Source organism: Botryllus schlosseri, chromosome 8, assembly GCF_051294905.1.
Source record: "Botryllus schlosseri isolate E-star chromosome 8, Bs_hap1, whole genome shotgun sequence".
Taxonomy (NCBI): Eukaryota; Metazoa; Chordata; class Ascidiacea; order Stolidobranchia; family Styelidae; genus Botryllus; species Botryllus schlosseri.
Window position 1 is genome coordinate 16,929,324 of NC_137243.1, and position 121,896 is coordinate 17,051,219.

Below are 121,896 nucleotides of genomic sequence, written 5' to 3' on the forward strand. Positions count from 1 at the left end.
GCACAGTGCACACGTGTGACCCCGATCTACCGGCGTGCTGCCTCAAAGGCAGTATTGGCGCAGCCATTGCGCGGTTTTGGAGTGTCTGCTGGCGGATACGATGAAAGCGGCGTGGAAATGCATCTTCCGTGGGCGATGGATCAGGGGTCACATGACTCCTGTGGAAGGATTTGGTACAGTTAGACTCACATCTGAATCTTTGAATATTGTGTCGTATTCCCGTTATTTATGTTCCTTTATCGCTGGATAAGAATGTTCACCTTTGCCCCTCCTACTTCGCGAACAGGTGTGATGGATACGTTCCTCTCCCACTGACAACACTGCGTATAGACATACATACAGTAGCCGCTTCTTTACGTTATCGGTCGGCATAGCGCTATACCTCTAAAAATGCATGCATCATTATAGCATGGCCTACCATAGCTACGATTGCACGCGCTAATTCGAATCGTCATTAGGGTCATCTTCATCCTTCATTCTACGCGTAACACCTTATCTAACCCATGGGCCGAGACTTGTCCTCCGTACGCGACACACACGGCGCACGACGCATATACTACTCGCATCATTTACCTACATTACTTATCTCCATCGATCGATCCGAATCGTAGGCGAACCGACGGGCCACAGCTTCCCGTCCTACGCTGGGCACTGTCTTCCCTCCCATTGAATACATACCCCCGACTGGTTTGTGGTTATTAGGCTATGGTAATTGCATTGTTTTACTTTTCGTATATCCTGTACTTGGTCTATGATTAGTAATCGTTAGACTGTTTTTTATCACATTATGCTGGCGCCTAGCTTGTTTTCAGCCTACCCGCGCAATTCCCGACCCGAACGACGATACGTCGCTCAGTTGAAGATGACTTGGGATGCTTGGGCCACCAGGACATTAAACTGCGATCGGTCAATTATGGCTACTACTCGAACAGCGTGATGGATGGACATTGGACACATCCTCGATATTGAATCGCACATTCGATTACTGACAGCCGAACGACGCACAGTTCACGGCCCTGTCTCAAACGCACGAGTTCAACAACCACGTTCACCTCCGAAAGCTTCGCACGAACCGATTCCTCCGGATGACGGCAGATCGCCTAACTTCACATTGAGGGATTTGACACGGACATACAGCGGTGCGCAACAGCACAGCATCATACGCCAACGGAGTAACACAACTAGCCCGGATCGCCCCGATTTCGATACCGAGGTCCGAGATTCAATTGCACACCGTGTTTCACGGTCGTCCACTGTCCGCACGCACGCAATTATGACGCCACACTCTCGTGGCTCGGTAGCGACACCAACCCCCCGATCTAGCCCATTCCAGCATCCCAGCACGCACCGTCGAGGGTCTTGTATATATTGACTCATTGATCACACGCAATATGGTGATTTTGTAAGAACCTTACCTCCACGCGCGGCGCGATCGCATTGTCTATCGTATTGCCACTCCTGAGCGGGTGACTTACTTGTTGTTATTACCTTTTATTTTGTTCGTTGTTTTTGCATATTTTTCTTCTAGACTAATAGTATATGTTGTAATATTAATAAATTCACTCGGTACACCCATCAATCATTCATAACTGGATGTTTTTGCATTTTTTTATTCGCCTTAAATTCTCGCATTTGTCGTCCTCCTTCGAAGCAGATACCGACGACGATACATTCATTAATTTGACTCTTCCACGTCCCCTAGTTCCGCCCCCTCTCAGAGGAAGGACGGAGTAGCAGACCGCTGGTCACTTTAATGCAATGTCCCTAGTTAACGGCAGGTATCTGTTATGAGGGAAATATACTGTGCTCGTAGTACTAGGGTTTGACCATATCAGGACAACTATTAGAACTCTACTATCTCTTTTAGTGTTGCGCAAGCTTCGTAACCATTGTTTCGCCAAACATAAGTTCTAGTTAGATAGATATTGCTACCTTTTTCGTATCTCTAGAACAGTGATTCCCAACCGCGGCCCTGAGGGCCGCATGCGGCCCCCAGCTAGCCTACTTGCGGCCCCCACAAAAATATTGAAAAATCGACTTTGCTTGGCTTGGAGTCTGGAGTTTTCAATTAGGACTGCAGGAAAGTTGGGAGTAGACTGCTAAGATTACGTCACTGCTGTTTCAATATAATGTGCGCTAACTTTCCTGTTGAACGAGCAGTACCTATAGGTATAGATATAGGTATTGACAGGACCGTAACTGCCGCACCCCAAGCCCCCCCAATTGGTGGGAGCGAGCTCGAAGGGTGCCCGAAATTATTTAGTGAACTAGCATAAATTATAGAGTATTTTATGAAGTTTTATGCAACTTTTCAAAATTTTTTCGCGCTGCGCGCGATTTCATATCTCAAAATATCTTAATTATTGGGTACTCTTCCAGCAAGATCAAATACGCAAGATCTATAGAAGTGGGCATATCTGCCCACTTGGCCATTACCGCGTCACGACGCACTAAGACATATAAAGTTATAGGCCATGTAACATGCGACTCCAAGAAGTGTGCCAGAACGATCGGCAGCGAGAAAACCTTGGCCGAAAAGGACTGCCCTTACGCTGACCGAAAATTCGCTATATATATACAAAATACATAAAGGTGGCCTATAATTGACCACAGGCGCCTAAATGTCTGGCGCCGAATGTTCATGTCTTGGCAATCTGAACCTCAAGAGACAAATAGGCTACCATCCCGCAGGGAAGAATTATATGCCAGTGAAGAACTACCAATTTGAAATCGTGTGCATCTTTTAGTTTAGTACGTTTGGGCCATTCTATATTTTTTGATGTAGCAGACTGGAGGTCACGAAATAACATCATGTAACGAAGTCGTACCAACGGGTCCGCCCGTCCGAATATGTTTAATTATTATTTACGGGCCCTACAGTTTCCAAGACACCTCACTCAGCTCTACCGGTAAATCTGATTACGTGAGCAGAGAGGACAAGTAATTGATAGCAATATATATGCAATTCCCGATCTTATTGACCTATTTTATTTTGAATTATCGAAAATTTTCGCACTCCACGCTGACTCACTAAACGGTGATCCTGATTTCGTGGCAGAAGCGAACAACGGGACGGGGGTCGGTTTAACTCCCTATGGGAGCTCAAGACCTAAGTGTTTTGGGGGGCCTGACGAAGTGCTGTTTCGTTCCTGCCAACGGGTATACGCCCGAAGATGTTTATTTATTATTGAGTGGTCTTACCTTTTCAAACACAACTCACTCGGCTCAACCGGTCAATCTGATTACGTGAGCAGAGAGAGGATAAAATTTGATACCAATATATATGCAATTGCCGATTATAATGACCGATTCAATTATGAATTATAAAAAAATTTCGCGCTTCGCGCGATCAGTCGAGAGAAGCTGCCTAAAACGGACACCCGATTTAGATGATAAATAGCGGTAAACAGCCATCTAGCCTGAGGGGGGCTGGGGGCTTCGAAGTTCGGTTTATCACCCTATGGGGGGCCCAAGAGCAACGTTTGGTAGGGGACTGACGAAGTGCTGTTACGGCTCTGGGTATTGATAACTAATTTACGGATAGATGTGCAACAAGTGACTCACGATTGAATACGCCGAGATTCGTACTGCTTAGCCGGCAAAAAGCAGCATAATTGGTAGTCCTATAGCTCGCGACCCAAGCGTCCGAATAATTTGATATGTCGGTGTTTATCGAAACCAAGTGTCGCACTGATTGCAAAAATACGAATTGAAATCTCGCCAGGGCATTAAAACTACTCCGAAATAGCCAGCAAAGATTGATTGTTCTGAACAACGGGAGCGCGGCAACACAATGGCCAATGGCGTCAAGCGAATGATCGGAAAAATGCCAATTTTCATATTTTGGTGACTATCTTGAGTTCCTTTCATTGCCCTGGTATTCGTGCGGCCCCGACCGTACTCTGAAATTCTAAATTTGGCCCTGCCACCGAAAAAGGTTGGGAACCACTGCTCTAGAACTTTACAAGCCCGTTTTCTTATTGGCTCAAGCTTTACAATTACATGCATTGTTACGCATTTTCTTGAGACTTGAGTGAGATTCATCTACGCAACCTGACTTACTTATCTTTCTGCAATACATCCGTACCGAGTGAACCTGTGGGTTAAGAAGTCGCCAACCTAAAGACAGGGAGTTGCCAATTACGCTAACGCTACCTATTGCTCCAGGCACGACACGGCCATCAGTTACACTTGTTACATTTCCTTGGTCGCCTAACACTCATATATAAAGAGAAAATCGAAATCTCCAGAAAACAAGTCAACTGTTAATTAGCGGACAGGTCTACTTACGCTACATTTTGAAAAAACTTCTGTTTTCATCATCACATTGGACGTATCCGCACTTATGACCTGCATGTTTCTGCATTACACCCCTGTGTTTCGATGATTGTCTAATATACAGTGGCCTATAAACTTCGTAATGTGTCAGAATTGGTGTAGGACTAGGAGAGGAAAGACTCTGAGAATGCGAATACAATTCTGCACAAATACAGCTTGACCTGTAAAGTCACTATTATGAAACACATATTAGCTCCGATTAATATATGCAATGATCAAACTTGAGAGCAATAGATAGGCTCTGTAGGCTACATTAAGGACGTCGCAATAGTTGAAAATGAAATGACGATAGGAATAATAACACCACTACAAAAGAAGAACAAAAAGAGACAATCAATAATGACATGGAAAACTGAATTCAGTTTTCCATGATAATGATTTTATACCTCTCAGACCGACCAAGAGATAGATTCACAAAAGCTGCAACCTTCACAAGACCTGTTACATGTTCTTGGTTCTCATATATAAAGAGAAAATCGAAAGCTCTAGCAAAACAAGTCAACCAGTAATAAACGGACAGGTCTACCTAAGCTACATTTTGAAAAAAATTCTGTTGTCAATGTCACATTGTAGTAGATTTTCCGTCAGTTTTCGGTTCGCACGCGCCACTAATTTGCATCCAATGTGTTACGGGCTGTTGGGTGGATTTTTGATTATGAGATCGAACCGATTTTGCATCACTGGATAGTGGATACTAATATCATTTGCGGTTACATCGAACAGTGTTAATTCTGTCATTGCGCGTGAAAATATAGGCTTGTGAGTGATCTCGCTCCAGCCAACTTTCGGGTCGGGCAAGTAGCTAATGGCAGAAGCGAGTGATATTTTAATCACTTTATTCAACCAAAATAGCGTGACTTTCCAGAAAAATTCACGAGAAGCAGTAAACGACAAGAAAGGGTGCAGTCTCAGCGTGATTCTTGAATATTAAACATGCTTTACAGTACATGGAGGAGTGATTTCATTACATAAGTAGCTTATCCGCAGCGAGCAGAGTGGCGCAGCGGAAGCGTGCTGGGCTCATAACCCAGAGGTCGATGGATCGAAACCATCCTCTGCTACGGTGGCTGTGATCGTGTAATGGCCCCCTCGCGCTGTGGCCTTGCTAATCCAGGTTTGAATCCCGGTCACAGCAGTTAATATTTTTTAATTTAAAAATCATAGAATTTATATTTTGTGATGTTGTGAGCAATGGGGTTATCGTTGTAAGCAAAATACTTGTCGAATCGTACCAACATGCATCTGCTTCCAAATGAAAATAAGTAACGTAACCTTCGTTCATAGAACTTGCAATGCTGGTTTTGTATTGGACGTATCCGCACTTCATGACCTGTATGTATCTGCATTATCTCAGTGTTTCGATGATTGTGGAATACACAGTGGCCTATAAACTTCGTAACCTAGCTATTTTCATTACGACGTCAAATAAAACAAGGAATGTCCTAATTTTAAAAGTACCGATGATATGAGATGTAGGCCTAATAAGATTTTCGAACCCAGCGGCCCCATAAAACACAGAGTGGCATCAAGAAATGAAGCCAAACAAAAATGCTGTTACGTAGCTTTATGCTACCAAATATACTTTTTCATCAAACTGTAGGTGTGACATGTTTCAGAAATCCCCACTACCAATAGCAATTGATTTGTAATTTACATTGCTACTTGTAGCTTCATTTGAGTACCTAAATACTCCCCCCCCCACCCCCTACTGGCCAGGGATATCTAGATATCCCTGCTACTGGCATTCTCTGAACTATTAACTTCATTCGCCTGCAAGAGGCTCAACTTGTACTTTTTATATTTTATTTCGTCCAAAATGCAAAATCGCATGTAAATCTCAAAATGATAAGTCTTCAACGCTGCAGTTGTAGGCCGATGCTGAAAAGAGGAAAGAAACATCAGGAAGATTGAACAAACATCAAACATCAAACGGTGGGTAGTTATTTAACTGCATTGTAGATATATCGACGGCTTACCAAGTGGCAATCAGTTGATTAAACTTACCACAAATCAAACTTCGTTTGCTCGGTCCAAGACCTCCAGCATTCTACCAGCAGTGAAGACGGCATATTCTTTTATAGAGAAATTCATTTTCTCTAATGCCACTTTGAGATCGGTTCTTGGCACCCGCTTGCCTAAAATGACAATGGTTGAAACGGCAATGAAAATTAACATAACTTAGACATGACGAGTATGCTATGTGTTGTATCGCAGTGACAATCGGACCTTTCTACTACAAGTAAGATTTCTTCACGTTTGTGTTGCCAAAGATGGACCCCTTGGGCAAACAGGCAGATATTTTGACAAACGTAGACTCAAACGATGTCTAAATTGGCAGGCGAAATCTATAAATTTGAAAACGAACGAAAACGAATATAGAGCAATAATAATACGACGCTCGTGTCGCCTAAATGGACAAAAAGCAATCTTACACGCAGCACCAGGCATGCAAGGGTGAAAACACAAGAAGACGTTCAGCCCTTTCAGTTCACGGACTATGCTTCGGTCCGCTGTTTTCAGAAAACAATGGAGCTGCACTTTTTCGGTGGCTTCAATACGTTCTCTGGAATGGGAACGTTCACACCTGCGAAACACAAAATGCGGAAAAAATCTGTGAAGAAAACACTGGTGGATGGTAAAATTTTTATTTTCTCATCGATCACAATATGTGTCGAGACATTGTTGCTCTATGCGGATTTGTATGCTGTCATCTAGTGAATAAATGGAAAATTAGAGATTGAATAAGCAAGTGTTCAAAATTGTTTAATGATCAAATAATCGTGCCTTCTCATTCTGCTGGGGCCTTATCTTGCGATGTTTTGGTAGATGTGCTGCCGATTATCTCTTTTGAGGCGAATTATTTTACATGTGGAGCAATGTTGCCTCTGAGCTGGCTAGGATATCAGCGACAAATGAGTACTTGCCCCAGTAGTTCCTTCTTACATGACAGTAACATGAAATGTACATAGTTATAGAAAAAAAATTTTGTCACGTAAGTATCAATCACTCCCTGTCTCAGATACCATACTAAATGCCGCTTTTGTGTATCTTCATAGGCGCCGACATTTATTTTTGCATGGGGTGGCGGCATGCCCGTAGCCAGGGGGTGTCGAAACCCCCTCCTTTTGAAACGCAAAACCCCGTCCTTTTGAAATGACCATTCTGACGCTAAATTTCAGTTCCAATTCAACAACTCGTATTATCAGTGTTACGCGAGGCCGCGACCATTTAGCGAGAATCGTCTGTGCACTAGGGCTCTTCAAAAATGACTATTTTTTTCTCAAATCGTACTGGCTACTTGATAAAATTGTTAGGTTGCCTGATTTAAGCCTACATACAAAATCTGGTTCAATTCCATCCAGTAACCGCTTTGCTACAGCAGAAGAAAGTTTCTATTTATTATATAAAAATAAATAATAAAAAATTTGAAAATTTTCTGTTCACCCCATGGAAAGTGTTAGGCTGTCTATAGAAACGATGCTCACAAAATTTGGTTCAATTCCAACCACTGGAAGCGGAGTTATTGCCGTCGAAAAATTTGGATTTGAATAAAATAGTATTTACGGTGACCGATTCTTTGTTTATTTATTATAGTTGTGCTCACCGTAAATACTATTTTATTCAAATCAAAATTTTTCGACGGCAATAACGAGTGTCAGCCGAAAATATTCGGGTTCATTTCAATATGAATAGGCTTAAATTAGGTAACCTAACAATTTTATCAAGTAGCCAGTATGATTTGAGAAAAAAAGTCATTTTTGAAGAGCCCTACTGTGCACGCATATCGCATCGCACAATGCAATGCGACGCGACCTCCCGCTGAGATGATTGCGAAATTAGGTTATTGATTGCCACACGCTCGGCGGTTGTTACTGAACTGAGCAGTAACACAGCGCGACAGTTCTGGAACACGAAAGACAGACAAGAATTATGATTACAAACGCGCGCGGCCAATCAGTAATTATCCCCCCGCCAACACAATGGGTTTTTATTTAGTATTGAGTAACTCGCATCGCGACAATTGGTGGCTGATTAAAACACCGATTTTGACTGCATTGCTGCATTTCCGGATGTACGTTCGCAAAGCATAATTGGCTTAATACTATGGGCACTGGAATAAATTCCAACTTGCAGGCACACACTGTACAAAACATTGTTCAACTCCGAGAATATTTATCGCAAAAATGGTTCACAAAATGAAATATTTTAAAGCCGGCTTGCGGCCTTCATTGATGCAAATAATGCACTTTAATTTGTGGACGTATATTTGGTCGTCAAATCTCGCGATGATGGTGTTTCTCAGAGCGCGCGATGAAATCTACGTTTCTAACGATGAGGTCGAATTTGTTCATCTAATAAGGATCATTAGTTTACTGAAATCAGCATCAGTACGCTGTGCGAAATACATAGTAGTGATCAATTTTATCGGACCGTACAATCGGCCGGCAAAGTTGCACTGATAACGAAATTGCAGACATGCCGCAAACCCGCAACAATAATTACAATTACAGGGTGCGCAAGTCATACCTAAATACCCAGATTCGGCAATGGCAACGAGCACAATTTGTTCAGACGCGGGCATAAGTTTTCGTCAAAAAAGATACAGAACCACAAACAATATTAAACTCAGAGATTGTTACTGTTTGGCGAAAATGTTTCTGCGGACGGTAGCAGGCCTGCATGTGGACGCGCTAAATCAAACCACTGACGATAGTGCATATGAGATAGCAATGACCCATTTCGCATACAAATGATCCTCGCTAATTTGCAGTAAGCAGCATCGATAATACGAATTAGTGAATTGGCATTTCAAAAGGACGGGATTTCTAGTTATAAATGAGAAACTTCCTGGCTACGCACCTGGGGTTTATATGCCGACAACGCCCTATCAGCCCGGAGCCTACGGCCTACATGGGTCCCGATCAGCCAGTCGAATTTGATCGTAAAAAATGGTGCGCTTTTAATTATCCAGGTGTTATTGCAGTGCGCATGCCGCGACCTTATCAATAGAAATACATATCCCAAAGGTTTAAAATTCGATCCGCAATATGGTTGCGCTCGATAGAGTCCACCCAGCAATGAAGTTTATTGGAACATAGAAGGTTCCCGTTCAACCCAATCGAGTAAATTCAGAATTTGCGCAACCGAGAATCTCGTGTTGCATCAATTTTTGACAGTGTAATTCAACGCCGTGCACTGCACAATGCGCGGTATTTAGCAAATCAAACACTGGCAAGGGACATCGAGGGAATACGAGTGTATAAAGCAGACAAGAATTACCGTAGTAGCCTACAGATCAGGGGCGGGCAACATACGGCCCGCGGACAGTTTTCCGTCTTACATGATAATGTGGCCCGCGACCCCAGTCTGCCGAGATTCCCCACTACTCGTCTAAACGTCAAATTTTAGTGACTGTATGTTATTATTAGGGCAAGTTTTTGTTGCACTAAAATCGCGATAAGTTGCATTTATTTTTACCAAAAGTTGCTGTAAAAAGTTGCATTTATAATTTTTGTTGAATTATTGGGGTATGAGATGCTCGAAAGGTTCCGTTGTATAACTTAGTTCCTGCAGAACTGTCAAATTTCTTACTTTATTGCCATTTAACGCACGGTCTGGCGAAACCGCCCAAAAGTACAGTAAGTCAAACAGTATAGCTATAACCCCCTCCCCTAAAACAAGTCAAATACCACACCCCAAATCCCCTAGGTCTGCAAACTTGACCCAAGGCGTTGTAGAGCAACACACTCTTGGCGACTTTAACAAAATCTATATCCTGAATAAGGTGACCTAGCGAAAATGTAATTTTCGGCGGTCCCGCCTGGGCGTTCGTGAAATGGGAAAATACCTCAAATTTAAACGAGAGCGTCAATAAAGCGATATATTTACATATTGTACGGACACGGTCGTGCTTGGATGGGGTAGTTGAACTTCTTACTTGCAAGCCATTGTGTCATAGATAACACAGTGAGATGCAGCTATTCCTTCATATAGCTCTTTGTTATGCAAATCAAAGAGAATAGAACCATACTAGAAATAGTTTATAGCAAGTTTTTAAATCACTCCTTTACATTTTGACGCAATATTTCATCAACGTTGCAGTAAAAATTGGTATGAAAAATAGAGAAAAGTTGCAAAAAGTTGCACTAGAAAATCCTTCCAAACAGCTTAAATCATCATAGCACATAGATTCTGAATATCTAGGGAGCTGTAGGACGCCGCAAAAAAAGTTACAAAAGCTGCAAAAACTTGCCCTAATTGTTATATACGTGTATGCGCAGCGTTGCCAGAGTGGAGCTTACGCGTAAGTTCGTCGAAGCGAGAAAACATGCATTTATTATCGGCATTTACGATGCACTCAACCCTCATGTCGTCTGTGGTAATCATGATTTTTATCGACTACAATGGTCATTTACACCAGGCTGACATTTCTTATTTTTGATTCCGTAACCGCCGACTTGTAGCCAGGGCTTTGGAGCAGGAGCCGGAGCCCGGAGCCGGAGCCCGGAGCCGTGCATTTTTACCGGAGCTGGAGCCGGAGCCGGAGCTCTACATAAAATTCAGCCGGAGCCGGATCTGGAGCCAGTTATTTGAGAGGTAGCTCCGGCTCCGACATATTTCATAAGATGCTATTATATATGCAACAACCACCGGATGGACTGATAACGAGTGCACCAATATCAAACGTCAAACCATTGGCCATTTGGTACAAATCGAATTTCTATTGATCACGTCGTTACATCCGCCCATATTGCTCTTACACCAGGGCTGGCCAATCTTTTCAGTCAAAGGGCCACATTCGATTGACGAAATATTGCGAGGGCCACTAGCCGCACGAAGCGCGGAATTTTTTTGAAGTTCATAGGTCAATAATATTGTCACTTGACTGTATTGCGGGCATGTTGTATATCGCTGGGCTAAGTTTGCGAGGACTGGGCTATTCGGCGCATGGACATATCGATATCGAAAGCTGCGACCAACATGCGTTAATCATTTCGTGCCTAGGTTTCATAGTCGACGGTCTTACTGCGAGCGCAAACGCAATGTCGCATATGTTGAACGACACTTAGTCTCGTAATCGCGAATATAGTTCGACTCAATCTGATACATTAGGTATTCTTCCATTTTCACAAAAGGGCAACAATATTAAAACAAGAAATCGAGTGACAACATGTTGCGCCAAGCTTGTTACAATTTTTTTTTAACTTTGATCAATCTATCGCAAATTATTCTGCTTTATTGTAGTGTACGAAGATATACCAATATGTGAATGGCTGATGGATTTGTCAATGCGTCGGAACTGATATTTTAGTCATCACATCTCAAGTGTTGCGGCCAGACTAATCAAATTTTTGGTTCGCCTTGCAAGTTCACAATCTGTGCAATCCGTTTTCGATGATATTAGAAATTTCGCCAATTACCTCGCGGGCCACTCAAAACCTTCTCGTGGGCCACATGTGGCCCACGAGCCACGGGTTAGCCGGCCCTGTCTTACACAGTTACAGTTGAATAATAATCGCACATTTAAAGATTGAATTGAGCGGTATGGCTTAAGGTTAACGAGTACAGTGCCAGTGTTAAAACACCGCATCCGAATTTTAATGCTGTACACAGCAATGGCACGGAGTAAAGTGCGTTCTAGTGCAACTATGCTGTTATCAACAATTGACAAGTATTTATTATGAAGTCACAAGCCGGCACATCGGCACCCCGTCTTCGTTGCTGAATCCGATGTGACTGACGGCTGACAGACTCTAGATTACCACGGATAACTAACCTACGGGTAAATTAGTAATCTATATTGACCAGAGATGGCCAACCTTTTCGGCTAAAGGGCCACATGCAATTGACGAATGAGCGCGTTGCCCACTAGCCGCGTCAGGCGCGTAAAATTTTCAAAGTTAATAATATTATTACTTGGGTACATTGCTGGTCGACTGTATACCACCCACTGGGCTTAGTTTGCAAGTACAGGACTATTCGGCATCTGGACATATCGATCAGTGTTGGGATCAAGTCACTACCTTCGAGTCACGAGTCATTTCGAGTCATTGCACATTTTGACTCGAGTCAAGTCAAGTCAAGTCAATCGATTTTCAAAGGTGACTCGAGTCAAGTCAAGTCACTCGATTTTTGGAGGTGACTCGAGTCAAGTCAAGTCAAGTCACGAGTCAAGTCACATTTCAAGTCAAGTTGCTATTTCGAAGTATGTATGAGGCATGATTACGTCATTGCAATTTGCTAGCTGTTTGAAATACAGTTTGAGTGGTCATTGATTCCGAACCGATGAACGAATATAGAGTTAAATATACCTGCGTTGTATCACTCACATATACGTAGAACTGTTAAACTACGTAATCGCATAGCCCCAGTTTATAGTCACCATCCAAAATAGAGCATAGAGAAACGAATTTATAAGATGCAATATATTAACCGTTTACAAATAGATATCATACAATTCGAGCCTAGGCCAATGGTGGAGGACTGTATTAACTATATTCGAATTGAATTTCAATAAAATAATAGGTTTATTGGTTAAGGTAAGAACAGAGAACGGAAATAGACATTTTGCTATTTTATTACTTTACTACTAGAGTTACGACAACGTAAGGTGTTAGCTTCGATCACTTCGTTTGCGGTCAATTTATTTGTGAGAGAACAATCGAGGCTCAGTGAAACGCACGATCATTGAATGATTGGTCGCTCTCACGGGTTACACCAGCGTTTCGCGAACACGCGCAAGATACAGGGATTTTTATCGACACCGAATACTTGATGACTTGAAATTGACTCGTGAATTTTGCTCCGAGTCACGAGTCAATCCACATTTCTGATACGCCGAGTCAAGTCAAGTCAAGTCATTTCAGCAAAGTGACTCGAGTCAAGTCAAGTCATGCGAAAAAGGTGACTCGAGTCATCCCAACACTGATATCGATATCGAAGATTTCCGCTAATACACGACAATCATTTTGTGCCTACATTTCATCGTCGACGACCTTTCTGCGAGCGCAAACGCGAATATACTTTCTCTTGTTATTGCTAATATAGTTAGACTCAATCGGCTAAATCAGGCGTTTATTCATTTTCAGGTGGGGGTAGGTGTAGGCTACAGAGGGAGAAATCGTGTGACAATTAACACGGGAAAAGTGAAGAAAAATCTTACTACTTTTTTAGTTTATTGTAATGTACAACGATTTACTAAAAATGTGACTGCTTGACCCTGGATCTCCCAATGCGTCGGAACTGATATTTTAGTCATCAACATCCCATGTGTCGCGGCCATACTAATTATATTTTTGGTTGGCCTTGCAAGTTCACAATCTGAACAATTCAATTTCGATAATATAACAGAATTTCGATATAATAATGGAAAATTAGCTCGCGGGCTACTCAAAACCTTCTCGCGGGCCACATATGGCCCGCAGGCCGCGGGTTGCCCACCCCTGATATAGACAGACACCTTCGATAGTTTTCAGAGCCGGAGCTGGAGCCGGAGCAGTGGTAATAATACGGCTCCGGAACTGGAGCCGGAGCTAATGCATGATAGAAGAAAGCTCCGGAGCCGGAGCTGGAGCAATGCAAATTTACGGCTGCTCCAAAGCCCTGCTTGTAGCACGGCACACTTGCAGGCTTTTGTAAGGCACCGCTTATGCCAGGGGTCGCCAAATCAAATCGGGTCGCAGGCCGCTTTTCAAATTTCGTAAAGGACGCGGGCCGCCTACTCAACCCTAATGAATTGATATCTTGGTAAATTAGGGTTACCGGGCTTACCGAACGCCTTAAAATTTTATAATTAGGGATTGCACCGTGTGTTGATTGATCAGAGAGAAGCAGACATGGCGGCGCCTGTATGACAATGTTATTCTCAAATCCACATTGTCTTCGCCATTATTAGCGATAAATGGCTTTGAAGTGACATTGCTGTCGTTAAAATACATTCATTAAATAAGATTTATTCCTTGTATATGTGGATAAATGGGCGAATAATGTATCGATTCAGCAATCCGGCCCGCGAAGTACTTAATTTCCTATATCCGGCCGCCGACTGGAGAAGTTGCCCGCCCCTGCTACAGATGATAACAAACGAGAAAGCGCGCATCTAATCAGTGATCCCTCAACTTGCGTACAGCACAATGGGGTTCCAAGTCTGATATCGCGACAATTGTTTGCTCATCATAACGACGTTTGAGCTGCATTGTTGCATTTCCCGATAAAAGTTGGCAAAGCCTTGTTAGAATAATGAATATGCGCACTTTGCGCAGGAATGACTTTCAATTGGCAGACACACAAACACACTGGGCTCAATTACAATTTAATTAAGAGAAGGAGAACGTGAATTCGCTCGTCTGGTCGAGAGAGAAGATGGTGATTCTCAGCGCAAGTGTGTCGAAATCGACGTCGTAAACGAGGTTGCTTCAATTGATTGCTAATCACGGATTACAATTTATTGGGGTGTTTAAGCACTAGTTCGTCGTCGCCAACAAAGCTGCGTATTCAATTATTCGCGCGCGTATCGGTTGATGGTAAATAGTTGGCATTTACGCGCTATCACGGACTCGCTAATTGACAGCACTGATGATTTGAAATCGCAGACGGCAGGCGTTTAATCTTATTGTAGTGGTCGGGAACCTATGGCTCTTTTGGGTATAAGATATGGCTCTTTGCCAAATATTTATTTTTGTACTGAATTGATCAATATCGCAGCGACTTGTTGGTAAATTTTCATCACGGCCAAAATAACTATTCTCGTGGCAGTATAATTATGTCTTTGAGAGGTAAAGACAATGCCGTCTTCAGGTTTAGGGGCTCGGACCCCCTGTCTTCAAGATCATCAAATTCAAGTTACTGTCAAGCCGGCGGCCAATATAACTCGCAAATTCCATGCGCCAGTATTGATTGTGATATACTGGAGCCGAATCTCGGCACCTGTTAATTGGCACGCTAATGATTAGTTCTCTGATTGCACCGTTTATTTAGTTGCCTGACATAACGACTACTCGTGCTGTTAAGATGTCTCTTCTGTAATAAACGTTTATCGTGTGGCGACATCATTTCGTGGTGTAACAGGGAGTACAGGCTCTGTATTCTGGCGGGGTGGCAGCGATGGGATTCGAATCCACGCCATCGAAATGACTACTGACTCAAACCTCCTGGCGATGTATCCCGAATCGAAATCCTTAATTGTGCCATGCGTTGAGTCGAAGAGCAGTCGAAAACCGGTTGATCGCAGCGCATAAAGTTAGTGTTAATCTCTTGATTCATCAAACCAGAACAAGCTATAGATAACTTGTTTTCTATAAAAACTGCGTACCATTCCTACGCACAAATATTTCCGATAATGACCTTGCCGATGGTCTCCTAGGTAATAGCTTCACTAATTATGTACCCGCCATTGCAGAGCGATACCAATATTCTATAATCCATTTCTTAGCTGTACCGAACGAATTGGACACGACCTTCATTTCGCGATGATGATAAGTCGACATATTACAGTGGCAGTGTCGCTATCAGCAGGGTGCTGTTTCATTCAACAAATTGACAACTGATGGCCTATAACGCGTTTTCGCATTAAGATGCAACAGATAACCCCACTTGATTGAAAACTCGGGACACCTCGACTAACCATCGGGCGTAACGTTTCCAACTTGATGAGTCGCGATTAGCAGTATTTAATCACACGATTAGCAATATTCCGGATCAGCTAGCTTTATTATCTCCGCCTGAGATGCGTCCCGATTAGCAGTTTTTAATCACATGATTAGCATTCTCCCGGATCAGCTGACTTTATTATCTCGCCCTTGGATTTTCGGAATCAGTATAACAGTCACATTCGATTAATATCAGTTATAATAAATTCTAAGCTACTTATACAAGGAATTGCGTTATCCTTGGTCGAGTCTTGGCCCGTCTGCGTCTTACCTCTCGTTTCGAGCTTTATTTTCGAACAATAAATAAAAGTATTTACAGAGAAAATGTGGCGCACACGAGGAATCCCATGCAGTGAGTTCGAATTAGTGCTACAATGACGTCACGAATTTCCAATTGTGACGTAACAGTTGATTGACATGTATGACTCTTTGGGAGTTGAGATGGAAAAAATAGTGCCAATATGGCTCTTCGGGCAAATAAGGTTCCCGACCACTGCTGTACATCGATAGAAAATACCAATAGTAATTCAAGGTGTCACAATATCCGTTCACTCATCCTGACGACTGATGAGTTACTTTCTCACTTACTTCCCCTGACCCGACATCACTGATGTCTCACTGCTTAGAGTGGATAGGCATGTATACTGCTGTATGGACAATGTTTGGCTCCACCTACGCATGTGATAATTCAAAAGTAGCATCACGACAAACCTACGTTCACGTAACTCAAGTTTCGCAAGCTTGAATAAGGCAACCAGCATGATTAGTACGAATGTTTACAGAGAAAATGCGGGAGCATGACGAATTTCATGTAATGAGTTCAAATCCGAACGATTTTTATATTGTGACGTAACAGATGATTGGCATGCATGGTTCTTTGGGAGTTAAAATGGAAAAAATAGGGCCAATATGGCTTTTCAGACAAAAAAGGTTCCCCACCTCTGACATAAAAGCACATGCACATGACGTGAGGATACGTAATATGCAAAACCATCATTTTTCGTTCTATGAAAGACGAATAGGTTACTTACTATCATTTTGGAATCAGATTACATGATCGGACATGCATTTCCCATTTCTACAACTAGCTTCATTCCTCGCAACATCACGAAATATTTAATTCTAGGTTTGTCCGCATAGGAAAATGTAAACTGCTGTGACCAGGATTCGAACATGGGTTATCACGGCCACAACGTGAGGTACTAACCACTATACGATCACAGCCAACGTAGCAGAGGATAGTTTCGATCCATCGACCTCTGGGTTATGAGCCCAGCACGCTTCCGCTGCGCCACTCTGCTCGCCTCGGAACAATTATCTATTTAATAAAATGACCCGTCCATTTCTAATATATATATTTAATATTCAAGAATCATGCTGAGACTGCGTTCTGTCTTGGCTCGACGTAACAGGTGATTGGCATGCATGGCTCTTTGGGAGTTAAAATGGAAAAATAAGGCCAATATGGCTATTCAGACAAAAACGGTTCCCGACCACTGACATAGAAGCACATGCACATGACGTGAGGATACGTAATATGCAAAACCATCATAGTTCGTTCTATGAAAGACGAATAGGTTACTTACTATCATTTTGGAATCAGACTACATGATCGGACATGCATTTCCCATTTCTACAACTAGCCTCATTCCTCGCAACATCACGAAATATTTAATTCTAGGTTTGTCCGCATCGGAAAATGTAAACTGCTGTGACCAGGATTCGAACCTGGGTTATCACGGCCACAACGTGAGGTACTAACCACTATACGATCACAGCCAATGTAGAAGAGAATGGTTTCGATCCATCGACCTCTGGGTTATGAGCCCAGCACGCTTCCGCTGCGCCACTCTGCTCGCCTCGGAACAATTATCTATTTAATAAAATGTTCCGTCCATTTCAAATATATATATTTCATATTCAAGAATCATGCTGAGACTGCGTTCTGTCTTGTCTCGACGTAACAGGTGATTGGCATGCATGGCTCTTTGGGAGTTAGAATGGAAAAATAAGGCCAATATAGCTATTCAGACAAAAAAAAGGTTCCCGACCACTGACATAGAAGCCCATATGCACATAACGTGAGGATACGTAATATGCAAAACTATCATAGTTCGTTCTATGAAAGACGAATAGGTTATTTACTATCATTTTGGAATCAGACTACATGATTGGACATGCATTTCCCATTTCTACAACTAGCCTCATTCCTCGCAACATCACGAAATATTTAATTCTAGGTTTGTCCGCATAGGAAAATGTAAACTGCTGTGACCAGGATTCAAACCTGGGTTATCGCGGCAACAACGTCAGGTACTAACCACTATACGATCACAGCCAACGTAGCAGAGGATGGTTTCGATCCATCGACCTCTGGGTTATGAGCCCAGCACGCTTCCGCTGCGCCACTCTGCTCGCCTCGGAACAGTTATCTATTAATAAAATGTTCCGTCCATTTCAAATATATATATTTAATATTCAAGAATCATGCTGAGACTGCGTTCTGTCTTGTCTCGACGTAACAGGTGATTGGCATGCATGGCTCTTTGGGAGTTAAAATGGAAAAATAGGGCCGATATGGCTTTTCAGACAAAAAAGGTTTCCGACCACTGACATAGAGGCACATGCACATGACGTAAGGATACGTAATATCCAACACCATCATTGTTCGTTCTATGGAAGACGAATAGGTTACTTACTATCATTTTGGAATCAGATTACATGATTGGACATGTATTTCCCATTTCTACAACTAGCCTCATTCCTCGCAACATCACCTAGCTATCCACCTTCTTGATTGGTAAGTAACTCTGTAGTACCGGCGATAAAATATAGGCGTGTAGCGCAACGTTATATGTTACCGCTAAATACTTTGATAATTGAGAAATCGATCAATAATTGGATTTTCAGAATCGTTACAGTTACGTTCGATTAATATCAGTTGTAATAAATTCTAAGATATTAACGATGAATTGCGTTATCAATGGTGAGGTTTGGCCCAACTGTGCCTTACCTCGCGGTTCGAGCTTTATATTCATACAATAAATATGCAAATTGTGTGATTTTGGGAGTAAAATGTTCAACATGTTGTCATTCTTGAACCTGTACATTAGGGTGCAGTGAAAAATGGAAATTTTTGAATTTCAAAATAGGGTCTCGATATGTGGTGCCAAATAGCAAATAAATAAATTCTATCATAATTTTGGGCTGGTGTACCCTCTAGTGGTCGTGCAATTTCACCGAACGAGCCGAAAATAGCTAATTTAGCCATATCTTGATATTCACTTACACTAGAAAGTCAGTTTCGGGCTTAAATGATGCAGAAGCAACATGTTTCTATCTCATGTCCGTAGAACTTACTCTTAAAAATGAACAGAAAAAAAGTTACAAGCAAATTACTGATTTTATAGGTAAAATTAAGCATTGAAGTAGTGGGTAGGATGTCAAAAGCGTGTAGTGATTGATCTTTTGACGAAGCAACATACCCCGTCAATTACAACTACTTTTCAAAACTTCGTCAAACAAATGAAGCCCCATCCAAGTATAAATAGGGCGCCGGCATCGAATAGTGACTTCTAAAACTGCATTTAAAACGGCGTCCATCGGTAGTGTGGCCTGACAATATCGATAAGTTTAAAACAGCAACCATAATGAGACTTCTTACAAATATGCTGTTGTAGGGTTTATATCACATTTATCGCAATGCTCCTGAATGAAAAGACATAAATTGGAAATCCACATTCAAAACACAAACATCATTTCATTATTGGAAACAGAAAAAATTTGTAGCAGTATCACAGAGTATCGGTCTGCACAAACATTAAAATCATGTTTAGTATTGAAAGATTTCATCCGCTTTCGAGACTTCAGTTTTCGTCTGATGAGGCCATCTCTACGTTCAAATTCGGAAACATGGGCACATGACTCAAACCTCCTGGCGATGTATCCCGAATCGAAATCCTGAATTGTGCGATACGTTGAGTCGAAGAGCACAGTAGATATGGCGCCGCTCATTTCAAAGCGCAGTTTTCAAATACACATTGTCTTTCTGATCTACGGCGCGAAATGAACTGTTGTGTATGTGACATTTGTGACAATCACAATTACAAACTCGAATTACAAACAGCGCCATAGCTATCCACGTTCCGTTTTCTCCACGTTCCGTGTAGTATAAAATTTATGCGTGTAGCCCAACGTTATGTTACCGCCGAATACTTTGAGAATGGAGAAGTCAATAAGTATTTAGGGCGGAGATAATAAAGTTGGATTTGCAATAAAAGTCGATTATCGCGTTCGTCAGGATTTATCAACCCAGGATTAAGGAAACCGGTTGATCGCAGCGCATAAAGTTAGTGTTAATCTCTTGATTTATTAAACCAGAACAAACTATAGATAACTTGTTATCTATAAAAAGTGCGTACCATTCCTACGCACAAATATTTCCGATAATGACCGTGCCGATGGTCTCCTAGGTAATAGCTTCACTAATTATGTACCCGCCATTGCAGAGCGATACCAATATTCTATAATCCATTTCTTAGCTGTACCGAACGAATTGGACACGACCTTCATTTCGCGATGATGATAATTCGACATATTACAGTGGCAGTGTCGCTATCAGCAGGCTACTGTTTCATTCAACAAATTGACAACTGATGGCCTATATATATAAAACGCGTTTTCGCATTATGATGCAACAGATAACGCCACTTGATTGAAAACTCGGGACACCTCGACTAACCATCGGGCGTAACCTTTCCAACCTGATGAGTCGCGATTAGCAGTATTTAATCACACGATTAGCAATATTCCGCATCAGCTAGCTTTATTATCTCCGCCTGAGATGCGTCCCGATTAGCACTTTTTAATCACATGATTAGCATTCTCCCGGATCAGCTGACTTTATTATCTCGCCCTTGGATTTTCGGAATCAGTGTGACAGTCACATTCGATTAATATCAGTTATAATAAATTTTAAGCTACTTATACAAGGAATTGCGTTATCCTTGGTCGAGTCTTGGCCCGTCTGCGTCTTACCTCTCGTTTCGAGCTTTATTTTTGAACAATAAATACCAGTTTTTACAGAGGAATCCCATGTAGTGAGTTCGAATTAGTGCTACAATGACGTCACGAATTTCCAATTGTGACGTAACAGTTGATTGGCATGTATGGCTCTTTGGGAGTTGAGATGGAAAAAATAGAGCCAATATGGCTCTTCGGGCAAATAAGGTTCCCGACCACTGTTGTATGGGGTGGCCGCCACCACATGAATGTGTCATGGGCTGGCGCGCCACCCCGTAACTCGGCGCCTATGATACAATAATATTAAACTTCAAAGATATTGATAGTGTATATAGGTTGTTCGAAGAATAAATCTCTCTCTCCTGCAAATGCTTTTATTTTTTAAATCTCGATAGTGCCGATAGTTGTTACATACATCCATCAAATCCTTGTTTGCTCGACATCATAGCAGTGATAGAACACTTACATCTCTTGACGTATTCATCAGGATAGTAGCCTTGCTTCTCCGGAATCTAAAAGGAAATAGACAGCAGTTTAGATAATTATTTCCCTTCGTTTTGTGATGGAAATCGAGAGACATCGATCCTTTCCAAACATTCACTCTCAATATTGTCTGTAACACAGCACAGGTCAAGTGATAATGGAAGCACCGAGATATCAATGTTGATTTCTATTCCACCGACAGACCTGGTTTGCCATCCAGGTCGGGTCAAGCTAGGTCATTGCTACCAAGTCCTTTGCACAAATCCTATGCGCTGTGTAATTATGGACGGTCACCCAATATCTATTTTAATAAACATTTTTTCTGTCGAGTGCAGCGTTTCTTAAACTTTGTAGCGCTCATACCTCTTGGAGCTGTCACGAAATGTCTCTTGTACCCGCTTTTCAGGATCGAAACCGCACTTTGTCAAGCCACCTTCAAAGGCTGGTCTTGGGCCCGAATAGGGTTTTCGACACAACTTATGTGTATTTCAGAGACAGAAGATATTTCAGTGACTGAGAGATATTAATATCGACGGGTTTGCCGATGTGCTGTGATTTTAGATGTTAATCGCCGGTGCACCAAAATGTCACTGGCCTCGAGGCACCATTCTCTCAGAATTGCGAAAAAAGGTCTAGACTCATTTATGTAACTAATGTTGAATCTTTTATTAAGCCTACTATTATTTTGTTGGAGGAAATGGCATACCCAAATGTCAAGCAAGAATTCCCTTGAAAGGGAATCCGACCAATAATATTCCACTTTATGTTAATTTACAAAGTAACATCGAGGTAATTAAATAGCGCATCACTGCACACTGCATCTGGTACCCCTTACTTTGGTGCTTTGGTCCGTTGGCCTGTTTAAGAACCGCCGGGCTAGTGAATCCGATGAGCAATGACTACAAATATGCGAAAAACATCCTCGAATTAGTACTGCGAAAATCATTGCATCCATGAGTCAACTACGCTCAAACACGAAATTTCAATCAGAATAAAGAGAATGATCTCACCGGTTCCCGAAATGCAAAGAACTGATTGATCTTCATCCTTTCTTCCTCGCTGCCATCTGACTTGCCTAACAAAACAATGTTACGTGTAATGGCCTATAACTAGTGTTGGTACAAGTCACCGCTGGCATCTGATGAAAAATTCAGGCAAAATAGGTAAGGTATATATTTGGTAAATCACAAATCAAAGTAAACCACGATTTACAAGAAATCGCTGATAATGATATTGCAGACACAGGTGATGAACTAGCAAAATCAAATTGGCTTGTGCTGCTCATTGATTCTATTTTCATGCAAGCGTGGATTTAACATTTCCGGATGTAAATCTTTTAAATCTTCCTAAAAGCTTCGGCTTCTCGATGATAACGCGAAGCCCGGTCTCAATCGTAGAAGCCAGTCGTTCTTCGAATCTCGTGTGCTCGAACACCTTCAGGGGTTCCACCAGCGTGCGTGTCAAATCGATGCACGAAAGCGTTTCTGCAACGGGAATTTTAAGCGTTCAAACATTCAATATCAATGCTCAAGGTCAAGTCATTATTTTTTCATGGACAATGGGAAATTCACAGTGTTTGAATAAGAATTGCGCCAAAAGCACATGCGAGACAAAGAAAAAGTAAACGGAATAATGTGTTCATATTGGAATAAAACCAGATATTTCAGGCTGACACTCGTCAGAAGGGGTTTTTGTGAACAGTTTTAAATAAGTACATTGAGCCGAAGCCATCCGTTTACCTCGTTTATTTGAAATTTTTACACCAGCGCTGTCCTATTTGGTAATAAGATATAGGCCTACAAAGTTCTTTTAAAATGTAAACTACTTGCTGACAATTTCACAGGAGTGTAGTGGTTAGGTCGGCGTTATCTACATAGGCTGCCCTGGTTCAAGTCCCACCGTCGCAGGTTATTCTGGGCTCTTTGTTCACCGTGTCACTGTTCTTACGGTGGCAAAAAAGCCCAAAGAAATACCCGATAAAGAAAGAAAGAGCAAGAAATAGCGTCTAAAAAAAGGAAAGACGATGAAAGATTACGATCAAAGAAGACTGTGCCATCGGGCACTTTGGCCGAGGTGAATGCCAGATTAACAGACCGCAACTGGTCGTTTCGGCATCCCTCTATCTGTTCATTACATCGCATTGTGACTTGCATATCGTATTGTATATTGTATGTGTGTCTTGGGCAGAGGAGAATATAATCTAATGATTACACTGGTCAACACATATTTTTAGGCAGCCAAAGTAAGAGTGGTTTTGGGGGTTCTGAAGGGCACTGATTCCGAATATGACCTTGGTTTTTTCAAATTGGCTCTTGTTGTGGAGATAACCCATGTGGCTATTTTGACCAAAATCTCCCGTTTTCGCTGTAACGGATAAATAGAAAATCGGCTCAGTCGTACTATAAAGTTTAGAAATGTAAACGATTTGTTATTTTTACACACAGAAGACTATTTTAAATCAAAATTCAGCAACAGCACTATGTTTAGGGGTTATAGATCTATCATAGTTATAGACTTTCATGGATATCATGTACATAAATAAACTCGAGTCATGTATAAAAGTATTTACCTAGATACTCAAATAAATTGGTGTTAATTCAATCAGTTCTACGTCAACCACCTATTGTAAATTTGAAATAATCAGTTGGAATATAATATAATTCATTTCTTTTAAAGCACAATTGTTTTGCACGATTTTCGCGTGCAAGCAATTTAGTGCAGATTCTCGAAAGGTTCCAGCAATGGTCTGCCATAATACGTTCAATTCATCTGCCCTAATATCTTTCTTTTGTTGTATTGATGTCTTAGTGGAACCTCTCCCCCTGCTTATCAACAAGATCATCAGGAAATATATCAAGATGACTGAACAGGATGTGAACTTATATGCCCATGTTGGCTCCACGTTTTCCATACGCAGGTACGAATTTTCGGACCAGCTGTTTGTAGTTTACTACATCTTAAGATAAATTCCATGCAGTGAACTCTTTCCTAATATGAAATTGGAATCTTTCATCCGTATTCGAATCTGAAATCTATCAAAGATACCAGATTTAAGCTTCTCGTTTGATTGGGATACTCTAGGCATACCCACTTCGCTGACTCAGCGGAAAATTATCCATTTACAAGTAAAAAAAATGAGACGCATATGAGTATTGTAGTAAGCTTTTCAAGGACAAATTTTATAGCTTTATACAGTGTTTTAAACAAGGTTGTAAAATCATGCAACATGCAACATGCAAGTTGTAGAATCATTCCACAATTGTGTATTTTCCAAAAAAAAACATGTTTTATGAGCCTACTGACAATTACCACCCGATATAGCCGACGTCTACGATATGGGATGGTTGGAACCCTCAAAATAGTCGGTTCAACAGCAATAGCGCCTAGATATACTGTCAAAGGAGCTATATTTATCCTATACTTTCAATTGTCAATGCCAATCGACTATGACGTCACATTTGAATATTCGTGACGCCATGGCTCATAAAACATGTTTTAGCAAGGGCCCTGTTCTAAACATGTTTGTTTCAAATTGATTTTTTTAAATGCAACCTTATCTACACGGTAATGTGAAAGTAAGGTGGCATTTGAAAGCTCGAATATTTTTATCGCTATGCCACAAAACCGTAAAGTCACTATTGCAGAAAAATGTGCTAGAAAATTTAAGTTGCAGGCGTACCAACGAAAATTCACTCGCGTGCCACAGTCTTAGAATCACTGCCATTATACACTCCGCTTCGTGTAAGCACCAACTACTATAAAAGATTGGCTATAGACGGGAACATATGACATCACCATTTAAATTCACATACGAATCTTTTTCGCCTTCCTTGTTTCATTCCTTGAGGAATATTAATAGTTAGATTTTCGGAGACAGTGCGCAAATAGCATTAGATTGATACCGGTTAATAAATATATATTTATAGCTCGTGTCGCTATCCCGAGGAAGGTATGCCTGCTTGGCTGCCTCACCCCTCCTAATGCATTTTATGTTGGACAATAAATATGCAAGTTGCGTAATTGTGTGTGTAAGACGTTCAAAATTAGTCATTCATCAACATCAGTTGGCAAATCGCATTAATCCTTGAAGGTTTTTCATTATTTTCTTTCCCTTACACTTTACTTACATTGACACTGCCTCACTTACATTCGCATCCCATGACCGCACTGTGTACAATTTTACGAGATTTGCGGTATTTTCATGCATTTTCTACACTACACAAATGACACGATGTTCAAAACATTTAGGTGGTTATACACTCGTATGTTATACAAGAACGTCTACGAAGCTATGCTGTCTTATCGTCAAGAAGCGAGAGTTCGTTCCGGACATATCGGACGGTCACGCTGGTCGGCACGTTTTGCGGGAGCAGGGAATCGTAGCCACTGGTTAATTTCATATTTCTTTCGTTAATTTTTCCGGATATTTCTTTGAGACTTTTCTTAAAATCGTTCATCACTTGCTGCACCATCGGTTCGACGAATAGTCTGAGTTTTGTCCCCGGAAAACTTCCGAAATACGCCTTAAATGATTAAATCGAACGGTTAATGTCATGTATTATAGTCAGGGTTACCATATTTTGGAATCGGGAAAGGAGGATACTTTGACCAAATCAGGAAAGTTGTTGATCAAGACCAGGGATGGGCAATCATTTTCCTCTGCGAGCCAAATGACAAGTAGAAAATGCGTTGGCGGGCCGAGTGAAAAATTGTAGCTATATTTTTCAGCGTATTTTAATATTATTTCTAAATTACATTGTTATTAATGCTGATCAGTGAATGTGTTGATGTTAGGTGATAAGAAAGTGCCGGTCAACTAAAAAATTATCTATTTGTAGTCATTACTCGAAACAATGTTAAACATGATACATTTTAACGCTATATAAACCCCTATCCTCGATCTTCTATTAAGACACTAAAACAGTGGTTCTTAGACCTTTTTAGGCACGATTCCCTTTATGATAGTGAAAAATTTCGATCCCCCACTATCATGATATCACAAAATATTAAAAAGAGCAACGAGAAAAAGGAAAGTACGTAGTTTATTTTTGTCCTTGCTTTTTTGCGGCATATACACCGACTCATGGATAGACATACACACGATCTGTACATATGCATACCATGAGTGCATGATGTGCATATGCCGCTAGACAAAGAAGTTACAGATATAGCCTTGTATGGATTTCCAAGTCTTGTACAACCCCTCCATGCTATCCCAGTAATGCATAGCGGCAAGCAGGGAAGTCATGGATACCAGTGTTATTAGGTCTTTGGTCTGACCCGGCCGGGGACCGAACCCACGACCTACCGATCAAGAAGCCGGACGCTTAACCATTACGCTATCTTGTCTGTAATGCTAGCAATCCCAGTTCCCAGCGGATGGTTTGATGGCATGTAAGGTTAAGGCTGATGATGACAGAATTCTGAAATATCGAAGTCGGACAATACACAGAGCCATAACTATATTACGATAATCTTGGAGTAAATCGCGCGGAGCGCGAAAAATAATTAATTTAACTTCGGTTTCGCGCCCCTCTTCTGATGATTTCACGCCCCCCAGTTCGAGAACCACTGCACTGAAATGTATATGGCATCGTACAAAGATATTGCCTCAGTCGCCTCCTTCCGAGCAGTGTGCAGCTCAAATAGCCTTGGTGTTAAGGGAAGCTTGCGGTTTTTCTGAAATTCGCCTTCCCTTGACCGAGTGTTTCGTGTTTTTGCCATAATTAAAATCCTTAATCTCTGCGACATGTTCGGCAAAAACTAAAAAGACGGGTTTACCCCCAACTCCAGTATACAAATATTTAGTGCTCTAACCTTCTTTGAATTTCAGCTTTCGGCATTCCTCTTTGACATGCCCGTTCATCCTTTATGGGTGATACACATATGATGAGCCATATAGTAAACGCGAGTACTGATTGACTTGTTTCACGAATTAGGGATTTGGAAACGCCTCACGTAACAATTTAAAACATATGTACCGTATAATGCGCAATGCAACAATAGCAACAAAGAAGGTTTGACCAAAAGTATATGGAAAGAGTTATTTCTTGTGACTTTAATTGCTACTCATACTTTGCCTTATTGCTTTATTTTGAATCGAGATTATGTATGCGAGGTACGTAGGCAGCGTAATCGTGGCATATTAATGAACAGACTTCAAAGTCAACGAATTTCCTGTTTAGTTGATACAGCATATGGTTTTAGTCCACTCGTCAACATTCAAAAAGCAGTTTTTATGTTATGAATTAGTGCGGAGCATGGACCGGAGCCGGATTGGATATCCGCCGGATTTTTTCAATTTTGGCCGGGCCAGAGCAGTACTTTTTCTGACACGGCCGAGCCGGATCAGTACTTTTTTGATAAGGCCAGAATCTTTATGGATAAGCATGACGTTTGTAACAAAATAACTACCAACCAACAACACGCAAGTAACCGCCAAGCCAGTGCGAAAAGAAACGAGCCATATTTTTGAATTCACGGATTCACCGTACCGTGTTGGGCCGGATTTCGGCAGGACTTTTCCATTTTTGGCCGGAGCCGGATCCGTACTTTTTCCTGATACGACCGGAGCCGGATTGTAGCCGGACCAGAGAATTGGCAAACCGGATCGGAGCCGGACCAGAGAATTTGTCGATTCGCTCCGCACTTTTATGAATTCCAGGCAACCTTTCCGGGGCCGCGAGTCGAGTCAAGCCAAGGCGAGTTTGTTTTTAGTAATAATCAGAGGTGGTCAATAACGAAATACTTCTACTTTTTCGAAGTACTCAAGTAGTTTTCCTCTACTTCTGATACTTACTCGAGTAGGTCTGATTTTCGCTACTTCTACTTCTACCTCGTAATATTTTGTGATCTACTTACTTATTTTTCGCTATTTTCAGTTCGTCAAGTAGAAGTAGTTTTATCCTCCAATTAGGAAGATAGCCTGAGCAATTTCAGGGCTGTTTTCGCAGAGTATCAACATTTAATTTTCATAAAAATTGAGTAGAGTCTGGAATTTTCGTCGCGCTTCGCGCTTAGTGAATACGGAGTAACTAGTATGATATCACGAAAGTGTCGGTGAATATAATTTAGGTAGCGGGGTGGCGTGGTTCCGTTCACGCCACATTGTCGCCCATATGAAATATTTCATCGCCGTATATATGGTGCATCATAACGTTTGAAGCAGATGTTTCACAATCTAGAATTTACTTATCATATCGTAATCTCGCAGTCCATGGCGCGTCCTAATCTGGGAAAGTGGACTCTGACTTTTTCTTAGTTTCAGAGCTGTTTTAGCACACCACCTTTAAAAATTTCTGGACTAAAGACATGAAATACATTTTCCGCTTTTAGAAGTAGTATTAATACTTCACTTTCAATTCCCAGTATCATATACTTCGAGTTCTAATTAATATCAGTTCTTCTGTCTGGATAACATACAGCAGTGGAAGCAAGTGTAGTGATGCCTTTAATATCCGGAAATAAAGCTACACAATATGGTATTTTTACGATCCACCATATTTTTTATTAACGTTTACTAATCGCGCAAAGTGTTTACACCGTATCCTATACAACTTCTCCGTATTGCTCTTCGACTAAACTACGAATTACGATCGTTTTCACAAGTACTTACTTGAGTAGATTTAAAGTCAGTCAATTCTACTTCTACTTCAAGTAGGTTTAGGTTGCTTATGGAAGAAGTACTTCTACTCGTGCTCGAGTAGATTTTTTCGTCGCTACTTCTACTTCAGTAGCATTTTTGACTACTTTGACCCACTCTGGTAATAATATAACACTGTTATAATTTTCCCGCATGGACGGTACAATTGCCCCTGGTTACGGGGCGATTGTAACATTCGATCGGCGATTTTCGTGACCCAAAATTTCCATGATTGATATTTGATCGAGTTCTATTGTTGGTTAGATATCTAGTATCGAGTTGTTGGCTTTCTTATATAAAACTTAGGAAATGGAATTTCCATGAAAAAAAAAACACGTAATCTTATAAAGTGCAAAAAGTGTTACAATTTTCCCAGGTCTCGCCTAGTATCTGTAGCAAGTATAGAAACCGGTTTGTCACTCTGATCAATATCAATAGTCGAACGCTTCAAGAATACATTGTCCGGTTTAGCCTAGACTAGGGTTATCATATTTTTGGATCCGGAAAGGAGGACACTCTTTATAAATTAAAAAAAGCTAGAATGCCGGACTAGGAAACTGCAGATTCTAGAATTTTTGCGAGAAATCATGATGTGTTGAGTAAGAAAAAAGTCAGAAAAGGTGGACAAGTACTCCTAAAGGATATGGTAACCCTAGCCTAGACCGCTAAGGCGTAAGCTATTTTCCCATGCAAGTCCTCGATGTTGCGTTGGAAGATACTGATTTTATTGCTTTTGAATGCTCGAGTTGATACATAGGCCTATATTGTGATTCTGTAAAAGCAGCATGTACTTCAGCATTATGGCATAACCGGAGGTGGTCTGGTCAGTAACGAAGTACTTCTACTATTTCGAAGTACTTAAGTAGGTATACTCTACTTCTAGTACTTACTCAAGTAGATCTAATTTTCGCTACTTCTACTTCCACTTGGTAATATTTTGTGATCTACTTACTTACTTTTCGCTGTTTTAAGTTTGTCAAGTAGAAGTAGTTTAATCCTTTAATTAGGAGAGACTGGGGAATTTCGGGCCTGTTTTCACGGAGTACCAACATTTAGTTTTCATAAAATTCAAGTATAGCTCGGAATTTTCGTCGCGCTTCGCGCAAAGTAGTACATATGGAATGACAAATATGTTTCCACAAAAGTATTGGTGAATAGGCTATGAAATAGGTAGCGGATTGCGTGGCTCCGTTCACACCGTATTGTCGCCCATATGAAATATGTCACCGCAGTAAATATGGCCCATCAAAACGTTTGAAACTACCGTTTCGAAATCTAGCATGTACCTATCATGTCGTAGTCTAGCAGCACAACATGGCATGTCCTCTTTTGGTGAAGTGGTGTCTGACTTTTTGAGCGTCAGACCAGCTTTAGTAGACTACTGTTGATGCTATCTGGACAAGTAACATAGATTCTCTTTTCCGCAAATCTCTCAAAGTGTTAACACCGTATCGGATACAGCTTCGCGGTATTGCTCTTCCACTAAACTACGGGCCCTATAATATAGGCGAGGGCGCCAGACCATGACATTTTTTTAAAACTGGGTGTTCGAGTGAAAAAAAATGAGTATCGCATTTCCACAGCAATACCATCATTTGCATCCCATTGTTGTTGTTGTATAAGTTTAATATTGGTGCTCGACTTCTAATGGTCTTTTGCACCAGATCTATGATGAGAGTATCAGTTATCCCACATGTCTTTAGGCTATAACTCTCGACCGGTTAGTAGGGCATATTCTATCAGAGTGCCCATGGTAAGAGGATTGACCAGTAATGTTTCCAAGCGGAAGGGAACGGTGTCTCTAATTTGGTCCCGGAGATACTGTCGGGGGCCTTCATACTTGGTGCAGTGAATGACGTAATGCTCAACGGTTTCAGGTACGCCGCAGCTTTCGCACTTTCCAGTATCGTGAATCCCTAATCTATGCAGATGAGAGTTCAGTTTGCAATGACCGGTTTGCAGACGGATGAGTATAGCGTAGGCTCTTCTTGGCAATGATAGCACCGGGGCATGGAAACTCGTGGTTCGGAACAGATTTGGGTAAAAGGAATTTTCCGCATTGCTGAAAAACTCTGATTTCCATTTGGACTCGCAATGCTCTTGAATGAGGGACTTGCATTTCCTCGCTGTAATCTCAATGGTGCTGCTGTGAGTATGCTCGGATGCCGCTTGCCTTGCCAGCTTGTCAGCGGTCTCGTTACCGCTGATCCCCTTGTGACTTGGGACCCATATTAAGGTGACTGAGATAGCATAAGAGGATAATGCACCACATCGTGCGGCAATATCCCGAATTATATCGTTTTCTGTGTGGCTATTTTCGATGGCCACCAAGGCACTAAGACTGTCCGAGAGAATAAGCAGATCAGCTGATTGTGGGCACTGCTCGACTGCCCAAGACAGTCCTTCTCGAATTGCAATCAACTCCGCAGAAAAAATCGACAATCTTCTGTCTAACGTGATCTTACCAACTTCCCCTAAATCCTGGACATAATATGCTGCGCCACACGTATCCTCTGATTTCGACCCATCTGTAAATATGATCGTATGATTTTGAAAATGATGACTGATATATTCCTTGCATTCGATCTGAATTTGGAGAGGATTCTCCATTTGCTGTGTGAGTAAACACAGATGAGTATCCACTACACAGTTTACAACCGACCAGGGAGCTATTGGACACGTTTTTCGAATGGTGATTTCCTCGAAAATTGGCAGTCGTGACAGCATGTTGAAAGTACAGAAGAGCGAAGAATCCGGAAATATCTCGGGCCATGAGTCTTCAATAATGTGGGAGCAAATGTGTTCATTGTTGGCGGCAATTTTACATCTTGCTACTGCGCATGCGCGCAAGTGACGTATGTGTACCGGTAATTCCCTGCACGAATGCAAAAGTGCGTGGATGGGAGTGCTTCCCATTGCCCCACTGCATATTCTCAATGCCTTGTTTTGAATTTTTTGAATTGCTTTCAGTACATATTTTGGAGAATGCTTCGAAGCCATATTCGACGACGGAGCGGATAAGTGCTCTATACAATGAGAGAAGACTTGATTTTGAGGCGCCCCATTGTGTGCCGCACAGCAGGCGAAGTACATTTATACGTCTGTTGCATCTATCTACTACCGAATCTGTGTGCTGTCTGTAAGATAGTCGTGAATCAAAGATGATTCCTAGGTATCTATATTCTTTTTTAACAGGAAGCAGACAGTTCGACACTCTCAGTTGAACTGCTGGTATTTTACGTTTCCTGGTGAATAAAACTGCTGCTGATTTTTCGACATTTATTCTGAAACCCCACTCGTCACACCATTCAGATACTTCGTTCAGGGATTTCTGTACGTCAGACAATAGCGTGTCTGTAACCAGCCCGGATTCCCAGAGACAGATATCATCTGCGAATAGATTGATATTTGAAGTAATGTTTTCTGGCAGGTCGTTCATCATGACCGTGAAGAGTAGGGGGGACAGCACGCTGCCCTGTGGAGTACCGTTATCTATGGAAAAAATTCGCGATAATGTTGACCCTAGTCGGACTTGCATGGTTCGTTCAGACAGGAAAGAATCAATCCATTTAATGATATTTCCAGAAAGTCCTATTTTCACCAGTTTTGCTAACATCCCGCCGCGCCACATGCGATCGTAGGCCTTCTCTAAATCCAGGAAGACGGCAACTGCAGATCGCCTATTCCACAGGGCCTTGTAAACGTCGTCATGGAGTGACAAAATAGAATCTCGGGTCGATCGATTGGTGCGAAAGCCGCTCTGTGCCGGATGAAGCAATTTGTTCATTTCGAGCCACCAACGCAATCGATTACATATCATGCGTTCCATAATTTTGCAAAAGTTACTTGTGAGTGAAATCGGTCTATACGAGGCTGGATTACTTGATTCTTTATCGGACTTTAGAAGTGGTATCACTATCGAGTGTTTCCAGCTTTTTGGGCACTTCCCTTCTAACCACAATGAATTGATGCATCTTAGGATATCTTTTTTGCATTCGGTCGACAGGTTGGTGAACATGGGATAACACAGTTTATCGTGTCCTGGAGACGAGCTTTTTCTGTGTTTGAGTACCCGTACTAATTCTATAAAAGAAAAGGGGGAGTTAATCTCCTCGTGATCACCAGAATCATTAAATGCTGGGACGATTATTTCGGATCTCACGACTTCGTGTCGACGCCTAGTCGGTTCATCGATAGTGTCCCTGCCACTTATTGAGGCAAAATGCGCGCCCATGGCGTCTGCCTTCATTCTGTTGTCGGAGATAACGACGCCGTTCGACTTAATGGTATGGATGCGATTCCAGGATATGTTGCCGCTCATGGAGCGTATTGCTCGCCAGACCCGAGTTAGTTTGGTGTTGCTGTCACAAGAAGTACAGAAATCTTGCCAATGGGATTTTTTCGCTTGCAACACAACCTTTCTTGCTTCTGCCCGACGTCGCTTGAACTCTATAACATCTTCTGTGCGGAAGCTGCGTTTCATTTTGCAATATGCGGCTCGTTTCAGTCTGACTGCCTTCGAGCATTCCTTGGTCCACCATGGTATGCTCTGTTTCGCTACTGGTCTTGTTAGAGGTATGCTGTCAGATGCTGACGATATTATTGCGTCGGTAATAGCCTCCACCGTATATCGACCGGACTCCTCAATCATTGCAAAGTTTGTGCCACTGACCTTTCGGAATTTTTCCCACTTGGCCTTGTGAAGCGACCAAGATGTGAAATGGCCTTCTGTCGGATCGGATCTGGGCACATTTACTGTCGTTATAATAATGTAGTGGTCACTACCCAGTAGGTGGTCCGTTACCGTTGTTGACATCTTGTGGGCTACATCTTTTGATGCAAGGGTCAAGTCAAGTAATGATGTAGAACCAGGATTTGGCATCGCAATATTAAGTCTCGTCGGATTCTGGGTGTTCAACACTACCAAGTCCTTTGAACTAATAGCGAAGTGAAGATGGCGTCCGTTTCCGTTCATACGTGGGCTTCCCCACGTAGGATGATGTGCGTTGAAATCGCCAAGCACGATCGTTTTCGAGTCGCATTTTGTAAACAACCGCTCTACCATGGAACGCGATATATGACGATTCGGCGGGATGTAAACGTTTACAATTGTCAGGCCCACTGTTTGGATTGCCTGTGCCTCAATGGGCCCCATATCGGCAAAGTCGACTTCAGTAAAAGTTAAGCCTTGTTTTATGAAAAGACACAGCCCACCTCCATGAATGTTGCGGTCTTTGCGCACTAGAGTGTAGTTGGCTATTTTTGGTTTATACTTGGATACGAGATGTGTTTCCTGGAGTGCGATTAATTCCGGTTTCTTTGTATTTGATGCAATGAAATGTTTCAGTTCGTTAATTTTTCTGTAGATGCCTCGACAATTCCATTGTAAAATTTTTAATTGGAACTTTCCATTTCGTTATCCATGTGACTATTTATCCTTGTTAAGTCCATCGCGGCCTCTGACGGGTGGTTTTGTGAACCTGATGGGCTTGGAATGAGCTTATGTTGCGGATGTGCGCTGGTCGCTGTTTGATTTGTGACGGAATGGCTTGGCGCATTTTGGGGCATGTTCATGTTATTACGACCGACAGAATTATTCATCGTTGAAAGAGATGTACCTAATCTTGTTTCTACCCTGTGAACATGGTCGGAGACTTGTCTACTTGGTTTGTTGACCGGTGGCGTAACTGAGGAGTCTCGCCGAGTCTGTTCCTCTGCTGAAGAGAGTGAAAGTGAAAGTGCCGGAGTGTGGAAGTTTATCCCGAGGTTCTGTCCGGCTGATCTTGCTATTGTCTCAATATCTAAACCTTTACCCTCTGCGATAGACGTCAATGTGCCTCGAATGACTTCAGCGACGAAGCTGAAGAATTCCATGGCCGGAATAGAGATCATTTCCGAGCTTGGATCACTGACTCTTTGTGTATCACCACTAGGAATAATGTTGCGACTCGGCAACGACGGAAATTCAGTTTCTGATACGATGTTCGGTCCGGACTGTTGCTGTTGCAACGTTCGTTTCGCGTCCCAGTAATTAATGTTCGAGTTAGTCATTATTGTGTTAAGTTTGATCTCTTGTCGGTATCGTGTGCAACCTGCGTAACCCGCGGAGTGTGAACCTCCACAATTAACACAATATGGTTCGTTTTGACAATCTTTGTACATATGTCGCTTGCCGCATTTTGTACATCTCTGGGCGCTGCGACAAAATTTTGCTTTATGTCCAAATCGGTTGCAATTGAAGCAACGGACAGGCGGAGGATTGTATTTTCTGATTCGAAAATTCATGAAGCCTAACTTGACGACTGTTGGAAGGATGGTCGATGCGAAGCACAGCAGTACCGATCTGCTGTCGGTTATCCCTGAATTCGTTCGATATGTGAATCTACGTACAAATGAAACTTTCTGATCGGACAACTCGTTTTTAATTTCTTCAGCCGTCATTTCTAATGGCACATCCGAGATTACACCCCGAACTTCAACCGCTCTTGTCCTGTATAACTCAACTTTCACAAAGATAGGCTTTTCTTGTGTGCCCAGATTGTCACAAGCTAGTAACTTTGCCAGTTGTGTACTATTATTGCATTCTACACATAGTGAACCCGAGGGCAAAAAGCGAATATCCTTATACGGACCTCCAAGCAAATTGAGAAGGTTTCTGTTTATGACCAAGGTGCTGCAATTTCGAAGTGCCTTTTCCGTGCCTGTTATAACGACCGAAAGCGTAGGCGCGGATTGACCAATATTAGACAAACCTTTAGGTCGAGGTCCCCCCAGGGCCTCGTCGGCGGAGCGCTTATGCGCTCCACCTTGAACTGACATTATCTATGCTCTCCCTACCAACAGTAATACTAACTGCACGGACGTAAGAGTTCAGTTGGCTACACGTAGCAGCTCTCGATGTGAAGTATCTCGCTAAGGCTTGATTACCCCGATGAACGATCTGCAATTTACGCACAACCTTTCTCGGCGACGTCTACCAGCCAACTGTTTTGCATCCCATGATGGGGACGAACATTGATACCTCCTGTGACGCATCAATATGAACCTATCTCTCTGCACGTTCCGCATAGCTCATTTTTGCATTTTTGACAGTCTATGCGAACTTATTCAGACCGTTTTCAGAACTACTTACTTACTTGAGTAGATTTAAAGCCAGGAAATTCTACTTCTACTTCAAGTAGTCTTAGGTCGCTTTCAAAAGAAGTACTTCTACTTGTACTTGAGTGGATTCTTGTGTCGCTACTTCTACTTGAGTAGCTTTCTTGACTACTTTGACCACCTCTGGGCATAACGTTGCCTGAGTCGTGGCTGGGTATCGTGTACGTGTGTATTAATATATTATTTTACGTTTACGGATATGCATATAGTTTGAATTAGCAATATGACGCAACGTGAAGTCATAGGTTCGTGTTTACGTTCGCATTCAAGGTTCGTGTTGTCACGAATCAGAACTTTTCAGGTGTTCGTACAATCCCTGATATGTAGTTTATCATTCTCGCCAGAAATCCTCGAAGTATCTTTAGTGTTCAAAGAACTCTCAAAATTGGGGTAGGACAGTTTTTCGTCGCGCCGTGTTTTGCAAGATATAATACCTCGTTCGAAACAGATTGGCGAGGAAGCCACTAACCTGTGTGTTAAAAATGTGTCATGAAGACTTTGCTACCTACAAAAGTACGCGCAAGAAGGAAGTAAACAACATTTTACATCAAATATATCATCCACTGCATTTGTGGAAATATATTGGCGGTATATTTCTCACAAAGCGAGACGAAAAATCAACAGATCTGATCAATTTTTGTGAAATTGCATTGAGAGCTCCTTACCATATCTACTACACCAGCTTTTTTCAGCGCCATCACAGCTTCCCAGCGCCAAGGTTAAGAACCACTTCCCCCCAAACACTTCTGAAACCAACTATTTTCATTATTACGTCAGATAAAACAAGGAGGGTGTTAATTTAATAAGCTGTGACGTAGTGTTCTGCTACCAAATCTACTTTTTCAAACTGCTTTCAGAGCTTCATTTTCTGCTGCCACTTACGTAGTTGTGACATGTTTAGGAAATCCCCACTACTATTAGCAATTGATTTGTAATTTACAGTGCTACTTGTAGTTCCATTCGAGTAACAAAATGACTTCTTTGCCCCCCTACTAGCCTTCTCTGAAGTCTGAACTCCATCCGCTTGTAAGATGCGCAACTTGTACGTTTTATATTTTATTATGTCCGAAATACAAAATCGCATGCTAATCTCAAAATGATAAAGTCTTCAACGTTGCAGTTGTAGGCCGATGCTGAAAAGAGGATAGAAACATCAGGATGTTTTAACAAAGATCACAGTGTAACTAATAGGTGGGTAGTTATGTAACTGTAGGGTTACCATATTTTAGAACTCTTCAAAGAGGACACTTTTTCAAAATTGTCAGACTTGCAAAACCGGAGGAAAATCCCAAAAGAATGGTAAATTCAACTCACATCGTGGTCGGTTGACTAAAAAAAGTTAACTTTCCGGTTCAACTCCCGAAATACAGTTTTTTTTTACATCTGTTGGTTGACTACAAAAAAAAGTCAACTTTCCAGGTCAGCTCCCGAAATACCCGCCGGAGGTTACTTCATCATCATCATCATCATAATTGGTTTATTAGCAATTTTTATCAGTTCAATACACCACAAAAATGCGATACAATGAAAAGATAGGAAGGTGTCGAAGCGACTTGGAGTAGTCTATGGAATCAGACACCCACCTTGGCCTAGGCGATGTAAAGAGGAGGCATGCACACTGAATGAAAAGTAAATAGATAGTATAGAAAAAAGCAAGCGACAAGAAATGGGGTGGCATGTCATGGAAGATGTGATCGTTAGGTCGTGGTCTGGTAATCTTGAGGATGGACTAGTACAGCGTTTCTCAACCCCGAGGCCGCGGACTCATTTGAGTCCGCGGAAGGTCCTTCGTGAGTCCGCGAACACAGGAATTCTCAGTAACTTAATCGGCTCGGCACACTTTTTCTTCCACTTCTGATATGATTTTGGAATATGTAATTGACAGACCTACGGGGCTCGTTCACTTTCGGACCAAAGTCATTGCAGCCTTACGGAGAAAATAGCTTTTTGGTCCGAAAGTGAATGAGCCCCGTTCTGGTCCGGTTTCGTCAAATTCCGACTTGAAAATTAGGCTGAGTGATTTGCAAAATACCTATTTTGAAATGTTAGTAACCCTAATAACTGTCATAAAAAATGCATAGATACCTCAAATACGTGACTGGCGGCACTTTAACTTCAATAGTGCTTTCAGAACTACATTCATTGCAGTAGAATTTATTACCTCGCTGACTTTTCGGGTTTCTCTTATCAGGAATTAACGGCACCATAAAAAGGATAAAGAGTTTGTATACAATCTTTCAATATTCCATTAATATATTCCGCTGATTGTCTGTGTAACGACTTCTGAGTATTGTATAATTTGATTCTCTATTATCCCTTTATTATGACTACCGGAGTACCGGTACAGCTGACTTTGGCCAGCTACTGTTCCTTTTTATCATTGCATTGTTACGTCATATTTTGCCAATTTGGATTTTGTTTGAATCTATTTCTATATGCTTCTTATTGTGCCGTTACCTCTTGTTGATAAGGGGCATACGAAATTCCTGCAAGTTAATAAATTATACTGCAGTGAATGTAGTTCTGAAAGCAATATTAGAGATACCTCAATAAGCGATGTTTGGCCACGTATATTCCAAACGCAAGAACAACGAAACAGCACCACTACAAAGTGATCAGCATTCCAAGCATTATTGGTTCTCCTGAGATTTTCTGTGTCTTGGGCAAACCAGTTGGTTGCAAGTATCACAGGCAAAACGGGCATGCTTTGCACATCTGTCGCATCATCCTGGTTTGATACCAATCACGCCAGGTATAAAACCCCTATTATCGCCAACTGGAAGTTTGCAAGATGCCCTACATTTATGTTCGAGGTAGCCTATTGCTAAAATTGTCATAAGCAATTCTATTACGGTCATAAACTCAACAATTTTGGTCGGATTGACTTGAATTTAGTACGAATGGCCTCGGAATTTAATGCTGCGTGTTCACTATTAACAATTCACGTACAGAATATGCCAGGTATAAACTCCTGGGACAGCTCTTTATACACACGTATGCGGGACCGTAACTGCCGTACACCAAACCCTCATAATTGATGGGGGACCTCGAAGGGGGGCCAAAACTATTCGTGAATTAACATAAATTATAGAGTGTTTTTTGAAAATTTATGCAACTTTTTAGAAAAATTATATCATTATATCATATACCGAAACGTCTCACTCAGCTCGGCCGATAAATCTGAATGCATGAGCAGAGATAGCATAAAAAATTTACAGCTATATATATACAGATCCAATCCCCGATCATGTTGACCGATTCAATCATGAATTATGGAATATTTTCGCGCCTCGCGCGGTTTGTTCGAAACAAAACGACTGGATGAACGGTACAAAAATTTCGCTGATAAGTAGCGGTAAAAAGGTATCGGAAGGGGAGGTCTGGGGGTAAAGCCCACCAGAAGTTAGGTTTATGGCCTGTGTGGCCCAAGACCAACGTTTTGTTATTGGGGGTTGCTGACGAAGTGCTGTTACGGTCCTGCACGTAGGCACATTGCACAGGTTTCCGGTGCGATATACGCTGAGTGCTGGTAATTGATTATGGCGACTTGTTCACTTAAAGACTATTTGGAAAATTACAAATCGTAGGGACATGTGCTACTCACAGAAACAATCTATAGTTGTCTAATATAAGTAGAACTCGAGATGTGGACTGCATTACTGAATAGTTGCTTGAATTGCAAAGCCGACAGATGTGGAAAGACAGATTTAAGAAAGCTTCTTTGACTCAATTTTAGCTCATTTTTTTGTTGATACCGTATTACACTCTCTTGGATGGAAAAAAATATTTTTTAGTAATATATAGCTTGAGTCCGCGGGTATACTGGCGAGCTTGAGATGAGTCCGCGGGTAAAAAAGGTTGAGAACCACTGTAGTATTTATTTAGTAGTATTTGCTTGTATTTCGACTTAATGTGGACATGCTCGTCGACTGTCGGATGGCCGGCGGGATACTGTTCCACACATCAGGTACGGTATGTTTGATAGAGCGATGATCTTTTCGGTCGATCATATGATATTTGGATGCCGTGGACGCACGTGTGTTGTACTTGTGCGCTTTTGATTCCGAGGTAAAGAAGTCATTGAAATATTCGGGGCAATGACCGCAGTGGAACTGGTACATAAGCTTGGCGATTTCTAGTTTCCACATATCTTCTATGTTTAGGACACCGAATCTCTTCAGCAGCGACTTGTTGGACGGACAACCAGGGCCCTAGTATGATACGTAGTACGTTATGTTGTAATTTTTGCAGTGGATTGAGTGCAGCTTTACTGGCAGCCCCCCAACAGAGGATGCCATATTGTAACTTCCATGCTTCAGTGCTGATTTACTGTATCTAAGTCGAATTTTGCCCTATATTTGACCAAAATTCTCAAAAAAAGGGACAAAATCTCAAAAAAGAGGACAAATCCTCTTAAAAGAGGACGCATGGTAACCCTATGTAATTGCATTGTAGATATATCGTCGGCTTACCAAGTGGCAATCAGTTGATTAAACTTACCCCGAATCAACCTTCGATTGCTCGATTTAAGACCTCCATCATTTTACCAGCAGTGAACACGGCATACTCTTTTATAGAGAAATTCATGTTCTCCAATGCCACTTTGAGATCAATTCTTGGCACCCGCTTGCCTAAAATGATAATGGTTAAAACGGCAATGGAAATTTACGTAACTTAGACATGACGAGTATGCTATGTGTTGTATCGCAGTGACAATCGGACATTTCTATTACAGGTAAGTGTGATTTCTTTACGTGCGGGGTAGCCAAGATGGGCCCCTTGGGCAACAGGTAGTTTTTTGACAAGCATAGACGTCAAGCGATGTCTAAATTGGCAGGTGAAATCTATAAATTTGAAAACGAATATAGAGCAATAATATTATGACGCTTGTGTTGCTTAAATGGACAAAAAGCAATCTTACACGCAGCGCCAGGCATGCAAGGGTGAAAGCACAATATGTAGTCCCACAAAACGTTCAGCCCTTCGAGTTCTCGGACTACGCTTTGGTCCGCTGTTTTCAAGAAGCAGTGGAGTTGCACTTTTTCTGCGGGCTTCAATACGTTCTGTGGAATGGGAACGTTCATGCCTGCGAAACACAAAATGCAGAAAACATCTGTCAAGAGAACACTCGTAGATGGTAAATTTTTATTATTCTCTCACCGATCACGACCTGAGTTGCTCTATGGGGATTTTTATGCTGTGAAGTGAATAAATGGAAGAGTGGACTATGGGGATTAAATAAGCAACTGTTCGAGATTGTTTTTATGATCAGATTATTGTGCCTTTTCATTCTGTTGGTGCCATATCTTACGGCGTTTTGGTAAATTTGTTGCTGAGTTTCTCTTTTGAGACGAATTATTTTATATGTGGAGCAATGTACCCAATGAGCTCGCTAGGATATCAGCGAAAAATGAGTACTTTCCTCAGTGGTCCCATATTATATGACAAAAACATAAAATGTACATAGTTGTATAAAATATCCTTTGTGACTCCAGTGTCAGTCACTCCCTGTCCTAGACACCATACTACATGCTGCGTTTGTGTATCTAATGATATTGTACTTTTTAGATAGAATGAATCTCGATCTCTTTCAATTGCTTTTTTCCAGGTTGTAACCAAGTCACGAGGTTACGAGTTACAAGCCAATCTTACTTTTATAGTTTTTACTCGAGTCAAATCGAGTCATTTTCAATTCACCTCCGAGTCAAGTCCGAGTCCAAGTCAGTTAGTAGAGGGCCGAGTCCGAGTCCAAGTCATTATGTTAACTGTTAAGTTTTCAGTTCAATCCGGTTTCACCCACTTTTTTCAACTCTGCTCAAGTGATATAGTAATTTTCCCCAGTCTTAACAGTTTCTGGCTCTTTTTTCCAAGTATCGGGACTGATTGACAAATTACCAATGTGTAAATTTTACTATTCTTCGAAGTTACAATGAAATGCCTGTCTTGGCCGTCCTAGTCTTGAGTCATGCACGATGACTCGAGTACAAGTCGAGTCAATACCAAAATTGACTCGAGTCAAGTCGAGTCACAAAAAATGGCGACTCGAGTTGAGTCACGACTCGAGTCATTACAACCCTGGCTTTTTAAAAATCTCAATAGTTGTGTTATATCCATTGAAATTCTTGTTTGCACTACATGACAGCAGTGACAGAGCACTTACATTTCTTGAAGTATTCATCAGGATCGTAACCTTGCCTCGTCGGAATCTAAAAAGAAATGGACAGGGGCTTATTCGCTTTCTGATGGAAATGAAGAGGCATCGACGTTTTCCAAACATTCACTCTCCATATCGACGGTCACGCAGGTCAAGTCATAGGGAAACACTGAGAAATCAATATTGACATCTATTCCACCGGCAGACCTGGTTTGCATTCCATGTCGAGTCAAACTAGATCCTTGCCGCCAAGTGCTTTGCGCAAAAGCCATGTGCTGTGTAATTTTTATGGTCACACATTCATTCTGTTTAGCGAATAAAAGATCTAATGCGCAATGACTACAAATATGCGAAAAACATCCTTGGATTCATAGTGGCAGACTTTTCTTTTTTTACGAGGTGGCGAAGACTAGTGACGTCATAATTGTTCCATATCGATGACGTCATCGTCGCACTAAAACGCACTTTACTACATGCCGTTGGTGTAAGTGCAGCGTTAAACCATTTGTGTGACGTTTTAATACCGGCCCTGCACCGATTAATATCAAACTATGCAGTCGAGTTATTAAATGGAATCTTAAAACGGTACGATCATTTGAAAGTGTCAATGCGCTACAAGTCTGTCCGACGGAATGCATCGAACAAAAATCAGAATTTACGTCACTGAGAATTTGGAGTTGCATCAATATACGTTGCGAAATATACTACGCACTGTCCTAGCAAGTTCGCAAGTAACACACGACAACTTTCGAATGTGAGGTTTCAAGCAGACAATAATGATGATTACAAACTCGTGATCGCGCAGCCAATCAGTAATTGTCTATTGCGGTTTCTGGCTTCGCGTTGAGTAGCTCGCGTCACGGCAATTGTTTGCAGATTAAAACAGCGATTTTGGCGGCATAGGTGCATTTCCCGATTTACGTTCGCGAAGCATTTTTGGAGTACATTAGTGTATGCCGCAAATAGATCTAGGAACAATATATAACGTCCTATTCCTATTTAATGTAACGACTATGGGCTAGAACAGGGGTGACCAACCTTTTTGCTATTCACGGCCGCAATTCGATTAGTTTAGCAGCCTACGGCCGCATTCCTAGGCATAGTCGTAATCCACTACGGTATGTGGGCACCAAATATCCACATTGAACTGTCCTTGCCCATTACTGGTTCATTCCGGACTAATATGTTTTCATATAGGGCAGGGGTGGCCAACCTTTTCAGCCAAAGGGCCACATTTGATTGACGAATTATTGCACGAGCCACTAGTCGCGCCAAGCGCGAAAATTTTTCGAAGTTCATAGGTCAATAATATTGTCACTTGACTACATTGCGAGCCTGCTGTATATCGCTGGGCTCTGTTTGCAAGGAATGGACTATTCGGCCCCTGGACATATCGGTATCGAAAGCTTTGACCAACATACGTTAATCATTTTGTCCCGATAGGTTTCATAGTTTACGGTCTTTCTGCGAGCGCAAACGCAAGGTCGCATATGTTGAACGACACTTTGTCTCGTAATCGCGAATATTTGTTAGACTCAATCAGATACATTAGGTGTTCTTTCATTTTCACAAAGGGGTAACAATATTAAAAGCACGAAATCGAGTGACAACATGTTGTGCTGAGCATGTAATAAATTTTTACTTATGATAAATATATCGCAAATTATTTTGCTTTATTGTAGTGTACGAAGATCTACCAAATGTGACTGGCTCATGGATCTGCCAATGCGTCGGAACTGATATTTTAGTCATCAAATCTCAAGTGTTGCGGCCAGACTAATCAAATGTTTGGTTGGCCTTGCAAGTTCACAATCTGTGCAATCCATTTTTGATAATATTACTAATTTCAGAAATTACCTCGCGGGCCGCACAAAACCTTCACGAATTTCCTTCTACGGCCGCAGGTTGGCCATCCCTGGGCTAGAATTAATTCCACTTCCAGGCGCATGCCGCGATCTTATCAAGAGAAATCCACTGTCTACCAAAAGCCCTATAGTTTAAAATTATATATTGTTGTTCTCGATACGAGTACGTCCAGCAATCAAGTTCATCGGAATATAGAAGGCTCGCTGTTCAAACGAATCGAAATAAATTCAAGAATTTGTGCCACCCAGAATCTCGTGATGCAAAAATAATTGACAATGAGATGGTCTACTGCACGTTGATAACGAAAGGAACACTGAAAAATGACATAGTGCGACAATTTCGGAGTACAAATGCATCAAGCAAACACAAGAAATATAGATGATAACAAACGAGAAAGCGTGTATTCTAATCAGTATCACCACCAATGGGTTTTGAGTCTGACAGCGTATTGAGTAGCTTTCGTCGCGACAATTGTCTTCTCATTGTATCGGTGTTTAAGCTGTATTGCTGCATTTCCCGATTAATGTCACTGTCAAAGCCTTGATAGAGAAACGAATATGCGCAGAAATGAATTCCAATTTGAAGGTACACACCAACACACCCTCCTATTTCGCGCTCCGATTACCAAGACTATCAGGAAGCTAGCTAGCTCAAGAATGGTTTTGTAAACGAATATGGGCACACATAATTTAGATTTTAGAAAAGCAGAACGTCTATATGGGCGCCTGGTCGCGAGAGGAGGTCTAGGATGTTGCTGCTCAGCACACGCTAGGCGCGTAGCCAGTAGAAAAATTAAGGGGATTTGGATTTTTTTCAAGTTGACCAATAGAGGCCTATGGCATCAATAAATTAAATACGTGCGCGTATTACGCAGCCTCGGCGACAGTTTTTGCAAATCAAAATGTCCGAACCTGATGGCACTGATTTCAGGTGGTTCAAACATTTTAGAACTCAAGCCATGATACAAGTATTAGCGGGAATAAATTACGCATGTTAAAGTCTTTTTGCAACGATTCGATGTTATTCAGTTTCACGATGTCGATTTTGAAGGGGGCGGAAACGCTCAGGGTGTTCAGAGTTCAGGGGTGCGATATAGGGGCCGGCTTCGCAGTAGATGTAGCAGTAGGACATATCCTTAGTGGGTATACAGAACAAATTAATATTCCACAAAACATGTCAAATCCCGAAATTTTGGGTCGCGCTACGCGATGATGTTTGCTACATATGTTTTCATAAATGTAGTGGGTTATTATAATTCATGTAAAACGAATTGTGCGACATTTTAGATCGCCAATGTCCCGTTAAAACACTGCCTTCACGCTTGCTAGGGTTATTTTCAACAAAATGTTTCGACTTAGGTATTATATCCCGCAGCGCAAGGCGTATGAAAATCGAACAAGGAGGCACGGTAGATCACTTTTGGGAGTGAAGGCCCATTGTACATAAAATAAGTCTTGAGCCTTTGTGCACGAAATGAATAACTAAATATACCTGTATTTGAGAGCTACAAAATTAAATTGTCAGAATATTTCTTCATCGTATCATAAAGGATGATACTATCTAGTGTTGTCGTTCACAGCCTCACATGAACGTTATATTATACGAGTTACTTTGTTTGGAATACATTCATGTTAAAATTAATGACTGGGTAAAGTACTAAATTCAATGTGAGCAGATATATGCATCCCGTTCTCAGTTGACTTACTTATATAGTTACACAAAGCACTAAGACAAAATCCAATACCATTAATTTCCCCGTATTGCCAATCGCAGATGTGAATTTGGGATTGAACCACAGGGTATGACACCCGATTGTTGTTATAACAACCTTGATTTGACCCTGAATATACCCCACACAATGATTATATGGTTTACTATAGTCGAATGGTTCTCGAGCGCGATTAAAGCGCGGAATATTTCCAATACCCAAAAAGACCGACTGGACTTTGACCTCTTACCAAGACCAAAACTGCTGCAACCCAAATCCATAATCGGTGAGCTCGAAGGGTGCCCTAAATTATTTCGGTGAATGAACATAAATTAAACATCATGTTTTGACGACTTCCCCACGAAAGAATACGCATAATTATAGAAAATAGAAATAGGCATTTCAAAGTCGGCCATTACCACGCCACGATGCACGAAGACATATGAAGTTCCGGTGAATATGGGACTCCGAGGAGTGTTTCAAAAAGATCGTCAGCGAGAAACCCTTAGCCGAAGAGGACTGCCCTTATGTGTTACGTAAATTTCGATGTATATAAATCTAAATGTCCGCAGGTGCTTAAATCGATCGTGCCGAATTATCATGTTGTCGCAATCTGCACTCCACAGGACGAATAACATCCATCAGAGAAAATTATTTGCCAGTGAAGAAATACGAATTTTGAATCATGTGCTTACTTTATTACGTTCATTTACGTTTATGCGTTTCAATATCTTTTGACTATATAGCGGACAAGAGATAAGAAAGTAACAACATGTAACAAATTAATTATACCAATGGCACGCCCGAATATGTTCAATTAATAATTACGTGGCCTTCATTTTCCAATACAACAGCTCAATCAGCGCTACTGGTAAATCTGATTACGTGGGCTGAGAGATAAGAGAGAGAGAGGATAAAAAGTTTATAGCGACATATATATGCAATTACCACCTATTTCATTCATGCATTATATAAAATTTTGGCGCCTCGGGCGACCAGGCCACGCAAACCATCGAAATCATGCGACGGGGTTCTTGGGGGCGAAGCCCTCAGAAGTTCAGTTTATCCCGCTATGGGTGTGCAAGATAATCGTTTTTAGGGGGCTGACGAAGTGTTGTTACGGCCCTTCCTCTTACCAGTGTTGGGATCAAATCACTACCTTCGAGTCACGAGTCATTTCGAGTCATTGCACATTTTGACTCGAGTCAAGTCAAGTCAATCGATTTTTGGAGGTGACTCGAGTCAAGTCACTTGATTTTTGGAGGTGACTCGAGTCAAGTCAAGTCAAGTCACGAGTCAAGTCACATTTCAAGTCAAGTTGCCTTTTTGAAGTATGATGCATTATTACGTCATTGCAATTTGCTAGCTGTCTGAAATACAGATTGAGTGGTCATTACTTCCGAACCGATGAACGAATACAGAGTTAAATATACTCGCAAGAAGACGCTGTATCGCTCACATATACGTGTAACTGTTAAACTACGTATTTGCATAGCCTCAGTTTATAGTTACCAGCCGAAATAGAGAATAGACAAACATAATTATAAGATGCAACACATTACCCATTTGCAAATTGATGATACAATTCGAGCCTGCGCCAATGATTGAGAACTATATAAACTATATTCGATTTCAAGAAGACAAAAGGTTTGGTTTGGTTAAGGTAAGAACAGAGAACAGAAATAGACATTTCGCTATTTTATTAATTTAGTACTCAAGTTACGACAACGTAAGCTGTAAGCTTCAATCACTTCAATCAAGTCAAGTCATGCGAAAAAGATGACTCGAGTCAAGTCATGACTCGAGTCATCCCAACACTGCCTCTTACCTATTGTCTTTATTACAGTCCTTACAACATGAGGTGAAGGGCGCTGGAGCAGGATAATTTTTGAAAGGGGGCGCTGGAGGAAAAAAGGTTAAGAACCACACCAGGCCGAAGCCGCCAATGCAGATGCGATTGCGCAGGCAAGCGATGATATAGTGTTAACTGGGCCTATTGCAGATACGATTGTTCAAGCCAGCAGAACCAGGCTTGTTCGAGACGCGATGAATCAGGCTAGTGACGATCGCCACGCGCACGGGTATGAATGACCTAATTTCGCGACCATCTCAGCGGGAGATCACCACAGACTCTTTTCGCTAATTGACAACATGCTTTTCGCAAATCGGCCGCGCAGAATACTGATAACACTATTATTGAATTGCAACTGAATATTTGAGTTAAAATGGTCATTTCAAAATGTTGGGGTTTCGCGTTTCAAATAGGGGGGTTTGACCCCTAAAACCCCCGTGGCTACGTGCTTGGCACACGCACCTATGGAAATCGAAGACGTCTCTAACGAGTTCGCATCTATTCGCCTGATTACTAATTACTGGTCACAATTCACTAGGGCGTTTGAGCATTTTATACGAGGTGGCCGCCACCTCGTAAATCTGGTGAAGACGTGGCTGCGCCACCTCGTCAGTCGGCGCCAATGCACGAATTAGTAATGCGAAAATGATTGCATCCATGGGTCAAATACGCTCGACCACCAAATTTCAATCAGAATAGAAATAACGATCTCACCGGTTCGCGAAATGCAAAAAAAAAAAACTCTTTGGTCTTCATCATTTCTTCCTCGTTGCTCTTTGACTTGCCTAACAAAACAATGTTACATGTCATGGCCTATAATTAGTGTTGGTACCAAGTCACCGCTGGCATCTGATGAAAAATCCACAGCAAAATCTGAGGTATATATTTGGAAAATCGGAAATCAAAGTAAACCACAATTCGCAAGAAATTGATAATAATGATATGGTAGACACAGGTGATGAACTAGCAAAATAAAATTGGCTTGTGCTGTTGATTGATTCTATTCTCATGCAAGCTTGGATTTAAGATTTCTGGATGTCGAAGGCAGTAATTCTTTTAAATCTACCTAGAAGCCTCTGCTTCTCGATGATAACGCGAACCCCCGTCTCAATCGTAGAAGCCAGTCGTTCTTCGAATCTTGTGTGCTCGAACTCCTTCAGAGCTTCCACATCGCTACACGAAGGCGTATCTGCAACATGAATTTTAGGCGCTCAAACATTGATTTTCAATGCTCAAAATCTGGGTCAACTCGTTCCTCTGTCATAGACCATGGGAAATTCGCAATGTTTGAATAAGAATTGCGCCAAAAGCAGATGCGAGATAAAGAAAAAGTAAACTGAATAATGTGTTCATATAGGAATAAACCCAAATGTTTCTGGCAGACAATCGTCGGAAGCAGTTCGTGAACAATTTAAAAAGAGAACATTGAGCCCAAGCCATCCTTTCACCTCGGTTATTCGAAATTTTTTCACCAGTGCCGTCATGTTTGGTGATATGACATACGAAGTTCTTTTGATATGTCAACTACTAGCTGATAATTTAACGGTGGTGATAGCGTACCGGTGAGCGTGGGTGCTATCTATTCTTGGCTCCTCGTCCCCCATGCAACTGTTCTTACGTCGACAAAACAGCCCAGAAAAAGATCCGATAAAGAAAGAAGGAGCAAGAAATAGCGTCAGAAAAAAGGACCGACGAAGAAAGATTAACATCGAAGAAGACTGTGACATCGGGCACTTAGGCCGAGGTGGATGCCTGATTGAGAGACCGCAACTGGTCGTGTCGGCATCACTCTATCTGTTCATTACATCGCATTGTGTCTTGTATATCGCATTGTACATTGTGTGTGTGTCTTGGCCAGATGAAAATAAAATTTGACGATTATGATTACCTCTGACGAGTGTCAGTGGAAAATATTCGAATTTTTTTCAGGCCTATTCAATTACATGTTGAAGTTCTGCACCTCCAGCAGTCTCTTAGAAAAGCCTACTATCAATTTCTGAAGAGAAGCAGTTTTACATCATTGTCAACCAATCGCGTCAACATGGTCGATGGTGATGGAAAGCATGTCACCATTTCGTGTGATTCACCAGCCGATAAATCCGGCCTGCCTTGATTTCACGGGTCGGAAACAACCAATACCGTCATAAGTAAATCGGCACCAAAAGAATTCCACACACCGGGATAGTCATTCCCTTCCCAAGCTCTGCGGACGGAGGGCCCGAAATACATTTCCGCCATACGCGGGAATCGATTGCGGGAATCTGAAAATCGACATACAATTCAGACGCAAATGCGCGAAGAGTCTACCTCAAAAACTCACCGTGTCTCAGCAAAACACGAGGCTCCCACCGAGAATCGAAATATTTCCTGCACGACCTCCTGTCGACTTCTCTCAGAGACAAAGTAATCGCTCTCGCGTATTGCTCCAACTTCTTCGCCTTTCTCTTTTCCTCCCTCTCTCTCTCTTTCTGTTCCTTCCTTTCTTTTCGATGCTGCTTCGCTATTCTGTCAAACTCGTCCTCTGATTTAAATTTGACAGGCAACCATTTCTGAGGCGCCCGCAAAACTCTGCTCAAAGACATCGCACTGCTGCTGCCTGCCTCTTTCCTTTCTTTTCTCGCCTTTTCCCGCTTCAATTTCATTTGCATTTTATCTTCCTTGTCCTGGGCGCGGAGGCACTCCTTCACTATCCTGCGATTTTCTTCCTTTTGTTCCTTGATATTTATTTCAATGAGCTTCCTCTCTTTCTTTTCCTTTCTCTTCTGCTCTTTCCTGAAAGCTTTCTTATCCTGGGATTCTTTCCTTTCTATCTTTTGCTTTTCTTCGCGAACCTCTTTCAAGGCTCTCTTCAACTTTTTTCCGCTAAACTGATCAATGTTTACGGTCTGCTTTTTCTCGTTAGCTTGTTTTCCAAGTAGTCCGACAAGATTGGCTTCGTTGGCCGATGAGCTTTCTGAAGTCTAAACAAGAACATTGGTCATCGTTACCTAATCGGTAGATCAAGGGAAATGTACATCATATACAAATTTAAATGACATCGAAAAAAAGGCCTACTAGATAAATAATCCATTATGTGTCCTGTGAACAGTATATTTTGAATATTGCGAGGCTCCTCCTCCTACCGAGCGAGATAGTGTAATGGTTATGCGCCCGGCTTCTTGTGCGGTAGGTCGTGGGTTCGATCCCCGACCGGGTCATACCTAAGACTCGAAAATTGGTATCCGCAGCTAGGTGCTCAGCAATCACGGATAGCGTGGAGGAGAGAAAAAACGGGGGGCAGACTAGATGACCTCATGGCCGTATCGCAACTCTGTCGTCAAAGCATCTCAATGGTGCAGACGAAAAAGAATATCATCTCTCTCCTCCAATACCCGTGTCTCAACTTACCCCCATGGCTTCGTCTCCTCTTACCCCTGCACCTCCATTATTGCATAAACTTCAATAAAAAAATTCTGTCAATTAGTTTTTAGAGGTAAGTACATAATACTAGGGCGATTTTTTTGATATGTCAAAAAAAGTCCAAATTAGGACAAAATTGTAGCGTTTGAGTTAAAACTTTTTGCAACCTGCATTTCATTTGTATCGTAGATTTTGAACTGTCGGTGAACTTATCATTTTACATTTTACAGCTTTTAGCCTAATTTATAGAACTACCGTTGTAGATGGCCCATTGTGAATCATAAACATTCAAAGGAAACAAATAGGTTGATATGGTGTTACGCTCAACGCACCGCAATATCCCGACTGAAGCAAGACTGCGTTGGCATTGCATGGTTCTTATATCATGAAGCGCATGATGAAAAATAGTGATGTAGACACCATTGTCAGAATGAAGCAACACGGCGTGTCACCAGCAGTGTACGCACAAGCTACCCAACAACCCAAGCTTTCGTTGTACTACAAATTTTTTTACTTCTTTCTACCATAATGCGTAATGTAACTACCGAACATCTTCTTAGAGCCAGATTTCGATGAAATAATTTTTTTTTCAGGTCAAACTACTTCGTAAGTACAGACAGTTCCTACCAGAAATGAAAAAAGTAGTGCAATTCTAACATTATGTGGGAAAACACCTAATTTGCATACGTTAGGTCAAATTTGGTCAAAATTAATAATTTCAAGGTCAAAAAGTGTCCCAATTTCGATTTTTTAGGTCGAAATCTTCCGTTTTTAGGTAAAAAATCGCTCTAATGATTACATTGCTAATATTGGACTCTACCTGCCAGAGTAATGTCATTTTATAATGTGAAATATTATGATCGGTATGCCCTTACAAACATGAAAAAATATAGTTTTTGGCATTTTTCTACCCAAACTCAACTCTGTTTGCCTTCTTAATATGATAGGACTATAGAATGACATCATCGGAACAACATAGTGGAATAAATCTGTCCATTAGAAAATTATTCTGTGAAAAAATTGCATCTCTCATCTTGCCTCGCGTCTCATCGTCGTATATCAAACAAGTCTGACGCACGCAATTGCAAACTGGGGTGAATTATTTTCAGTAATGAAATAATTCTCATTTTTCAGAGTACTCAAACAGATTTCTACTTAAACTCAAGTGGTTTGATATTAGATCACCTAAACTTCTACGATTCTACAATTAGCGGGGGAGATAGCGTAGTGGTAACGATAAGCGCCTACCAAGTAGGCGGACCCGGTTCGATTCCCGTCAGAGGTTCATCTGGGCTCCTCTTCCCCCGCTGTCGCCGTTCTTACGGCGACAAAAAAGACCCCAAGAAAGAAAGCACTCACAAGTAATGGAAAGAACTAGTAGAAAGGCCCGCGGCTTCAAAAAGATCAACATCGAAAAAAGAACTGTGACATTGGGCACTCTAGGCCGAGATGGATGTTAGAGTAAAAGATCGCTACTGACGCGTGTCGTTCGACATCCTCCTATCTGTTCGCTACATCGCATTGTGTCTTATCGCATTGTACATTGCGTGTAACTCGTTCAGATGAAACTTATAACCCAACGATTGATTGATTAGAACTAGAATACGCCCTGCTTACTTTTTCACATAGAAATTGCTACATATAATTGTACTTGGATAGAAACGAACGTCTTTACTTCTATTTCGACTTGAGTACCAACGATGACTACCCTAACCACCTCTGCAAATGACTCTACTATTTTGTGTTTTAGCTACATTTTAGATTTCTACTCCTCGTAGTTTAGTTTTAATAAGATTCGTATATAATAAAAGCTGGTGACATAGTGGCATAGTAGCATAGTGACATAGTGGACTTGGTGCATGTGGAATGGGATTTTAAAGTAGCGATGCATTGTCCTGGCTGATCTAAAAATGAATATCCTGATTACCGTCTTAAATTGGGCGTCCACTTTTTTCTCGTAGGTCATGGGTTCAGATGAAGGCAGCTCGCTCCGAGACAATTCAGATATTTGGTCATCGATGTCCGCATTAGCCGACTGCATAGATAAAATATAAAAAATGAAAGCAAGATCTCGAAAATGAAGCTGACGTAGCAATCAGTTAGACCTAAGACATCTCACACATCGATTTCATTATGATTTGACATTATGTGATATATGCTTTATTTTGGCTGCATTGAGAACATCATTGACACCCTACACCTAAATGTTCAGTAGGCCTACCTCTGAATTGCCACAAGACCAAGCGCTCAAGTCCTCTTGACCGCGGTTCACCTGCAAATTGAGAAGAACGTTAGTAAGTGTAAAAGAGCATAACAGTGAAAACAAACCTTCGCTTGTTCATTTTCCTCGAATTCATCCTGAAGAAAAATTCACACAAAATTAACATTTCCAACACATGCTAGCCCGAAATCATATCAGCTATGCAGTGTTGCTGTGTGATGAAAAACTGAGCGCTAAGCAGGTTTTGATGTACTTATAGGTAAAGAACACCTGAAGATGCAAATCGAAAAAGCAAACTGACACCAGTTATAGGTATTTATATTTGCTGCCCTGCCCTCATTTTACATATTTCCGATCGCATGAAACCAACTGAGAGCCGCAAGCTCACTTTCATCAATAAAGGACAATCACCACACAAATTCATTTTACTCATGAACAAGTACAAACAAAATCACGGATTAGAACAGTGATCCTAAGCATCTCATGGCAACTAACAACTCTTGTATATTGACAAGTAAATTTCAAGCTTGTGAGAGTTTGGCGGCAATGGTAGCGACGAAAAGAGATTGTTGAAATCACGTAAGGGTTCAATGGTGAACAATAACTAGCCTTATTTTGGGCTCGTATCTGCGTGCCATTAAAATGTCACAGGCGCGATTTTCACATTCACAACGACAGTCGAGCAATTGCTATTCATATAAACCGGCTAGTCTGTCCTATCTTGCCATTACCATATATCCTCTCTAACAAATTTATTTGACCTGTGCACCGTCACAATAATCGCTTTTGGTCAAAATTTATCAAATGGAGTGAAATTTTAGTCTAGTCAATAAGAATTTAACACTTCTCCGTGCTTTATCCTTGTAGGAATATTACTCAAGAGTTCCTCCATCACATACAACATTTTGGATTAAATGTGAACGGACCATTTGCTACAATGTTGAATACAATGCTAAATCAATGAGAAATGAATGACAAACTGTTGAAAATGATGATTTTTGAATTACTCGAGACATTGCTAAACCATTGCTGATATTATACGGTGGGCTCCTGCTGCTTGTCTGTTGTCTTCTGTGCTGATCTTAGAACATCCTGGAATCTCGGCGGATAACCATTAAGTTTCCGGCGAGTGTGACAGAAAACCATGTAAATTATCAGATTTCGTTCGATTAAATTAAGGAGCTCACCATTATTTTTTTATCATTCAAAATGTCTATGATCGTCGCTTCGCCTTTCGGAATTTCAAATTCTGGTTTCTTCCTATCGGTAGCAGGCTTGGACTTTTTGTTGGGTGATTCGTGATATTTGGGGTGTAATTTACGTAACATCTCTGGCTTTTCTTCCAATTTCAAGTCATCAGCGATATCTGTACCGGAGCGGTTCTGGGAATACAACAAGCGTATTGAATATAGTTTCAAATTATAAAAGTTAATGACATAAAATTTATAATGAGTTATAAAGTATACCAGTTTTCGCAGGGTCTTTGGAGAGTCTTCGGATTTGAGAATGTCAGAAATGTTCAAAGAGTCGGTATCAGAACGTTCCTAGAAAGTATCAAAGTCATCAAAAATGTCTTCACGACAAACAAAAAAACTTGCTTCAGGTAGAAATTTTTAGGATACCTGTTCGGGCAGACTCTGCGGCGTGTCCTTCGGTCTCGAAATGAACGATTTCTCTGCATCGTTCTGTTTTTAGAAAAAAGGGATCATTATTGCATGAATTAGGGAAAACTTATACTTATAGTGTATGAAGAACTCTAATGCGCACTCCAATTAATATCCATGTCATGAATACTTTGAAGTCTAAAGCAATTCGAGCTTACACAGTTCATAATTGATTATGAGATCTCAGAACAACAAGCGTGTGAAAATGCAGGAAACCAGTCTGTACCAGTGGTTCCCAACCTTTTTTAGAGTTGCGCCGCATTTAAAACCTTGGAGTAGCCTATGTATGGATCCGGATGAAAACACTCATGTAGTTATGACGAAAATTTAAGGCATGTACCTGAGGATACTCACCATCCGACTAATTCAAACGCATGCATATAGATTTACACCGTATAGATTCTACATCAGTCATTTTGCTATTGATAGACAGATTGAGAAGGCAAAACAATGTTTGCAATAACAATCAATAAGTAGAGGCTGGTGGGGTAATTTGCTGGAAAACTTTTTTTAAACCAGCATGTTTCAGGGCTACAGTTATTATTTGGAAATAAATACAACTTATCAACAGTTTTATTAAAGTATAAGCAATAAACTTGAAATGCGAAAAAAGGAGGACAATTGGGCATTTTTGAGCGTCTTCACAAGACCATTCACTTTTCTTGAGAAGAGGACAAATCCTCGTAAAAAGAACATATGATAGTCCTATCTTTAACGCTTCTACATAAAAAGAGATGCTGAATACCTATCTACTAATGTAAAATACAAACGACAAAGCAAACCTGTTTCGACATCTCTTTAGGAGAGTCCTCGGATTTCAAAATATCCGAGATGTCCGTATCTGAAAGATTCTGAAGAAAAACATGTTAACCATTATCGAAGTTCGCAGTGGATAGAAATCATAAATTAGCAACCTTTTCCGGCATTTTGTTACTGGTGATCTTAGATTTCGAAACGTCGGAGATGTTCGATGCATCTGCGCCGGAAAGTTTCTATAAAGACAAATGATAATCGTGATAATGTCATTCTTTAACTGAGGTCGATTGTCTGCTGTACCGCAGCAGAAAACCATTGAGCATACCTGTTTACGTACTTTCCTTGTCGCGTCCTCCGATTTGAGAATGTCAGATATGTCCGAGTCATAGTCATCACTGTCATCCTGTAAGAAGACAAACATTTCATCTACCCGGCCGATAATTCGAATCTCATGCCTCAAAATAGCCTACTCGTAATGCTCGAACTCAAAGTCTTATCTGATCATCCAAGATAAGCAACCATGCTCATGGGTACAGATACAAAAATTTTGAAATTCGCTTAAATCCGTAATAACCCTCATGAAATAATTTACAGTCATACAAATATCATATTAGATGGCATAACTGGGCAATTCAATGGGCTGAATACACCATGGGCCGAGTTCACTGGTAATCTTAGCAAAAGCAATAAGCGAAGTGCATTTATTGTTCTGTTGTTAAATCAACGATAATAATGGATTTGGTTTTGTAAAAACAAGTAAATATTGAGGCAGATAAGACCCGGGTCCATCACTGAAAAGGTCCGCAGTTGAGTATCCCTGCTGTAGATGAAATACGTAAAGTATAGCCTACCAGTTTTTGCATATTCTTTGGAGTAGCCTCCAATTTTGAAATGCCGGAGATATTCGATCCATCCACACCAGTAATTTTCTATAAAAATTAACAACCATTAAGATAATGTCACTCTTAAACTGTAAAGTCAAAGGTCTGCTGTAGATAAAAACTATTGAGCATACCTGTTTTCGTACTTTTCGTGGCACGTCCTCCGATTTAGGAATGTCAGATATGTCCGAGTCATAGGCATCACTGTCATTCTGTAGGAAGACAAACATATGATCTATCGAGCCAATAATTGGAATCTCATGACTCGAAATAGCCGACTGGCAACGCTCAAATTCAAAGTCTTATCTGGTCTTCTTATCAAAACTGTAGTTCAGAGATACTCAATTATTTCTCAGCAAAGGTTCAGATACAAAATATCGAAATATGTAAAAGTCCATTCAACTCAGATAACATAATTTACAGTGATGTATATAGTATATGGTATAACTATTGTAATAATTTATGGAATATGTCTCTGTGAAGTATAACTCAGAAGGTAGCTTTCCAATATTAGGTTGTAAGCTGTCTGGTACTTAACTGAGAGACTGACCTGGTTTGCTGTCGTGATAGTTCTTCGTATGATATATTTTGTCCATACACAGTTTATTCAAACGTTTACAAGTAGGTTTACATGAATCTCATCTCGAGTCAATTAAACATGAGCTTATAAAGACTCGAGATCATTGCAATAGGAAGTCATATTTGTATTTGAAATGTTGAGATAGTGTGATGGATAGAGATTAATATAGCAATCGCTCCACTACTCACCAACGAATTACAATCAGATTCTTCTTTCTGGGAAGTAATCTCGGTCTGAAATTAACAATAGCAATTACTGACAGGAAGTCAAGTATTTAAGGGAACAGGTATCAAATGTTTTATACTTTCTGTTATAAAATCGGCAATAGCTAACCAGATTTGCTATTCAGAGTGATTTTAAAATCAACTATTGTTTGTATGGCACATGCTCTATAGGTAACTTCTTACCGTATCTAACGGTTGCAAGGGAGAAGCTTCTTCCAGGACCTGCGATATTCATCAGGTTCAGAACATTGCAAAAAACGAGACAAGAAATGAACCATTCATGAACCCTACCTGTTCACTGGCATTCTTGTCCTCACACAGGATTTCCGGTTTGGGCAAAGCCTTATCCTTAAAACAAAATATAATTCCATAGTATACTATCACGAAAACCGGACAGACATTTCAATGACGGAAGTCTGAAATAAAACGCACCACTGTAAAGCTGATGAATTACAACACACCAATAATGGTGACAACCCGATACTTTGCAAACGTGAATGGTAGCCGGGTGGGTTAATATTGGAAACATAAGATATGATGGATCATACTCTCGACTCTTAACCTTCATACCGTTTATACCACTCGATACAGCAAAAAAGGTGTCTATTTCAGGGCAATGATAAGACCAAATGTTATTCCGACGGAATGATGGATTGTATTCAATCAATATTTCTCACCATATCTAATGGTTCCGATGGAATAGGGAGTTCAACAGAAGCGTCTTGAAGTGCCTGTGAAATGAATCATGATCATTACACTGTCAAAACTTAAACAAGCAAAATGCAACCCCCACCTTGTTGCCGGCAGATTGGTCGTCAGCAGATTTGTTTTCCGATTTCAGGAAAGGCTCATCCTAAAATTAGACGATAACTGCTGCATATTTTGCCATTACAAAAAATGAATATATAAACTTTGATAACACAGTGTCGGTTGGCACGTGCAATCAGCAACCTGATTACATCACGCATGAGAGTGTGTGAAAATGCATCAATGCCAAGTTTGAGAGTTAAGGCGTGCATCATATTTCAGTCTATGACGATTCACAAACGGAAAATTTCAGAATGAAAATGAAGTTAGAAAAAAAGGAAATGTATCCAAGTCTAAAAGTGAAACAGCATCCTACCTGAACTGGTGATTTGGGCTCCTGTAACACAGGTTCTGGCTGCTGCTCATCCTACAAATATGTTTCAAGCCAGAAATTGAATGAATATTATTGTAACATTTGAATGACAAGATTCGTACCTGATTCTGTGCGGAGCCGGTGTCAATGGGTTTAATTTCCAACTTGTCAAGCTGCTCTACCTGCAATAATAATACCTACTTCAGTTTACTATTTCAGTTTATTATTAACAATTTTATCAGAACAATACACCACAAGACTATGATACAATGAAAAGATAGGAAGGTGTCGAAACGAGTTCAAGTAGTCGTTGAAATCAGACACCCATCTGGGCATAGGCCACGGGTTCTCAACCAATGGCCACAGGGGCGTTTTGAGGTGGACCACGGAGCCATTCAGAAAATTGTACGTTTAGTGAAAGTTTTCGCTCGAAATATACATTCATATAATCATTTCAGTCGACTCAGATGAGACCTAGTGACACATATGGAGTGGGGGCAACCGCGTCGTTTGTCCCCCGGCTACGCCTATGATGTCAACGTACGGCATTACGATGATACACTAATACACTCCTGACATATTAAATGTACTATTATATTAAATCCGACTGGTTATAGAATAAAACAATGTCCTAAATTAAATATTTGTTGACATAGCCATATCTATTGATGTCAGTCTATCTTTCAACATCTTAAATAAGAAAGATGTTACCAAAGTCTCAATGCAGAGCACAGTATCTCGGTCAATCCGTAGTTCGTAGTAATTTTTTCCATTATCTTAAATTTATATGGCATCTGAGTGTACACTGTACACTCCAATCAATTTTACTAATGTAAATAAGATATTAAAAAAGTAGCTTACATCAGATCGCTCTCCAGGATCTTGATTGAATGTCATTGTGACATCATCCAACGCAGCGTCAACAGTTTCATCCTTTGGTTGATTCTAAAGAGTTGAAGTAGGACTTATCCAATAACTAAAATATTTTAACGTCTCAACACAAATTAAAAATATACGTGACAGTGCAATACTTTGAATGTGGATGAACATAATTTAATAATATCACAACCCTCATACCTTACCCTGATTTGGAATTATAAATTGTCTCGAGAATATAAAAATCAAATTCTTACTTGTTTCAAAGGTTCTTGAGATATCTGATTTTCGCCCTTCAGAACATTCTCGACCTGCAGACCAAAGAAGAATTTTCATTAATCGCAATTCATGCATAGTAACATCATTTCAGTAACCGTTTCCGACGCGACATCATCAATGGCGATCTCCAATTCACATTCTGTGTCCGTCAGAATCTATAAAGCGACTCAAAAGTGAGATACTTTAAATATAAATGCTTGCCAAGTCAAAAGAAAAACGGAATTCCAAACTCGTCAAAGCCATTTGACTGAGATTTAGATTAATAAATTGTTTAGAGAAAATGAAAATCAATTCATACGTGGTCTGAAAGTTCGGGTTCCATGCATTTTTCATCCCTCAGGATGTTCTCCACCTGCAGATCAAAGAATGAATTTTGATTCATTGCAATTCATATAATCCTATTTCTATTTCAGTAACCATTTTTGATGCAGCATCGTCCACGTGCATTTCAAATTCAGGATCTTTTTCTGGCGGAATCTACAAATTCAAAAAAAATTAAGATGCAATATGTCATCGCTTCAAATAGAAATGCCTGCAAAGCACAAAGAACGGAATTTCAAACCTGTGGTGGCAACTCAATTTGACTGAGAATTTCGCCATAAGTCAGATGTAACGGCTGAGAATATAACAAGAGTATTGAAACCAGTCACACACGCTCGACTAAACATAAAAATGTTTGCGCCAACCTGCTTCGAAGCACGATTTCTAATCATGGCTCCCACCAACGATGCATTGTATTTTTCATCCTGAAATATAAATAAAATGTGGCAGCTCCAACATTTAACAGATGCAGCCACAAATGACAAGTAATGTGAATTTTCCGCTTGCGCAAAAATCCTTGTCATAATTGGCAGTTCTATAATCTTTAGTTGCTCGCTAGGTCTAGGGCAGTGGTTCTCAACTTTTTTGTTTTCGCGAACCACTTTTGGACCATCACGGTCCCCCCGCGGACCCCCTAAGGATATTTAGTTTATCATTTTGGTCAGAAAGTTTCAAAGCATGTCTACTGTACAAAGAGCTCCCACCCTCAAAAGCGGCATAGAGCCACTTTCAGAGATTTTGACACACCGTGTGCTGTTAGATACCGACTACCGTACATAGTTCGAAAACCCCAATCTAGTGTGATGGAGCTGTATTAAGAAAGATTTTGCGATCTAAAAGGACACGCATGAAGCACACAGCACACATGAACACTTATTGCAAACATTTTGCACCTAGCGAAAAACAAAATTTGCTGATTTAATAAATTTTGTCAAGTGGGTATTTGCAGCTACTACTACACTACTACTTCCATCAGGGTTGTAACCAAGTCACAAGGCTCCGAGTCACAAGTCAATTTTACTTTTATGGTTTTGACTCGAGTCAAGTCGAGTCATTTTCAACTCACCACCGAGTCCAAGTCATCGAGCAGAGGGTCGAGTCCGAGTCATGGTGTTATGACTCGAGTCCGAGTCCAAGTCATTGTGTTGACTGCTCAGTTTCCAGTTAAAATCTTGTTAAACTACTTTTTATAACTCAGTTTAGTGATATTGAATGGTTCACATTTATAATATACTAATTTTCCTCACTTTCAGCAGTTTCTTATTGCATTTTCAAGTAATAGCACCAACAGACGAAATCCCAATGCAGTGGTGACTCTACTATTCTTCAAAATTACGATGAAATATTGGTCTTGGCCGTCTGTGTCTCAAGTCATAAGACTTGGTTCAAGTCATGCGCAATGACTCCAGTCCAAGTCGAGTCAATACACAGTTTGACTCAAGTCGAGTCGAGTCATCAGAAAATCGGGACTCGAGTCATTACAACCCTGACTTCCATCCCCCCTCTATATCGCTCCCTTAGTGTTTCCATCCCCTTCAAAATAAAAATCGACACTGGGGGCAATGGTGACAGGGTTAAGAACCACTGGACTATACATACAACGTACAATAACAAGGCATAACGAGACGTAACAAGCAGATATATATATGAGGGTATCGGAACGATCAAGTACACTCTCGCAATCTACTATCCACCTCAGCCTAGCGCCTGAATTTATAGGGTTTGATCTTGATCTTATGACTCTTTTTTAGACGCTTTTCCTTGATTTTTTTATTCGACCTTCACCGAGTCTGTCACCGGGCTTCTTTTAGTAAAAACTCCATAAGAATAGTGCTGTACGGGAGGAGGCTACTAGATGAAATTACTACGTATTGACACTTCAAAACACGCTACTGCCGAGACTCGACCTGGGGTCTCTTGGAGTGTATTTACCGACTATACCAACTCCCCCAACCGTCTATAGTCACAGCATGATATCAATAAATGACTATCATTACCTCTGTCAAACAAATGCTGTCCATGGTAATTGGTGAATTTTTCTTGGATTGTACCTTTTTCTGCAAATTGTACGATTGCGATTATTTTTTAATTAGAAACGAACGACTGATCTGTGATTTGGATTTGATAAGGATCACACATTGCTAGCATTTCCAATCGGGAAATAGTTCTGTTGAAATGAGCCTGAATATTTTTGGTTTTTGCCAGGTGTAAATCGTCAGCAACTAGTAGAGAATTAGAAAGGACATTGCATATCAACAATCGTTTCATACTTTGATTTATCTGCCTTGGATTCGAATTTGATCAAAATACTCCAACCAAGTCTGTGCCTACAGAAAGAGTTTGTGTACCATCTAAAATTAGTATATAGAGCTTAAGCACTCTCTTATCCCCGATTATTCGAAATTTCCTGCCGTTGACGTCATGTTTTGTGATCCGATTGTTGAATGTTGATATACAACAACAAGTGTGAATATACTATTCAATTGTATATTGATGTTCTGCACCTCCAAGAAGCTCCTCTAATTAATACAACAACATTCATTAATCTTAGTTTAGCAATATTGCAAACAGAACTCACCAGGAGTTTAGGAAATTCTTTCTGCTGAGAAGGTGAAGGCTTACGGGTGGTAGCAGAGGTTCCTACTTCCTTCATCTTTGGATCCTACACGAAGAACGAAAATATACTTGGATTTTACTGCGAACAAATTATAACGATTCCATTTTACTCACAAGAAGCTTGCCTTCAGGATTCTCAGACGGAAACGCTTCGGCAGCAACATCAGCCGATGTCGATGGTTCCTTAAAAAATCAACAACTTATTTTGGTAGAAATTTAATAATTGGCAAAGTAATGTGAAATAATTACCTGTGGAAGAGATTTTTCTTCAGAAACTTCTTTTGTTGGCATTTGCATCGATTTACTTTCGCATTCCAAAATCTGTTTAGAAACAAGTTTATCATATCAAAATCTATTTAGAAAAAAAGAGTGGGACCCAACATGTTTACAGCTTATACTGGTGCAGGAGAAAGCATGTAAGAGATGGAATTAATTGATTTCGAATTATGAAATGTAAAATTCTAGTCAGTATCAGATTACAGATGATAAGAACGAGCCCTTTAGCAGTAACATTTAACATAGATACAACCAATATTACACACTTTCACCATGACCTGTTGATTATTAACGAGGAATCAAACTCTCTCAAATATGTGATGTGTGTGCTAACAACAAAATTGATAAAATTTGAAATAAATCACCTACCATTGATTTTGTCGTTGATTCGTCACTGCGAGTAGAGTCCAGATCCATTTTTCGGTTTCCAGAGCCCTGAGATTCTGCAGATTGCTAAAATAGAGAAAATTAAAATATATTCCTTATCGATGATAGTCCTTTCACATCAGAGTTTGGCAAGCTTTTGATGTGGTTCAGTATTTTGCTCTTTTTTTGGGACATCATGTCGTTGGTGAAATAATAGGCTACATCCCGGTTATTTCTAGGACTGGAAGTGTATCAAACACTTACATATACCAGCTCGTAACAGCCTGAAGTACTTTTGAAACAATATCCAGGTCCAAAATATTTACATAATGACTAATTTGATGTCATTTACTTCTTACCTCTTGTGTTATGTTTTTTTGCTTATAATATATATGTTTGTTATGCATTATGTACATAAATATGAAACTATAGAGTGGTGAATGAATGAATGAAAGGCCTGCAGTAGCTCGTTGTCATCGAATCAATACCAGAATTTGAATTAATAAACCACATATCCATTCATTTTACAGTAAGGTAATACTAATCACCCGAGCAGATTTCTCTTTGGAGGGAAGGCTCTCCAGCACTTGCCTGTTGCTCTCTCCAGGCTTCAAAATCTGTGAAATTAAACGTGTCAATGCTCCGGTGATTATTGATTTCAATGATCGTGAACTTGAGGAGAATAGTAATAGATTTTTGTGCTCTCTCAAATATTTGGAGCGATGGCATTGATCAGGGTATATAAAAACAACATTGACCAATGGTGCGATTGGGGAGGGTATCTTATGGATTTAATTGCATGTTGATAGATTTTCTTCATGCTGATTTACAGTCCCACATATACTAACTCCTGATAGATGGCAAATCATGAAATCATATGAATCAGGATTTGCAAAAACACATCTGTCGCACAAAATAAGTGTGTGATTATCTCTTACTACTATCTCTCTCTCTCTAATAGTCTACCTAAACGCATGAGCGATCTCATCTTCTTGTTGTTGTGATTGTGCGACGTGCGTGCATGTATATATTAGCACCCACGTCTTGTGAGTTGTTGGAGCAATAGGGATTAGTCTAGTCGATGCAACTGTTCTTTTGTATTTCAGTTTGATCATTTATTACGGTATTTAACCTATGAATAAATGCAAAGTTGCACAATAAGTATAAAATATGATATACATACTAATTTGAAAGTTGCAAGAATGATTCATTAAGATTAAATCTAATCAACAAAATAGGTACAGTCCTTAAAAAATAGCATGCAATAGGAACTTGGTTCATTTCCATCATACTTACGCACTCAAATGTATGCTGGTAACTATTATTGCAGTAGCAAATTCTTATGAATCCAAATAAAATTGTCAAGGAAAAAGCAATGAGTTCAATATCAATTGGCATTTATTTCATGAGTAGAATTGCATTCGCCATAGTATATCTTCATATCTCTTTCAAAACAGTTTTACCAATTACGTATAAAAAATATAGGCATATTCAAAATATATAAGCAACATGGGATTTTGCTGTAGATTTAGAGCGACGTGCAGACGCCGGTTGGTCATTTTGACCGCTTTCCAAGTTTTTGGACTTTGGTGCCTGCTAAAGAAAATTAAATTGTAACGATGAATGAGTCTATTGTAGCGGCTCAACAAGGCGCGCTCATCGATCGTGTTGATTATTTGATTAATAATTTGTGAATGCTTCAGCATCCCCTTTCAATGCATGCATGTTGATGCGTTACCTAGCAGTTACTAACTTCGCTCGCAATAAACGGAGCTCTCGCTTCACTATTATGGATCTTCTATTTCAAATTATAACTGTAGTGCAGGAGTGTGCAACATTCTCGCCTAGCACAAACGTCTTGGGCTCTAAATTTTTTAACACGTTTGGCCAAGTACCATTTGGACAGTATGCACATGACGCAAGCATTGCTGAAAAGTTATGGTTGAGCACAGGATTAAACTTGATCACCACAACGTTCACATTCGACCATTGATTGGGCCTAATTGCATGCGACCAACAGTGGCCAAAACCTGTGTGTCATGACAAATCATACGTATCAGTTGAAGGTGTCTTCACCTCCAGGCAACATAGGTTAAAAAGCACTGGATTAAACTATTAGATTTAATTTTATCAACAAAATAAATTCTTTTCACTCCACAAATAAGAACCAACAATAGTCACTTGGTTAGGCTGATTTCAATTAAACGTCCGCATTTGAACACATAAATATAATTGCAATAAGAATTATATTGTTAGTTGTTAGTTAAGTTAAAGTAGAGAATTATTATTACGTCTACAACTATTACATCACATGATAAAAATACTCGGGTGGCGATAAAATTCAAAATTTATCACCAACCAGGGATTTAGAGCGACGTTCCGGGAGAGATTTCTCACGTTGACCGTTGTCCTTGGGCTTCTTGGCCTGCTAGAAAAAATCAAATTATAACAATGAATGATTTTGTGAAAGATAGTCCAATTGAATACGCAACTGCAGTTCAAGAGTGGACAATATGCTTGAATAGCAAGCTACCTAGTGTACTATATATGTAAGACTTAGAAAGCCGTACAAGGCTATATCTGCACCTTCCTTCTCCAGCGGATATGCACATTATGCACTCATAGTATGCATATGCACAGATCGTGTGTATGTCTATTATAAGTTGGTGTATATGCCGCAAAAATACACCAAGTACAAAAATATACAACATCCTATTTACCATATATCTTATAACGATTAAGTACAGAAATATGAAACTTTATAGTGTTGAATGATTGAATGAAAGAACTTGCGGTAGCTTGTTGTCATCAAATCCACACCAGAATTTGTATATTTATGCATTGTTGTAAAGCGACAAAGCAATGAATCACCTATCCATTTATCTTACAGTAAGGTAAGAAGCAATCACCCGAGCAGATTTCTCATCGGAGGGAAGGCTCTCCGGCACTTGCATGTCGCTCTCATCAGGCTTCAAAATCTGTGCAATTAAAAGTGTCAATTGTACGTGGATTATCGATTTTAATGATCAAGAACTTTAAGAATATCGTAATAGATCTATGGACTCTCTCAAATATTTCGAGAGATCGCAAATGATCAGGGTATAAAAACATCATTGACCGACGGTGCGATTGGGGAGGGTATCTGATGGATTTAATTGCATGTTGAATAATTTTAATGCTAATTTACAGTCCCGCATAGAGAAACCATTCACGGATTTTAACTAACTCCTTATAGATGGCATGTAATCATATCAATCAGGATTTGTAAAAACATACCTGTTACACAAAATAGGTATAAAATATGATATTTGAAGAGCTTCTTGGAGGTACAGAACTTCAATATATAATTGAATAGTATATTCATATTGAAATGAACCCGAATATTTTCGGCTGACACTCGTCAGGGGTAATCGTCAGCAACAAGTAGAGAATTGGAAAGAACATTGTATATCAACAATCGTATCACAAAATATGACGTCACCAGCATGAAATTTCGTGAATGAGAGAGCGTTCAATGTACTATTTTCAGGTGATACACGAACTCCTTTTGTTGACAGAGTTTTGGTTGGTGTATTTTGATAAAAGTCGACTCCAAGGCACACAAATGGAATTGTGAACGGCCTCGCCCAACGATTCGAAATCGGTCGTCTCGATAATTATTCGCACACATCGGATTATCTAACAGATGTTTGCCGATGGCAGAATTAATGGCCTTTGATCGATCAGCATCAATCTTAAGCGGATGAGTTAAGGGTGAGCTTTTCACTGAGCGTGATGCACGTGTTCTGATGAATCTGGGGACATGTTGGTTTATGCGTTCCTGCAGACGTTTTGACGTTCTTCCTACGTAGTCACAATCACAGTGGCACTTAGGCTACGTAGGAAGAACGTCAAAACATCTGCAGGAACTTGTACTTACGCATCAAAATGCATACGGAAAACTATTATCACAATAGCAAATTCCAATGATTCAAAATAAAATAGTCAAAGAAAAAGTAATGACTTCAATATCAATTCACATATATTTCATGAGTTGAATTGCATTGGGCATAATATAATATAACTTCACATCTCTTTGAAATGATTTACTGTTATGTATACAAAATATAGACAAACGATTACATCAGTACCACCTGCATGTATCACACCAGCACCTGCTGATAAAATTAGTAAGCTTATTAGATAAATTCGAGAAGCAATGGAAGTAAATGGAAATTATCGTCTGACGAACTAGAAAATATTCTGCTGGATATCACATTCGCAATAAATGACCAACCTGGGAATTTACCGTGGATTTAGAGCGACGTGCAGAAGCCGGTTGGTCAATTTGACCGCTTCCCAAGTTCTTGGACTTTCGAGCCTGCTAAAGAAAATTAAATTATAAAGACAAATGAGTCTATTATGGATAATGTATATTAAATGATAACTGTAGAGCAGGAGTGTGCGACATTATTGACTATCACACCACATTGGGTAATAAATTTTTTAACACGTTCGGCCAAGCATCATTCGGACAGTATACACATGACGAAAGCATTGCTGAAAAGTTATGGTTGAGCACATGATTGGACTTGATCACCACAACGTTCACATTCACGTTCACATGCCCAAGACGTGCGTGTCATGCGAGTTCTGCTACAATTACATCTGTCCTACCTGTATCACACAATAATAAAGTTAGTATAAGATAAATTTTAAAACAAGCCAAAAATATTCTAGTGGCGATAAAATTCAAAAGTAATTACCAACCAGGGAATTAGAGCGACGTTCCGGGAGAGATTTATCACGTTGACCGTTGCCTAACTCCTTGGGCTTCTTGGCCTGCTAGAAAAAATCAAATTATAACAATAAATGATTAGGTGAAAGATAATCCAATTTAAAACGTAACTGCAGTTCCAGAGCGGAAAATATGCTTGTATAGCAAGCTACCTAGGGTTATAAATACGCAAGACTTAGAAAGCCGTACAAGGCTATATCTGTACCTTCCTTGTCCAGCGGCATATGCACATCAGGCACTCATGGTATGCATATGCACAGATCGTGTGTATGTATATCATGAATCGGTGGACATGGCGCAAAAAAACTCAAATATAAAAATATACAATGTCCTATACAATGTAACATGCCTTCAAACCCACACCGTAGAGCCAAGTGCTGGCATGTAATTCTTCCATTGGCCAGTATCTAATTGGCTTGCACCTTGAACTATGATGACGACATTTTCTCAGTGCTATCCAAGGGTAGACCTATATTTTAATTGACTGCTTTGGGATCCACTTTTATCAAACTAAACAACCCACTCCTTTGTCGCCAGAAGGAATCTTAAAATCATTCACTAGCTGTCCTTCCTTAGCTGTTGTCTGTGTGTGTTTTTGTTCAAATTTTTTCCTCTGTGTTGCTGCATTGTCTCACTGTATTCGTATTTTGTTCCTCACACGCGCACTACTTTTTTTCAAGTTGCTTGTAGCCATATACGCTGCATTGTTGCTATGGTTGAAATTCCATTGATGTTATTTCTAAATTTTCATAATTGCGTCACAATTTGTCATTGGGTTTTGAATCCAACTCTGTTCTGTATCCTTTATTGTGCTGGTTGCTCTAGATCAGTGGTTCTTAACCTTGCCCCCAGCGCCCCCCGGGGGCGCTGGCGATGTTGAAGGGGGGCGGAAACGCTCAGGGGGCGATATGGGGGGCACTGGGCTCAGGGGGGCGGTATGGGGGGCGCTGGAGAAAAATGGCTTCGCAGTAGATGATGTGGTGATAGGACATATCCTTAATGAGTATTCAGAGCAAATTAACACCGAAAACTTCATTACATATAGCCTTCAAAATACATTTAGGTTTAATTGTCCATGGGCGCCTAAATGACTGACACCGAATGTTCCTGTCTTGGCAATCTGAACCCCAGAAGACGAATTCCATCTGGCAGGGAAAAATTATATGTCAGTGAAGAAATACCAATCTGAAATCGTGTGCGTCTTTTAGTTTAGTACGATTGGGCAACAGGGATATTCCTGTTGGGCGATATCCCCGTTGAGCGATTCTATATTTTTTGATATTGCAGACAGGGGATCACGAAATAACAGCATGCAACGAGGTCATACCAAAGGGTTCGCCCTACAGTTTCCAAGAAACCTCACAATGTTCGCTTCAAGTTTTGATGAATCTGCGCACACTCAACAACTCACTGCGCTGACCCTTGGACAACAGTGCGTAACGACTAAAAAAGGTAATAACTCCGGATTTGTTGTGCGCAACGTATATTTTCTGTGCGCCGAGACCGTGTCAGCACTGCGCATGTGCGCAGCTTAGAGGGAACATTGCACCTAACTCAGCTCTACCGGTAAATGTGTTTACGTGAGCAGAGAGAGGATAAAAATTGATCTCAATTTACATGCAATTCCCGATGATATTGACCAATTCAATCATTAATTAGTGAAATTTTTCGCACTTCGCGCGACTAGGCGAGAATAGCTCCCTCAGTAAATGGACACCCAATGTAGATACCTAATAGGCTATCAGCAAATAGCGGACAGCCTAATGGGGGTCTGGGAGCGAAGTCCCCCGGAAGTTTGGTTTATCACCCGATGGGGGCCCAGAACCAACGTTTTATGTGTGGGGAGGGGAGCTGACGAAGTGCTGTTACGGCCCTGGTAACGAATAATTGAACCTGCGGGAACGCCCGAATATGTTTAATTATTAATTACGTGCCCCTTATTTTCCTATACAACAGCTCACTCAGTGCTACTGGTAAATCTGATTACGTGGGCTGAGAGGATAAAAAGTTTATAGCGACTTATAAATGTAATTACCATGCATTATAGAAAATATGCAATTACCATGCATTATAGCAAATTTTGGTACCTAGGGCGACCAGGCCACACAAACTTTGCTGACCATCAAAATCACGATATGGGGTTCGTGGGGGCGAAGCCCTCAGAAGTTCGGTTTATCACGCTATGGGTGCGCAAGGCAATCGTTTTTAGGGGGGTTGACGAAGTGCTGTTACGGCCCTCCCTCTTACTCATTGTCTTTATTACATTCCTTACAATATGAAGTTGAGGGGGGGGGGGCGCTGGAGCACGATAATTTTTGAAAGGGGGCGCTGGACGAGAAAAGGTTAAGAACCACTGCTTTAGATAACAGGCATGCGAAAAGTTCTTTGTGTCAATAAAAATATGAAATTAGCGTTAAAAGCCGTGTTCAAGTTCTGTACCACCCACCAATTATTTGAATATATTTGTACATTTTCGTTAAGCGATGAGCTAATGAACCACTTATCCATTAATCTTACAGTAAGGTAATTAGCAGTTACCTCAGCAGATTTCTCTTTGGACGGAAGGCTCTCTGGCACTGGCTTGTCGGTCTGTTCAGACTCCAAAATCTGTGCAATTAAAATTGTCAATGTTCTGGGGATAATTGATCGAAATGATCGCAAATCATCAGGTTATAAAAAAACTTCATTGACCAATGATGCGATTGAGGAGGATTGGGTACCTGATGGATTCAATTACAAGTTGATCGATTTTTTTCGTGCTCATTTACAGTCCCACATAAACAAAGCATTCACCGGTTTAGAATCCTTATAGATGGGAAACCTTGAAATCATATCAATCAGAATTTGTGAAAGCATGTCTGCTACACAAAATAAGTATGAAATACAATACATACCGTACTAATTTGCAAGTTAAAATAATCACCCATTAAGACTAATGGATTTAATTTAATCAACAAAATGAGTTCTAGTCTGTAAAAAATTGCTTACAGTAGGAACTAGGCTAGGTTGCTTTCTATCATACTCATGCATCAAAATGCACACAGTAATTTTCCGAATATAGTGCGCCCCAATGTATAATACGCACCCTTAAAATGACGTGTATAGTCTGGAAAAAAGCCTGTACCCATGTATAGTACGCACCCTGCATTCGCAGTACATGAGTACATGAATAGTTGCGGTTTAGTATTCGATGTTGTTGTTTTGCGATGTCACTGTCGAACAGTCATGACATACTGATCACTAATCATAATACAATTAATTGCGGCATTGTCTCTAAACGAGAGTAGATAGTAGGCAAAGCCTGTGAGGTCGGCGACGCGATAGTTCAGGCTAGCGACACACGACATCTTGCGTACGAGACCTATTACAATTACAGATGCGATTGCTCAGGCCAACGGTTATGTCGGGCGCACCAGTCCTGTTGGAGATGCGACTGATTACGCAAGCGGTTATATCTTGCGCACATGGCCTCTTGTGTATGCGATTGTTAAGGCCTGTTGTTGACGCGATGAATCAACAAGGATTGCCGCGCACGCTTGTAGAAATCAGTGACCTGATTTCGCTCGTGTACAAACTGCAAACCAACTCAGTAAGAGATCGCGTGCTTTGCAGACGACTCTCGTTAATTAGAAACATGCTTTTCGTTAATTGGCAACACGCTTCTCTATTTGGCAGCGTGTTACACTCTATTATACGAATTAATGGGCCCAATGGCTAGAGGTGATGCACGATTTAAACAAACATGAAGAAAGGTGTGATTTCAAGTTTTTGATCGAGGGATTTCTTTTTTCAAGGCTTGCTGTACCCATGTATAATACGCACCCCCTATTTTAGGGCAAAAAATCAGTAAAATTTTGCGCATTATACATGGAAAATCACGGTACTCTTTATTATTATTGTAGTAGCAAATTCTAATGAATTAAAATAGCATTGTCAAGGAAACACTAATGAGTTCGATATCAATGCGCATGTTTCATGAGTTGAATTGCATTGGGCATAATACAACTTCATATCTCTTTGAACAGTTTTACTATTATGTATACAAAAAATTAGCAAACCTGTATGTATCTCAACACCACCTGCTGATAAAAATAGTAAGCATATTAGATAAGTTTGAGAAGCAATGAAAATAATGTGAAATTATCGTCTGGCAAACTAGAAAATATTCTGCTGGATATCACATTCAAAATAAATGACCAACCCGGGATTTTGCCATGGACTTAGAGCGACGTGTAGATACCGGTTGGTCGCTTTGACTGCTTCCCAAGTTCTTAGACTTTCGGGCCTGCTAAGGAAAATTAAATCATAAGGTTAAATGAGACCATTACAGATAATCAATTTTAAATAATATTTGTAGTACAGGAGTGTGCGACATTCTTGACTAGCACACCACCTTGGGTTCTAAATTTTTCAATACATTCGGCAAAGTACCATTTGGACAGTATTGGACTTAATCATCACAACGTTCCCATTCGACCATTGATTGGGCCTAATTGCATGCAACCAACAATGGCTAAGACCTGCGTGTCATGACAAATCATACGCATAAGTTTAAGGTGTCCTCACCTCCAGGGATTTAGAGCGGCGTTGCGGGAGAGATTGCTCATGTTGACTGCTTCCCAAGTCGTTGGACTTATGTGTCTGATAAAAAAAGATCAAATTAAAACAACGAAATATTTTGTAAAAGACAATCCATTTTCAAATGTAACTGTAGTTCAAGATTGGACAATATGCTAGAATAGCAAGCTACCTAGAGAGAGAGAGAGAGAGAGATATGATATTCTTTCTCGCCTGCTGCACCATCGAGATGCTTTGGCGACGGAGTTGCGATACAGCCCCATGAGGTCATCTAGTCTGCGCCCCCGTTTTTTTTTCTCCTCCATGCTATCCGTGATTGCTGAGCGCCTAGCAGGATAGCTGCGGATACCATTTTTCGAGTCTTTGGTATGACCCGGCCAGGGATCGAACCCACGACCTACCGTTTGAGAAGCCGGACACATAACCATTACACTATCTCGCTCGGTAGGATTCTAAAGGATTCTAAATTTTGTAACACAGGTTGACAATACATATTAAGGCAAAAAAAGCGTTGCGGAAAATTCATGGTTGAACAGTTGATTAAGCTTGAGTGAAAAATACCTATATAGTCTGTTTCTTCCTAATTACTTGGCCATCCTAATTATTTCTATTTTCCAATCCTTTTACTAGGACTTGAAATGCTGTGGTGAAACTGAAACCATGGGTGCAACTCTAACAAGATCTTTCAGTGTGTCATTTAATAATATGATACCGGTATACTGCATTGCTGTTGTCGAATCTGAGTTTTGCCTGAAAATGTGCAACGTGTGCAGTATCGAGATCATACGAGTGTTGGGATCAAGTTACTAGCTCGAGTCACAAGTCATCTCGAGTCATTGCAAATCTTACATCGAGTCAAGTCAAGTCACTCGAGTTTTGGAGGTTACTCGAGTCAAGCCAAGTCAAGTCGCAAAGTCATGTCGAGTTAAGTAGAATTAGAAACCTCAGACAGTTGAAACAAATCGATATGCTGCAATACACAATCCCAATACACATCCGCATGATTCAATGTATACCTGCACCAATTGTTGAAGAGTAATATAAATGTATGACTATATCACTCCGATTGAAGTCATACAAGAGGTTTGCTAAGGTAGACACTGAGCGAGTCTACAACAACATCAGCTCTAATCACTTTGTTTGTGTCAATTTATTTCTGACGCATCATTGGAGGCTCAGCTAAATCAAGCCGCGTAATCGTTTGATAACGGGTTGCGCAGTGTGTCGAGAACATGTATGTGAAGGTACAGCGACTTAGTCGACATCGATTACTTGATGACTTGAAATTGCCTCGAAAATTTCGCTTCGAGTCACAAGTCAATTCACATTTTTGAAACGTCGAGTCAAGTCCAAGTCGGTGACTCGAGTCAAGTCAAGTCATCTAAAAAAGTTCACTCGAGTCGTGCAAAAACTGGATCACACCGAGTCGAATGAAATCACAAAGATATGAGACTAGTACCTGATGATCAACTTTTGGTTCGGTGGAAACTGATTCAGATTGACGCAATCTTTCTGTCGACTTTGACTTCTGGAAATCAATTAAATAACATACTAAATTCCAGACGAAATAATAACTCGATCTCTGGCGCCAATACGTGAATTTTGCATTAAATTTCCTCGCATCAAACTACATGACAGTGAAATCTTACCCTTTTCTTTTTCATGGATTTTTTGGGAAGTGGTTGATCTTCAGAATGTTGAAGATCTTTTCCCATAAAATCCTGCAACGCAAAATGTATGAAATCCTTGAAAACTAGGAAGTCAACTTGAATAATTATTACCTTGGATTGATCCTTCTCCACATTCAAATGGTAATTATCCATGGCAGGATTTTTTTGCAATTTAGTATACATCACACCCTCCTGAAAAACAGAATATGGTCAATGAGTAAATAAAGATGTTCTCTGCAAAGAATTTACCTGATGCTCAACCTGTCCCTCAGTCATGGGATCTACAACACTTGGTTTTCTGCGTGCTTTAGACTTCTAAAACGTGTAATAATTACAATTTGACGAAACGAACACTCATTATATCCCTACTAAAGCATGAACTTAACTTTCTTGGAAAACTTACCCGTGACTTGACTGCAGTGTCAGTGTGCCGCCGAGAAGAAGTCGACTGATCTTTAGTGCTGAGACAATCTTTCAGCTCTAAAGCCTGCAGCCAGAGAATGTATCGGATCACCGACACGGAAAAAACAACAGTACAGAATACCTACCAATGACTTGTCGGTCACAGTGGTCAAATCTGATGTAGGCCTACTCCAAGCAGAATCTTGAACCGGCGTACCCAACTCATCCTTGAAAACATAATACCAATTAGGGTGAATAGAAAATACCTCAGAATTGGTTCTACCTGATGGTCTATGTCCACATTAGCCGGAGTGAACTTGGATGGTTCAAATCTCCTATTTGATTTCTGGAAAATATATCGGTTTTAGTATTTGTTTCAGCTGCTTGTAGGCTACATATAGTCATAACAGACATGCTGTTATGTAAATGTTCATGATAGAGTCAAAGTGCCATTGCACCAGAATATATAAAAAGACTGCGTGTAAGGAAACTACATTGAAAGTAGGTGTCATTACTCTGCTATAAAATGAATTGGAAATCATAGCCAAATCGCTACATCAAAACCAATTGGGATGTGAAACATGAGTCAGAGTCAGCATGCGCTCACAATTTCAAATTTTATAAGATATAGAAGAGGCAGGAAAATTTCTCCCCTGATACAATGGACGTGTCATTACCATGATGAAATGAAAGAAATCACTCACAAGACGACTTGAAGCAGATTTTGGATCAACACGTGATTTCTCAAGGGGTACAGATGGAAAAATGGTTATTTAAGAACCACTGGATAATTTGGAAATCTCTATCATTGACAACTGCGTCAACAGCGCTGATATCAGCATGGCGGGCTCACAGAATGTACGGATCAAATTCGACAGCTTCCCATCACAAATGTATCAATAATAATATCTCACCTGACACTTCTCCTCGGATGGAGATTTACCGCTCTGCAAATGATATAGATTTGAGGGACTATTCAATACATTACCTACATGCATCGCTTTCCTTACCTTGCGATTGCGGCATCGTACTATGGATAGCCAAGAAAACCAGCCTACCACTCTGCTCAGAGCTCTCCTGAAAGCCTGGAAGATATCATTCTACATTACAGTACATAATCATGAATCTATGAAATTGACACCAGCTTACACTGAGATTGCTGGTACTTGGCCTGGTATCTTCAGTCGGGCGGGAAGGTGGAATATAGGAGGGAACCTGAATAAATGTATATTAATAGTAGCAGTTCAGAGAGTGAATTTAAACATTATCGCAAAATTAAATTCAACCATAAAACACAAATTCTACATTGACACAGAAAAGATTGATTGCAAGCTTAGGCATGCGCAAAATCGTGTTCATAAAGTCAATATTGCTATATAAAGTAATGCAGCCAACCTTAATTTCCTTCCCTTTTGACTTGAAATGGAACCTAGACGAGGATGGCAAAAACTGATTTTCCATCCACGTCTTTTTGGTGCTGGAAAAATGGCAGAACTTTGCAAGAAAACAAAATTGTCTCAGAATAGATATCATGCATTGCCATTCTAATGTATCAAGCAAATAATTACACTGCGCTGCATACAAAGATTGCAAACACTTGATTTACAAATCTAAGACTCAATTTTCATGTTCTCTCTCGCCACAGACACCTACCATTGAACTGGAAAATCCTAGCCAGAGGTGAGCCATGTTAGTTTCTAGATTCGCCGTCATATATTTGATTGAAATATTAATTCTTCAGGTCAAGCGAAACAGAAAGGTGTTCAACCCTGTTACATATTTAATCCAGCAAAAATATAGATGCATGCTTCAGCAGGGTTGTAACCAAGTCACAAGGCTCCGAGTCACAAGTCAATCTCACTTTTATAGATTTGACTCGAGTCAAGTCGAGTCATATTCAATCCACCACCGAGTCAAGTCCGAGTCCAAGTCAGAAAGCAGAGGGTCGAGTGACTCGTTAAAGGAGGGGGTTTCGCGATTCTAAAGGAGGGGGTTTCGACCCCCCGAAACCCCCCCCCTGGCTACGCGCCTGGTCGAGTCCCAGTCATGGTATTGTGACTCGAGTCGGAGTTCAAGTCATTGTGTTGACCGTTCAGTTTCCAGTTAAAGTATCGTTAAACCTACATTTTATAACTCTGTTAGGTGATATAGAATGGTTCGCATTTAAATATCCTAATTTTCCTCACTGGTAGCAGTTTCTGGACGCCTGTTCAAGTACCAGTATCAATAGACAAAATCCCAATACTGCATGGTTAGTTTACTATTCTTCGAAATTACAATGAAATGTCGGTCTTGGCCGTTTTAGTTTATAGTCATATGACTTGGTTCGAGTCATGCTCAATGACCCGATTCCAAGTCGAGTCAAAACACAGATTGACTCAAGTCGAGTCGAGTCATGCGCACTGTGCGCAGTTCTGTTTTAGGGCTATCTTCAAATTTCAACTATTCCAGGCGATGCAGTAGCAACCAATCTCTCCAGGTTATCACTTTTGCAAGCCTGGACACTGGAATGTGCTATAATTACGTAGTATAGAACTGTAGCCTTAACAGTTGGTTCACAATCAATGACTATAACCAGACCATGGAATAAATTTGACGATTAATCATTATATAGGCCTACACACCGCCGCCGAGTTGGAATCCCGGTACGTTTAGCATAATATATTTGGTGTGCAACGGCCGTTCCCAGTATCACACCGTGTGTACATTAGTAGACTCTTTGGTGTGTAAGAGACACCGATTCCATATTGCCACACCGGCGTATGATTAAAATCATAGTATTTCGACAGAACATTGAAAAAAGGTAAAAATTTAAGGTTTTGAAGGTGTTATAGGAACGTAATTCACTAAAAGAAATCACCAATTTACACCAAGAATATTCCTTACCTGTTTTCAACATCCATATTGCCAAACGATATTTTCGACCGAATAGATGACATGGTTATTGATAGAGCGTTCGTGAAACATTTCACTACGATATGCACACGAACACGATGCAATAACATAGCAAAAAACGCCACGAGAATTCTTTATCGTTATGACGTCATAGTAGCATATCATTCTCATCAGCTGAGTGAGCTTACGCAAGGGTAGGTAGGCTATGGGCGTGACCCAGGGTTGTAACCAAGTCACAAGGTTCCGACTCACAAGTCAATCTCACTTATATAGTTTAGATACGAGTCAGGTCGAGTCATTTAAATTCACCACCGAGTCAAATACGTGTTCAAGTCATTGAGCAGAGAGTCGAGTCCGAGTCGTAGTGTTATGATTCGAGTCCGAGTCCAAGTCATTATATTCAATGTTCAGTTCTGAGTTCAATTGGGTCCAACCCACTCGAGTGATATAGAATGGCTCGCATTCATTATGTCGCAATATTCCTCAGTCCTAACAGTTTCTGGCCCTACTTTCCAAGTATGGACTCGTAGACAAAATACCAATAATGATGTGACTCCCACTATTCTGCGACGTTACAATGAAATATCCGTCTTGGCCGTCCTAGACTCGAGTCGTATGACTTGGTTGCAGGGTTGTAATGACTCGACTTGACTCGGGTCATTTTCTCAAATTACGGGCATTACTCGACTCGACTCGAGTCAATTTGTGTATTGAATCGACTGGGACTCGCTCGAGCATGACTCGAACCAAGTCATATGACTCGAGACTAAGACGGCCAAGACCGATATTTCATTGTAATTTCGAAGAATAGTAAAATAACCACACTATTGGGATTTCGTCTATTGGTACTGCTACTTCAAAATTAGCTCAGAAACTGCCAATAGTGAGAAAAATGAGTATATTATAAATGTGATCCATTCGTTATCACCAAATAGAGTTATAAAAATTGGATTTAACAAGACTTTAACTGGAAACTGAGCAGTCAACACAATGACTTGGACTCGGACTGGAGTCATAATACCATGACGCGGACTCGACCCTCTTCTTGTCTGACTTGGACTCGGACTTGACTCGGGTCAAAACGATAAAATTGAGATTGACTTGTGACTCGGAGCTGTGTGACTTGGTTACAACGCTGTTTGACTGGAGTCATGCACAATACCACTAGAAGTCGATTCAATACACAAATTGCCTCGAGCCGAGTGATTTTACGCATTTTAAAGAGCGACCCGAGTAGCTGTATAGGCTATACATCCCACTTGAAGTCTTTTTATCTGACTTCAGCACGACTTGAAACAATTTCTCCGTATCCAAAAGCAAAATGGGTTCGCATGTTTATATACTGGCTTCATTTTCTTTTGAACCTGGGTCGCCCTTCAAAAAGATTGCCGATCATTATAAACCAGAGGAACCACTTACACGAGTGCTTTTCAATCTTTTTGACCACCATCAGCAATTTTTTACATAAAATAAAATCATCCGCACAAACTAACCGAATATATTGATATACAATAAGAAAATGCAGAGACTTGTAACAATTTTTTGTTCATGTGCCACGAGTAGGCTACTGATTTACGACACCTATGGAGTCTCATTCATTTTTCCTCGTTCCCCGATTTCAACTATAGTGCCAACCATTTCGGTGACGGGACATATCAATATTGAAAGTCTTAGCCAACCAGCAACGGCCATTTTTGCCCAAGTGGCAGCCGATATTTTTGGCATCACACTTTGCCCACTTAGCCCTGCAGCCGTATGTTGGCTAAAACTTCATGTCTTCCGCATAGGTCCCGGCGCGGAAGGGGTTAGCTGCGAAATAGCTGCGTATCATAGTGCCACACCCACTCATTGTTCACCCCTATATTAAAACATCCCAGCGGTCACTGACGGTGTTTTACATGAGAAACCAATGTCGGACAAATCTTATCATGAATTCATCAAATTGTGTAGTGGGCTACAGGGATGGCCAACATTTTACTATTCACGACCGCATTTCGCTCACTCATGTAGCATATACGGCCACATTCCGGGGTCATTATCTATCACTAGCTGGACGTCGAATCCCCGTGTAAATCTGACTATATCCATTTCCGGTGAACTCCGACCTATTCTGTATCTATTCATCTCGGATTACTGTACGCAACCAAATCGCGATTGGTCATATGATGGTAGCACAAAGTGCGAACAATTTTTTCGGATTCAATAATGAATTTCGTCTTTGATATTAGTAGTTTCACATATCACTATCAAACTTTTCGAAAATTTAGGGCGATTTATAAATGATGATGGATCTTTGGATGGCTTTTAGTCACTCTGTTACATGCAGTGCATTTATTGACTGTCCATCCGGATTCTCGGTAGCCTATAGTGGAAAGATATTGGAATCACCCAAACATGCCCAGAGTGTAAAACGGGTTTCTGTACTTGATACCGATATTATCCCCAACCGCACGGATTTGGTTTTTATGATACAATGAACATATCATATCAAGATGCACCCCATGTGTTTTACATTAGACAAAAATGTTTTCTTTATATGAATTTCATTGATCGGTGGAATAAGCATCATTCGCTGACTACCCACGTATTTCGCTCTTGTGTTTGTTTGTTTTTGGGTATTCATGGTGTTTGTCGACCACTATGTGGTCATTTACACCAGGCCGATAATCTTCTTATTTTCCGTAACTGCCGACTTATAGCACGGCCCATCTCTAGGCTTTCGCTGACGTGGATGAGGTGGCGATGAGGAGCTCAGGTAAACCTCCAACACTTAGGCATGGAAATTCGGAAGTCGACCTCGGTCGGACTCGAACCCACACCCATCGGTGTTGCAGCCGCAGATTACACCACTGCGCTATCTCGCCCCTCTTGTGTTGTGTGATTACGGGTCAAGCTCACAGCAAAGTCTCTAAACATTTACAAACGGAAAACTGGATATTTCCAAACTTTCTTGACAAAGCAAGTAAAATTTTTGAGATTATCACAGTAGGCTACATGCTAGTTCAGAGTTGTTTTTTTTATGCTGCCAGCGCCATACACAGAGTGGCCCGCAGTTTAAATGCAAAGAATTTCAACTATAGATGTTATAATGACGTGGGAAATTTTAAAATGTGAAAAAGGTTCACAGTGCAGAACCTAATAAGGTTCGTTTGCAAACATGAACCTTTAAATTTCTGAAGTTCACACATCGAACGCGAACATCACATGAATCTCACGTTCACGCCATCCCTATAGTAATTATAATAGTCCGCAAATATCGAAGGCGAACCTCACATGAACCTAACGTTCACACCATCCCTAGTAATTATAATATCCGCAAATATTAATTCTTTCCTGCTGGTGCGAGACGAAGTTATCGTAAAAGTTACGGTTCGTGTGAGTCAGGAGTCAACCCAGTTTTTACAAATGCACCACTACACCAAAAGTTAGGAATCCATTGTACTTAAATTTCTTATCAAGTTAATTCGAATTATTCCACGTCAGAAAAGTGAAAAAATATGCACGATGTTATAGTGTATGCTGATGCGCGCAGCTTCCAGGGAACAATATTTATCTGCTTTGGATCATAACATTCGCCATGATCATTTCAGATCCACGTTAAAATTACTAAATACCGTTTCACATTAGATAGGCTATGCCGCTCGGTGACCACCATTACCGAATGCTATTCAATAGGTACCGACATTGACTACAGTCTTCTAAATGTCATTACACGAATTTAGGTCATCAGGTATTCCATCATGATAGGAAAGTCGATAAAATGTTCAAGTTGTATTTTTCGCAGTCATGCACTTGAATCAGAACAATGTTTCAAACTATGATATCACTAAATAATGTGATATACTGCATCCAGTTCAAGTATTAGTAATGTTAAGTCAGTTATACTGCCGAAAATTTTGAGGCTGATTTCAATGTAGACCTACACCTAGTTCTGTTTAGCTCTAGCTCCGAACTTCAACTTTTCTAGGCGATACAATAGTGACCAATAGGTCTATGTGCAGGATATCACTTTCGCAAGCCCGCAACTACACTGCTACACTGGGCTGTGCTATAATTACGTTATATTGTAGGAATGTAGGGAATCAAAACATATTGGCATAGCAGTTGCTCCTTGAACCTGCTGCAGATCAAGGCATTCAATAACTGTAGAATAAATTCGAATTATATTACGACACCGGTGTCTAATTAAAATGATATTATTTCGATAAAACCACAAAGAAATAATGTTGATTGTTTCGGAGGTGACATATGAACACAATTCACTCCTGGGTATCGCGAGTTTTCATCAATAATATTTCTTACCTGTCTTCAGCACCCAGATTGGCAAACGAGCTTTTCGATCGAATAGATGACATTTGTATTAACGGAGCACATTGCGAAACATTTCACTAGATATGCACACGATGCTATAAGATTGCAATAAAACGCTAGGTGGAATAGTTCTGAACCATTATGACGTCACAATAGTATATAGCTTTCATCAGTAGGGACATTTTTCTTCCTCAAAACGAAAAATTCTGCTCTAAGAATTGAATATTTTTACATTTAACAGAATTCACTCCTGGCTATCATAAAATTTTCATCAATAATATTTCTTACCTTCCTTCAGCACTCAGTTTGGCAAACGAGCTTTACGACCGAATAGATGACAATTGTAGTAACAGAGCGTTTCGCGAAACATTTCACTAAATATGCACACGATACTATAAGATTACAAAATAAAAACGTTAGGTGGAATAGTTCTTAACCATTATGACGTCACAGTAACATATACTTCTAGTCCGTAGGAAGTTTTTCACCTAAAATACGGACAATTTTGCTCTAAGAATGTGAATATTTTTACATTTTAGACATCAGAAAACTTTTTTTAACAAAATTTTTACTTATGAAGATCCCGAGTAGTTACGTTACGCAATGTTTTACGAAAATTCGAAAATTATTGCAGTAGAACTAGAAATACTTCGCTACATTTTCTGATAGTCAGTCAATCAATCAATCATCTATTGAAATTCAAACGATTCAAAAGAACCACAAGATTGCGATATAATGAAAACTTTGCGAACTGTATGTCCTTAAGAAGTGGATGGGCATGAATGGAGAAAAACGTGTAACAGTAGCAACTGCTGGCTTGCAGCACTGAAATTCAGCTTATATTACTGGTGGTCTATATTGTTTCATACTCGCTATGCTGTCTACGTCGTAGTTCTTCATCCTGCGGTTTTTGACATAGCCTGACACCTAATGTTCACGCTAACTTGTTTCAGATTCAGATATGAGATATCGATATGATATTCTTTAATCGCAAATTGCAACTTCTCCGTCTTTTTGGGATGCTGGTTGATTGTCGGGCTGTCGCTCGGTTTAACAACACATCCTCGCCGCAGAATGAATTTTAGGATCTAATCGATTCGAGTTATCTTGATCATCACGCCATCTGAGACTAATTATTGGACGGTTTATGATTCACAGTAAGCAGAGAATGCACCATCTGCAACAGTATAAAGTTGGTTAAAAGGTGGTAAATACAAAATGATGAGTCCGCTACGACTAAAATACAATCAAGCATGCATTACATTTTTGACTTTGTGAACAATTTTGACAAGTTTTTGACCAAACGCTATCATTTTGACAAATTATTCATTTTTTGTCGATACGTCAAAAAACAATCGTCTTTCAGCTTGTACCGTGCCTCCATAGCGCCAACATCGATTCCTTCGTCCAATGTCGAACATACGGCCCGCGAAACGATTCTGAGCAGATGGAAAAATGCTTGTGTTATCTAGTCCATGTGTAACAAATGTTGAGAGTTTTAGTTGGAAACACATTCACTACATAATCCGTCATGACAGCAAACGTCGAGCATTTTTACGATTCAAATACCCTTGATCGCAGCGTTGTATCGTTTCTGATTCAAATGTTTCTAGCCTATCGTGAAAAACTTGCATCGCGATTTTGCGATATTAAACCAAATTCTAACGTCCATGTTTATGGTTTATATCTGTTGTTTTTGTCACAACGCACAAGCAAGTCAACTCCAGATTACAACTGAAACCAAGGGAGCATAGAAATATGCCAACTCGCCGTTAGAACCACTGTTTTAGCGGTTTATAACTGGGCCTACTGTATCCATCCGGTAAATCATTATTGCCCATTCCCTTGTGTGCGAATGACGGACGGTGTTGTTAGAATAGAACCCCTATCATCCGAAACACAATTCTTCATAATAAAGTATTCAAGTGAAAAACAAGGCAAGGGATTTCGAGGTAACATGGAATCATTTGACTGGTGCGGTCCGTGACGTGAGTAACCTAAAGGTTTGCATCCGGCCCGTGGCTCAAGTTCAGTTCGACACCCCCTGCCTTAGTCGCTGAAAAGCGTTGATGACGGTGGTTCTGTGGAACGAGTCCGAGTTCTACAGTGTAAGCTGTGTCGTAAATCTCATCAATGCGTCAGCAGCAATGATATATATATATATCATTGGTCAGCAGAGAATCAGATTTTCAATACAGTTAATGTAGATCAGGCGAGTAACGCTATACACGGTAATGTAAGAGTAAGGTGGATAAGGCCTTAATAAACAAGGCATCTGAAAGCTCGAACATTTTTATCGCTTGCCACAAAAACCCTAAAGTCGATGTTGCAGAAAAATGTGCCAGAAAAATTAAAATTGCACGCGTACCCTCAAAAATTCACTGAGAACCACTGCCATCAGACGCTCCGCTTCGTGTAAGCACTAGGGATGATGTGAACCTCTGAAAGGTTCACGTTCGTGTGAGCGCGAACCTTTTTGAAAGGTTCTGTGTGAACTCAAATGTGAACCTATGATGTCACGTGACGTCATATTGCTAATTCCTGCCCTACATCTCAGTGAAGTGACATAATAATATACACCAGTGGTTCTTAGCCATGCATTCAGCGCCCCCCAGGGCGATTTGGATTTTGAAGGAATCGGAAACGCTCAGGGGGCAATATGGGGGGCGCTGGGCCCAGAGGGCGATATAGGGACGTTCAAGACAAATGGCTTCGCAGTAGATGGCGTAGTAGTAGGACAGACATATCATTAATGAGTTTTCAGTGCAAATTAACAAATCTCGAAATGTTTTCATAAATGTAGTGGCTTATTATAATTCATGTAAAATGAATTGCGCGTACTTTTATATCGCTAATTCCTAGTTAAAACACTACCGTCACGCTTGTTATAGTTATTTTCAATGAAATGTTTCGAACTACTGCAGCGCACAGCGTGTGGAAATCGAAGAAAGCACTGTGTATCACTTTTGATAATGAGAGCTCCTTGTATATTAAAAATGCTTTGAAGCTTTGTGGACAAAATGATTTACTAAATATACTTGTATTTGAGATCTGTAAAATTAAATCATCAGAATATTTCGTCATCGTATCATAAAGGATGATACTATTTAGTTGTGCGGTCCACAACCTCACATGAAAGTTATGTAATATGAGTGGCTTTGTTTGGAATACATTCATGTTAAAATTTGTAACTGGGTGAAGTAGGGTACTAAATTCAATGACTCGAGTCATCCCAACACTGCTACCCACATGTAGCGTATATCGTTCTTGATGTTGTGTGAATGCGGTCAAGCTCACAGCAGAGAGTCCCTAAATATTCACAAACGGTAAGCTGGATATTTCGAGCAAACTTTTTGTAATAAAGCAAGTAAAATGTTTGAGATAGGCAAGGCGCATACTTTTTTATCGTTGATTTGTTTATGCTGCCAGCGCCATGCTTAGAGTGGACCAAAGTTGAAATGCAAAGAATTCCAACCAAAGGTGTTTATAATGACATGAAAAATAGTAATATATGAAAAAAATCACAGGGCAGAGCCTACCAAGGTTCGTTTGTGAAGGTGAACCTCTAAATTTCTGAGGTTCACACACAGAGCGCGAACGGGAACCTCACGTTCACACCATCCCTAGTGAGCACCAGCACCAGCATGTATGAAAGATTCGCTGTAGACGGGCACATATGACATCACAATTTCAATTCACATCTTCTTTGCCTTCCTTGTTTCACTGCAACACTGTCATTTTACGTAAGAAAGCCGAATTTCAAATTCCGTGAGGATTATTAATATTTAGATTTTCAAAATCAGTGCGCAAATAGCATTGGATTGATACCAGTTAATAAATATTTATAGCTCGCGTCGCTGTCACATGGGAGTGATGGCTCGTGCCTGCCTCACCTCTCCTAAATGCTCTATTTGTGGGCAAAAAACATGCAAGTTGCGTAGGTCACCATATACGTCCTCCTTTTTTCAGGTTTTTGAAAATGTCCTCATTTTTGGCAATTTGTCCTCCTTTACAAATTTTAGAGCTAAGACAGTGGATTGATTCGAGTGAAAATGGGCATAAATGACGCTAACTGGGAAATTCGTGGTTTAAACGAAAGTGACGACCTCTTTTTTAGTCAACCAACCACAATATCGTAGACAATTTACCATTTTTCCGGATTTACTCCAGTATTCTAAGTTTGAAAATTTTGAGAAAGTGTCCTCCTTTCCCGATTCCAAAATATGGTAACCCTAAAGTTGCGTATTTGTGTGTGACACGAACATCAAATTACAAATCCTAATAATCCTTGAAGAGCTCTTTTCACGTGCACTTTTCTTACATTGACACTGCCTCACTTACATTTGCATCAAATGACCGCACGTCACTGTCTACAGCAGTGGTCGGGAACCCATGGCTCGCGAGCCATATATGGCTCTTTTGGGCATAAGATATGGCTCTTTGCGAAATTTTTATTTTTGTGCCTAATTTATCAATATTGCAGCAACGAGTTATTAAATCTTCAGCACGGGCAGTATAATTATTCTTGTGGCAATATAACATGTATTTGAGAGGTTATTACAGTGACGTATTCAAGGTTAGGGATTCGGACCCCCTTTTAAAAATCCTGAAATTTAAGTTGCTGTCGCGCCGGCGACCAATATCACTCGCAATAAATTCGATGTACCCGGTACGAAATCTTGAATTGCACAATACGTTGATTGATCAAAGAGAATAGCAGGCATGGCGACGCCCATATGACAACGCAGTTTTCAAATGCATATTATCTTACTGATCTACGGCGCGAAATGAACTGCCGTGGACGTTACGTTCACAATTACAATACTCAAATTACAAAAAATGTAGTAGCTATCCATGTTTTTGATTGGTAGGCCTACGTAGCTCTGTACTACCGGCAATAAGACGTAGGCGTGGGGCGCAACGTTATGTGTAACTGCCGAATACTTTGAGGATTGAGAATTCGATCAGTATTTAGATCTTCGGATTCACGGGGACAATGAGACTAGATTAATATCAGTCGATCGTAACAGTCGATCTACATGTATGGCTCTTTGTGAGTTAAAATGGGAAAAATAGGGCCAATATGGCTCTTCGGACAAAAAAGGTTCCCGACCACTGGTCTACAGGAATGTATGTTCATGTGATATCTCTCTCGAACGAGTGACGAGTTTCGAGTCAAGCATGTGATTGTATAGCATTGGAATAAAGCTAGTCAGCCTTACGAGCGTGAAATTTGTTGCTTGATCTTTATGAATCGGCCAATTCTTTGGCGGTACAAACTCTATCCTAGTTTGCGATTGAATGAAGCTTATTGTCACGGTTGATGCAGCATTCTAGGAAATAAAAATTGAAGAGCGAGATGTTCGTCAAATTCTGGTATCTCAAAAAGAATTCACGATGTAAATCTTACCAAGGTGGTGTTGCGGAAGCCAACCTCTGAAATCATTAAGGTTGCCAGATACCGAACACGAGCGCGAACCTACCGATTTCATCATTGCCAATGCCTAGCGTTTGCAAAAACGTTCATGAATTTAATGTGTGTAACGACTGTACGGCAGTACGGCGATTTCTAGCAATAACAGTATAAATATTATCGTGGTTCTTCGTAGCAAGTCGAATTGTTGTCCCGGTCAGTACGATGATGAAACGTCCTGCTCTTGGAGCCCCGGAAACACCAGAGGCTATTCGAAACCATGCTACCATTATATGACCTTCATATCGGCTACGCTTACGCTGATTGGGGTCAAACAATGACAATATGCTAATTTTATTCACATCACACTAAAATACGACATTTGTAACATATTACTGAAGTTTCCATGCATTTTCTACACTACACAAATGACACGATGTTCGAAAATTTTAAGTGGATATCGACATGTATGTTATACACCAACGCCTGTACCGGATGGGTTGGACATATCAGACGGTGACACCGGTTGGCACGTTTTGCGGGAGCAGGGAATCGTAGCCACTGGTTAATTTCTTATTTCTTTCGTTAATTTTTCCGGATATTTCTTTGAGACTTTTCTGAAAATCGTTCATCACTTGCTGCACCATCGGTTCGACGAATAGTCGGAGATTTGTCCCCGGGAAACTTCCGAGATAGGCCTTAAATGATTGAATCGAACGGTTAATATCATGCATTATAGTCAGGCCGTGTTATTTTTGGCATTTCAGGAGCCAGATGCCAAAACTGCCAAAAATAAAAATTTGAAAATGCCAAAAATAACTAATTTTTGGCATATGCCAAAAATAACACGGCCTGCCAATAGTGTATTTCTTTCATAGTGTTGTGTTAACAGGACCGCATTACAAGCGAGAAGAGCGTGTGTGAAGGGCAGGTTTCTTACTCTATGGGTCCAGCCCACCCATTAGGGGAGAAAGCATAGTGTCCTAAATGGTGTGGGTACAGTGAGATTGAACGGCTGACTGCATTTGGTTACGTCATATTTTCCATTTGTCCAAAGGCAATTTTACGGCCATTTGAGACCGGCTTGCCGAGCGCTAAATTTCATAAAACGTGTATCAATGGAAAGCTGCCGCTCTACTGTATTCTGCTCAAGGATCTGGAAACCCCAAATTCAACCACGATTTTTGCATTGTGATCGAGTTGAACATTGTGACACAACAAACAGTCCGGCTATTTCTGAACTGCAGTCTCGTTTTGCCAGACAGTCTTGTTGCGTTAATGTTCTTGAACAAGCTAACCTTCCCAGGACTCTTCCATGTGAGTTGGTAATATTAAAGCCATCTGACGTGACAACAGTCCTCCTAAAATATATCGGTAGACTGATGGAGATGGGATGGTCGCGCTACAAAATAGAATGTGTTGAGAGACAACACAGGGAACTCCTGGAAAAGTATCGGGAAGAAAATTCTTTCCGCGATGATATCGATAGCACTAGCGCAGTGATCTCTTATCATGATGCTTGGAAGGCGGTTCTGTCCTCCGAAATTTTGAAGCTCTAAAAACCTTTTGTGGGGTCTGACAACATTCTTTCCCTCAACGGCTATTGTTGAAGCCGATATTTCCCAGATTCGTTATGCGAAAAATTAATTCAGGAGAAACTTTGCTGACCCGACTTTGAAAGCACTGTTACAGTGCAAACAATTTAAGTCTATTTAAAAGCTGTAACAATCAGGTGTTGAGCGTGTTCGTTAGGCTTCTCATTCTTTCTAATTATTGGCACCGGTTCCGAATGGATACTGCACATTTTGTGGTTTCATTTGATATTATTAACCTATGTAATCGCTAGGTTTTTTCTTCTTATTATTGTTTGTTGGTACTGATTATAAGAGGATATTGCACATTTTTTGGTCTCTATTGATATACTGACCAAAATAAAGCGTTTTTATGACGAATTCGAGTCTCAAAATATCTCTTTAGAGGTCGATGCCAAAACTGCCAAAAATAAAAATTGAAAAATGCCAAAAATAAGCTATTTTTGGCAGTTTTGGCATATGCCAAAAATAACACGGCCTGATTATAGTCAGGCCTGTTTATTTTTGGATTACTCCAAAAATAACAAAAATAGCTTAGTTTTGGATGTTTTCAAATTTTATTTTTGGAGAATGTCCAAAAATAAGAAATGAAGGTGTTATTAGCCCTATTACTACTGGAAAACTCCACCGAAAATCCGTTATTATCATGTATTAAAGTCTTCTAACACATCGACATCATCAGTGATCTTGATCTAACTTTCCAATACATTCGTCACAAATTAAGTCGTTGGCCTGGAGAATGCCCTCTAAAGAAAAATCGGTGAGAGACACCCGGCCGAGACGCTTATCCCTTTCGAGATATCGGCCTCGACCGTCGCAATTGTGGGTAACGTCGAGCCTAGGGGCTAAAAAACGGATGAGTGGCAAACTCTCCAACCTCCTCAAACTTCTGAGCCTTTGCTCCTGACAAGCGCTCGTAGTAATACAGTAATGCGCTTGAAACCTCAGATCCTCCACGAAGATGCGTGCCTCATTGAACTTGACAGCCCAACACCCTCTGACCAGATAACCTTCCTTGTGGCGGGCGTCGTTGTCCCAGTCCTCACCTGGACACAGAGCTCCAAGGCGTTCGACCAGGCGCTGGAGCTCCTTCTGCGCCACGATCAGAACGCCAAGACCCTGAAGCTTCCTGACTGTGGTGCTCAACTCTGTGACCATGCGATCGACAACGATCAGTTCACACTACTGCAGCGAATGTGTGCCGGACTTTTCTCGTCCATAACACCAAGGAGTTTGGTATGGTGTCCAGTCAACCAAGAGGCCACCTTCTTCATTGACAACCAACGGGCGTCAACAAACTTGGGACACGTACTTTCCATCTCCTGGATCAAGTTGTGTTGCCGTCTGAGGCAGCAAATAGGTCCCGTCATTGTGTAGACCAGTGGTTCTCAACCGGGGGTCCGCGGACCTCTGGGGGTCCGCGAAGCAATTTCAGGGGGTCCGCGAGACCTCTAAATTTACAAAATGATTGATAACCTAATTTTTACTTTGTTTTTAGATTAGAGAAAGCATAAGGCAGTTTTCCTCCACAACTGGTAAAACCTCATTACTCGCATCATCAGAATAATCTTCTGACATGAAATATCTTACTATGAACATTCATTTTTATTGCCAAATCGCCAATAACCTACTGATACAAACATATTGCTGTTTAGAGACGTTTTGTTGGGCTTTGTGGAAAAAAAATAGAAATAGGGAGGTAGTAATGTCAACCAGGTTGACTTCGTAAATGTTTGAGAATTATTTTTGATTTAAAGTTGTTGGTGTCATCAAATTAGTGAACAGTAGTATGAAATAAAAACTCCTGAAGTAGTTTTCCTATTTTTTTTTTTCAAAAAAGAGATTGAAACCTCGCCACGAAATCCATTTATCCTGTGATATACATAACCACTTGCAGTGACTTAAAAAGCCCAGAAATGACAGTGGGTCGAGCTGAAATTTTACGGCAAAAGAACTGATGAAAGCCTGGAAGATCAATAGACTTTGAGAGTGCAAGAGAAATTGACCATGAAAAAATACATCGAACTGCGTGAAATACATCCTGTCGTGGAGCACAAAGCCCTAAAATAGGCTATAAGCACCAACGTCGTGTGTTGTAATAATAATAATATTACTAACATAACCACTGTTCCAGAATAACTTCAAGATGATATGCTAGATTAAAATGAGTAAGCTGGACGTGATATGTTCATTAAAAATATGTTTCTTCATCATGGTGCGATAAATGTTGCGAGCACACCAAAAGTGTCGTCTGAAGCGTTACTGGTTAATACTACATTAGCCTCCATCCATATTTGTGGAAAGGGATTCTCGGCACTCGTTCATACTTCAAGAAATATCGCTGCAAAATTAGCTAAAAAAATAATAAAAGTCTACCCTATTTCTACATAAATAGTATGGTGTTATTTTCAAGAAAAGTCATTTAGTTGCTGTTTATCACAAGCCTACAGTTCATATTTGCACAAGACAGATGACGGTCGCACCATAATTGTGCCAAATTTGAACTAAAACTTTAGGGGGTCCGCGAAGGTCCGTCACGGTGAAAAGGGGTCCGCGAAGCCAAAAAGGTTGAGAACCACTGGTGTAGACGAAGTGATTGTGACAGAGGCGGTGGTATTTGATTTCGCCGTTCCCTTTGCCTCACTCAGGCTGCCAGCCCGTCTTCTCTACGTGCTGCACTGTGAAACTTACATGAGTGCAAAGACTGAGGGGGCGGGAAGGCAAGGTCAGCAGAAACGTGGAGTGGAATGAGTGGAAGTAGTTTTAGCGTTTCGGTGACCCCTCCCTCACACACATGCTGTTTTTATGAGTTTCCTGGTTGTTTACACCGCTCTGACTTGTTTATTTCACTGAAAAACTTGAAAAAACATCATCCAAAAAAATCTTATTTTTGGATGTTTTCAAATTTTATTTTTGGAGAATCTCCAAAAATAAAACCCAATATCCAAAAATAAACAGGCCTGATTATAGTCGATTAAAGTTTTTGAATTACAGTCATGGTATTCATATTCACAGATCGTGTGTCTGTCTATCGTGAGTCGGCGTATATGCTGCAAAAAAACACCAAAGACCCAAATATACAACGTCCTCTGTTGCTAATTTCAATTTTCGTCTTACATATCTGAAATTTCGCATCGTGAGAATCTTAATTTAGTCGAAATCAAACAATCAACTCGTACTTTCATTCGTGGTCGAACTTATTAGGATTTCTGTGTGTGTGCGTATGTTTGAGTTAATTATAATGTTTTATTGGACTGTTGACGACTTGCAGAGACATCACATTATACCTAACTATAAAATCTCATCCCTGCCGATAATTACTGAATTCTAGAACGGTTATAAATACGGACTGAGTGTAAATTTCCACGGAATGCCTATAAAACTTTTCCCAAAACGAGGAAAATAGATCTACTCTATTACATGGATAAATATTCTTTAGTAAATGTGCATTGTGCATGCTGTTCTTGTGATCTACGGTAATCGTACCACGAGTATACGCGGAAGCTTTCCAGTGGATACGCAGGAAAATAGTTGGTGCATTGCGCCAAATCATTGTTGGTTTACACTAATAATAATTCATTGAAGAGCATGTTCAATTTGTTCAGCTCATGAATTAGCAAGAAAATGGTGGCCACATGTCATCTACTCATAGATTGCTTTATTTCTCCCTTTGCTCTAACTGTGTCCCAATTGCCGAATATACTCAGCCAATTCAACCGTAATCACCGCACCTAACCATCGGGTCGGGCGGTAAAGCCATTTATTTTCGTCTGCATCATCAAGGTGCTTGGACGTCTGAGATGCTAAGGAACCACACGGTAATCACCTAAGCATAAGCAACCCATTTGCTCTCCACACTACGCTGGAGTGTAGAACGCTTAGCGCCAATGTCGTTGATACCAGTCTTATTAACAAGTAGGCTACCTTGTCGGGTAGTGAGATTCTGTGACTGAATCGCTTAATGAGTTGGCTTCACGAATATATAGTGAACAACACGAATATTGAGATGGGGTGAGTGCGCGATTATTCAGAAAACATACCGTGGAAACAGTCCCCTGTGGACGAGAATGGAACTAATAGGAATATGGGAGAATAATAAATAAATTTGGCTAAATTGTATCGTTCTGATACTCAATGGTACGCAAAGATGGAAAATGTTTTCAAGTTGTACGCAACTAATAAAAGGTTGAGAACCATCATGTGTAGAGATCCACAAGACAAGCGATTGATTTCATGCAGCAGCAACGTGTTTGAGTAGTTTTTCGGTTTAGGCTTTCTAGATGTAGGCTAGTCGGGCTGCGGCTGGCAATATTACATGCATACAAGCTTCCCGACATGTATGCTTTTATCAACATCGAAGCAATGAAAGCGAACCTGATCCTCATATTTCTTCGAAAAAGCATGGACGAGATCTATCTGCGCCAAACACTTTCGCTTTTCTGGAAGGCTACTGATGACGGTCTGCAGGCTTGCCTGCAAAAAACAATCATCAGCGGGTGAAGCAAATATTACTCCAGTGGTTCTCAACCGGGGGTCCGCGGACCTCTGGGGGTCCGCGAAGCAATTTCAGGGGGTCCGCGAGACCTCTAAATTTACAAAATGATTGATAACCTAATTTTTACTTTGTTTTTAGATTAGAGAAAGCATAAGGCAGTTTTCCTCCACAACTGGTAAAACCTCATTACTCGCATCATCAGAATAATCTTCTGACATGAAATATCTTACTATGAACATTCATTTTTATTGCCAAATCGCCAATAACCTACTGATACAAACATATTGCTGTTTAGAGACGTTTTGTTGGGCTTTGTGGAAAAAAAATAGAAATAGGGAGGTAGTAATGTCAACCAGGTTGACTTCGTAAATGTTTGAGAATTATTTTTGATTTAAAGTTGTTGGTGTCATCAAATTAGTGAACAGTAGTATGAAATAAAAACTCCTGAAGTAGTTTTCCTATTTTTTTTTTCAAAAAAGAGATTGAAACCTCGCCACGAAATCCATTTATCCTGTGATATACATAACCACTTGCAGTGACTTAAAAAGCCCAGAAATGACAGTGGGTCGAGCTGAAATTTTACGGCAAAAGAACTGATGAAAGCCTGGAAGATCAATAGACTTTGAGAGTGCAAGAGAAATTGACCATGAAAAAATACATCGAACTGCGTGAAATACATCCTGTCGTGGAGCACAAAGCCCTAAAATAGGCTATAAGCACCAACGTCGTGTGTTGTAATAATAATAATATTACTAACATAACCACTGTTCCAGAATAACTTCAAGATGATATGCTAGATTAAAATGAGTAAGCTGGACGTGATATGTTCATTAAAAATATGTTTCTTCATCATGGTGCGATAAATGTTGCGAGCACACCAAAAGTGTCGTCTGAAGCGTTACTGGTTAATACTACATTAGCCTCCATCCATATTTGTGGAAAGGGATTCTCGGCACTCGTTCATACTTCAAGAAATATCGCTGCAAAATTAGCTAAAAAAATAATAAAAGTCTACCCAATTTCTACATAAATAGTATGGTGTTATTTTCAAGAAAAGTCATTTAGTTGCTGTTTATCACAAGCCTTACAGTTCATATTTGCACAAGACAGATGACGGTCGCACCATAATTGTGCCAAATTTGAACTAAAACTTTAGGGGGTCCGCGAAGGTCCGTCACGGTGAAAAGGGGTCCGCGAAGCCAAAAAGGTTGAGAACCACTGTATTACTCGTATGGCAATAAATTGATCACGAGAACTTACGGTTATCTATTTATTAGAGGAGCGTGCATAGAATGCTCTAATACTGTACCCTTGGAAAATGATTGCATACGTCGTGGATCCATTTATATCAAAAGCAAACCGGTTTGTATTACCCGCATGCATAAATTGACTCCGAACAGCTTTTCCAACTCAAATCGGAGGGATCCGGGGTATAATTGATCGTATTTCCTACGGGTTAAATGCTGCTACTTCGGTTATTGGTGCAATCGCCGTGTAGTACAATAGACACAAAACACATGGCGGTAATAAGACACAGATTATAAAGGTATCTATAGAGTCTACTTACCGATCCTTTAGATGTCGGGGGAGATTTCGATAATGAGAAAGGTGCAGTCAGCGGGTGCATGAAAATCTCGAATTGACCAGAATTGACAGCAGAATGTTGACACGTAGAAGTGAAAATAATTAGCGTGAATAGGTCTACCAGCTCGTGGGGACGCGTGAACGACTTCGGACAGCCTGAAAAAAGAGGGGAAGTCTGTTAGTTGGCACGTAAAGCATGCACCTGGGATTTTATCTGCTCACCGTGAGAATTTCCATCTTGCCAAGCAAAACCTTCCGTGTGAGTTTCATGGATAAACTGTTGCAACTCCATATCATTGCAGACGCTCATATCCGAAGTGTAATATAGTCCAATCATGCTACTAACGTATTTTGCAATGCATTGGAATAATGCAGTGGCATCGTCCCGGTAATGATAATTTGAAAGCAATTCGGTTCCATTAGTCTTAAATTTCGCAACAACATCGATATCCTTGATATTGAATGTAGTGTACGCCTTTTTCAAGAGCTGATTGCATCCGCCGGTTTCTAAAGCAACATTGAAGTTGAATGCGGTACTTCATAGCACTGGAATTATATACTTGCCATAAGTTAGGAGTTTGTCGAAAATTCCTTTTTTGGAGAGCAAAGAAGATCTGGCTATTGTCGTGGCAGCGCACACGTATTGAAGATGGGGATAAAGTAGCTTAAAAATCGGATGTCTCGAGGACAAGCATCTCATCATGGCGATGGCGAAAGGCTCAAGAACGAAATGAGTATGTAGCATCCTCACTACAATCTGAAAGATCGAAATTGAGTAGTAGTAGTTGTTTTGGTTTTGGTTGCTCTTCTATGGATGTTTTGTACGGAGGAGATGGCTTGGTGATGGAGTTTTCACTTTTAGATCTTAGTCGTGGATTCAAGCCCCGGTCGTGATTCCTTTGTATCAAAGGGAATATTCAGTCATAAAAATGCAATTCGTGTTATTAAAAAATTTAATAACGATAGAGTTCGGAAGAGAGTGAACGCTGAATTATCTTGCAATCGAATAACTACCTCTTCCAAAAATCCATAAAATCGATTGGTAGGCATGTGTAAACTATCCATTCCCACAGTCGGATAGGAAAGTGACTAATGAAATCGTTCGGAAAGCACATCTGGTTGTCTACTGTACACTAACTAGTACCAGCAACAAATTAGTTTACGCCGACTATTTATAGCTGCATTTGATGACTCGGTACATCACTTAATTTGTTTCTCGATTTAAAGATTTCATTACAAGTTGTTTTTGATATGTTACTGGCGGTAATAAGCTTGCATATTTCTTTCAGGACGATATTCATTGCACTATAATTCATTTACTCAAAGTCTTTTCGTGTACCTCTTATCCAGAGTTAACGACACAATAAGAAGATAGATACAAATGTAAATCTGCATTTCATTGATCTATATTGGGGTCAACGAAGATGTAATTGACCAATCCTGATTTATGTCAAAATGAGTCTGCCCAATAATATCTACCGCCAATTGTCTGTGCATTATATAATTTGATTTTGTCTCGTTTCTTTGTTATGATTACCTACCTATAGAGTTCATTTTCTTATTATTGCATTGTTACGTCACAATTTGCCAATTTGGTTTTGTTTGAATCTCATTGTATATATGCTAGGCTTACCATATTTTGGAAATCTAAAAAGAGGACACTTTTTCAGAAATTTGAGACTTGCAAAACCGGAGAAGAATTCTCAAACACCGGTGAATTTTTCGCACTTTGTGATCGGTTGACTAAAAAAAAAGGTGATCTTTCCGCTCGGAGCTCAAAATACCGTTTTCCTCTCCACATTGCTAGGTGGATGACTAAAAAAAAAAGAATCACCGTTTTTCACTCAGAAATACCCGCCGGAGCATCACTTCTGTGCTAGTTTACAGCATATCACTCGCAATTTGCTCTAAATCTGACCTAAATTTTCAAAAAAGAGGACAAATCCTCTTAAAAGAGGACGTATGGTAACCCTAATATATGCTTCCTATTGCGCAGTTAACTATTGATAAAGAGCACCCGTAAAGTTATCAAATTATACTGCAATGAATGTAGTCCTAAAAGGAATTTTTTATCGTATAATTTTGCCTACCTGTTGAATATTACTTTCGGCACAGCGAAAATACATTTTCGCCAAAATCCAATCATATTCCCCATCAGCGGGAGTTACAATCAGCGATTGTACGCCGTCTTGTTGTAATTGAACGGCAATCGGCTTCAAATCCCCCTTTTGATTCTGGTAGAGCAAGCATATCGGCACACATTCCTTTTTCTGTTTTATCCCTTGTGCAATCGAGCAGTCGGCGATGAAAAGCTTTCCAGCCGCAATTTCCTTCTGTAGGGTTCTGCCGGGATCGAGACACTCTTTGATCATATCTTCTGTTACTTTCAGATTCGTAGGCAGGTCTTTACATTGTCTGAGAAGATTCGGGCTGCAGCCATTCATCATTTGGCGGCCAAATTCTTCGTCTTTAGGCCACCTATGCGGAAACCCAAAATAATACTTGTTTTTTGTTTTAGTGGTATTCACGGTGTTTGTCGACTACTATGGTCATTTACACCAGCTCGACATTTTTCATTTAATTCCGTAACTGCCGACTTATAGCACGGCCCACTTCTAGGATTTTTGTAAGACACCACTTGCGAGGATGAGGTGGCGAGGAGGAGCCTAGATAATACTTCTAGACCGGGGGTCACCAACACGCGGCCCGCGGGCCGCATGCGGCCCACGAGGTCATATTTTGCGGCCCGCGACTTGAGTTGAGATTTTGAAAGAAAGCTAAGGAAACCATTTTGAAATGCTGAAGTTTACAACAGTTTCAACATATTGTTGTTGTTGTTGTTGTTTCAAAATAAGCTATTTTCCTGTGCCCAACATCACTATTCGTCACTAGCTAAAACGGCTTTGGCGATGGAAACATGAGCATTCCAACGGGGGAGAATAATCAGCTGATATGAATGGGCTGGGCATATTGCCTTAACGTGCAATGGCCAAACACTGCCAAGACTGAGACGCTTGGAGAACGGCATATAGTGCAGTGGTTCTCTAGTAGCGTGAAATCATCTGAAAGGGGCGCGGAGCTGCGATGAATTGAAAATTTTTCCGCGCTCGGCGCGAGTTACATGAAATTCATATTTTGTGTGTGCTCCGGAATTGTTATTGTAGAATTCTCTCATCAACAGTCATAACTTTCCATGCCATCAAACTGTCATTTGGGGTTGCTAGCATTCTGGTTGCATTTTGGGATATGACGATACGGGGAGAGCGAAACTTTTCAATATCATAAAGAGGGGCGTGTCTAAAAAAAGTTTGAGAAACACTGGCGTAGGGCTTCCCCACAAGATCGAGCTTTACGTGGAGGTGGTCTTTCAGCTAGTAACGTATCTCGCTAGCCCTAATATCGATTCCTTAGTCGCTGAAAAGCGTTTTCATGTATCGTGCACAGCTCAGAGTTCAAAATAAAATGAAATTGATGATAATAATTTTTTGTTGTATTTGTATTCCTTTAATATAATATTACTTCTTTTGTGGTCACTATGCCCATTGCCTATGTTAGGTAGTACGGCGTTGTACTGACGTAGAGTTTTAAAACGCGGTTGCCTGGTTTATATCGATATTGAATTCATGCGGTCCGCGGCCGCTACGAAATGTGAAAAGTGGCCCGCGACCCGTTTTGAGTTGGCGACCCCTGTTCTATACCATGTGTGGTGTATCAGTCCCTTTTGACCACTAGTGGGTGTTTATACTGATTGCTCCTGATTACCTTCACGTCGGGACTATTCATTTCATTTGTACTAGTTGGGTGTGGCGTCGCTTCTGTTAGTTGTACCTACGTTAACTCTGTATTATTGCCATGTTGTATTCAGATACACTAGCTTACTTTTATGTTAATAAAAGCCTAAGAACCGATCGTATTGAGTTCTATCGAAGGGTACAACAATTTTATTAACATAAATGGTCATCTCAACATGACGTTCTCTCAAGAAAAGTACATACGTGTGCCAGTTTTGGAAGTGATGCCAAGCTCGGCTGACTCGCAGAAGATATTCAATCATTGGGAGAAGATGTTGGGGAAATTCTTAGTTGCCGCGCAGGCCTCCGCTTCAAACTCAACGGCTCCCAATCGATCCTCTTCTGACCCTCCAGCTGAAGTGACTATTGATAAATTGGCTATTCTGTACGGATATATATCGCCGGATGTGTTCGCTCTTGTAGAGCACTTCGCTACGTATGAATCCGCTCTTGAGACGCTATGCAAGCTCTACAACAGTGGTTCTCAACCGGGGGTCCGCGGACCTCTGGGGGTCCGCGAAGCAATTTCAGGGGGTCCGCGAGACCTCTAAATTTACAAAATGATTGATAACCTAATTTTTACTTTGTTTTTAGATTAGAGAAAGCATAAGGCAGTTTTCCTCCACAACTGGTAAAACCTCATTACTCGCATCATCAGAATAATCTTCTGACATGAAATATCTTACTATGAACATTCATTTTTATTGCCAAATCGCCAATAACCTACTGATACAAACATATTGCTGTTTAGAGACGTTTTGTTGGGCTTTGTGGAAAAAAAAATAGAAATAGGGAGGTAGTAATGTCAACCAGGTTGACTTCGTAAATGTTTGAGAATTATTTTTGATTTAAAGTTGTTGGTGTCATCAAATTAGTGAACAGTAGTATGAAATAAAAACTCTTGAAGTAGTTTTCCTATTTTTTTTTTTCAAAAAAGAGATTGAAACCTCGCCACGAAATCCATTTATCCTGTGATATACATAACCACTTGCAGTGACTTAAAAAGCCCAGAAATGACAGTGGGTCGAGCTGAAATTTTACGGCAAAAGAACTGATGAAAGCCTGGAAGATCAATAGACTTTGAGAGTGCAAGAGAAATTGACCATGAAAAAATACATCGAACTGCGTGAAATACATCCTGTCGTGGAGCACAAAGCCCTAAAATAGGCTATAAGCACCAACGTCGTGTGTTGTAATAATAATAATATTACTAACATAACCACTGTTCCAGAATAACTTCAAGATGATATGCTGGATTAAAATGAGTAAGCTGGACGTGATATGTTCATTAAAAATATGTTTCTTCATCATGGTGCGATAAATGTTGCGAGCACACCAAAAGTGTCGTCTGAAGCGTTACTGGTTAATACTACATTAGCCTCCATCCATATTTGTGGAAAGGGATTCTCGGCACTCGTTCATACTTCAAGAAATATCGCTGCAAAATTAGCTAAAAAAATAATAAAAGTCTACCCAATTTCTACATAAATAGTATGGTGTTATTTTCAAGAAAAGTCATTTAGTTGCTGTTTATCACAAGCCTACAGTTCATATTTGCACAAGACAGATGACGGTCGCACCATAATTGTGCCAAATTTGAACTAAAACTTTAGGGGGTCCGCGAAGGTCCGTCACGGTGAAAAGGGGTCCGCGAAGCCAAAAAGGTTGAGAACCACTGCTCTACAAGAAAAAGAATAACTTGATCTACTCCAGACACCTCTTGGCAACCTCTCGTCAGGATCAAGGAGAAAGCGTCACGGATTTTTCGCTAAAATTGCTAACTCTCGCTAAAGATTGCATGTTCGCTGCTGTAAATTCCGACGAGCATCAAAAGGAAGCAGTTCGTGACGCCTTGATTGCTGGCTTACGTTCGCCTAATATTCGTCTTAGATTATTGGAGCACGATGATATGACATTAGACAAAGCGGTTCAGATAGCCGAATCTCTCGAGCGAGCTCAGCGATTTTCGTCTTCTTACGAGCCCATATCGATGCCCGTCCCTACCGCCGTGAGTGCTGTGGGATCCGAACAGACGACTAATAGCGATCAAGTCAAAATAACGCCGGAGGGGAGCGGCGAAGTTGCATTCGTCACGAAAGCGTACAAGTGCCAATATTGCGGCAGTCAACATTACCCTCTGCGCAAGGTCTGTCCCGCGAAAAACGCCGATTGCTATAAATGTGGATATAAAGGCCATTTCGGTAAGGTATGCAAAAGTGGCACTCAAAATAGGAAGATCGCTGCGCCAGCGTTTGATTCTGATGAAGCCTCCCATTTGGCTTCTCTAGCCGCCGGTGGAACTGGTGCGGTAACGTTTAATTCCCCCGAAGTGGCAGACCTCGCTTCCCTGTTGATTGGAGTACCGAAATCACTCAGATACTCGGCTATCATTATCAATATAGCAGGATTGACTATAGAGGCGCTGGTCGACTCGGGGGCCTACGAATGCTTTATGAGACGATCGTTTGCTAATTCGCTTGCACTCCCTCTGCACGGACCGGAATCCACTATTACTCTGGCATCGAAGGACTCCACCTCTAAAGTATTGGGGCACGTTACTTCGTCATTCACAATACAGGATCATAAATACAGTGAAACACGTTTCGGAGTCGTAAACAACTTGTGCGCGGATGTGATCTTAGAATTGGAGTTCCTGAAAACTCACAAGAACGTCATTTTCAAGTTCAACGGGCCTCGAAGCGACTTGATCATCGGTGATTCTCACTGTTCCGTCGCTGCCGCTAAGATTACAGAAACGCCAAAGATATTCCACTTCGTTGATAGAAATGTCGATCCCATCGCTGTGAAATCAAGAAATTATTGCACCGACGACGCCCAGTTCATCAAAGAAGAGGTGTCAAGATTACTGCAAGAAGATGTGATAGAAAAGTCCGTCTCTCCGTGGCGGGCTCAGGTTCTGGTGACGAAAGATGAACGCCATAAAAAGCGGTTAGTTATCGACTATTCTCGAACTATTAATAGATATACGCCCCTGGATGCGTATCCGCTCCCTAGAATCGAGCATATTGTTAATGAAGTCGCTAAAGGAACGGTATATAGCACCATCGATCTGAAATGCGCGTATCATCAGGTGCCTCTTTGCCCTTCCGACCGTCCTTTAACAGCTTTCGAAGCTGACGGTAATTTATACCAGTTTCGTCGATTGCCTTTTGGGATAACAAACGGCGTCGCAGCTTTCCAGCGATTCATAGACAATTTTATCCAAAATCATAACCTGCAAGGTACTATTGCTTACCTGGACAATGTTACTATTTATGGCAAAAATAGAAAAAAAACACGATAAGAGGTTGGAACGTTTTATGACTTCAGCCAAGGCTGACGGGCTGACTCTGAATGAAAAGAAATGTGCGTTCTCAGTTGAAAAGTTATCGCTCCTGGGGTACCTTATTTCCCATAACAAAATTCAGCCTGATCCTTGCCATTTGAAACCTTTGATGGATATGCCCATCCCTAACAATGCAAAAAGTTTGAAGCGCTGCTTGGGTATGTTTGCCTATTATTCGAAATGGATACCTTCGTTTTCGGAGAAAGTGAAACCATTGACTCGAAACAATGAATTTCCGTTGAAAACCGATGAACTCCAGGCTATCAAATCGTTGAAAAATAGCCTTATAGGTGCTTGCCTAAGTTGTATATATGACGACGAACCTTTCGAGGTTGCCTGTGATGCTTCGGACGTGGCTATCGCGGCAATACTAAGTCAAAGAGGCAGACCTGTAGTGTTTATGTCGCATACTCTTTCCAAATGCGAGTCAAAACACAATATTGTTGAAAAAGAGGCTCTCGCTATTATTGAGGCCATACGAAAATGGGGATACTTGCTTCACCGCAATAAGTTCCGCCTCGTTACCGATTAAAAAGCGTTGTCGTTCATATTCAGCAAAACTCACGCTAGTAAAATCAAAAATGCCAAGTTGTCGGTGTGGAAACTCGAATTGAGCGCCTTCAAGTATGAAATAATTCATCGCCCGGGTACTGAGAATGTTGTTCCTGATACATTTTCTCGTGTCTGCTGCTCGTTGCCAAATTCTGGCCTGTCTCTCCATCAGGTGCACGAAGCTCTTGCTCATCCCGGAGTACGTCGGTTGAACCATTTTATTAGAGCGAAAAACTTGCCTTTCTCTGTAGATGAAGTCAGAAAGATCTGCGCTAACTGCAGAATATGCTCAGAAATCAAACCGCGATTCTATAAATCCAATGTCCATCACCGTCTCATCAAATCGACTAGACCGTGGGAGAGAATAAGTATTGATTACAAAGGCCCTGTTGAAGGACCTCGAAAGCATCTGCTCGTAATTATTGACGAATACAGCAGATTTCCATTTGCGTATCCATGCCGAGATATGACATCATCTACCGTTGTTAATTGTCTCACTGATTTGTTTTCCTTGTTCGGTCTGCCCGAATATGTTCACAGCGATCGTTCAAACTCGTTCTTATCGAAGGAAGTAACGACGTTTCTTACCCGTAAAGGCATCGCTACGAGCAAAACTACTCCATACCATCCCACTGGAAACTCTCAATGTGAGCGTTTGAATCAAACGCTCTGGAGATCAGTAAAAATGCTCCTAGCCTCACGAAAATTGCCTGAAAGTTCATGGGAAGCTGTGTTGCCTGATGCCCTTCACTCTATCCGTTCGCTTCTGTGTACTACTACTAATTCGTGTCCGCACGACAGATTTTTCAATTTCAGTAGGAGAAGTATGATGGGGGAATCGGTTCCAGATTGGATACTCCAAGGAGGCTCCGTGTTGCTGAGGAACTTCGCAAGGAGAAGTAAAAGTGATCCGCTCGGAATCGAAGTCGATTTGCTCAAAGCTAACTCCAAATATGCCTTGATCCGGCATCCATCTGGAGTGGAATCGACCGTCTCAGTCAAGGACCTCGCACCTTATCCGCCTACTTCTGAGCCCTACCCAGTCGATGATGGGGCTGCCGAACCGGACCGTGCAGTGGCCAACGATTCGTCTCTGGTTGAACCTACGGTTGACGTTAGCAACAGAGAAGATTCTTCAGAAATTTCGCAAGAAGTTGTCGCTGATCCTCCGTTGAGAAGATCAAATAGAATCAAACGCGTGCCTGAACGATATGGACAATCCTCTAAATAATTCGCTTTTGTTAGTGGGGGAGATTGTGGTGTATCAGTCCCTTTTGACCACTAGTGGGTGTTTATACTGATTGCTCCTGATTACCTTCACGTCGGGACTATTCATTTCATTTGTACTAGTTGGGTGTGGCGTCGCTTCTGTTAGTTGTACCTACGTTAACTCTGTATTATTGCCATGTTGTATTCAGATACACTAGCTTACTTTTATGTTAATAAAAGCCTAAGAACCGATCGTATTGAGTTCTATCGAAGGGTACAACACCATGCTAATATACTTATAGTATTATCGATCACTTTACTAACTCGACTTTGAAGTTCTTCGCCTTTGGTATTCGTGAATTCCCAAGAACACGCGACATTTCTTCCAATGATTCCCACTTTTCCTTAGAGTCTGCAACAAATAGAATTATCGAGTTAAGTTCCCTATATGATACCACTCACATCATGAACACCAATGAAATGCATAATATCGGCATGTCCATATTTCATACATGAGATATACGATAAGATAGTTTTCGGCCGAGATGCCACGCGAGTTCAGTGTGCAAGTGCAAGTGCAACACCTGATCGACGTAGCGCCCCACTTCAGACCGTGGCCAAGTTCTGAGCAAGAAATACATAGCGCAGCAATGAGTTTAACGTCGGGCTTCCCAATCGCATTTGCTCATTGCATTAAGAATAATGCCTGATGTGAAGATGCCGACACCCAAACTTGTTTACATCAATCTTCGCGTAATATGAATGGCCACAATATGCCTCTAACCTAGTTTATTGAGTACGGAATTCACATACCCACTAGGGACATATAGTTACATAAGTAAACAGGCATGGTGCAATAGGCCTCAGTTTGCCGAGAAGCACCCCCTCCCCTAAACATACATTGTCTGGAACTTTCGACCTCTAAATATTAATTCCAACCGTATACTGATATCATAGCTGCCAGTGATGATACACAAGAATTCATACCTCCTGCTAAGCCGTGAACTTTGTCCTGTAAGATATGCATGAAAGCCACGCCATTCGATTCTTCGAAATCCTTGTAGAGGCCATCCGTGAATTGAATATCGCGCGGTAAATCAGCATGAGAAGATGCGGCGATGAAACCTGTACACAACTTGCATTTAAAGTAGTGCGCTACGCATATATTTAAAAACACTAGAAATAATCCACATTGAGTATAGCTAATGGTCTACCTGGCATCCCTGATGCATTTGCATTTTCTTTATTCCTCCATTTGTAGATGTGACGCCTCTTCGCTAATTGTGTTTTCCGAAATCTGATTATCACGGGATTATGCTCATCCTGTGGCAGACAAGCTGTAAATCAGATCCTCTTTAAATATATTGCGTTATGCGTCGTAGGCGATTTAGCAGGGTCTCAATTTGAATAACAAGTTTCTCGTGACTCGGCATGTTTCGAGTCATTTTATTCAAGTTTAAAAGGAATTGAGTCACTTTTTTCGAATGACCAATTGCGCATGACTCGATCACGTTACAGGACTAGACATGTCTCGAGACGCCATTTTATATGCACTCAACGTTAGATTGAGTCGACTTGTACTCAATGCATTGCGAATAACTTGGTCGACCAAGCCATATGACTCGAGACATTGTGTGTGATTTTATTCAAATCATATATTTTGATGGCGTTTCTTGGTTATGTCATTTATTCTCTCATATTTTCTCACGGTGGTTTAATCTCTCTATTTTTGCGTGGTACTACTCCACAGCAACAAAACGTAAGCTTACTAATTTGCAATGAAGTAATCTCGCTCCTAAGAACCACCTTAAATGATGGTAAACTCTGCCTCATAAACTAATCTGTAGTGACATCATAATTTTACCTCCCCCCCCCATAATTACTACGAGAACGAGGCGAATGCCTGTGCGTACCTTTGCCCGTTGGTCTTGGGCGTGAGTGCCACTAATATCATCGATGTTGGTATATCGCTGATAACGCATAATTGATCGTGTTTAGCATCAAACCCCAGCAACTTGTTGAATTAGAACGTAAATGACAGCTGAGTATTTACTGCTATTGCGGCATCATGCAATGGCAGCGAACAACAGATAGCGGAATTGTGGGGACCACACGAAAGATAACCAACTGGCTACAGTCTCCTTCATAACCCCATATTGGACCATCTAACTGCAGATGATGAAACTCAGGGTTGTCATTGATTCAGCGATTCAACTAACTTGTTGGAAATATAAATTACTTCATTGGTGTTTTTATGCAGCTCTAAATATATGTTTAAATGCAAGAGAATCGGACATTATCTGCAACTTCCCCGTCTTGGCGGAGTTATAACATGGACCAGTCGGCGAGACAAAATACGGTTATGGACCCTGCATGGGTGGACACGTCTATCTAGAAAATCACATTTTCATCTTAACAATACTGGGAAGGAATATACGAAGTACGGTTACGTGAATAAATATATCCATACCATATGTGTAAAGAATATATATTTAAATTGATTTTACGCATCGAATATTTCCATATTTGTGAGCAACAAAGCCGAGAACCGGCTCGACTCGCCGATTGTGTTCTTGTCCACGTATAGTCGTTTTGTAAATGTTAACTGTATTTAAAGTTCAGAAAAATATGGTCGCTCTCACTCTCTCTCTCTCTCACTCTCGCATACTACGGAAAACTCGCCTCTTGTTTGGTAGGAGTTGAAATATAGAAGCACAAATCTCACAGTATACGTAAGAAAATCAAGGCCAACCGTTAGTCTTAGCCCCACGAATCTGTGATAGTTATGTTTGTGTTCTGATTCTCAATAGAATGTAATGAAAGCTCGTGCGTAACTTGATATTTCCATAGCACGCTTTTACATTACATGATGTGTTCTGCAAATACCACTATTCATTCACAAGACAGATATAGAATCCGGTGCAGATACACGTAATTGTCGACATCAAAACACTGTGTATAGTTCCTTCGATTATGTCTCTTTTTCGTCGTCAATTGCGGAACGCTAGAGTGATGAGATCATAACATAACATATGACCCACAGACATAGGCGCCGACTTTTATTTTTTTACGAGGTGGCGAAGTCTTGTGACGTCATAATTGCTCCATATCGATGACGTCATCGTCGCACTAAAACGCACTTTACTATATGCCGCTGGTTTACGTGCAGCGTTAAACTATTCGTGTGGCGTTTTAATACCGGCCCTGTGATCATTATTATCAAACCATGCAGTGGAGTTATTGAATGGAATATTTAAACGGTACGAGTACGATCGTACGAATATATAACTGCGCTACTAGTCTGTCCGACGGAATGCACCGAACAGAAATCAGAATTTACGTCACTGAGAATGTCGAGTTGTATCAATGTTATTCACGCGCAATGCGCTGTGGTGTGAGTAACTAAATACGCTACGCACTGGCCTGGCAAGTTCGCAATTAACACATGACAACTCTCGAACATGAGGTTTCAAGCAGACAATAATGATGATTACAAACGCGAAATCGCGCAGCCAATCAATATAGTTGTCTCTTGCGATTTCTGGTTTCGCGTTGATTAGCTCGCATCGCGGCAATTGTTTGCAGATTAAAACAGCGATTTCGGCGGCATTGGTACATTTCCGATTTACGTTCGCGAAGCATTTTGGGAGTACATCGGTCAATTCGTAAATTCAATTTGCATGTCGATGGCCGCCAACACGTGTTGACGGCTGCACAAATTTCCTTCTACGGCCGCTGGTTGGCTATCCCTGGGCAAGAACTAATTCCACTTCCGTGCGCATGCCGCTATCTTATCAATCGAAATCCACCGGCTACCAAATGCCCAATAGTTTAATATTCGATATTGTTGTTCTCGATACGAGTAGGCTACATACAGCAATAAAGTTGATCGCAATATAGAAGGTTCCCTGTTCAAACGAATCGAATAAAATCAGAATTTGTGCCACCCAGAATCTCGTTATGCGTCAATATTTGACAATGGCATGGCATCGCCTACTGCACGTTAGTAACGAAAGGAACACTGAAAAATGACTTCGTGCGACAATTTCGGAGTACGAATGTATCAAGTAGAAAACAAAACATATGGATGGTTGCAAAAGAGAAAGCGTGTATTCTAATCAGTATCGCTACGAATGGGTTTTGAGTTTGACATAGTATTGAGTAGCTTTCGTCGCGTCAATTGTTTTCTCATTATATCGGTGTTTAAGCTGTATTGCTGCATTTCCGATTAATATGGCTGGCAAAGCCTTCTCAAGAGAAACGAATATGCGCAGAAATGAATTCCAATTTGGAGGCTCACACCAACATATCCTCCAATTTCGCGCTCCGATTAGACTATCGCATGAAGCTAGCTAGCCCAAGAATGGTTTTGTAAACGAATGTGGGCGCACATCATTTAGATTTTAGAAAAGCAGATCGTCTATTTGGGCGGATGGTCGGGAGAGGAGATCTAGGATGGTGTTCATGTTGACGATTTTACGCGTATGATAAGCTTGCTTGCCAAAGAGTCCGGAAGTGCTGTCAATTAGAGAGTCCCTGATCTCTGGTGAACAATTAAATACGCGCGTATTACGCAGCCTCAATGACAGTTTTGGCAAATCAAAATCGTCCGAACTTGACGGCACTGATTTCAGGTGGTTCAGACCTGTGTAGTCTTTTAGAACTCAAGCCATGATACACTTCTTCTGATCGTTACGTTCAAGTATTAGCGGGAATCAATTACGCACGTTAAAGTCTCTTTGCAGCGATTCAATGTTATTCAGTTTTGCGATGTCGCTCTTTAATCAATGTAACATAAAGCAATCACCAACTAGCGTAAACTCGAGCGCATTGTCTCCAAACCAGCGAGAGATAGAAGCCAAAGCATGCTAGACCCGAGACGCGATAGCTAAAGGCCTCTGCACACTGAGCTCGCGACCCGATAAAACGAGAGAATCGCGCCTGTCTGCGACTGGACCATGCAGACCGGAGTCGCCGGCAACTCGCAACATGCCGTCTGCGACAGGGTTGCGCAACTCCGCGACAAAGTTGAAAATTTTCAACTTTGTCGCGAGTTGCGAGCGACTGGTCAGCAGTTACTGATCGATAGCTCTATGTCACCGCAATAGTTTGTCCAGGTATTGCGTGTTTGGGCATCTATAATTGTTTCCTTATTGAGTTTAGACCAGTGGTTCCCAACCTTTTTCGGTGTCGGGGTCAAATTTAGAATTTCAGAGTACGGTCGGGGCCGCACGAATACCAGGGCAATGAAACGGACCCAAAATAGTCATCAAAATATGAAAATTGGCATTGTTCCGATCAATCGCTCGAAGCCATTGGCGATTCTTATGGTCTTTGTGTTGCTGCGCTCCTATTGTTTAGAACAATCTACCTTTGGTGGCTATTTCGGAGCAGTTTTATTGCCCTGGCGAGATTTCAATTCGTATTTTTAGAATCAGTACGACAGTAGCTTTCAAATTATTCGGACACTTCTGTCGTGAGCTGTAGGACTACCAATTATGCTGCTTTCGGGGACGTTTAATGAGTCAGCTTTTATTGCCTAAACGCGCGAAGCGCGAAAATTTTCTCTAATTCATGATTGAATCGGTCAAAATGATCGGGAATCGCATGTATATTGCTATAAAGTTTTTTCCTCTCTCTGCTCACGTAATCAGTTTTACAGGTAGAGCCGAGGGAGGTGTGTTTGAAAAGGTAGGACCCCTCAATAATAATTAAACATCTCCGGGCGTATATCCGTTGGCAGGAACGAAAAGGCACTTCGTGAGCACCCCTCCCCCAAAAACTTTGGTCTTGGGCTCCCATAGGGTGAAAAACCTACCCCTATCACCTTGTTCGCTTTTACCACAAAATTAGCGGTACCGTTAAGTGAGCCAGAGCGAGGCGCGAAATTTTCGATAATTTATGATAAAATCGATCAATATTATTGGGAATTGCATATTGCTATAAATTTTTTGTCCTCGCTGCTCACATAATCATATTTACCGGAAGAGCTAAGTGAGATGTCTTGGACACTGCAGAACCCGTTGGTATGACCCCGTAACTTGGTGTTATTTCGTAACCTGCTGTCTGCTATATCAAAAAAATATAGAATAGTCCAAACGTATGCTACTAAACTAAGAGGCGCACACTATTTCAAATTGGTATTTTTCACTGATATATAATTTTTCCCTGCGGCATGATATGTGTCTTGTGTGGCTCCGATTGCCAAGACAGTATTTTGTATATAACGAAGCTTCGGTCAGCATAAGGGACGTCCTTTTTGGCCAAGGTTTTCTCGCTGCCAATCGTTCTGACACACTTCTTGGAGTCGCATGTTACATGGCGTAAAACTTAATGTGAGTTGGTGCGTCGTGGCGCGGTAATGACAAACGCCGATACGACCATTTCGATAAATATATTTTTTGGGGGGCATGAGTACCCAAAAGTCAATATATTTGGCAGCATGAAATCACGCCTAGAGTAAAACGATGCACAAATTTTCAAAAAATACTCTATAATTTATACTTATTAACAAAATAATTTTGAGCCCCCTTCGAGCTCGCCCCCCCCCCCCAATTGGAGGGTGTGTCGTGCCGCAGTTATCGTCCTGACTATACCTATATCTATAGCTACTGCTCGTTCAACCGGAAAGTTGGGGCACATTGAAGTGAAACAGCGGCGACGTAACGTTAGTAGTCTATTTACGACTATCCTGCAATCCTAATTAAAAACTTCAGACTCCAAGCCATACGTGCATTTCATAAATGTAAAATTTTATTTTTGGTCAATACTCGATTTCTTAATATTTTGTGGGGGCCGCAAGAAGGCTATCCGCGGGCCGCATGCGGCCCTCAGGGCCGCGGTTGGGAATCACTGGTTTAGACTGATTTGAGGCCATTTTAGAACTTGAAGCTTAATTGCAAGAACGCATTCTACTGTAAGCACTTAGCAGTACCGGTACTTGGTAATTATCTAAGGCAAACCAGTACCGGCAGTACCGATACCGCGAAACTCTCAGTATGTCTACAGGTGGATTTAGTAGATATATACCTTGTCTGATTCATTTTAACCTGTTCAGTGTACATTGGTTTGAAACTGGGTAAGCAGACATATAATCGTGGTATGCCATGGGTTCACTGATGTATATTTCAGATACCGGTACATCTCGGTACACGACGTCTGAAAACCTTTTTGTTGACTAGGTAGCAGCAGTGTAATTCTTGATGTTAGATTTCGTCTATTCTCCTCTTTATCACACTTCGGTACGAAATGCAGTGGCTAATATTATAGAAGTCAGAAATGGACTATGCATCATTAAGGAGAATGAATCAACCAGACCCACGGATCGATTTCAAGGCTTGATACCCGAGGGCGAAGATTGAAAAGGAAAGAATCCCAGAGTTATGTTTGAATATTGTTAAGACTTAATTCATTTACAATAAAATTATAATGCATTTGAATGTTGTTCTCTATCATATCGAGAAATTAATGTATGAGTGCTTGACAGTTGATGCAGTCACTGAGGCATTGGAATACAGAAAGGCTTGGTGTGTGTAGCATAGTAGGCTACAGCTAGAACTCCAGAAATTTGGATCGGCAACCGGAAATAGCGCGTTCAACTGGGTCACCCAGATTATGCGTTTTCAGCATTGAAATATGATATTGGTTCGTTAATAGAAAAGTGTGTGCGTCATCTTATTCATTGACAAACTCATGTATACCCATCGAAATAGTCATTATGCGATCTATCGGGAGCTGTGCAATGTGTATCCATTTCGATACTTCGGACAGAACGCGCAAGAGTTGTAGTTGCCGCTTGTGGGCACTGCCGGGACCAGTGTGCATTGCTTCGCGACTTACGACTTGCAACTCGCAACGCGCAACTCGCGATGTTGCGTCGCGAGGTCAGTGTGCAGAGGCCTTAAGCCAGCAATGGTATCTTTCGCACCAGGCCTATCGCAGATGCTCATTGCTCATGTATATGCCAGCGATGATATCGTGTACGCCAGGCCGAAGCCGCCAATACGGATGCGATTGCGCAGGCAAGCGATGGTATAGTGTGAACTGGGCCTATTGCAGATGCAGGCTTGTTCGAGACGCGATAAATCGGGCTAGCGACGATTGCCACGCGCAACGCGCAACGCGCACGGGAATGAATGACCTAATTTCGCGACCATCTCAGCGGGAGATCATCACAAAATCTTCTCACTAATTGACATCATTCTTCTCGTAAATCGGCCCGGCGGAACAATGATAATACAATTATTGAATTGCAACTGAATATTAGAGTTAGAATGGTCGTTTCAAAATGACGTGGTTTCGCGTTTCAAAAGGTTTCGGTCCCCGAAAGCCCCCTGGCTTCGCGCCTGGCACACGCGCGTATCGAACTCGACGACGTCTCTAACGAGGTCGCGTCGATTCGCCTGATTATTAATTATTGGTCACAAATCACTTGGACGTTTGGGCATTTTGTACGAGGTGGCCGCCACCTCGTAAATATGGTCACAAGGTGGCTGCGCCACCTCGTAACCGCGTAAGTCGGCGCCTATGCCCACAGATAATATTTCGTGCCTGAAAACTATTATGAGTTTTACTCAAATTCTCACTCGACCTCTCGTATAAGATGAATTTGCCTTGTACTTGACTCTCTGAGAATTACTTGTAATTGGCAGCCTTGCGAATTGGGTACTGCCCTATGATTGGAGTTGTTGTCAAACTTCTCGACATCGCAAAACTGTGGTGTAAGATAATTTAATTATATTTTCTTTTTCCTCTCTCTTGATGGCGATATTTCTACTGGTACAGTTTTGCGTGACAATGCGCAAATTTTATTTTTATTTCAATCACGTCATCTGTGTCAGAATATACCTGGAAGAGTCGTGATTGGCGCTATTGAATCGCAATTTGCCAATGCTGTCTTATTGAATAAACTGTAACACAATTTGCGAGTGGTGTCTGTTCCAGATGACCGCATTATTTCCCTGTCGACTATGATGGACCTTCATGACTTCTGATATTTTTGTGATATATGACAAACTAAACAGCATACAATCTGCATCGACTTACCTTCCCCATGGCAAGCTACATGCAAACCTTCAATCCAAGAAAATACAGGGAATTCATAAATCTTGCTTTCACCAGATTTCTGCACTGTGACCATAGAAGCGAACCAATCCGCAAACAGACCCGTATGATCCACCTCTGCGGAACGCAACGTTGCGAAACATGAGCGTTGATACGTGTTTGTAGGCAAATATATCGTACCCAATTGAATCAATGTAGGAGTTCCAATATCTTCGAGCTTCACTTTAAACTTATCAGTAGCCCCTCGCTCAAAATCGTCTCGAAAAGTGTTGTCCAATTTAATGCGTGACGTCTCACCACCGCCTACTCCGGTGATGCGAAAGTAGACGTTGGCATCGGTTCCAGCGAATTTCATGTCACCTGTCTTATGAGAAAAACTATAATGATTATTTTTCGCCTAGCGAGACTTCTTTATTCGGTAGAAACGTATACACGAAGATAAAGAACATACCTTTATCGAAACTAAATAGGTCACTCTTTTCGTGTCGTCTCCAGTGTTAGAGACTTTCAGATAATTTTTGGCCGAACAAGATAGTGACCGTAAATTTTCCAACATTGTTTAACTTTAAACTGAAGAATTATACTAGTATGAAAATGTATGTGCTGTTAATAAAACGGAGAACGGTATTTGGCAAATTCGCTTTATGATCATCAGCATTAATGAATATCAGTTGTAGCCTCACACGATCTCTATATGAGAAAGTAAGACCATATAGTAGGCTAGGGTAAAGAATAAATAGGCACAGTTGTATTAGATTCTGTAAGTCAATCACTCGCCCTTGCATCTTCAATGGAGATAGCTACCGTTACCATACTGTACAGTGAGTACTGAATATGAACATTGACTAAAAAAGTTACTTTTTGTCTACTAATCAATGGTATTTCAACTACTGCGACCCTTACACATCAGGCAAATACGAACATTTTGATACTCCTGTATACTCAAGGCTGCGTCAAGCCGCCCTTACGTTATGTATAGACTTCTAAGACACACTATGTTTGTGGCGTGCAGATGGTGATGGTGGTCGCTTCAGTATTCTCGTATTTGTGTGTTACAGCTCATTGTCTTGTATATCGCATAGTACATTTTTTGTTTTGAGCGGATAGACAATGGAACCGCCGATCATACCGATTATATTAATATATAGCATCCCAAATGCTAGTCAGATTTTGGATGCCCCCAACTTTGTTTATATGTCGGTGGCAACCAATGTTCCCTCTAAGCTGCGCACGTGCGCAAATGCACAGTGCTGAAACGGTCTCTGCGCACAGAAAATCTAAGCTGCGCACAAAAAATCCGAAGTTATGTTTTTTTTAGTCGTTGCGCACTGTTGTCCAAGGGACCACGCAGGCGCGCAGACTCGTGAAAAATCAGAGGGAACATTGCCTGGGGCAAATACTGTTATCGCTGAAGTCTGAAACCGAGGTACAAGTGCGGCCCGCAATGGTAAATATTGCGCTCCGTGAAGAAATGAGACTTTGCAATCACGTGCGCCTAATGAAAAAGCTTTTCTTTTAGTATGGTATCGTACGCGTGAGCGATACTGATATCATTTCAATAGTGCATTATTGTCCGGGAATGGAGAAATAACATGGTTTAACAAAGTTATAAATAACAATGGCTAGCTCGAAGTTAATCTGCGAGAAACTCACGAATAGTCTTCTTCGCATGGCATGAACATTGCTTAAGATTTCCTCAGGACCGTAACTGCCAACCCCAAATCCCCAATTAGGAGGCCGAGCTCCATAGGGGCCCAAAATTATTTCGTGAATTAACATAAATCATGATGCATTTTTTTAGAAATTTTCAAAATATTTTGATTTAATTTTGTCAAATATCTTGATTATCGGGTACTCTTCCTCCAACAAAAAAAATACGCGTTATTTAGAAAAATGGGCACTTGGGAGTCGACCATTTACCGCGCCACGACGCACCCAAGACATATGAAGTTATAGGCTATGTGACATGCGACTCCGAGAAGTGCGCCAAAACGATCAGCAGCGAGAAAACCTTGGCCGAAAAGGACTGCCCTTATGCTGACCGAAAACTTAGATATATATACAAACATATATGTTTAATTGTCCATAAGCGCCTAAATGGCTGGCGCTGAATGTTCATGTGCTGGCGATCCGAGTCCACAACAAGACAAATGCCATGTCGAGGGAACATTATTTTCCAGTAGAGAAATACCAATTTGAAATCGTGTTCGTCTTTTAGTTTAGTACGTTTGAGCGATTTCAATTTCTTTTGACATAGCAGATAGGATGTCACGAAATAGCATCATGTAACGAAGTCATTATACCAACGGGTGTACCCGAAGATGTTTAAATATTATTTACAAGACCTACCTTTTCTAACACACTTGACTGGATCAGCTTTACCGGTAAATCTGATTATGTGAGCAGAGAAAGGATAAAAATGGATAGCAATTCATATGCAATTCCCGATCATATTGACCGATTCAATCATGAATCATATAAAAAAAATTCGCTTCGCGCGTTCAGGCGACACAACCACTAAACCGGCACCCGATGTAGATGATAAGTATCGGCAAAGAGCGCAGAGCCCGAGGGGGTCTGGGGGCAAAGCCCCCCAGAAATTCGGTTTATCACCTTATGGGAGGGGGCCTGGTTGCGCACTATTGTCCAAGGGCCTGCGCAGTGAGTTGGCGTGTTTGCGCAGACTCGTGAAAAATTAGAGGGAACATTGGTGGCAACCCTCTTTACCTCATTTTCTAGCGGCGCGCCCATGAGCAGTCCAACGGGTACACTAGTGTGCCGCAACGGCCCGGTTAAGAACCCCTGTCCCAGTAATCAAATGTAATATTGACGCATTTATGGGCCCGATCAGAGAATACCAAGTATAAAAGATCCGATCTGGCAATACTATCGCGGGATGACTTTTGCTTAATAACTCCTGCTTGAATTTCGTCTTGTACGTCGACGTGGACACTGGACAAAGCCCCCGACAATACGTCTTGTCTTCAGCGATTTATGTTGCATGCGAACCAGTATCAGCCAAGCATGAAATTAGCAGTCAACATGATCAAAAATTGAAACTTAATGATAGCCTGACACACTGGTAATTAAATAATTTCCTTACAAATCCTTTTTGGAAGCGTTATGATATTTTGGAATTCACGCTTATAGTAAGTCTGTTACGCAAACTAGACCGTTAGATACGTCACAATCCTACAGCATCAGTCTGATTTCTCATGCACATACGCAATGTACCCCTTCGAATACTGAGAAGATCGAGATCTGGTAGCACAGACTTTTATAGGTTTTTCAACGAGGGATTATTATTTATAAATATACGACCAGTTTCCAATCAGGATTATTATCATCAACGCCTAGAACACTCAACTAGTTCTGGATCCCAGATGGCTGACACGGAAATACACCGTAATTCTATCGAATAACTTTCATGTTATTTCAATTGCCGTTGTAATGGAAACAAATCTCCGGATTACCTCAAACAGTGATGGATGATGGTTTAGGATTTTACCATTGCTTACGCTGTTGGCAATGAATATAATAATGCATGTTCTGTTGATTCACAACTCGGTTATATCGATGTGCAGTAGCCTACGGCGTGTTACATCGTCTGTCCATCCGTCTAAGACCCATGTAACATCACTCTGAAATTACTTTCCATAATATCTCGAGAAGTATTGCTCGTCTTTATCACTTTACTACTATCACCTACTAATTTTCTTTTTTCACATTCTCTGTACCTCTTCTTTAAGGTATGCCTATGTCTATAGTGACGTACTATAAGCGTCCGTGAATTCATCAGTATCCTCTATAACAGTGGTTCCCAACCTTTTTCGGTGGAAGGGCCAAATTTAGAATTTCAGAGTACGGCCGCGGCCGCACGAATACCAAGGCAATGAAAGGAACTCAAAATAGTCACCAAAATATGAAAATTGGCATTGTTCCGATCATTTGCTTGACGCCATTGGCCATTGTGTTGCCGCGCTCCCGTTTTTCAGAACAATCAACCTTTGCTGGCTATTTCGGAGTAGTTTTATTGCCCGGGCGAGATTTCAATTCGTATTTTTGGAATCAGTGCAACACTTGCATTCGATAAACACCGACATATCAAAATATTCGGACGCTTGGGTCGCGAGCTATATTCAATCGTGAGTCACTTGTTGCACATCTATCCGTAAATTAGTTATCAATACTAAGGGCCGTAACAGCACTTCGTCAGCCCCCCCCCAAAAAAAAACTTTTTCTTTTGGGCCCCCCATAGGGTGATAAACAGAACTTAGAAGCCCCCAGACCCCCTCAGGCTAGATGGCTGTTTACCGCTATTTATCATGTAAATCGGGTGTCCGATTTAGGCAGCTTCTCTCGACTAATCGCGCGAAGGGCAAAAATATCTATAATTCATGATTGAATCAGTCAATATAATCGTGAATTGCATTTATATTGGTATCGATTTTTATCCTCTCTCTCTGCTCACGTAATCAGATTGACCGGTTGAGCCGAGTGAGTTGTGTTCGAATAGGTAGGACCACTCAATAATAATTAAACATCTTCGGGCGTATACCCGTTGGCAGGAACGAAACAGCACTTCGTCAGGCCCCCAAAATACTTAGGTCTTGAGCTCCCATAGGGTGATAACCCGGAACCCTGTGCCGGTTGTGCGCTTCTGCCACGAAATCAGGATCCCAGTTTAGTGAGCCAGCGTGGAGCGCGAAAACTTTCTATAATTCAAAATAAAATAGGTCAATAAGATCGGGAATTGCATATATATTGCTATCAATTACTTGTCCTCTCTGCCCACGTAATCAGATTTACCGGTAGAGCTGAGTGAGGTGTCTTGGAAACGTAAATAATAATTAAACGTATTCGGACGGGCGGACCCGTTGGTACGACTTCGTTACATGATGTTATTTGTTATTTCATGACCTTCAGTCTGCTATATCAAGAAATATAGGATCGCCCGAACATACCAAACTAAAAGATGCACACGATTTCAAATTGGTAGTTCGTCACTGGCATATAATTATTCCCTGCGGGACGGTAGCCTATTTGTCTCGTGACGTTCAGATTGCCAAGACAGGAACATTCGGCGCCAGTCATTTAGGCGCCTATGGTCAATTATACCTATATGTATTGTGAATATACATAACGAAGTTCTCGGTCAGCGTAAAGGCAGTCCTTTTCGGCCAAGGTTTTCTCGCTGCCGATCGTTCTGGCACACTTCTTGGAGTCGCATGTTACATGGCGTAAAACTTTATATGTCTTCGTGCGTCGTGGCGCGGTAATGACCAACGCCGATATGCCCACTTCTATAAATCTTATGTATTTTATCTCGGTCGAATAATACCCAATAATTGAGGTACTTGGAAACTTGAAATCGCGCGCAGCGCGAAAAATCTTTGAAAAAGTTGCATAAAATTTGATAAAATACTCTATAATTTATGCTAATTCACTAAATAATTTTGGGCCCCCTTCGAGCTCGTTCCCCCCAATTGGGGTGCGGCAGTTACGGTCCTGTCAATACGTATATCTACACCTATATGGATAGGTACTGCCCGTTCAACTGGAAAGTTAGGGCACATTGCATTGAAACAGCAGTGACGTAATCTTAGCAGTCTACTCACAACTTTCCTGCAATCTTAATTGAAAACTCCAGACTTCAACCCAAGCAGTATCAACCCAAGCAAGAGTATTTTATATATATAAAAAAAAATTCATAAATCGATTTCTCAATATTTTTGTGGGGGCCGCAAGAAGGGTAGCTGGGGGCCGCATGCGGCCCTCAGGGCCGCGGTTGGGAATCACTGCTCTATAATGCAGTGGTTCGTAAAATTGGGCGAGGAATGTGGAACAACCCTTATCGGACCTGAAACGCCACCTAAGAGAAATGATGACTTTTTGATCCGAAGTGATTTTGATATGCACTGTCACTCCGAATTCTTCAACAATGGCCAGAATCATCATAGCTGTTAAATATTATGGGTGTCAGTCAATGTCAAGCATCGGTGTAGACTGCAGAGCGCGTAGCAATTCGTGTGAGGCTGATGGAGAAATAAGGTATATCCTTATATGCCATATGTCGGATGCATGCAATGCATAATATCCATTTTGAATGAGAAAACAAAGATTTGAATCGAAGTTGTTCCATCGTCAAATTAGTCACCCCCGCTATGCTAGTGTTACCATATTTTGGAAATGTGAAAAGAGGGCACTTTTTCAGAATTTTCAGACTTGCAAAACCGGTGGAAAATCCTGAAAAAATGGTAAATTTTTCTCACTTCGTGGTCGGTTAACTGTAAAAAAAGGTCATCTTTCTCGCTTGGCGCCCAAATTACAGTTTTTCCCTTCACATTCTCAGGTGGTTGACTAATAAAAGGCCAGCTCCGGCTCAGCTCCCGAAATACCCGCCTGAGCGTTATTTCGGTGCGGATTTACGGTATCTCAGTCGATTTTGGCCGTAAATCTTACCTAAATTCTCTAAAAAGAGGACAAAATCTCAAAAAAGAGGACAAAAGGACGTCCTCTGAGGACGCTTTCAAAAAAGTCAAAAAAGAGGACAAATCCTCTTTAAAGAGGACGTATGGTAACCCGACGCTATGCTCAATTGAGTCAAATATTAACTACTCTTGTGAAAGAGCAAGTCTCAAGGCAGGCCGAAAAGTACCCAACTAAGCGCTTATTCAACACCACTTAAAAGTACACTCTTAGCAAAAATAATATGTGTTTAAACTTTAAACTAGAGCCCGACCGATTATCGGCTCGCCGATAATATCGAGTCGATATCACGCTTGGAGAGAAATATCGGTATCGGCCATTGAAGGTAAAAAAATATCGGCCATTTTCGTGACGTCACAACATGGTGGTAGGGAGTCAAGAGAAGTCGATGAAAGACGTGAGGACGGTCAATTATAAAAATAAATGGCCAAGCTGCATATAGTGCATACTGCATACAGGGCAGTAGGCGTGTCTATCTGAATATTATAGATAACTAACCACCGTTATGCCCCACTGACTTCGTGGGAATCCCCCTGCAGTAATCGATCACCAAAGACAGAGAGCAGCTGGATGGATAGTTGTCTGCACTCTGCAGAAGATTTCAATCAGTAAGAGAAATGAGAGCTTCAATCATGCTGGACTGACCCTCGTAATGATAGAGAAAAGCGTCGCGTCGAAACATTTCCCGGTTCGGTACCAACAGAGCTAATTATACCAGTAATGTATGAAGTCGTCTGACTGAGGCCTGCGGGGCCACCATGATAGGAAATATGCGAGCATAGAGGGCAAGAAAATCAAGCAAACGTGGAGTAAAGCCAGTAATTGATACGGAAATTTTTGATTCCATGATGACATTGGCCAATTCTGACAAAAGAGTGTAAAATATTGATCAATTGATTGTCGAAATGCTGGTCAAAGGCCCATGGGGCCTGGGGGATGGGTGGAGCAGTTGCAGACGTGGACAATTTGAGTTGTTTTGCACATTCTCATCAGCTATTTGTTAATGATGTGCTGAAGGCTCCAGGTGCATTGTCAGAAGAATATCAATATTTGGTTAAACCATTGAAGGAAAGATCCCCTGCAAGGGAGCGGTAGAACCGAAATGAAGAAAGATTTCCTGCTGTGCCACTAACTATGCTACCAAGTGAAAGACTGCTCACTGTGTTTAGTACTATATACATCATCTATGGAAGACCACAGAAGTTCACTCCTTGGAGAAAGGGCCGAGAAATTGTGCTTCGTGAACTGTAATCTGCAACAGCTGGATTGGTGCTTTTGATACATTTTTATAGTTCCTTGATCATTTATTTCATGTTCAAGCATATCAATGGCTGTAAAGTTGTTGAAAGAAATGCTCTGGGGTGTTAAATATGGGCCTTGAGCTATATTCCATATCTTTTGAATATCGGCTGAATATATCGGGGTTATCGGTGGAGGTACTGGATATCGGTCTTATCGGTATCGGCTCAGAAATCCAATATCGGTCGGGCTCTACTTTAAACCCAAAGGCCCGAAAAGAGTGGTACAAGAAGCCAGAACCTAACTCAGAATTATATCGTGGTCATAAATCGTACGTGGCTACGTGCATACCTTCCTACGGTCCTATACGTGCATGCTTAATTTGGAGCAAAATGTTGCACTCGATTTATACCGCGGTATAAGTCTGAGGTAGGATCTGGTTTCGTGTGACATAGGTTTATATTGACACCCGTATATCAGGGGTGGTACGCGGGTGGACAATGGACATACCCGCTCTTTTCGCTAAGATTGTAACTTTCAGCATCCGCTAAGAAATGTTCGAACCTAAGAATAAACTGAATCGGATGAACACTTATCCTAATACAGCTTAACAGACGCCTCATCGGCTATAGCAGAGATCTACAACCTGAAAGTCTCACAGAATAAATGTGTAAACCGAGAGAATGTGCTGATTTTGAATGGTGTGTGACCCCCGAAATGGGTTTATAATTTACCTTATAGTCAGGTACGTTCTAGCTAATCTTGTGTAAACGTTTTTATTGTAAACACACTGGTTGTTATCATTCATAGTTAGGAAAATTTTAAAAATGTATACTATTGGACGTGAATCTTTGTGGACATTGCCTTTACTATATTTCATGGTTGACGAATAAAAGAACTCTCTCTCTCTCTCTCTCATTATTTTTTTTGTATGTGCGGGCCAATTTCACGCTGCACTCATGGAACGAAAATTATGTCATGCGACTTTTTGAGATCTATGCGTTGGCTCGAATCTCTATCGGTTATGTAACGATTTTATG

At 40.9% G+C, this 121,896-nt stretch overlaps 2 protein-coding genes, 1 long non-coding RNA gene and 2 other non-coding genes across 36 annotated transcripts; 1 reads left to right on the top strand and 4 right to left on the bottom strand.

Annotated features, from left to right (window-relative positions):
- Positions 1-17,693: 17,693 nt before the first annotated feature.
- Trnah-gug (transfer RNA histidin (anticodon GUG)) lies at positions 17,694-17,765 on the bottom strand. The gene has a single exon. It is a non-coding gene; the product is annotated as a tRNA-His (tRNA).
- Positions 17,766-18,329: 564 nt separating this feature from the next.
- On the bottom strand, positions 18,330-18,401 carry Trnam-cau (transfer RNA methionine (anticodon CAU)). Its single transcript has one exon. It is a non-coding gene; the product is annotated as a tRNA-Met (tRNA).
- Positions 18,402-22,772: 4,371 nt separating this feature from the next.
- LOC145445082 (uncharacterized) lies at positions 22,773-82,477 on the bottom strand. 32 transcript variants are annotated; one of them, XM_080323174.1, is made up of 59 exons: positions 77,764-82,032; positions 76,273-76,354; positions 76,027-76,092; positions 75,888-75,962; positions 75,792-75,824; positions 75,161-75,223; positions 75,024-75,104; positions 74,879-74,962; positions 74,725-74,790; positions 74,587-74,667; positions 74,455-74,526; positions 74,265-74,333; positions 72,794-72,868; positions 72,429-72,515; positions 70,766-70,834; positions 68,200-68,274; positions 67,727-67,813; positions 66,339-66,428; positions 65,810-65,878; positions 64,960-65,046; positions 63,999-64,067; positions 63,454-63,537; positions 63,058-63,129; positions 62,923-62,991; positions 62,771-62,854; positions 62,190-62,249; positions 60,558-60,617; positions 60,434-60,487; positions 60,289-60,348; positions 60,170-60,223; positions 59,967-60,026; positions 59,850-59,903; positions 59,578-59,661; positions 58,839-58,913; positions 58,720-58,770; positions 58,390-58,449; positions 58,274-58,327; positions 57,888-57,944; positions 57,780-57,818; positions 57,561-57,605; positions 56,927-57,004; positions 56,763-56,840; positions 56,237-56,314; positions 56,070-56,147; positions 55,938-56,006; positions 55,114-55,176; positions 54,958-55,035; positions 54,679-54,873; positions 53,599-53,628; positions 53,492-53,542; positions 53,198-53,305; positions 50,192-50,831; positions 50,049-50,132; positions 48,938-49,060; positions 48,586-48,656; positions 42,452-42,497; positions 41,213-41,377; positions 40,792-40,922; positions 25,573-26,014 (listed from the first exon to the last, which is right to left on the bottom strand). In XM_080323174.1, exons 1-58 carry the CDS (start codon positions 77,880-77,882, stop codon positions 40,798-40,800), a joined length of 4,935 nt encoding a protein of 1,644 aa, XP_080179300.1. In that variant the 5' UTR covers positions 77,883-82,032; the 3' UTR covers positions 25,573-26,014; positions 40,792-40,797. The 32 variants fall into 32 exon arrangements, with proteins under 32 accessions (XP_080179330.1, XP_080179300.1, XP_080179321.1 ...); XM_080323195.1 differs by lacking the exons at positions 25,573-26,014; positions 77,764-82,032 and adding exons at positions 37,316-37,424; positions 82,372-82,477; XM_080323188.1 differs by lacking the exons at positions 25,573-26,014; positions 77,764-82,032 and adding exons at positions 37,316-37,424; positions 82,075-82,166.
- Positions 70,812-73,340, top strand: LOC145445124 (uncharacterized). Its single transcript, XR_013916893.1, has 2 exons — positions 70,812-71,405; positions 71,587-73,340. It is a non-coding gene; the product is annotated as an uncharacterized LOC145445124 (long non-coding RNA).
- Positions 82,478-87,834: 5,357 nt separating the features above from the next.
- LOC145445120 (allene oxide synthase-lipoxygenase protein-like) lies at positions 87,835-113,732 on the bottom strand. Its single transcript, XM_080323259.1, has 12 exons — positions 113,580-113,732; positions 113,309-113,492; positions 113,111-113,245; positions 105,280-105,402; positions 105,053-105,190; positions 104,390-104,477; positions 97,258-97,645; positions 95,732-95,924; positions 95,390-95,674; positions 95,151-95,323; positions 93,463-93,561; positions 87,835-88,194 (listed from the first exon to the last, which is right to left on the bottom strand). The coding sequence occupies exons 1-12, from the start codon at positions 113,682-113,684 to the stop codon at positions 88,006-88,008; spliced, it is 2,100 nt and encodes a 699-aa protein (XP_080179385.1). The 5' UTR covers positions 113,685-113,732; the 3' UTR covers positions 87,835-88,005.
- Positions 113,733-121,896: the final 8,164 nt, after the last annotated feature.

Bases quoted from the DNA above. Each gene is read 5' to 3' on its own strand.
- LOC145445082 (XM_080323174.1), bottom strand. From the start codon at position 77,882: ATGTTATTGCATCGTGTTCGTGTGCATATCGTAGTGAAATGTTTCACG. The intron at 68,275-70,765 runs GTAACTGCTAAT...GATTTTTTCTAG, and splicing joins CCAAAGAGAAATCTGCTGAG to CAGGCCAAGAAGCCCAAGGA. The intron at 67,814-68,199 runs GTTGGTAATTAC...AATTTTCTTTAG, and splicing joins AACGTCGCTCTAATTCCCTG to CAGGCTCGAAAGTCCAAGAA.
- LOC145445120 (XM_080323259.1), bottom strand. From the start codon at position 113,684: ATGTTGGAAAATTTACGGTCACTATCTTGTTCGGCCAAAAATTATCTG. The intron at 105,403-113,110 runs GTAAGTCGATGC...TCTGATTTACAG, and splicing joins TGTAGCTTGCCATGGGGAAG to CTTGTCTGCCACAGGATGAG. The intron at 93,562-95,150 runs GTAAGTAGACTC...TGTTTTTTGCAG, and splicing joins CCCCGACATCTAAAGGATCG to GCAAGCCTGCAGACCGTCAT.